We start from the raw sequence: 144,128 nt of genomic DNA on the forward strand, positions 1-144,128 counted from the left end.
TTCAACCCAGCATGAAAAGAAGAGCTAAGTAAACAAATAGAATGCTCTCGAATAATATTCCCTGTCCAAGTCCAATCCACTTTCTTCTGGAATCAACCCCCATATTTTCTGGTATTGCGAAATAATGTACAAAGGCAACAATGATTAAGTAGTGTCCAAGGGATCAGCACTGAGATGGGCATGCATTGTGGCCGTCTGATGAATTGAATAAGTCTGCGAGCTATATCGTAAATCTCCTGGACGAAGGACAAACCTGAGCTTGCATCGCAGGACCTGATGGAGGGGAAAATCTAATAGGAAATGTGTTTGAGTAGAGAAAGGCTGAAGGGGGTATTGTCAACAACTTCTAGCAGCAATCAGATACAGTATCATATGGGTTTTGTTTAAGTCAATGTCAACAAAGCTCACAGCAGTCACTATTTTCTGTATAAACATAACATCTTTGATGATATTTGGCATACTCTCAATAGTTGGACATGTGTAAGTGGTACGTGTTGGACAGAAAGAAGTTGCAGGCAGTTTGGTGACGAATGGGTTTTATCTGTGTTGCTGAATGACACCATGTCAGATGCTGTCTGGAACAATGTTTCACTTCAGTGCACATTTCACAATCCTTCCCTTTCTCTAGGCAGTTACAGAATACATTAGACGTGTTGTTCTGCCACTTGTCATGTTTTGAAGCCGGTGAAGTACTGTAAAATGTAGGATGATAACAGTAACCAAAATGGAAAAACAAATGTTTAAGTTGAGGGTAAGATTTTTTTCCTTTATTGTTCTAGCTATATGTTCACAGTATATAAATCATGGAGATTAGCAGTGTTACGTGTTACACACACTATATAGAGGACGTTGTTTAACCATTTAGTCCATTTTATAGAACATTCCTACATTACTCACCACTTTAGCCAATCTCAGAAACAAAGCCCCTCTCCTCCAGCGCACCATCAACAGAGAAAAATAGCAGCAAGCAAAAACACCCTTAACAGCCATTCAATGGATCAGGCAATGGATGGCTGTTGTCCAAGACCTTGTCTTTGGGAGGAAAACAATAGCTAATCAATTGGCCAGTGTAATGTATGAGTTACATTTTCCTCCAGCACTTGAGGGACAGTATCCACCCCAGTGGACATTGATCACTATTGGGGGTGATCTGTCAGAACGGTCAGGCTCTGTCAGAGAGGAGCCCCATTGGCTGGAGCTTTACTGAGACTGTATGGCCCAAAAGTAGAGGAATGTAGTGCGTCCTCTATACTTAGTGTCACTTTGAGTTTCCTCTTTCCAATATGTAAACTTATTCGATGACATCGGGTCATTTAATGCATTCAGTTGTGCAACTGACTTTGTATCCTCTTTCCCTTTTATATACCTTACTGCCGACTAGACCGGTCACGCACATGCGTTGCATGATTTTGTCCATCCACACCAGACGCGTTCAGGACACGCAGGTTGAAATATCAAAACGAACTTTGAACCAACTATATTAACTTGGGGACAGGTCGAAATGCATTAAACATGCATGGCAATTTAGCTAGCTAGCTAATTCGTCCTGGGATATAAACATTGGGCTTCCCTCTACTCCGACAACTAATCCACAGATAAAAAGGGTAAACCGAGTTTGTTTCTAGAATCTCTCCTCCTTCAGGCTCCTTCTTCTTCTTTGGACTTTATATGGCGGTTGGCAACCAACTTTAAGGTGCACTATCACCACCAACTGGACCGGAGGATGGACCTCAGCTCATCTTTCAATCACCCACGTAGAATATGCTCCTAAAACCAGTGAAGAGCTTGGACTTCCAGCGCGTCAAGTATCACAAACAGAACCAAGTTCAATTTAGCGCCTGGCTACGCAGACGCTCGTCATTTATTTTGCAACGCTCGTGCACATAACATGAGTGGTGTGGTCAGCATGTTACCTACTCATTTCCTTGAAGGCTTTTGAATTAGATACAGATTAGGACAAATGCACAAATCCTCCACTGTTTTATTTTCAAACTCATAGAAAATATATTTATTCAAAATCACAACCATTCATTACACATTACACAAGTACTTACATGCATTCTCCCTGTGTTGGAGTAATGGTACTGTATATCTAAACAATGTACCACTATTACACTGTTAATGGGGTGTGGGTGTGGGGGACGACTGCTTGTTCTGTATAAAGCTGTTTGTTCAAACTAAAGTCTCTCCATCCCCTTAAGAACCATTAAACGTTGTGAGCCTGTGATCTTGACATCTGTTCCTCTCTAGCAATCTGTTCCAGTGAAAAACATCTTAAAATAGGCTGCAACCACCAAGCAGCATGGCAAGATGGGGGTCACAAACAGTCATTTATCAAATAAAGGGTCAATTGTTTTCAGATCTTTCCAATGGAATATTATACAGTAGGTTTTTTGGTGATACCAGTGTTCTTTGTTTCTTCACCGCACAAGATGTACTGTCTGTATTTTACATGCATTTCTTCAGTTTCAGTACGTGGTTCTAAATAGGATGGGAACATTAGAGGCAAAAATAAAATAAAAAGTGTAATATACTGTGTATATTATAGTATAGTAGTAGAGTATAATATAGTTTAGAGTATAATACTATCTGTTATTACGTGACTTTGTGTTTAGTAATACAAAGTGAAAGGAGTTGGAGGTTGTTCTAATGTGACCTGCTTGTTGGGCACTTTCTGCCCTCTAGTGGTGGTCTAACTTAGTAAGGTACGGATGGACGGGCAGAAGAGTTTCTGTTGTCTGTCAAACTGTAAGTTCACCAGTATAGAATTGTAAAATGTACTTTGTTATCTTAAGGTAAAGACTAGCAGAGAAGTTCATTGTTTGCATGTTGTGTCTGTAACTGTGTTTTGTTGGGGGGGGTCACTGTCACATATGAAGATTCGATGAACAAACATGTAGATGCATTCCAAAGATGTGATAATGTATAATAATAACTGATCATGTATTATTATAGTCTTCATTGTAAGTGCAATACTGTATTTAAGAAGACATTGCAATCAAGTTAATAATTTAACACAGAAAACCTCTCAATATTAAAACACAGTAAACTTGGATTCAGTTCAAATCATCTTGAAAATCATACCATTTTATAAGATGGCTTGGGAAAGTGAATAGAAGTTTTGTTCTTGACAAAAACGTTAACTAAATGAAACACCAGAGTATGTGAATATTCTTAGTAGAGAATCAGTGTAAGTGGTGCAATGATTCCTCTGCCTCAGAAACAGGGGAGATAGGAGGAGTGAGCGTTCGCCAAATGCCCTGTGAAAGGTCAACTCTAGATTTTTTTTCCAAATATCTTTCAAAATACCTCCTGGCATTGCAAATATTTTCTACTACTGCCTGGTACCTTGGGGAAGGATGACCCCCCACACACACACACACAAACGCGGAGCAATGTTCTACCAGTCCGTCCAGAAAAACATTGCTTTGGGTTATTCATCGATTGGCTATTCAAATCCCAACATATGCTGCTCTGCTTCAACTGCTCAGCATTCCGAGAAATTGTCAATTTCCTAGCTCTTCCACGAGGCTTCCTGCCCAGTTCAGGAGTCACTTGCACACCATTAAAATGAGAGAAAAAATGAGGTAGAAATGTAAATAGATTCAATGTCGTGTGTCAGCCGCTCTGCTCTCTATAAATGCCAAGACTATGTGTGTCACTACGTACATTACTCCCTATTTTCAGTGATGCCACAAAGATTATTTTGTTAAAGAGTGCATGCTGTTTCTTGAAGCATTTCAAAGTCATTGTTTTAAAAATGCTTGTTTGCATAATATACAGTACCAGTCAAAAGTTTGGACACACCTACTCATTCAAGGGTTTTTCTTTGTAGAATAATAGTGAAGACGTCAAAACTATGAAATAACACACATGGAATCATGTAGTAATCAAAAAAGTGTTAAACAAATCAAAATATATTTGAGATGAGATTCTTCAAAGCAGCCACCCTTTGCCTTGATGACAGCTTTGCGCACTCTTAGCATTCTCTCAACCAGTTTCACCTGGAATGCTTTTACAACAGTCTTTAAGGAGTTCCCACATATGCTGAGCACTTGTTGGCTACTTTTCCTTCACTCTTTCTTTGAAGCAACTCAACAATGAAGGCCTGATTCACACAGTCCCCTCTGAGCAGTTGATGTTGAGATGTCTATTACTTGAACTCTGTAAAGTATTTATTTGGGCTGCAATTTCTGAGGCCGGTAACTCAAAAGAACTTATCATCTGCAACATAGGTAACTCTGGGTCTTCCTTTCTTGTGGCGGTCCTCATGAGAGCCAGTTTCACAGCGCTTGATGGTTTTTGCGACTGCACGTGAAGAAACTTTGAAAGTTCTTGAAATGTTCCGGATTGACTGACCTTCATGTCTTAACGTAATGATGGACTGTCATTTCTCTTTGCTTATTGGAGCTGTTCTTGCCATAATATGGACTCTTTTAACAAATATGGCAATCTTCTGTATACCACCCATACCTTGTCACAACACAACTGATTGGCTCAAACGCTTTAAGGAGGAAATAAATTCCACAAATTAACTTTTAACAAGGCACACCTATTAATTTAAATGTATTCCATGTGACTACCTCATGAAGCTGGTTGAGAGAATGCCACGAGTGTGCAAAGCTGTCATCAAGGCAAAGGGTGGCTACTTTGAAGAATCTCAAATCTCAAATATATTTGATTTGTTTAACACTTTTTTGGTTACTACATGATTCCATATTTGTTATTTCATAGTGCTGATGTCTTCACTACTATTCTACAATGTAGAAAATAGTAAGAATAAAGAAAAACCCTGGAATGAGTAGGTGTGTCCAAACTTTTGACTGGTACTGTATGTGATAATGTATAGCCATTTTTGTTCTTCACACTGAAAATCAATGCAAATTTGAGTTAACTGAATATTAAACATTGATGCTAGATAAAATGAGATTTCTGTACAACTTGTTTAATGTGCATTATTGATGTATTCCTTTTACAGCATGTCTAATGTATGACTTTGTAGTTGAATACGAACTATGTAATATGTTTCTCAGTAGGCCTATTCTGCAAAAAAAAAAAAATATAAACTTTGCTATGGCTTTCAAGTTTTGTGCTCTTTTATACCTGTAAAAATCCAAATGTTTTCTCTGCGAGACCCCCTCCTGTTTTTCCCCCTGTTATTTTCCCTTTCTTATCCATCCTTTTGATCACCTAAAACATCAGTCCATCTCCTCTATAAGCTGTCTCCCTGCTGTCTGTCCACAGCTCTTTCTCTCTGCCTCCCAGTGTGCCCACCTCCCCGCTGGGCCACGGCCTGCTTGCCAAACTCAAGTGTTTCTGTGAGGAGTGAGAAGGTTTTACATGCAGCACTGCCTTAATGTTGCTCAGTCGGTGGTCAGCCAGTCAGCCACTGAGCCACACAGGGAGCTCCTGCACTGTTAGTCAACCCAGGCTCGAGTTGCCGGGGCTTCGCTCTCTCTTTTATTCTCTTATCCCCCCCTCTCTCTCTCTCTCTCTCTCTCTCTCTCTCTCTCTCTCTGTATCGCCTTCCCTCTCTCTCTCTCCATCACAGAGCACCTATCCAGCCCAGCTCAGACAACAGGCGAGGGTACAAGGATAGCCAATAACCCTCGGAATCAGCTCTGTTATCATCATTGATTAAACGTGGGATCTTACTTAGAGCCCTATACATATTTGCAATATCCCCTTCTTTGCTGTAATCGCACAAGCATTACTTACGCGTCAGTTTGTATCACACAAACACTTGGCTTGCTGTGATTTCTTTATCTCCTTCGAGCAATATAAAGGTATGCCTTTCAACCGGGGATTGGGGTGGGGTGGGGGAGGGGGGTGGCGGCATCTCGCCAGGTTGCCTCAGAGCAGAGCCACTCTTCACATGTTAATTTCTCAAGGTCAGAAATCACTCTATAACGCTGCTGCTTTGAATGTGTTCCGAGAAGACAAGCACAACTGTACTGCTGGTGTGGAAAACAATGACAAAGACACTGCCACTGGTTTACTAAGTTTGAGGAAGCTTTACTAAGCTAAACAACTAAAGGCATCCGCCTAAACCTAGTGTGTTAACCTTCACATCAGAGACAAAGGCTCATGGTATCATCGGTTGTATTTCTAATGTATTGCTTAGAACAATACGTTTGATGTGCAATATTAACCAAGAGTGTTGAACATCTTACATTATATTTGTATTTTAGCATTCATTACTAGATGGATAAAATATATAGTAGTGTGGTGTAGAAACTGAATAGTCCAGGTCTAATTGAGCTACTTTAGATTGTAATAAGGTAAGGACATGCGTAGAATTGAAGTAGAACCTGTTCCCTTATGTATTTAAAAATAGGGCTTTAGAAAAAGCTACATTACATATGTTTTATGAGTTAATGACTCTCCTGTGACTCCACAGAGAATTACTCCCAGTAATTGATTATTAAAACTTGAAATTGCAAACCACATCCATTATTTGACGACTGAATGTGCTATCCTTGTAATTAACAAACCTGGATACTTGGCATTCTCCAGTACCAAGACCCCCGGAAAAAAAAGATATGTGGGGTTAGCAGGCAGACTAAGGAAGCCAACATTGAAACTGTGCAATTAGCCGTGACACAATATATCAGAAAAATATGAGGTGAAAACCACCTTTAGAAAAAGTCTAGTAAAATGAGATAATTTGAGCATAAAGGACATGCAAATATAGCTGTCCTTTATTCATCTTACCACCAAACTAGACCTTTTAAATACATGAAGAAATGTATCATTATTCAATTATGTCCTTACTTTATCTGGAAGTGCAATAATTGTATATATTTTTTAAAAGTTGATACAAGCACAAAATCCAATCTTTACCTCAGTACTGGCAGGTAGCCTAGTGCTTAAGCATTAGGCCAGTAACTGCAAGGTTGCTGGGTTGAATCCCTGAGCTGACTTGGTGAAAAATCTGTCAATGTACCCTAGTTGCTCTGGATAAGTGTCTGCTAAAAAACTAAAATGTTGACTTGAGATGTTACACAATATCACATACTCTCATCATCGATGTGCTTAAACTCTGCATTTACAACCCACCGTCTTAATATAGTTATTTGTTGAGCTATTGCTATTTGTTTTCTACACCTGTTGTTCAACTCAGTGTATAATAGCAATTACATCTCTAAATAAATGGACAGATATGATTGTCATTTGCCAGGAGAAATCAGCGGCTCAATCAGGATGCTCGTTAATAATGTATCACTCATTTTAAACTACCGTATGTGTGTCTGTGTGTGTATCACTCGGTGGATGGAAATACTCTGCAAAAACGTGTTGCAATGAGGAAATGGCCGTGGATTCGTTTGGTGGGTAAAAGCATTTGAGCAACAAAAAAAAGAATGATATGTTCTGAGGTATGGCATTGTGGTTCTAATACAATACATACAATACAATACATCTAATACAATACATCTTGCTGCAATGCAAACAATAGATACACCTTACCTTAATCCAGGGCTCTATTCAGTCTGTAAAGCTGAAATATTAGATTCTTCAGCTTTAAAAGGCAACGTTCCCGTTAAGAGCCCTAGTTGATTTTATATTGAATATTATTTCTTGCACACGTCTGTACTATATAAACACATGTGTTTTTTTATTTCTGTTTAGATAGTACAAGGACAAAAGGAAAAACAGGCTGAAAAAAACGAAAGGACAGTGATATTCAGATTTTGCCCATTCACCTTAGTGACCGTGCTGTTCCTTCCGGGCCACAGTGGCATCAGCAGTAGAGCTGCCCTGCTGGGGGAGCCAGCTTCCTGCTGACACATTGTTGGGTCATGGACAGTACAGATACAGTACCGCACAACAACTCCCCTTATAGTCCAAACCTACCCTCACATAGCCTCAATACAGGCCCGGTTGCTGCTCTCCTTCTGGTCAGGTCCAGTAGAGAAGAGGAGTTGTTCTTGTTCTCATGTGGGCCCAGACAGTGAGCCCCAGTCTGCCTGGGAGGAGAAGTTATCCACAGGCTGTTTGGGCTGTTGTCTAGCTGGATGAATTCATTAAGGGAAGCAGAGTGTGTGTGTGTGTGTGTGTGTGTGTGTGTGTGTGTGTGTGTGTGTGTCCCAGCTGCCATCTCTCCCTAATCTCTAGCCCTGCAGCCAGACATGGATCAATGGCAGGAATACATCCCAGAGCAGCATTTAGCTGAAGACCTTGGAAGCAGGGGTGCATTTAAGACTTCACTGTGCACATCTCAACCCTGGACGTGAGCACATTTTCAAAGCGAGACATTGAAATAGCTGTGGTCAGGATGTGGCGAGGTGATTTGTTCATCTCACTAGAGACTGTGTTTGTTTTACTTGTGTTGTGTGCAAGAAGCGCCTCAAGTCAAAAAGCTCAGCCATCTGACTGCAATATACAGAATGCTAATCCATGTATTAAGTAAATTACTATTCAAATAGTGGCAATTACAGGTCTATGCAAGCCACGGAGAGATCCATGGACTTCAATGGAGGGATCTCATCACACCCACCAGTAAAGGTGAGGAGATTAAGAGAAGCCATTTATTGCCATCTAGTGGTTATAACATGTACAACCCTGCCACCGATGACTAGGAAAGGTTTATGACTTTGTGGCCGTGGTAACTAGCGACAACCGTAAATGTGACCAAAGAGGGCAATGGGCGACTGTTGATGAGAGATGCAGAGAAATAGTGAACACAGAGAAAGCTTTATAGAAGACAAATTATATGTACATTGTCATTTCAGATAATGTAGATACTGGGCTATTTAGGTCTGTATAAAACACAGGAGGGTGCTGAGGGGAGAATGGCTTATAATAATGGCTGGAATGGACCAAATGGAATTACATCAAACATCTGGAAACCATGTGTTTGATACAATACCACTCCAGTTACTAACACAAGCCCGCTCTCCCCAATTAAGGTGCCCCCACCCTCCTATGGTATAAAAAGAAAGCAGCTAACTGCTCTTAAAGAGAAACTGCCCCTAAAAAAACAACTTCTCATTTAGAGAACAGCCTATGTGACTTTGAGTATGAGTCAGAAACAAGTATTCTACTGTCAATATTGAGTACAGAGTTTAAATAGGGTAATTTTGGTCATAAAGTCACTGCACTGGGTGTTACTGCATCACAATCTAAATTAAGGTTGGGTTTGTTTCAATCCTGCCCACATGCCCACAGCTGGCAGGACACAAGTAATCATCAATTCGGAGTGCAGCTGCATAAGACCCGATCCTAATACTCGTGGTAAATTTGGGTTGACTTATGGGACTAGTTAGGGACCATCGTAAAAATACACAATGTTGCCTGGGACAATGTTAAAAATTCCAATAGCTCCAAATTACAATGACTATAAAACCTCAAACCAACTATAGATTTGAGAGATTCATATACAAATATTGAAAGCATTTAATGAGAACTGGAGAACTGGAAAGTGTACAAAATGAACATATGGTCTCATTTACATTGTGTAATTTATTGGTGTCACTAACTAGCCCCAGTGATAGGCTAAATAAAGTTTTTACCATTATTTAACTAGGCAAGTCAGTTAAGAACAAATTCTTATTTTCAATGACGGCCTTGGAACAGTGGGTTAACTGCCTTGTTCAGGGGCAGAACGACATATTTTCACCTTGTCAGCTCGGGGACTCGATCTTGCAACCTTTCGGTTACTAGTCCAACACTCTAACCATTAGACTACCTGCCGCCCCACTCTGCCACGGTCGGTTGCACACCAGCCGGCTGAAGCTAATTGGCTAACTGTTCCCAACTGTGAACACACACGACACCCACATGAAACCAACTCGCGTTTGAATTCCGTCATGGTCACTAGCATTTCTCAATGAACCAAATCTAAAACAAGGCTAAATCAGGAAGTGCAGTTGCCCTTTAACAGTCTGTGTAACCCCCCCAGCTAGCACATTTGTTTTTTTTATTGTGGCATGGCTTCAGTGAGATTCAAACCTATGATCTCCTGCTCTTTATCCATGGAATAAGTCCACCAATTAGTACACCAGGATGGCGCTACCACACCATGCTGTTTTACAACGCAGTTCATTTTAGTCTATTCAAACAGACCCTATTTTAAAGAAAACAAGCACTCTTTCTAAATCAGGTGTGGCCAATTAGTTGGCACGGCCAACACACTTAACAAGATAAGAGTTTTGTTAATGCTGAGAACAGAATGTGTTTTTAAATAACATTCTTAAAACGTTTTCTTAATGTTCTGAGAACGACTAAAATAGAGCCCCAAGGAAACCCGCAGAAACCGTTATGCTGAAGTACTTGAATTCCCACAGAAGAACGTTGTTTCCTAACATTCTCTAAACAATTTGAGAACATGACTAAATTGAACCATGAGGACACCTGCAGAAAGCATTATGCTGAAGTACTGACATTCGCACAGAATGTTGTTTCTTAACGTTCTCGGAACGTTTCTGAGAACATTACTTTAAATTGAACCATGAGAAAACCTGTAGGAAACGTAATGGAAAGGTTGTTGCAAAATAAACATATGGTAACCATACAATCACCAAGCTCTAAGAACCTTATGTGCTAGCTGGGCAATTAGTATCAGACGTGTGTTACCAGTGTTTCACCTACCACAGTGCAATTAACAGGTTATCTATAGCAATATAAATGTAATGCAGTATTCATATCCCTAGACTTAGTCTACATTTTGTAACAGCCTGAATTCAAAATGGATTACATAGATTTTTTTTCTCCCTCACCCATCTAAACACAATACCCCATAATGACTAAGTGAAAACATGTTTTTAGAAATGTTTGCTAATGTATTGAAAATGAAATACAGAAATATCCCACCCGGGTCAATAGATGTAGAAACACCTTTGGCAGCGATTACAGTGGTGAGTCCCATTTAACTTATATTTTTTATTCAGTACATAGGAATTTTAATGACATAAGTTACTTTTATGTGCATTTCATCAAATTCGGTGCATGATGATGTAAGTCAGTTTGATGAAAATGCCGACATGGTTTTTAATGCAGATTTGAGAATATTCATATGACAATCTGTTGCCAATTGTATAGAAACCTAGCTACTGTGTGTTTGTTTACCTTGTGGCTTGCTCTCAATACCTAATTATAAAACTGAAATCATACATTGATTTTGTTTCCTTTATAAAACATTGCAGTCCATGACATCATTACTGTTTAAATGCACTGTTCTTTATGTTAAAAAGAAATATTGTGTGAAATGCATTGTTAACATGTCTTGCTTGTCACTTGTATCAAAGTAAGTTACACCTTGTTTTATTATATTGTACTGGTGAAACCTGTCTGTATAAATTGCTGTATGATTACAGTACCATTTCCAAAATGAAGCAACAAAACAGTACATGATATAAGTCATGGTTCTTTACATCAAAATGTAACCATTTCAGGTGCTGCACATGCTTTACCTGAATCTTGGAGAGAAAAAAAAGACTATAAAACATTCATTTCAATGTACAACAATTCAGATTTTGATCAATAAAAAAAAAATCACAATATTATACTGTATTTCTATCTTTGAATCTCAAAATCAGTCAAATATATCTTCTGCTGGTCTTGCGAGAACAAAAAGGGAGCAGCCTTCCGTTTATTGATTCAAATGCAACCAATACATTGCCAATAAATGTACAGTGCAGGCTAGTAAAAGCATGTTGTTGTGCATGCTCTCCCTACAGCGGTCAATGTCCAGCTTAAACAACATGAAACCACTTTGAATTCTCCTCGGCTACTAATACCTCGAAAATTGTTTATTTTCTATCATTTTTTTTTTTAGAAATACACCAGAATTCCTTGAGATTTGATAAAAACAGCTTCGCTTACCCAGGAGATGACCAAGGCCAGAGGAGCACTGTAGCCTACCAGAGGCTAGTGGGAGGAGCTATAGGAGGACGGGCTCAATGTAACGGCTGGAATGGAATTAATGGAACGGTATCAAACTTATGGAAACCACATGTTCACTCCCCCGTTTCATTTAATCCATTCCAGCAATTACAAATGAGGTCTTCCTCTTATAGCTCTTCCCACCAGCCTCCTCTAGAGTCAACACACTACATTTCCCATCATGCCTCGTCTTGTCTGGTAGCAGTGATCCCCTTCTACTGACTAAATACCAGGTTCAGCTTAACTGTGCCGATAATGCACATTGATGGCTATACCACACTGGTCATTCTACTCTCGAGGTGTGAACACACACTGTGAAATATCAGCTCTCGCTCTACGGTTTCAACCGTTGGCTACAGTAAATGTTTATTCCCATAGAGAGTAGTAAAGTGAGCCGATACAATGTGGATCATGCTTGCATTGTGTATACAGTATATTTACGGAAGTTTGGACTCGACACAGTCCCTGTGGTGTTTGTGATTCGTCACCACACCTGGGCTAACATACAGGGACAACCAATGGGCTCGCAATAGAGCCCTCTCAGTCACATCAATTCTACAGTAGATTCACTTTTTTCCAATGCCAGGTTTCTCAACACCTATGGTCACGTATGACACAATGTCGTCATGTATTTTTTCACCATAACACCCATTTCATAGTTTAGTGAAAAACACAAGCCATTACAAAAGATTGGATCACCACGGTTTTCTCCAAGAGAATGGATTCTAGAAGGTGATAAGTGGTTTCAGTTTGCTTATGTCTGGAGGTGTTCTCGGTGTCTCCTTTGCCATGGCATGGGAGGGAAGGAGGGATGCGTGGGTGGTTGGTTCTCCAGAGGGATATTGGCTGTGATTAAAAGGTATGTATGGGGCCCTTGGAGACCCCTTCCCCCTCAGAGGGTGATCCTGGCACAGTGGTGTTTGAGTTTGCAGGGCAGCACTCCTCGGTTGAGCTGGTAGAACTCCACTAGCTGGATCAGATCAGTGAAGCGTGTGTGACCATCATCTAGGCTGTAGAACAATTCCCCCTCTTCATCCACCTGGCACACAAAACACAAACTTGAACAAGATGTTGTCTGAAAGAGTAGAGAATATACCAAGACAAAAAGGTTATACCCACCGGTAAGATCTGAAAGTGTTTGATTCTCTGTGTGTGACACAGTGACAGTACAAATGTATTGGGGTTGCTTTGGCTGTCCCTTAGAAGAAATACTCTGAAAACAAAGACAAGTCTCTCGGTTTCATCAAGAACAACTTTTTTTTTTTTTTTTACACATTTCTGTCTGGAAAAAATAAAGAGTAAATTACTCTACAATAAAATCCATAGGTAAACTCTTTAGCTTGCAGTGTCAAACAACACATAGAAAAGTGCCTGATGCTGCTCACCCATCAATCAGACCCTGTTGAGTGATTAAGCGGTGTGCCTCTTCTCTGGACAGTTTGCTGTGGAACCAGGGCTGGGCCATATGGAGAGCTGCAAAACACACAGGACAACCATGGTGATGTTCATTAGGCACCAAACGGAAGGAAACATGCAGAAACAGTGAGTGACTAGCTGAACTTGTCCAATAAGTAACGCTCGTTTCAGTTATCCGTTGCAAAATAATACATTTGGCGGGTGCTTATATTTGTCCTATTTCATACACGTACAAGTGTGTATTAATATGCATATGTGAAATGGAAATGTTTTTTGGGGGTATGCCAACTCTCCTTGAGACGCCTTTGTAGAGTGGGGTCAGTGCCAGGCTCTGCCAGTATCTACGGCAACCCTGGAGCAATCAGGGTTAAGCGCCTCGAACAAGGGCACAGACAGATTTTTCACCATGTCGACTCAGGGATACTAGCGACCTTTCGGATAGCAGCCAAACGCTCTAACCGCGTGGCTACCTGCCGCCAAAATCGTATTGCTACAGTGTGCACTAATGAATACGACCCATGTGTCAAAGGGAGGGACAGGACACGACACTGGTGGCTGAGTCATTAAGCACAGTGTATCTGGTCAGGAGAGTCATGTGGCTGTATCGACGGAAGCTGCTGCTTCTACTAACCTATGTTTGACATGGGACTCTGAGAGGTGGACGGGCTTCCATGGGAGCTCAGACGGTGGCAGCTTTTCCTCTAAAGGGAGAGAGAGAAGAGCATTTCAAGTGTCACATGCTAGGACTATTTTCCCATGGCTGCACCATCATTTCATACCTTATACTCGCTGAGTAGAGAGAAATGACGTCAGAGAGAGAACCAATGGCCTACCCTCCATGAGAGCCCCTCCTCCACGGCTACGGACAGCGCCTCCGAGGGGTTCTCGATCACCCGGCTCTTGTGTCCTGAGAAGTCCATGGCCACCAAGGAGTTCTCGGAGATACTTCTCTGGAAATATACATCGTGTTTGAGGTAGTATACATTATTATGAGTATACAGTGTAACAGGGTTTAAACGTTTGAAAAAAATGATATAGATAAGTGAGTAACAGGTTATAGGAGAAGCACATTCATGCTTCCGTGTGTGGCATTGTGCTGCCATCTAGTGTCGGAGAAGTTTGACAGTATAATTTCTAGATGATTCCGAGCAGAATGTGCTCCAGTGACTGGGGATTAAACGGGATGTGAATAAAATGACACATGGGCACATAGAATTGATTATGGTCCCTTAAGCTGTCGTAGTCACCGGTTCTAAATAAATCACACACAAAAGAAAATACTTATCAGGATTAGTGAGAAGCTTTTAAAATTGCCATGGTTTGCCCCTCTATCAGCCCTAACCTCGGGATCCTTAAGGGCAGTCGTCACAAAGTGACGACTGTTTACTCGAAGGATAGAAACATTCCAATCCTTCTAAGACTCTCCGCCCCGGTCTGGGTCTATTCAGGCGATGCAAAGATCATTCTGGGGCTCCCAGGCATCATTGTGCAAACAAACTGATTGCTCCTTTCGTTGGATTGGTTTCATTGTGATTTGATTCTCTGTCCGTAGTCGAACGGCACGTCGTGCTCTAGGCTGTAACAGCTGTATGCCAGGGTGTTCCCAGAGGGTTAGTCTAAGTGTGTCCCTAACGGTACCCTAGTCACTATATAGTGCACTACTTTTCCCATAGGGCCCTGGTCAAAAAAGTACACCATTTGAGATACATCCTAGCCCCTCCCTGTGCAGCGCTGAGCTCAGGGTCCCAGCCCCATGCCTGGCTACTCTTTGCGTTCTTCTGACAGCAAAGCAGGGGTGATGAGTTGGTAAGTCTGAGAGCAGCTGATCTACGGGTTATTTTTAGAGCAGACAGGCTGGAACATGTTCCAGTGCCCAAAATAGAACAGGTGTTTACTCATACAGAATACTCTTATTTGAGGGGGGAATACGCACATTTCAGAATATTCTGGAAAATCAATCCAGGATGAGTACTGACTGTGTGTCCTGTGTCATGTGCTGTTAAACAGTGTATCAGCACATTGCATCTACACATCACTTACCATAGGTGTTTTCTGTTTCTGGTGTGGTTGAATGAAGTTTTGGTACAGCTGCATCCCATACTGCAACACAAAACATGAGCATGTTTCAAAAAGGCAAGCCTTTAGATGTGTAGACACTAGACAGAGTTTGGATGTGATAAGGGGGGGCAGCGTGGAAGACTGTACCTTAAAGAGGCGCATGGCAGTGACCCAGCAGGTTCTGGTTTGCTCGTCATCTGCACATAACAGCTTGAGGTCCCGTGGAGAGCCACGCTTGGTAGACTGGAGGATCATCATGAAGAGAAAGCATGAATTTACCAAACATAACTTGGAAATGACTTGCCTTTCTTAATTGTCCCTGATGGGATAAATAAAGTTAGAATGACTTGAATAAGTTAACATGATAAAACACCAAATATAGGTTTATAGACAGAAAGTAATAAAGTACCTTGACACAGAAGCCATAGTCCGTAGGCGCTCCGTGTATCTTTCTCGCTGATAGTAACGTGTAGACGTCGCCGTCACTGAACTCGGCGATGAACTGGAGATGTCTTGGTTCCTGTGAATAGAAAACAACAAATGTCTCAAATCCCCACATGCCTTTCAGTGTCCCCTTTACGGAACCCCCCGACCATGCTCCAACGAGGGGTTGGTTCAAGCATTCCACTGTAGAGTAGACTCAAGTTCCATTACCAAATCTAACTATGTGAGGGATCAGGGCAGAAATGTGAACAATGCAGGGCTGCCCAGTGTGAAGACAGATGCTAAGCAAATAAAGACTGCAATGTCATAATTCTTGGCCATTATGTACACACAGACGTAAATCTGTGTGAGCTTAGTGGGCCGGGTCAACGTAAGGAAAAGCTAGCAGTTAAGGCATGTGGTATAATGCCAGTCTGAAGTATGTTGGTCACTGTGACAATAGTAAAGAGGGAGTAGCTTGGAGTTTTTGTCTGCATCGCAAATGGCACTCTACTCCCTTTACAGCAAACTACTTTTGACAAGAGCCCTATGAGTCCAAGAGCACTGGATAGGGAATAGGGAGCCATTTGGGACAAAGGTTCCCATCAACCTGGTCCATTGTGATCACAGAATAAAAAGAGATTGTTGTTTTTGCTGCAGACTCCTTAAAAATGGAGAGGTGGGACGAGGTTGAAACACTTCAACATAGTCAAGCAAATAATACTGCCCTATCCATTACACTGTAGGTGTGGCTAGTGTTTGACATAGGACCAAATATGTGACAAAGTGATAAGAGCTCTATTTATACAATAAGAACACTGTCAGGGAGCCAAGGCAAAAGAGATTTACCAAGCAGAGAAGCACAAAGCAAACCATTGTTCAAACCTGGTGGGACTGCGACACAACATTCTCACTTCTGTGGCAGTGTAAAGAACGGGTAGCTATAGTTGTCTGTGTTTGTGTTGACTGATTGACTGGCAATGTGTAGGGCCAAAACCAATTTACACATTATAAATCCCTTCAAATCAAACCAAAAGAAACAAAGTCAGATCTTACTTCTCTAATTTCGTCACCTGTATTTGAGAAAGCAAACCGAGGTCTTTTTGTGTTCTAGTGTCTTCTGTTGTTGGGAGAGGGAGAAGTGGTTGGCTTGGCACAGCGCTGGGCAGGTCTAAGCCTCACCTGTCAGCGGTGGGTGTTGAGGGCTCAGTCCCTGGCAGTGGCATGCCAGCTGAGCTAAGGGAAATCTAGCTCAACCAGTTACACAAAGCAGCCAGGAGACAAGAGCGAGCTAGTCCCCTACTGTACACCACACCACTCTGGCACATTGACACAGAGTTATCAAAAGATCCCATAGAGCAGCCAGCAAAAAAACAAGTTCAATTATCTCCTGAAATCTAGTTCCTTTTTGCAAAAAACATACTTTTTGCTTTTTAACATCATTATTTTGGGAAGGAAATCTATTCCATTCATATTGTACTGAATTCATGTTTTATTGAAATCTGGAACACTTGACAGTTACTTAGGAAACATCTGAATGCACACTAATGTATCAATGACATTGACGGACCTTTGATGTCCCCTTGTTGGAGAAGTAGAGACCTGACCTCCTCAAGACAAAGTAGAACTTCTTCCAAGACTTCCTGCCTTGTTCTTTGGCATGAAGGTGCCCATGGATCTCTGGACAAGTGCTCGAGTTGAGAAAAGTCTGTTGGACAGAAAGCAGTCCGTAAATACTTTCGCAGCACCACTGAAGGGCTGTTTCCTGGACACAGATTAAGCCTGGTCTTGGACTTGCAAGCAAACCAGCTGAAGAATCTCCTTTGAAAAGGGCTTGTCAGTCCAGGATTTGGCTTAATCCGTTTCCAGGAAACTGGCCACCAAAACTCTGTCCCTTTTAAAGTGAAGATAATGTACATGTAGAATGTAGCTTGATGGATACCTGTATTAGCTGAGAGTGGTTCATCATCCCGTTGGTTTCACTTGATATGGACACCATGTGATCTGGGAAAAAATCCTATCAACATGAAAACAACATCAGTCATAACACACATGCTCTTTATATCAACTAATACCTACTGGTTCAGCTGAGTGCATTAAGATAACAGGCGCGATAATGTTTACATGAGTACACCATTTTCTTTGCTAATATCACACCCTCAATCTTACCAGCGGTTTATTGAAGAATTCATATTTGGCATAGTTCTTCCGGAAATATAACCGACTGTCTGTGTCCATGGCCCAACCAGACAGCACCTCCATAACAGATTCATGGTCTTCTATGATTCTTTCTGGTGGATACAGGAGAAAGAAATGTCAAAATGTAGAGACCACAAAAAGACAAAGACATGGACAGAGGGGAAAGTGAGAAAGGTCAAGTTAGTCAAACCTACAGCGTCCGTCCATGTTCCTTGTCACAATACCATAATGCATCATCAAGGTTCAAAGTAAGGTTATCTGCTCAAACATATAGTTGTGATCATATGTAACAGCTGTCCAGCGAACACAAGCACGACTGGTCTCGGCACCAGTGTTAACAGATGTGATCGTACTTCGTAACTCTTGCGTTGTGTTTTTAAAAGAAAGGACTGTCCAGCCAGCAATCCCAGTTGATTGGTGTTTACTCGCTTGAATGTCAATATCAGACTGGGTATTTAAAAACATTTTTATAATCAAATATAACAATTGCGAAAATAGTACAAAATACAATAAATGTAAGTTCCAGATGATAGACATAAGGAAGCGCATCAGATGTGCAGACGTGCAGGACAACAGAATGTCGATGGCTGTAGATTCGTGATTAGCCTGTTAGCATGGAAATAAGTGACTTAGCAGGGGCTAATGTGACCATTACATTTAGAGCATGGAAGCTAACACGCTCTTACAGCAATAACATACAAAAGCACATTCAGGAAGCCCCCCAACATCAGGACATATACATAGTGAACTCGTACACATTGTACATTTAAGCAATAAGCCTTGAGGCGGTGTGATATATGGCCAATATACCACGGCTAAGGGCTGTTCTCCTGGACACAGCCCTTAGCCGTGTTATATTGGCCATATCACACAACCCTCCGGAGTGCCTTATTGCTTAAATGTACAATGTGTACGAGTTCACTATGTACATGTTAAAATAAATATTTTGTAGTACCTGTGGTATACGGTCTGATATACCCCGGCTGTCAGCCAAATCAGCACTCAGGGCTCAAACCACCCAGTTAATAAATTAAAATACAGTATTTCAGAACGTGACCTACTGCTTGCATGTCAATAACAGACAGAGGAATGTACGTTCGCAATCTCCCCCTATGTGCAAGCGTAGCCAATGACTTTACCTTGTATTGTAATCGGAGTTAAACCAACCAATTAGAATACATAAACATTAAATACACATTTTTGCAGTGGCAAATGGAAACATAATTAACCACGTTACATTCTCCTCTGCCGAATTCCACTTGCACACTATAAAACTAAATATGAGGAACGCAATACCTTGCAATGTCACCAAATATTCCAGTCTATGGACTATTCTCTAAAGGGAATTAGGTGAACTAGTTAAATAAAGGTCAAATTAAAAATAAATTAATAGACCCCATTGGCAAACATGCAGGTTACATGTTAAGTACACTCAGTGACAAATGGTTACCTCATAGAAAGAAAAGAAAAACCTGGGCCTACTTGACCTCTGACCCATTAACCCCGTAGGGGCATCCTGAAAGCAATACTTTTTGGGAAGGACCTTAAGACCTAGAATTAATCTAAAAGCTAACCTCGAGTCCCATCCTATACCCACACAGGTACTCTAATGAACTCATTATGAAACACCCTCAGTATCTGCATAGTCTATGAGGCTCACTGGTGGTTTCCTCATTTGAACCAACCCCTATCATTACAGTCATCCTGTTCGACTACAACCACCATGGGGGGGGGGTCACTGTCCACAGGTCAAGGGTTCTGCTACAGTTGCTGGAGCCTGTGGCCCCAGCGGAGTCTTCAGAATGACTTTCCTCTTCAGAGAGTTCTGACCTTTATCCTCTAAAAGGTCAGCTCTGACACGCTTGCACAACCAGCGGCACCCTCAGAATGTGGTGTGTTCTGATGGTCAAATACTAGTGGCACATCTTTCTGCGTGTCCGGGATCTCCTCTTCAGTGTTCAGCGCTGATACCCACCCACTAGTCCTCTCGCCCATGTCCAGTTTGTCATTCATGGATGAGGCCTCCGTCTCCTTACTCTGATCCTCACAGTCTCCTGTATCAGGTGTCTCCAAGGCAGCGTCAGGACTGTTGAAAATCAGAGTGGGCTAGCATGACCTGATCGAGGAGGGTTTGTTTTAACTGACTGAAGGCCTGTTTGCACTCTTCTGTCCAGTCTGCTGCTGTGCGATTTCCATGTATTTTTCGCTTCTTCTTGCCTTTCCCATGGCATGGAGTCTGTCCCAGAACTTCAATCCAAGTTCTGGCAGAGGCCTTGTGGGAGATAGTAATACTCATATATGCCAAAAGGGGAAGTAAAGGCTGTGAACTTCTTGTCGTCCACATGTACCTCCAAATTGTATTAGCCCGAGGTCAAATCCATTGTGGAGAAGGCATTGATACCCAGGGCCAACGCTTGGTGAGGCAGAGAGTGAGCATCGTGGATGGTGCGAGCATTAAGCCATCAGAAGACTGCACAGTCTCAGGTCACCGGACTTCTTCCAGAACACCATGAGTAGGGGCGCGTACTCACTGCGGGACTTCTCGACTATCCCTCGCTCCTCCATCTCATCCAAGGCCCGGCTGAGCTGGTCATAGTGGTTAGGGGAGAGCCTAAGGTAAGGCAGACTGAGCGGCTTGTCGTCACCGATTCTGGAGGTGATGTACATAGCCAGTAGCCTTCTAGCTTGTGCCCTGAGAACACAGACTCGTAGTGGTCTATAAGCTTAACTAGCTTGGCCTTATACTGTGGCGACAACGGAGTGGACTCAATGTCACCTAGCCCCAACTTCTGCAGCACCGCACTTGTTGCTCTGTGCAGCTTGATGTCACTGTCAATAGTCAAGCTATCTGCACTAGCACTGCCACAGTTGGGGTTGTCATCCATCTTGTCCACCTGCTGCCCCAGGGAGACTGGAGGGACAGCGGGCCCATCCAAGTAGTCAAAGTCCTCCAATGCCATACAGGGAAAAACCTCAGCTATCTTGGCATTGCATCTCACTGTTACTGGCTTCGGTGAGGGATTGATAACTTTGAATGGGACCATCCATTGCTCCACAATGTTTCTACTGTTCTCCGTACCATAAATGTTTTTTTTTTTGGTCTTGAACGTGCACAAACATACCTTATTTACATAAGAATTCAGACCTTTTGCTATTAGACCCGAAATTGAGCTCATGTGCCTCCTGTTTCCATCGATCATCCTTCAGATATTTCTACAACGTGATTGGAGTCCACCTGTGGTAAATTCAATTCATGGGACATGATTTGGAAAGGCACACACTTGTCTACAGTATCAGTCAAAAGCATTCTGCAGCGATATGCCATCCCATCTGGTTTGTGCTGAGTGTGACTATCATTTGTTTTTCAACAGGACAATGACCCAACACACCTCCAGGCTGGGTAAGGGCTATTTGACCAACAAGGAGAGTGATGGAGTGCAGCATCAGATGACCTAGCCTCCACAATCACCCAACCTCAACCCAGTTGATATGGTTTGGGATGAGTTGGACCGCAAAGTGAAGGAAAAGCAGCCAACAAGTGCTCAGTATATGTGGGAAATACTTCAAGACTGTGCGAAAAGCATTCCAGTTGAAGCTGGTTGAGAGAATGACAAGAGTGTGCAAAGCTGTCAAGGCAAAGGGTGGCTACTTTGAAGAATCTCAAATATATTTTGATTTGTTTAACATTTTTTTTCTCCATGTGTGTTATTTCATAGTTTAGAATGAAAATAGTACAAAAAAATACCAAAACTTTAATGAGTAGGTGTGTCCAAACAATTGACTGGTACTGTATATAAAAGCTCCCATAGTTGACAGTGCATGTCAGAACAAAAACAAAGCCATGAGGTCAAAGGAATTCTCTGTTCAGAGACGGGATTGTGTCAAGGCACAGGTCCCCAAAAACACAGTGGCCTCCATCATTCTTAACATCAAAAGACTTGAAAATATCTGTGCAATGATGCTCCCCATCTAACCTGACAGAGCTTGAGAGGATCTACAGAGAATAAATGGGAGAAACTACCCAAATACAGGTGTGCCAAGCTTGTAGCATCATACCCAAGAAGACTCGAGGCTGTATCGCTGCCAAAGGTGCTTCAACAAAGTACTAAGTAAAGGATCTGAATACCTATGTAAATGTCATATTTCCGTTTTTGTTGATAAAGTGCAAAAATTTCTACAAACCTGTTTTTGCTTTGTCATTATGGTGTATTGTGTGTAGATTGATGACAAAAAAAATTATTTAATCAATTTTAGAATAAGGCTGCAACGTAACAGAATGTGGAAAAGTCAAGGGGTCTGAATACTTTCCCCGAATGCACTGTACCACACCCTCTTGGGCCAAATTGCTTAAATATAATACAGTATTTCAGAATGTGACCTACCGCTTGCATGTCCAATATCAGACTGGGAATAATTGATGTTTGCAATGTCCCCCCCATCTGCAAGCGTAGCCAATGACATTACCTCTTATTGACAATCTAACTTAAACCAACCAATTAGAATACACAAAACATTAAAATACACATTTATGCAGTGGCAAGTGGAAACATAATTAACCACGTTACACATGCAGTACATTAGTGGTTATTTGTTCATAATTAATCATAACAGCAATATAAACACATTTAGTGCCCAGTACAAATCAGACCTGTGTCACAGCAGGACATGTGTTTTTCTACCTATAAAAATGTTACACCGTGAAGATTGATTATTAACACTTTATCAAGATATAGATTAATAAATAACTTAAGGTGGGAGTTACAGTACGAGTCCTGGCCCTGTGGGTGTTATTAGAAGTTCACAGCAACGACAACAAACACATTATTGTCTGAATTTAGCTCTTTTTTTCTTTCTTGACATGTTCAAATAAATCAAGCATAGATTAGTAACTTTTTTTCTAATTTGGCACACCAAAACAAGAGGCCATGAGTAACTTCGTAAAAAATAAATAAAAAAGGCACCTATTGTTATAAGCAGTCTTACTTAAAACCCTCATATCCATCGCCTCGTTTGACCTAGACACGTCGAAATTTGTATGTAGGTGTCTTTCCTCATGCTGAACAAATTTGCCTCAAGGACCCATAAGGTAAATTGGGAGAGATTTTCCTCCATCTTAGATGTTTTTGAAAACGTATTCTCATGAACCATAAGTTCAAATAACGCCAATGTAGACCCATGGTACATCTCTTAAATTAGTTTGACAAAAGCTAAGGGATTGGTTAAGAGACAGCTGAGTTATTGATGAATCAGGAAATCGGATTTTACGTATCCATTTAAAAATCCACTGTAAATCCAATCCACAATGACCTATCAACTTGAATCATTTTAGGGTTATCAAAGACATTACCCTGATAAGATGATTTAAGTTTGGCATGGATAACTTTAAAAATAAGGAAACTAACAAGATTTCACTTTGACAATATGGCACTAATGCTTAAAATAAATCATACAAATTATTCTCAAGGACTAATTAAGCAATAATACGAGGCCATGTCTAATGGCATTTTTCGCTGAGTGACTTAGACCACATCACAGCCATGATAAAAATGTTATAACACATGGACTCGAGTGTATTATTGTGGTTATACAATGGGTAGCCAGGATTAATAAGAAAGATTCTTTCTCAAACCACCTATTTCAACAGAGCGTGATGCTACATTCACTAACACTGGTAGTCAAGTGCAATTTTTGGGGCTTCTCTGGTCGCTAGTTCTATTCAAATTGACTGTCAAAAACTACCCAAGTGCTGGTTGATAGTTCCATAACTTTGCAGGTTGCCATGGCAAACAAAAATGGTTGCTTTGGAGGCTCTTTCCCCTCCCCCTTGCTAGCAAGCCAATTACACAGCTAACACAATCACTTCAGTTAGAAAGACCGCAAACTAGCTGCATTTAATTTGGCCTCTCTCTTATTGACATTTAATTTATATATATATATATATATATATATATATATCCATAAAATGATGCGGAAAGCTGCCTGTCTATCTTGTCCTGACAACATTATTTTGGGACACAGTGGAGATCTCATTTCAATATTTGAAATGTCGGAGAGAACGCCTAGATGCTTTTACAGTGGAGATCAAGTTTATAAGTTGCATGGTTGGGCAGATGAGGCAGTGGATCTGTAAAAGTAGTAGTGCATTGCTAGGTAATGACAAACAATGCCACTTTTTATGAATGTGGCCATGTGTATGTTTCCACCTCCCCCTTTGCCCTCAGAAGAGCCTCAACTCAATGGGGCAAGGACTCTGTAGAAGGTGTCGAAAGCGTTCCACAGGGATGTTGGTCCATCTTGACTCCATTGCTTCCTACAGTTGTGTCAAGTTGGCTGGATGTCATTTGGGTGGTGGACCATTCTTGGTACACACGAGAAACTGTTGAGCGTGAAAAACCCTGCAGCATTGCAGTTCTTGACACACTCAAACCAGTGCGCCTGGCACCTATTAGCATATCCCGTTCAAAGGCACTTAAATCTTTTGTCTTGCCTATTCAACCTCAATGGCACGTACACAATCCATGTCTCAATTGTCTCAAGGCTTAAAAATCCTTCTTTAACCAATCTCCTCCCCTTTATCTACACTCATTGAAGTGGATTTAACAAGTGACATCAATAAGGGATCATGGCTTTCACCTGTCTTCAACTGGCCAGTCTGTCATGGAAAGAGTTCTTAATGTTTTGTACACTCAGTGTACAATTTTGTCTAGTATGTCATGGGCATGAGACTAACAACGGGAATTCCAAACCACCCATTCTATAAAAAATCTGATTCACTCCAAATGTTGATGCATTGAAAGGATGGCCACACTATACCAGTAGATAAATATTAGCATGCGCTAAAATATGCACAAAAAAAGACAGGAAAAAAATGTCATGAAGCATAAGTCCAAATGACACTAAAATGTGGAACGTAAGTCCATGGTACATGCCTAAACTTTGGCAAATAATTATTTGCATATGTAACACTAATGCTCAAAATCTGTTAATTAAAACATTGTGATTAGTATATAATTTATTGTTGCTCCATTATATGGTCTGAACGTATTGGAAAGGGGATATTTGAAACCGAAAGTCCTGCCACTTGCGCAGTCAGCATATTATATATATATACACACACACACACACACACACACACACACACACACATATACACATACATACCTTTATTTTTTACATCTTTATTTAACTAGGCAAGTCAGTTAATTGGGATAGGGGGCAACATTTTCACTTTTGGATGAATAGCGTGCCCAGAGTGAACTGCCTCCTACTCAGTTCCAGATGCTAATATATGTATATTATTATTAGTATTGGATAGAAAACACTCAGAAGTTTCTATAACTGTTTGAAAGATGTCTGTGAGCATAACAGAACTCATATGGCAGGCAAAAACCTGAGAAAAAATCCAAACAGGAAGTGGGAAATCGGAGGTTTGTAGTTTTTGAACTCAGCCCTATCGAATACAGTGGGATATGGGTCGAGATGCACTTCCTAAGGCTTCCACTAGATGTCAACCGTCTTTAGAAACTTGAATGAGGCTTTACTGTGAAGTGGGACCGGATGAGAGCTCTTTGAGTCAGTGGTCTGGCAGAGTGTCACAGCCTCATGACGCGCAGTCACGAGAGAGTTAGCTCGTTCCATGGCTTTTCTACAGACAATGGAATTCTCCGGTTGGAACATTATTGATATTTTATGGTTAAAACATCCTAAAGATTGATTCTATACTTAGTTTGACAAGTTTATTCGACCTGTAATATAACTTTTTGAACGTTTCGTCCGACTGGACCAGATCGCTCTTTTGGATTTGTTTACCAAAGCCCTAACAAAAGAAGGTATTGGACATAAATGGCCATAAATGGACATTATCGAACAAAACAAGCATTTATTGTGGAACTGTGATTCCTGGGAGTGCATTCTGATGAATATCAAAAAAGGTAAGTGAATATTTATAACGCTATTTATGAATAATGTCGACTACCCAACATGGTGGATATTTCTCTGGCTGGTTTGGGCTCCGAGCGATGTTCTCAGATTATGCTTTTTCCGTAAAGTTTAAAAAAAATCTGACACAGCGGTTGCATTAAGGAGAAGTGTATCTAAAGTTCCATGCATAGCACTAGAATTTTCATCAAAATTTATAATGAGCATTTCTGTGAATTCAGGTGGCTCTCTGCACAATCACCGCGTGTTTTAGAACTACTGAACGTAACGCGCCAATGTAAAATTAGATTTTTTTGATATAAATATGCACTTTATCGAACAAAACATACATGTATTGTGTAACATGAAGTCCTATGAGTGTCATCTAATGAAGATCATCAAAGGATAGTGATTCATTTTCTCTATTTGTGCTTTTTGTGACTCCTCTCTTTGGCTGGAAAATGGCTGGGTTTTCTGTGAGTTGGTGGTGACCTAACATAATCATTTGTGGAGCTTTCACTGTAAAGCATTTTTGAAAATCAGACACTGTGGCTGGATTAACGAGAAAGTTACCTTTAAAATAGTGCCTAATACTTGTATATGTTTGAGACATTTGATTTCTGTTGATTTGTATTTGGCGCCCTGCAATTTCATTGGCTGTTGGCGAGGGGTTCCGCTATTCTTAATTTCAATGACAGCCTAGGAACGGTGGGTTAACTGCCTTGTCCAGGGGCAGAACGACAGATTTTTACCTTGTTAGCTCAGGGATTCAATCTTGCAACCTTACGGTTAACTAGTCCAACGCTCTAACCACCTGCCTCACGAGGCGCCTGCCTGTTACGCGAATGCAGTAAGAAGCCAAGGTAAGTTGCTAGCTAGCATTAAACTTATCCTATAAAAAAACAATCAATCATAATCACTAGTTATAACTACACATGGTTGATGATATTACTAGTTTATCTTGCGTGTCCTGCGTTGCATATAATCGATGCGGTGAGCATTCGCGAAAAAGGACTGCCGTTGTTCCAACGTGTACCTAACCATAAACATCCACGCCTTTCTTAAAATCGATACACAGAAGTATACATTTTTAAACCTGCATATTTAGCCAAAAGAAATGCAGGTTAGCAGGCAATATTAACCAGGTGAAAGTGTGTCACTTCTCTTGCGTTCATTGCACGCAGAGTCAGGGTATATGCAACAGTTTGGGCCGCCTGGCTCATTGCGAACTTATTTGCCAGAATTTTACGTAATTATGACATAACATTGAAGACTGTGCAATGTAACAGGAATATTTAGACTTATGGATGCCACCCGTTAGATAAAATACGGAACGGTTCCGTATTTCAATGAAATAAACATTTTGTTTTCGAGATCGTTTCCAGATTCGACCATATTAATGGCCTAAGGCTTGTATTTCTGAGTGTTATGATGTTATAATTAAGTCTATGATTTGATAAAGCAGTCTGACTGAGCAATGGTAGGCACCAGCAGGCTCGTAAGCATTCATTCAAACAGCACTTTCTTGCATTTTGCCAGCAGCTCTTCGCAATGCTTCAAGCATTGCGCTGTTTATGACTTCAAGCCTATCAACTCCCAAGATTAGGCTGGTGTAACCGATGTGAAATGGCTAGCTAGTTAGCGGGGTGCGCGCTAATAGCGTTTCAAACGTCACTCGCTCTGAGACTTGGAGTGGTTGTTCCCTTTGCTCTGCATGGGTAACGCTGCTTAGAGGGTGGCTGTTGTCGATGTGTTCCTGGTTTGAGCCCAGGTAGGAGCGAGGAGAGGGACGGAAGCTATACTGTTACACTGGCAATACTAAACTGCCTATAAGAACACCCAATAGTCAAAGGTATATGAAATACAAATGGTATAGAGAGAAATAGTCCTACAACCTAAAACCTCTTACCTGGGAATATTGAGGACTCATGTTAAAAGGAACCATCAGCTTTCATATGTTCTCATGTTCTGAGCAAGGAACTTAAACGTTAGCTTTCTTACATGTCACATATTGCACTTTTACTTTCTTCTCCAACACTGTTTTTGCATTATTTAAACCAAATTGAACGTTTCATTATTTATTTGAGGCTAAATTGATTTTATTTATGTATTATATTAAGTTAAAATAAGTGTTCATTCAGTATTGTTGTAATTGTCATTATTACAAATAAGTAAAAAAATTAATCGGCATTGGCATTTTTTGGCCCTCCAATAAATCGGTATCGGCGTTGAAAAAGCATAATCGGTCGAGAGAGAGATATATATATATATATATATATATATATATATATACACTTAAAAATAATGACCTGCTGCATTCAAAGATGCAACCTACAGCACTAGACTTAACGTCACTTGTCTCATCCTTGTGGTATTGAGAGATAAACATGGTCATGCTGATTGTACATAAAGGTAGATCGCAATCTCTCATGTACGAACTTTGTTATCCAACGGCTCATGTGCAACTTTGGTCATCCTGTGAACCCCGTTCATTGTTGATCACAGCTATATTTATTATTTCTAGTTATCGAACTTTACTCATCCTTTGAACCTCAAATGCATATTCATCGTTCCAATGGAAAGCAGCGGTTTTTCAGGCAGTCATCTGGAATGCTGCACAGCCATTTGAGGCTGAGTAATTCCCATAGTATAACCACAGCCGGGGCAAGGCGGGCTGCCGCATGGTCATCAGACCCAAATCCTAGTCAGGGTCTATTACAGCCAATAAAGCAATGGCTGTCTAGTATCGTTAGAGAAGGAAAAAAAAGGTATAATTTCATCGCCACATAAGCACTGCATTAAGCGCTGAAAGGGCTTAGAGAATGAATAATGCAAAAATTGTACATCTAAGTCGAGTAGCACTTCATTACAAACTCAGTGAAAGCAGATGTGCTTCTGTTTTAGAAGTAGTTTGAAGTGCAAGCTTTATTTGGCTTGACCAAGATGAGTGAATCAGGCCAGAGATTGTTAGAGGTTCAAAGGGCTCTAAAAGGTCGAGAGGAACTAATTAGTCTATCCCAAATGGCACATAGGGCTCTGGTCAAAAGTAGTGCACTATATTAGGGAATAGGGTGCCATTTGGGGGACAAAAGCAATATTTTATGTCAGTATGATATAACATGGCACAAAAGATGCTGAGATGCCTTGCAATGTAGTCATATGTAAGGTTCTTTACAGGGTTGCAAAATACTAGTTAACAGGTTTTCCAGAAACCCAGGTTAGAATATGCCTGGATTTAAGAGTGATTGAGCAGGAAATCAAGGAATCCACCCACCGGGATTTCCAGAAAACACGGGCACTTTGGAACCCTAGTTCTTTATAGTTTTACGGCTTCTTTATAATGACAACAGTTAGGAGCTTGTTAGCTCAATGCTTCATCAACAGGAAACAATTGACTATTGGAATAAAAAGAGGTTGTGTTTTAGCTGATTCTTTTCACAAGTTTCTTTTCCAAAGGGTCATTTGCATTTAGGGATTAATTGAGTGTTTTCTGCATACACCGAACAAAAATATAAATGCAACAAAGATTTTACTGAGTTACAGTTCAAATAAGGAAATCAGTCAATTGAAACAAATTCATAAGGGCCTAATCTATGGATTTCTGGGAATACAGATGCCTAAAAAAAAAAGACATAGGGGCGTGGATCAGAAAACCAGTCAGTATCTGGTGTATCCACCATTTGCCTCATGCAGCGCGATACATCTTCTTCATATTGACTTAAGGCTGTCGATTGTGGCCTTTGGAAAGTTGCTGGATATTGCGGAAACTTGAACACGCTGTCGTACACGATGATCCAGAGCATCCCAAACATCCTCAATGGGTGACATGTCTGGTGAGTATGCAGGCCATGGAAGAACTGGGCCATTTTCAGCTTCCAGGAATTATGTACAGATCCTTGCGACATGGGGCCGTGCATTATCATGCTGAATGAGGTGATGGCAGCAGATGAATGGCACGGCAATGGGCCTCAGGATCTCGTCACAGTATCTCTGCGATTTCAAAATATCATCGATAAAATGCAATTGTGTTTGTTGTCCATAGCTTATGCCTGCCCATACCCCCACCACCTGTTCACAACATTGAAATCAGCAAACCGCTTGCCCACACAACACCATAAATGCTGTCTGCCATCTGCCCGGTACAGTTAAAATCAGGATTTATCCGTGAAGAGCACACTTCTATGTGCCAGTGGCCATCGAAGGTGAGCATTTGCTGACTGAAGTTGGTTACGACGCCGAACTGCAGTCAGGTTAAGACCCTGGTGAGGACGACAACCACGCAGATGAGCTTCCCGAGACTGTGCAGAAATTCTTTGGTTGTGCAAACCCACAGTTTCATCAGCTGTCCGGGAGCCTGGTCTCAGACAATCTCGCAGGTGGGGAAGCCGGATGTTGAGGTCCTGGTGTTGTTACACGTGGTCTGCGGTTGTGAGGCCAGTTGGACGTACTGGTAAATTCTCTAAAACGACTTTGGAGGAAGCTTATGGTAGAGAAATTAATATTCAATTCTCTGGCAAAAGCTCTGTTGGACATTCCTGCAGTCAGCATGCCAATTGTGCGCTCCCTCAAAACTTGAGACATCTGCAGCACTGTGTTGTCTGACAAAATTGCACATTTTAGAGTGGCCTTTTATTATGTCCAGCACAAGGTGTACCTGTGTAATAATCATGCCGTTTAATCAGCTTCTTGATATGAGACACCAGTCAGGTGGATGAATTATCTTGGCAAAGGATAAATGCTCACTAACAGGGAAGTAAACAAATCTGTGCACACAATTTGACCGAAATAAGCTTTTTGTGCATATGGAACATTTCTGGGATCTTTGACATCAGCTCATGAAACCAACACTTTACATGTTCTGTTTATATTCTTGTTCAGTTAAGCTCATCTGAAATGAACACTTAAAAAAATATAGAATTCCACATTACAGTCATGCCAATAAAGTCAAGGAGAAAAGGAGAGACTCAGAGCAACACTGCAGACTTTAGGACACACCTTACTAAACTGGTTGAATGATAACAGCACATTTCCAGCAAATTCAATGCTTTCAAGACTCAATGAAATAATGAACAGAACAGATGGATAAATTGTGCAATGTAAGCTGCTGAGAAATGGTAAGGCTACACCTGTAGGAAGATTGGAGTCACCGTTGCTGTTCGATTAACTCCTTGCTGATCAACTTGGTGGTATCTTTCCAAAGAGCAGAATCACACTGCAGTGTGCCACAGAAAGAATCATAAAAAAAAAAACTGTATCCGGTTTAGGGTTATGCACTCACTAAACCGAATCTTGTGCACATCCTCATCACTATTACGCAGTAATCTAAGGTTGTATTCACTTTTTTTTACGTAGAAGATTGTGTCTATTTGATACTGTACTTGTAAAACGGCTTCGTCTTAATTACCCCTGGTGGGATAAATAAAGTCGTTTTGAATTAAATTCTTACCTATGCTTAGATGGGTGAGATGCTCAAACAGAGTCCAGCTGTGGTCGTCAATGCAGTGATTCTTCAGGACAAACAGCTGGCATATGTCCCGGGCTGTGATGTCAGTGGGAACCTCTACTGTTCGACTTGTATTGTCCTCATTATACACTTTGATTACCTGCAGTGAAACAAAACACATTGACTTGAACAACATATGTATCAGAAAATTTCAGAGCTTGCTTTATATGTACATTTAAAATACATACCACACATATGTACATTAAATAAAAACACACATTAAATATACATCAATCTTTACAAATAACCAACTAGGCAAGAAATAGTGGTCAGAAAATTTCAAACACATGCGATTTTCAAAATGTTCTCCAAGCTTTATAGGATATTAGGCATGTCAAATCTCATCTTTGTCAAAGTCCATGATAATTCTACCCCATAATCATTCAACCCACACACAAGAGCACAAAATTCTCCCAAAAGTTGATAAATGTATCCCTAACAAAGTAGCCTACTGCGTGCAGGTTAGAGTTTTTCCATCGTAAATCTTGTTCTGGAGACAGCTCTGCACTAGCTGGCACAGCCACAAAGTCTGAACATTTTAAACCTAACCCTAACCACACTGCTAACCCTAACTTAAACATAAGACTAACCATTTTTTCTTTTCATACATTTTTATTTGGAATTTGCAGCCTGCCTATCTAAAATGGGAAAGTGACCAGTCCTGCCTCCAGGACAAGACACGACAAACATCAACGTGCCTACTGCGTAGCCTATTGTTCGAATTACCTTGTCCTTCTTTTTCCTTCTTCACAGCAGGTATATTACAGCTCTGCATTAAAAAGCTCTCAGAGAATCTCAACCGTCATGCAATATTAACACAAAACAAGCTACTAACAAATCATCTGACATCACAACTTACCTTTCGGTTGGGAGACAAGACCTGTGAATTTGAGCTAACTCTGCAGCCTATATAGGGCTGAGTGCACAGCATTGTAAACCGGGCTTTTAGTGAGGAACATGCATCAGACAGGCAGACAGTGCAGAGCCGAACAGAACAGAGCCGAGTAGCGAGTCAGTATCAGCTGGGAAGCGGAAAGTAGAGCCCGCTCTCCCTCTCTTTCTCCTCTCTTTACTGCAGTGGGGCAGAAATGAGCTAATTAGAAAGAGCTGCCTCTGAGCACAGCGTTTTCCTGACTCCACAGATATATGTCACCGGGGCTATGGCCCAATCACCTGCTACCTTTCCCCCCCAAGTAAAAGAGCCCAGGATCAGCCTGCTCTGCTCCACACAGCCCAGGAGGAGGAGGAGAAAAGAGTCAAAAGGCTCACTCCCCCTCCCTATTCACACAGCCATGGCAATTTGAGTTCTTAGCATAAAGCCCTGCGTGAGCTCTAAAGCCATTACAAAGGTGCTGGTTAAATGTAATGCTAGTTGGGTCAACTCCGTCTAAAGTTGACAGGGGTGGGCGGGGAGAAGGGAGGAAGAGAGTCACAGTAAAGACCAACTGGCTGCCTCTTTCTGTGTGCACGGGTCTCTGTGCCTTGGTTTAAGGCGGATCGTGGGGTAGGATGCACCAGCCCTCTTTTGTGGAGTGAAACGAGGCCACAGTGCTCCAGCCGAGCTGGGGTCAGCGCCCTTAAGGAGCCCGCAGCGAATCACAACCACCAACTATGACGTCACCCCTCAATGAAGTAAAAAAAGAAAATCTTGTTTTTAAAATGTCAGTGCCGAGATTTACAAGACCCAAAAACAACGTAAGGATCCCCCTTTGCGGGTACCTAACAAAAGCCAAGGGACTGCATTACTGGGATTACTTTAATGTCCTTTTGGTGAGTTGTCTGTACAGTACAGACGGACAAGCTAACAATGACACACTAATCATCTCATACATTGCAGTAACACTGAAGTCACGGAGGTTGAAGTAAAAAGCCGAAGATGATAATCTCAAAGCCCAGAGCACTTACTGTATAAAACATTACATTGCATCCAATGCATTTCCAGCGGTAGAAATGACAAAAGCAACAAACAAAAACAAAAAAAAGATAAACTGTGTGAAGGAGCCTCTAAATCAGGCTGTGGAAAAAAACATCTAGGCAGGAATCTAGTTGTGTCCCTCTGTGGAAGTCACTTCCTGAGAATTTGCCAAATCAAATCTCCAAAGGATCGTGTTTCATGGAGGAACAGGGCAGGGTTTGTCAGGGGGTGAAACAGCTTTTACTGCGTTACTCCTGCAGATGACGGGTTGACATTAGTTCCTCCACACAAATACACTGGACACGATGCTACACTACACAAGGTTAGGATTTGTGTGTCAGGAAGATATTTTAATATATATGTATAGGAAAACCCAAGTAAAAAAAAATGATATAGGACTTGCGATTTTTCCAATAGAATCCTGTAGGGTTTTCACAATCCGATAAGATTTTGTTCCACCTCTTTCAGAATCCTATTAGACTGCTTTTTCCCCCGATTGGAAATCAAAAGTAATCATATTGGATCCTATAGGATTCTCACAATCCTAAAATATTTTATATCAGTCCTTAATGGACTACTTTAAGTAATCCTATAGGTTTTTGCCTTGTAGGGTTTTGTCACCCCAATCAGAATCCTATTACAACTTTTTATTTATTTATTATAGTTTGTCATAATTTGTTCCAGTGCAATACAACACGAATTACAACATTTTTGTTGATTGGAAACTGTTCTATATGACTACCAGTACAGTGCACCTTTTTCAATAAAACACCCAAAATGAATGATGACAGAAACATTTGTGTATTCATTTTGAGATATTGCTTCACGAAAATGCTACACATGTATTATAAAAGTACTGTAGTGTTACGCCTCGATCACAGCGACATTGCGTTTTGGGTACACCAGAAGTACTTTAAAATGTCCAATGGAAACACTGCATTTGCCCCACAGCATTGCATGGCAGAGGCAGTTGCAGTGCGATCTGTGTGGCGAATTCGTTGGATTTATCGAACGTATGCATAAAAATTGTATACGTAGACGGCTTGACAGAAATGGTAGCAGAAGGTGAACGTTGAACTTTTGTTGCACAGATATCCACATTCTGCTGCGTACCATTTAGCAAAAAGACACTGTAGGTGTGATCGAGGCATTGTGCATACTCCCTGTAGCACTCGGTCTCATTATATTTAGCAATAAAACAAATTTGGTCTGTATGTCCTTTTTGGAGTGTTCCGCAAAGCTAGATATAATCTGTGTGCATATCTCTTGACTAATAACTATGTTTACCCACTACAGAGATCTTTGGAAAAATATTTGGTGAGGTTTTTGAAAATGCATTCAACACTCTGCAATAAAAAAAATCTGCTGATTCGGTCCTCATTCGGTGTCCTACATTCCGTATCTGGAGATACAAGATTGCAGACAGCAAAAAAGTTCACAACTAACGAACAAAAAAATGCATAATTCATTCTAATGAGTCCTTCAACAGACTTGAGCCCACACTAGCATCTACATGCGCCGGCTCTCGCCTATATCGATTCGATCATTGTTCAGAACATGCTGGGATGTTTCAACTAGGGTTGAAATGACTGGCCTCGGTATCCATGATAAATCACTTTGGACCAAGGGGAGTCAAATGAACAGAGAAGCCAGATAAAATGCCACTGTGAACTGCTGCGTTCTGTATCAATGAGCACAAAGAGGTGCGTTCATCAGGTAGCCATGCTGCGCCATGTGCCCACCTGCACCTGCTTTAATTTCACAGCTCTGTTTCCGTCTGCCAAATTCCCTTTTTATTTTATTTTTATAGTGTCATTACATTAATATAGTGTGGATGCTTTACAAAAAGCTTTCCTAGAAAGACAGATAAAGTCTAAAACCTGCAGTTTTCTGCCAATTAAAAAAAAAAAAAATTCTCTTCATTATACCATGTTCAAAGACGACACTAAAATATGACAACAAATCCGAAGAGGGTGAACACATAAGGACTACTTAATGACTCAGTTGAAGTGAAAAAGTAGTCCAGAGCACATGCAGGCAACCTGGCCTGTGCAACTAAATACCAAAAGTGCATTTCAGTCCAAAAGTAAATGTGAAGTGTGCTCGCGATTTAAGTTCAGATAGTCAGTCATTCTGGAACTGCGGGAACTTAACACAATGACATACACTGTGCAGGGACTGACATGGGAGAGTGCTGAGGGAAATAAGATAAGAGTGGGCCAACAGTGATAAGGTTGATGACAGGGCTAAGCAGCGCTACGAGCTTTGAACCAGTACTAACTGCAACCCACATTTTTAGCCCCGGCCTTCCCCGTCGACGGCCACACGGTTGCACATACAAATTGTACAGACACTCTGGGAGAAAAGGAACATGGTCTCCAATTGAGACAAAAAAGGGAGGGAAAATCCAGACAGACAAAAAGGGCTGGCCTAAATATAGATTTGTCTATGCTTTGCTAACAACGCTATAAAAGTCCTCGTTATCTCAAGGACAGGGTTGCGGACACCGGTTTGCTAATTTGCGTGTGCTAGTTTTACCTTGAACTCCACTCCCACAGCTGCAGCTCTATCTGTGAGTGCCACAGCAGTGGCCTCAGCCCTGGGCTCGGCTCAGTGTGTAACAACCATACATCCCCAGTGCCCTTCACTACAGCAAAAGCACTGGATAAGCTCAGTTAGCCATGCTACACCTAAACATGCTTGAACTCCCTGCCCGTCTGGACACAGCAGTCCTAGGTGCTACACCTGGGCCGATGCAGTCTCTTGGCCCTACTGCTCTCATCTTGAGGCATTTCAGTTGACCATTGTGCAGCTGCATATTCTGCGTTTCTGCCACGTAATGTCAAGCCTTTCATTTCATGATTAATGCAAAAAAACATATTTTAACAACACATTTTAAAAAGGGTACTCATAACACCAAACCAAGAATATGTTGGAGGACCATAAATAACCATAGGTCAAACATTTTACACATTTAACAGTGGAACTCCTCAGTGGTTCAACAGGCAACAGGCTCACATAGAACCTTGAAATGGCTCACTCTAGTGTCATTTTTGCCAAACAGGTTTTATAGACCGTTACAGACACATATTTCAACCGGTCAGATGTTAACTATTCCAAATGACTTCTACATGTATCCTTGGCGTGATATCATCATGGCATTGGGCTGTCCAAGTCAGAGTTCACAGGGTCTTTTGAAATACGTGGACAAAATTGTGTTTTAATGTCAACCATGGGGGGGGTTTATTCCCTCTCACTTTTTAATAAGTGCGTTGACTGCAAAATTGTATCACATTTCTATTCAGCTGAAAGATCTAGGGAAGCGCATGATGAAAAATATAGGCCTGCTTGTCACACACACACACACACGAGGAGGCTAGCTAACCTCCGAAGAAGCATAGCTGCTCCAATCACTGCCATATACTGTACCTCAGCAGTAAAGGGGAAAACATACTGAAGACAAATCTATGAATTTAATGTAAAAAAGATAATAATAATTAAAAAAGCAAATGTGATGACTGATGGGAAACTGATAGAACAACTGAAGCACAATCCAAAAGGATGAAATAAAAACTCCTGTATCTCTGGACTGGAGGGATTTTTTCTTCTGAACTCCAGGCCAAACTGGTTCAGAAAAGTGGATGAATAAACTGTTTTTCCACTTTTAGTTTCAGAGTGGTTTAGTCGAATCCCATTGTACGATTTAACACGGACACACTACTAGGACAGTTAAAGAAAGCAGAAGTCATGCACAGTGTGGCAAAGGGGAAATTACAAGCACGTTTCCTACCCGCTTCTGAAGACAAAGTGGAGTAATGGCAGGCAAGGTGACTCTTCTCACATGGAAGTTCATGCTTCTTTCCTCAGTACACAACAACTAAAATAAATCATATCCATATATCGAAGTTGTAAATACTGGTATTATATAGATTTCAGAAAAATCAAACATGCAATGTCATACTTAGTATATTACCTTAATATGCAGAAGACTCTTCTCTAAGTGATTCTACTGTATGCTATAGAATACACGTTGTATCGTATATCTCCCTACACTGAGGTCGTGCACAATGAATGTGTGAGACAGAGAAGTCATCGCTGTGCAAGAAACTCCTCCTTTGTCCTTGGAAATCTAAAAAAGTTTTTTTTTTTTTTTTAAAGAAAGCCACTTTATCAAGCCACAAACAAGTCTTGATAAAAATAGTTCCAAGACAGACTATAGTTTACAATGCAGAAGCTCAGAGAAAGCCAGAAAGCTAAAAACGACAGAAAAAAAAAAATCAAGATTAAACATCTGACACAAAAGTGAGTAGGTGTATTATTTATAGTAATATAGTTGCCCATTTCTAACAGCTCAGAGAAAATCTTTCCATTGGTACAAAAGCAACATGAAATAAAATAAAAAAATGCCTGAAAAGGGAAAACTGTGACGTAGTCGATGGCCAGTAATTTAGGAGGAGAATTGACACCCCCCCACCCCCCCCTTACCAGAACGTGTTTGTCTATTCAACAATATCATTGTACTACAATCTCCTGCAATAAATCCAAATGTGAAGTGTATAAATGTTGTCAACTTTCAAATAAATGTAATTTGCAAATATGTCCACAAGAATATCTGGCAAATCACATTTGACATGAATGACATAAATTTCTCCACATTTCGTATCGTAAAAAGCGTGTAAGTCAAGTACAGCTATAGGCAATGGACAATAGTGCATTGCTGATATCATATCTATACGACACTACAGCAAGGAAAAGATGTGGTTGGCAAAGAGGAATGGGGACGCGAGGAAGAGTTTGGGAGACTGTATGAATTGGGGGCTTCAAAATAGCTCTGCGCCAAGTTGTTCCCACAGCGACAATTGCCACAATTCATCATCATCTACATCTGTTTTACTGTAAGGATGAACAAAGAAGTCTCTGAAATGAGCAGCCTCACACAGTATGCATTAAGAGTTAATGATGTAATAATGAAAGTCACTCAATGGTCTGATAAGGATGAGTTACACAGCAAATATGATTATGTATTTCAATACATTTTTTGGTCAATGGTAAAAGAGGATTGGGCCCTGACAAAACCTCTATTTTAATTCTGACAACGCTAAACAATTATATTAGCTCCCTTGGCTATTCTGCCAAATGTTTCTGCTGATAAGCTTCAACTTGGATAAAAAGTTCAAGGAAGAGATAAAAAAAGGGGGGAATTTGATAATGATGATAAGTGGTGTTTTTGTTGGAGTGTTCAAGTGTTTCTTATGTTTTATTAAAAAGGAAAAGCAGAAACATGTCCTTGGACACACGAAACTAGAAACATCCGACAGTGCTAGAGCTCTTTTCATAAAACGCAGTTATACAATTAGCTCTAGGCCCTATAATGGGTCACAGTCGAAAAGGGACCAGAAATGCATTGCTAGATACACACCAACACCATGCACAGGTCAGTACCGCTCTGCTACATATTTCTGTCTTTCCAAGTGCAGGGCAAAGCTCAACATTTGAGCCAAAACTCTCCTATTAATCTTAAAATGTTAAGCAGAGGAGGCAACTTCAGCTGAGGAAATACTACACTGACTTTATTATGAGAGAAACAACGAGACCAGATGTTCTTTTTTTAGTAGTATTATTTTACAGAAGGGCCGATAAATGATTTAAAATCAACAACATTCTATGGGCAGATAACGGCATACATTTGAATGAATTCAACAAGAAAACACATTATCCGGTTTTACGTACATTAATATGTCATTAAAAGTGCATGAAATGTACTAACACAGTATACAAGTCAGAATCAGACCATGTACTGTAGTTTAGACTAAATCTGGACACATTGTAGCAGTGGAAGGATTCCTCTCTCCTGATACTCTTTCATTCCTTCCTTCCCCCCCAGACCAGACCGGGCCGGGGGTGGGGGGGGGATTGCATGCAGCACAGCGGTGACTGTCATACAGCTTCCCTCATGAGTACGGAGGAGGAGTCCATCCCAAGCTCACAGTTTATCTGGGATCGCAGCACAACATGTTGTGAATCGCACAGACAAGCAGACGCTGCTAGTTATCGGAGTGCAAAAAATGAATTTGGATTAATGGAGCCAAATTGATAACGGAGTCTCCGCAACTCTCATAACAAAGCCTGCTCCAGACATTCTGTCCTTGACCAGGGCTCGATTCAAACAAGATCCTTTCACAGGCCCCGTCAGAGCCGAGCAGGGATCACACACACACAGCAGGGCAGGAGGAACTGTTTCTGACCCCACATGCCTGCAAATAAAACAAACTCTGGCAAATGCAGGTCTACAATTATGCATGAATGCCTTTGTTGAGCGGTATGGGAGTAGAAACCTCGCTATCAATGTACTCCTTTCTTTCAACTGTACAGTCAGTCCACTCAAATGGATATTCTCAATCCATATCACAAGAGTGTATTATCTGCTCGTAGACCTTTACACGCCTACCCCGTATACAGGTTAAAAATGGCAGATTTGGACACTGATAAACGGCAGTGACTGTACAGTAACATGCTATACATGATGTCAGAGCTCAGGTTCTCCACTTTACAGCGCTGTATGGGATTCAACTGACAGCAGTTCTAGATGTGAGCACCAAGCACAACGAGAAGATGCGCCCCTCATCCCTCCCGCTAATTGAGCTACTTTTACATATATGTTTTGTTTGTGTGTGTGGAAAGCTGTAGATCAAATGGTAGGCGATATATTTTGAAAGCTGAGACGTTGAGGATTATAATAAATAGAGCTTTGATGTCATATAAGCAAACCACACACCCGTGAGTCCAAATATGCGCTTCACATTTCCATATTCTAATATTCATGTAATTTACAATAACAAACGTTTATGATCCCCGTGTTTGACATACAGTTACAAGGACGACATCACACAGTGGTTTGTTCTGAACAGAATGAGCCCGTTTGTTCCATTGTGAAGGAAATGCGCTCATGACTCCATTCTATGGGCACTTAAATTACTATCCGTTTCTCTGAAGCGCCTTAAAGTGGTCAAAAAAATAACTCATTTGTCATACATGAGTACAAGTAAAAGCTACACATCAAATTCCTTAAACAAATCAGACGGCACAATGTTTTTAAACATCCAGGGGCACACTCCAACACATTTAGAAACTCAGTATTTGTGTTTAGTGAGTCTGCCAGATCTGAGGCAGTAGGGGATGACAACACGTTATATTGATAGGTGCGTGAATTGGACCATATTGCTGTCCGGCCTGAGTATTCATAATGTAACAAGTACTTAATGGAAAATGTACAGAAGTAAAACATACATATATTCTTTAGGATTGTAGTGGAGGAAGTACAATTTTTCAAAATTATATATAATAGAGTACAGATACCCCCCCAAAACTACTTAATTAGTACGTCAAAGTATTTTTTAATTAGTTACTTTACACCACTGGTTAACATTATTGTATTACATAAAAGTAATTCCCATTTCCATTCTCATATCCTCCTTCACTGGTGCGTGACTTGACTGTGCCGGGCCTAACATCATAAGAGCATAAATCATCCACCCTAGACATGTATACACTAGGCTTTGTCGGTATCCAGATTGTCATACCGACCTTGTGCCATCCCAGGATATTCAGTAATACTGGCACTGAACACAAGGGGAGCTATTTTCAAAATTATTTGCAGGACAGACATCCCAGCTCATAAAGTCATGCAAGTAACTCATAAATTCTCCTTGCAGTTTTCTGCACACACACACAAAACCAATATTAGACAGCAAGTCTCTTGATCCAGGAGGGGATCCTCTGGTGTTACCAAGAGGGGCTTGATTGCAAGAAGCTAACCACTTACATATACATTTTAGTCACTTAGTAGAGACTTATCCAGAGCGACTTACAGTTAGTACCATTCATCTTAAGATAGCTAGATGGGCCAACCACATATCTCAGTCCTCAATCAAGTAGACATCACCAAAAGCACAACTAGAGATCACTTAGCACATTTTAGACAGTTAACTGAACAGTTAAATCAAAAATCAAAAATGCGCCGAATACAACAAGTGTAAACCTTACTGTGAAATGCTTACTTACAAGCCCTTAACCAACAGTGCAGTTCAAGAAGAGTTAAGAAAATATTTACTAAATAAACTAAAGTAAAAAATAATTAAAACGTAACACAATAACGAGGCTATATACAGGGGGTACCGGTATCGAGTCGGTGTGCGGGGGTACAGGTTAGAGGTAATTTAGGGGTAGGGGTGAAGTGACTAGGCATAGATAATAAAACAGTGAGTAGCAGCAGTGTACAAAACAAACTGAATAGTTATTAGGTATCCAAGATGGCGCAGCAGTCAGACGTCTTGTCGTGTCGTGTCCCTTGTATATATTTGTTTTTTTTCAGTTTTTTTAAACATATTTTTCTTTGTATATCTTTTAAAACATTTTTCTAAACCTCAACATCTAAATACTCTCCTGCAACCCGCCTCACCCAATGTAGCGTGGATCTGCTTTTTTTCTAAAGTATTTATATTTACTTCGGATCCGGAACCCCTCAACTGAAGCTAGCCAGCTAACTACCAGCTATCAGTCAGCAAACCATTGCTAGCGGTCATCAGCTAACCTTTAGCTCAGAAAGCTCTCTCCAGTTTTAACAACGCCACTCTAACCAGAGCATAACGGACCTATTATTTTTATCCCCGGATTCCCACCGCAAACGGAACTCTTTCATCTGGATCTTCACAACTAGCTAACTGCAACCACGGATGACTACTCCTGGCTAGCGTTTCCATCCACTTAGCTTGAAGCTAGCCCGGCCAGAGCTCCTGTGCTACCACCGAAGCATACTCCTGGGCTACAATATCCAGACCCACGACCGGTCTATCGATGTCACCGCATGAAGAGGCATAAACAGACATAACCCCCATCGCGACGTCCCCCAAAGGCTAACTTTCTAGCCCTTGCGATCTGCTTGCTTGCTAATTAGGCCTGCTAACTGCTAGCTTGTTTAGCCCCGGCCTACTAACTGTTCGCTTGTTAGCACAGGCCTGCTAACTGTCTGAATTGCCGCATCCCCAGCCAGCCCATCCACTCACTCACTGGACCCATATTTACTTTCAATCTTTTTGATTTTTAATTCGATTATACCTTCCGGTAACCTGCCTCACCCAATGTGATACGGAATCGCTATTATGTTTTATTTTTAGAACACATTCAAGAACCTCCAGAAGCTAACCAGCTACAAACTATTTAGTCATTGTTAGCCACTGCTAGCGGATTTTACCTTCAGCACAGCCAGCCAGTTTTTTTTAGCCTGGATAATACTCGCCAGTCTAGCTTCCCTGTCCCATCCACCGCTGCCCCCTGGACACTGTGATCACTTGGCTACATAGCTGATGCCTGCTGGACTGTCCATTAATCATGGTCCTCCATTCTGTTTGTTTATGTTTTATCTGTCGGCCCCAGCCGCACTCAGGCTCTGTGTGTAGTTAATCCGACTCTCTCTGCCTAATCAACGCCATTTTACCTGCTGTTGTTGTGCTAGCTGATTAGCTGTTGTTGTCTCACCTACTGGTTTAGCTAGCTCTCCCAATCAACACCTGTGATTACTGTATGCCTCGCTGTATGTCTCTCTCAAATGTCAATATGCCTTGTATACTGTTGTTCAGGTTAGTTATCATTGGTTTAGTTTACAATGGAGCCCCTAGTTCCACACTTCATACCCCTGATACCTCCTTTGTCCCACCTCCCACACATGCGGTGACCTCACCCATTACAACCAGCATGTCCAGAGATACAACCTCTCTTATCATCACCCAGTGCCTGGGCTTACCTCCGCTGTACCCGCACCCCACCATACCCCTGTCTGCGCATTATGCCCTGAATATATTCTACCATGCCCAGAAATCTGCTCCTTTTATTCTTTGTCCCCAAAGCTCTAGGCGACCAGTTTTGACAGCCTTTAGCCGTACCCTCATACTACTCCCCCTCTGTTCCGCGGGTGATGTGGAGGTAAACCCAGGCCCTGCATGTCCCCAGCACCCTCATTTGTTGACTTCTGAGATCGAAAAAGCCTTGGTTTCATGCATGTCAACATCAGAAGCCTCCTCCCTAAGTTTGTTTTACTCACTGCTTTAGCACACTCTGCTAACCCTGATGTCCTTGCCGTGTCTGAATCCTGGCTCAGGAAGGCCACCAAAAATTCTGATATTTCCATACCCAACTATAACATTTTCCGTCAAGATAGAACTGCCAAAGGGGGAGGAGTTGCAGTTTACTGCAGAGAGAGCCTGCAAAGTAATGTCATACTTTCCAGGTCCATACCCAAACAGTTCGAACTACTAATTAAAAAAATTACTCTCTCCAGAAATAAGACTCTCACTGTTGCCGCCTGCTACCGACCCCCCTCAGCTCCCAGCTGTGCCCTGGACACCATTTGTGAATTGATTGCCCCCCATCTAGCTTCAGAGTTTGTTCTGTTAGGTGACCTAAACACCCCGGCAGTCCTACAATCTAAGCTAGATGCCCTCAATCTCACACAAATCATCAAGGAACCCACCAGGTACAACCCTAAATCTGTAAACAAGGGCACCCTCATAGACGTCATCCTGACCAACTGGCCCTCCAAATACACCTCCGCTGTCTTCAACCAGGATCTCAGCAATCACTGCCTCATTGCCTGCATCCGCTACGGATCCGCAGTCAAACGACCACCCCTCATCACTGTCAAACGCTCCCTAAAACACTTCTGTGAGCAGGCCTTTCTAATCGACCTGGCCCGGGTATCCTGGTAGGACATTGACCTCATCCCGTCAGTTGAGGATGCCTGGTCATTCTTTAAAAGTAACTTCCTCACCATTTTAGATAAGCATGCTCCGTTCAAAAAATGCAGAACTAAGAACAGAAATAGCCCTTGGTTCACTCCAGACCTGACTGCCCTCGACCAGCACAATCCTGTGGCGGACTGCAATAGCATCGAATAGTTCTCGCGATATGCAACTGTTCAGGGAAGTCAGGAACCAATACACGCAGTCAGTCAGGAAACAAAGGCCAGCTTCTTCAGGCAGAAATGTGCATCCTGTAGCTCTAACTCCAAAAAGTTCTGGGACACTGTGAAGTCTATGGAGAACAAGAGCACCTCCTCCCAGCTGCCCACTGCACTGAGGCTCGGTAACACGGTCACCACCGATAAATCCACGATTATCGAAAACTTCAACAAGCACTTCTCAACGGCTGGCCATGCCTTCCTCCTGGCTACTCCAACCTCGGCCAACAGCTCTCCCCCCCCGCAGCTACTCTCCCAAGCCTCTCCAGGTTCTCCTTTACCCAAATCCAGATAGCAGATGTTCTGAAAGAGCTGCAAAACCTGGACCCGTACAAATCAGCTGGTCTTGACAATCTGGACCCTCTATTTCTGAAACTTTCCGCCGCAATTGTCACAACCCCTATTACCAGCCTGTTCAACCTCTCATATCGTCTGAGATCCCCAAGGATTGGAAAGCTGCCGCAGTCATCCCCCTCTTCAAAGGCGGGAGACACCCTGGACCCAAACTGTTACAGACCTATATCCATCCTGCCCTGCCTATCTAAGGTCTTCGAAAGCCAAGTCAACAAACAGGTCACTGACCATCTCGAATCGCACCGTACCTTCTCCGCTGTGCAATCTAGTTTCCGAGCCGGTCACGGGTGCACCTCAGCCACGCTCAAGGTACTAAACGATATCATAACCGCCATTAATAAAATACAGTACTGTGCAGCAGTCTTCATCGACCTTGCCAAGGCTTTCGACTCTGTCAATCACCATATTCTTATCGGCAGACTCAGTAGCCTCGGTTTTTCTGATGACTGCCTTGCCTGGTTCACCAACTACTTTGCAGACAGAGTTCAGTGTGTCAAATCGGAGGGCATGCTGTCCGGTCCTCTGGCAGTCTCTATGGGGGTGCCACAGGGTTCAATTCTCGGGCCGACTCTTTTCTCTGTATATATCAATGATGTTGCTCTTGCTGCGGGCAATTCCCTGATCCACCTCTACGCAGACGACACCATTCTGTACACTTCCGGCCCGTCCTTGGACACTGTGCCATCTAACCTCCAAATGAGCTTCAATGCCATACAACACTCCTTCCGTGGCCTCCAACTGCTCTTAAACGCTAGTAAAACCAAATGCATGCTTTTCAACCGTTCGCTGCCTGCACCCGCACGCCCGACTAGCACCACCCTGGATGGTTCCGACCTAGAATATGTGGACATCTATAAGTACCTAGGTGTCTGGCTAGACTGTAAACTCTCCTTCCAGACTCATATCAAACATCTCCAATCTAAAATCAAATCTAGCGTCGGCTTTCTATTCCGCAACAAAGCCTCCTTCACTCACGCCGCTAAACTTACCCTAGTAAAACTGACTATCCTACCGATCCTCGACTTCGGTGATGTCATCTACAAAATGGCTTCCAATACTCTACTCAGCAAACTGGATGCAGTTTATCACAGTGCCATCCGTTTTGTCACTAAAGCACCTTATACCACCCACCACTGCGACCTGTATGCTCTAGTCGGCTGGCCCTCGCTACATATTCGTCGCCAGACCCACTGGCTCCAGGTCATCTACAAGTCCATGCTAGGTAAAGCTCCGCCTTATCTCAGTTCACTGGTCACGATGGCAACACCCACCCGTAGCACGCGCTCCAGCAGGTGTATCTCACTGATCATCCCTAAAGCCAACACCTCATTTGGCCGCCTTTCGTTCCAGTTCCTGCTGCCTGTGACTGGAACAAATTGCAAAAATCGCTGAAGTTGGAGAGTTATCTCCCTCACCAACTTCAAACATCTGCTATCTGAGCAGCTAACCGATCGCTGCAGCTGTACATAGTCTATCGGTAAATAGCCCACCCAATTTTACCTACCTCTTCCCCATACTGTTTATATTTATTTACTTTTCTGCTCTTTTGCACACCAATATCTCTACCTGTACATGACCATCTGATCATTTATCACTCCAGTGTTAAACTGCAAAATTGTAATTATTCGCCTACCTCCTCATGCCTTTTGCACACAATGTATATAGACTCTTTTCTTTTTTTCCTACTGTGTTATTGACTTGTTAATTGTTTACTCCATGTGTAACTCTGTGTTGTTGTCTGTTCACACTGCTATGCTTCATCTTGGCCAGGTCGCAGTTGCAAATGAGAACTTGTTCTCAACTAGCCTACCTGGTTAAATAAAGGTGAAAAAAATATTTAAAAAATAGAGATCTAGCTAAATTCCATACCGTCACTAGATCACCTGGCGTGTGCTACGAAACAGTGAGTGACTCACACGACTCCGGTCTCACCTCGTTGTTTGCTTGTAAACAAACATGAGACTGGGGATTACTGGTAAATTTCATAATATAAAAATAATGGGAAACTACGTGGCAGGCTGACACCCTGTTACGCAAGTGCAGCGTCAAAAAGGAACTTGTGGCTGCAAGGAGCCAAGGTAAGTTGCTAGCTAGCATTAAACTTATCTTATAAAAAAACAATCAATCTTCACATAATCACAAGTTAACCCTTTCATATGTGAGTTCCAAATATCTCTAACGGTCACCCCAGCTTGGGGTTTTTTAGGCACGTGATGTTAGAACTAGAGGTTGACTGATTAATCGGAATGGCCGATTAATTAGGGCCGATTTCAAGTTTTCATAATAATCGGAAATCTGTATTTTTGGGCGCCGATTTGCAGATTATTATTTTTTTTTTTACACCTTTATTTAACTAGGCAAGTCAGTTAAGAACACATTCTTATTTTCAATGACGGCCTAGGAACATTGGGTTAACTGCCTTGTTCAGGGGCAGAATGACCGATTTTCACCTTGTCAGCTCGGGGGATCCAATCTTGCAACCTAAACTAGTCCAAAGCAATAACAACCTGCCTCGCTCTCGTTGCACTCCACAAGGAGTTATGCGAATGCAGTAAGCCAAGGTAAGTTGCTAGCTAGCATTAAACTTATCTTATAAAAAAACAATCAATATTGGGAATATTGAAGACTCATGTTAAAAGGAATATGTTCTCATGTTCTGAGCAAGGAACTGAAACGTTAGCTTTCTTAGATGGCACATATTACATATTTTACATGGAACATATTGCACTTTTACTTTCTTCTCCAACACGTTGTTTTTGCATTATTTAAACCAAATTGAACATGTTTCATTATTTACTTGAGGCTAAATTGATTTTATTGATGTATTATTTTAAGTTAAAACAAGTGTTCATTCAGTATTGTTGTAATTGTCATTATTACAAATAAATCAAATAAAAATAACTAAATAAAAATAAATTACATTATAAAAAATGTTTTTATTTTTTATTTTTTTAAATCGTCCGATTGATCAGCATCGGCTTTTATGGTCCTCCAATAATCGGTATCGGCGTTGATCGGTCGACCTCTAGTTAGAACGTTCTCTCCATTCCAGAATGTGATTGTTACGCAACAGTACATTTAATCCGCGTTGCCCTCAAACCAAGGCACGCAGCCTGTTTTTATTTATAGGCTGTTTTCAACTTGTCAATTTCAAAATTATTTTCTAAGAACAGTTTGAATTGAGGTGTGTTCCGCCTCATTCATTCACATGAAAGTAGTCATTTTTAATTTTGCGGACCAATTAACAAAATTCCTCAAACACTTCCCAATTGTTTCTGCAGTTCAAGTCTGCAGACATTTGCTCATCTCCCGTCACACACACACACACACACACACACACACACACACACACACACACACACACTCCGTCTGTTGCCTGCATCGCAGTCATAGTTGTTTTCGTGACCAATAATAACTTTGAAATGTGTGCATTTCTATCAAAGTGCCTTATTACGTTATAGTTTCTGCATGTCATGTCGTTTCTACTGTAGCATAATATTTGTGTGTATATTTCTTATAACCACAGACATGCGAGGTAACTTTACTCATTTCATAACCTTTATGATGTTATACTCAATGCTTAGGTAGCTAGCTACATTCCTCTATTAGCTCTGGAAAACAATGCTAATTGCGTCAGAGAAGTGTTAGCATGTGTTGTATTTTGAAGCTACCCTGGCCTTATGACTCCCAAGTGCCAGAGCTGTCTCAGTGCTAGAAGCGTCACTACAGACACCCAGGTTCAAATCTAGACTGCGTTTCTATCAAAGTAAGTGCCTTATTACGTTATAAATAGTTCCTGTATGTCGTGTTATAACGTTTCTACTGTAGCTCACTGTGTGTATGGCATAATATGTGTATATACACCTTATAACCGCAGACACGCGAGGTAACATTACTCATTACATAACCTTTATGGTGTTATACACTGCTCAAAAAAATAAAGGGAACACAAACCACACAATGTAACTCCAAGTCAATCGCACTTCTGTGAAATCAAACTGTCCAGTTAGGAAGCAACACTGATTGACAATAAATTTCACATGCTGTTGTGCAAATGGAATAGACAACAGGTGGAAATTATAGGCAATTAGCAAGACACCCCCAATAAAGGAGTGGTTCTGCAGGTGCTGACACAGACCACTTCTCAGTTCCTATGCTTCCTGGCTGATGTTTTGGTCACATTTGAATGCTGGTGGTGCTTTCAATCTACTGGTAGCATGAGACAGAGTCTACAACCCATACAAGTGGCTCAGGTAGTGCAGCTCATCCAGGATGGCACATCAATGCGAGCTGTGGCAAGAAGGTTTGCTGTGTCTGTCAGCGTAATGTCCAGAGCATGGAGGCACTACCAGGAGACAGGCCAGTACATCAGGAGACATGGAGGAGGCCGTAGGAGGGCAACAACCCAGCAGCAGGACCGCTACCTCCGCCTTTGTGCAAGGAGGAGCAGGAGGAGCACTGCCAGAGCCATGCAAAATGACCTCCAGCAGGCCACAAATGTGCATGTGTCTGCTCAAACGGTCAGAAACAGACTCCATGAGGGGGGTATGAGGGCCCGACGTCCACAGGTGGGGGTTGTGCTTACAGCCCAACACCGTGCAGGACGTTTGGCATTTGCCAGAGAACACCAAGATTGGCAAATTCGCCACTGGCGCCCAGTGCTCTTCACAGATGAAAGCAGGTTCACACTGAGCACATGTGACAGAGTCTGGAGACGCCGTGGAGAACGTTCTGCTGCCTGCAACATCCTCCAGCATGACCGGTTTGGCGGTGGGTCAGTCATGGTGTGGGGTGGCATTTCTTTGGGGGGCCGCACAGCCCTCCATGTGCTCGCCAGAGGTAGCCTGACTGCCATTAGGTACCGAGATGAGATCCTCAGACCCCTTGTGAGACCATATGCTGGTGCGGTTGGCCCTGGGTTCCTCCTAATGCAAGACAATGCTAGACCTCATGTGGCTGGAGTGTGTCAGCAGTTCCTGCAAGAGGAAGGTATTGATGCTATGGACTGGCCCGCCCGTTCCCCAGACCTGAATCCAATTGAGCACATCTGGGACATCATGTCTCGCTCCATCCACCAACGCCACGTTGCACCACAGAGTGTCCAGGAGTTGGCGGATGCTTTAGTCCAGGTCTGGGAGGAGATCCCTCAGGAGACCATCCGCCACCTCATCAGGAGCATGCTCAGGCGTTGTAGGGAGGTCATCAGGCCTCATTTTTACTTGTTTTAAGGACATTACATCAAAGTTGGATCAGCCTGTAGTGTGGTTTTCCACTTTAATTTTGTGTGACTCCAAATCCAGACCTCCATGGGTTGATAAATTTGATTTCCATTGATAATTTGTGTGATTTTGTTGTCAGCACATTCAACTATGTAAAGAACAAAGTATTTAATAATAATATTTCATTCAATCAGATCTAGGATGTGTTATTTTAGTGTTCCATTTATTTTTTTGAGCAGTGTACAATCATGCTTATGTAGCTACATTCTTCTATTAGCACTGTAAAACAATGCTAATTGCGTCAGAGAAGTATTGGCTTGTTGTATTTTGAAGTTACCCTGGAAAAATGGGAAAAAAAATGTTCTTATACCACTTGGTCGTTTTCCAAGTGCATTCCACAAAGCTGTTTATCATGTCCGCCTTATCCACTGCCCCCATTTTGAGGTTTATAGTCAAGTACGCAGTCTGGTTTGATTTTTCTCTCTCCCGTCAGGTGGTCCACCTTTCCTGTGGTCGACATGATTGCTGTATGGACAGTGGAGAGGACATGGATGTCTCGTTTGTCATGCCACTTTACTGCCAGCTGATGACATTTCTTATTTTGTATAACGGGTCATTTAGGATGGCAGTAGCATTGTTGATGAAATGCAGTCATCACAGCATAACTAGGAAGCAGTCTTGGGAAAAGAAGGTGGCAAGGAAGGGAGTTGCAAACAGGATCTGTGCTCCAGTATTCTCTTAGGGAGTTCTTCTTAACTATCCGCGTGAGAAGCACGGTCACCAGGAAGGTATACATTTCACTAATTGTGGTTGTCCCCCCCCACTCCTGGCTCTCTCTTCTCCTGTAGCTCCAATGCATAGCGATTGGTCTCTGCTATGCCTCCCACCAGCTCCTCTGTCAGAAACAACTTGAAGCACTGCCTCAGATGGAAATGGCAAGGGGCGTTGCACTCCAGACTGGGATTCATCAAAGCAAATAGCAGGGCCAGGAGGGGTGAAATGGCTGGCAGCCTTCCAGCTACCACAGAACTCCTGTACTTCATCCACTGCCGGTCTGCCTCCATCACCACCAGCATCTTCAAAGGGAACTGGGACTATGTCAGTGGACAAGGGGTCCTCAGATTCAGGGATCTCAATGGCTGGGGGGCAGCTCCTCACTGTCACTGTCAGAATCTGATTCCTGACTTTCAGACTCCTTGTCAGATTTTTTTTTAAATCTCCAGAATTTCCATCCATTAACTAATGACCTCCGCTCACAAACTACATACATAAGCAACAACACTGAATGGCTCAGAGTGGGAGTGAGAGGTTACGTGATTGACTGCCTGCATGCGCCATTTGTATCAATAAAACACTATCAGAAAATGTTTTGTGTGGTAATTATGTTTTCCAAGTACCGGTGATAAATCATGCATTTCAATTCTTGCATAGATTGTAATGGGCACATGTGTGTAAAATACTTTTTTGAAGGTTTTACTGATTATGATAAGCTAAGCTAACTCCAGCTATGTGTGGAACCATGTTTTTATTTATTTAAATTTTACCTTTATTTAAATAGGCAAATCAGTTAAGAACAAATTCTTATTTTCAATGACGGCCTAGGAATAGTGGGTTAACTGCCTGTTCAGGGGCAGAACGACAGATTTGTACCTTGTCAGCTCGGAGATTTGAACTTGCAACCTTCTGGTTACTAGTCCAACACTCTAACCACTAGGCTACCCTGCCACCCTGCCGTTTGTAGATATAGAATGCATTCTGGGTTTAACGTAATTGTCTGTGGGACCAAAGATGCTATAACAAAATGAGGTGAGTAAGGGTTCGTTCGCTCATTTTGAGAACTTCAGGAAGTGAATGGTGGGATGTCAACAATGGTAGACGACACATCCATTGAACATGCAAACAGACCAAACTCATCTAGTCTTCTCTTATTATCTTTGGTTTCTGTGAGGAAAAAAAGCATGGCAGCGCGCTGAAACTTAACGTCGGATTACTTTCGATTTCTAGAAAGTGTTTAACTCAATTATTTTGATCACCTGTGATGTGATTAATTATAAATAGCAATTGCTATTAGCTAATTCATAGTAGTTTGTCAGCCGAGAGTTATAAAATATGACCGCTTGTGTTGCGTCAATCTTTCCTCAGTTAGCGCTAGGACAAATCTAGCCTACATTTTTCCGGTTTGGATGAATGTGTTATGCTATAGATACTTTTAGCGAATATCTGAACATTGCATCCAAAAATAAACTGCTCACATTCTGGACATAACTTTGTAAGGACTGTTCATATAAATAGTTTCTGAAAAAAAAGTGTGGCGAGCTCAAATGTTGATTGATGCATCATTTGAAACTGGCCATTCGAAATAAGCGTTCTAAAAAAGCTTTCTAAATCCCAGGGGTGTGATCGTATGTGTCAGGGACCACTGTAGAACGATCACACCCGTGTGATGGTACGCGTGAAAGGATTAGCTATTTATGGTTGATGATATTGCTAGGTTCACTAGCTTGTCCTGCGTTGCATATAATCAATGCGGGGATTGTTAATTTATCATCGAATCACAGACTATTTCAACTTCACCAAAAGGGTGATGATTTAACAAAAGCAAGTTGCCGAAAAAGCAATCTTTGCACAAATGTACCGAACCATAAACATCAATGCCTTTCTTAAAATCAATACACAGAAGTACAGTGGGGCAAAAAAGTATTTAGTCAGCCACCAATTGTGCAATTTCTCCCACTTAAAAAGATGAGGCCTGTAATTTTCATCATAGGTACACTTCAACTTCAACTACTATACAGACAAAATGAAAAAAAAAATCCAGAAAATCACATTGTAGGATTTTTTAATGAATTTATTTTCAAATTATGGTTTCTCATTTTGTCTGTCATAGTTGAAGTGTACCTATGAAGAAAATTACAGGCCTCTCATCTTTTTAAGTAGGAGAACTTGCACAATTGGTAGCTGACTAAATAATTTTTTGCCCCACTGTATATATTTTTAAACCTGCATATTTAGTTAAAAGAAATTCATGTTAGCAGGCAATATTAACTTGGGAAATTGTGTCACTTCTCTTGCGTTCAATGCAAACAGAGTCAGGGTATATGCAACAGTTTGGGCCGCCTGGCTTGTTGCGAACTAATTTGCCATAATTTTCATAATTATGAGGGTTGTGCAATGGAAAAGCAATATTTAGACTTAAGGTTGCATCCATTCGATAAAATACGTAACGTTTCCGTATTTCACTGAAATAAAACGTTTTGTTTTCAAAATGATAGTTTCCAGATTTGACCATATTTATGACCAAACACTTGTATTTCTGTGTTAATTATATTATAATTAAGTCTGATTTGATAGAACAGTCTGACAGAGGTGGTAGGCAGCAGCAGGCTCATAAGCATTCATTAAAACAGCACTTTACTGCGTAAGCCAGCAGCTCTTAGCAATGCTTGAAGCGCAGTGCAGTTTATGTCTTCAAGCCTATCAACTCCCGAGATTAGGCCGGCAATACTAAAGTGCCTATAAGAACATCCAATAGTCAAAGGAATATGAAATACAAAAATGGTACAGAGAGAAATAGTCAATGCGTCATAATTCCCAAAATAACTACAACCTAAAACTTCTTAACTGGGAATATTGAAGAACTGGGAATGATGAACCACTAGCTTTCATATGTTCTCAAGTTCTGAGCAAGGAACTTAAAACATTAGCTTTTTTACATGGCACATATTGCACTTCTACTTTCTTCTCCAACACTGCGTTTTTGCATTATTTAAACCAAATTAAACATGTTTAATTATTTATTTTTAGACTAAATTGATGTATTTATTATATTAAGTTAATATAAAAGTGTTCATTGAGTATTGTTGTAATTGTCAATATTGCAAATAATTTAAATATTTTTACATTTTTATTTTTTAAATTAGCTTTTTTTTGGTCCTCCAATGAATCGGTATTGGCGTTGAAAAATAATAATCCGTCGACCTCCAGTAGATACAAATATAGAGTTGAAGTCGGAAGTTTCCATACACCTTAGCCAAATACATTTAAACTCAGTTTCACAATTCCTGACATTTAATCCTAGTAAAAAATCCCAGAATAATATAATTATTTATTTCAGCTTTAATTACTTTCATCACATTCCCAGTGGGTCAGAAGTTTACATACACTCAATTAGTATTTGGTAGCATCGTCTTTAAATTGTTTAACTTGGGTCAAACGTGCTGGGTAGCCTTCCACATTAAGTTGGGTGAATTTTGGCTCATTCCTACTGACAGAGCTGGTGTAACTGAATCAGGTTTGTAGGCCTCCTTGCTCGCACACACTTTTTCAGTTCTGCCCACAAATGTTCTATAGGCTTGAGGTCAGGGCTTTGCGATGGCCACGCCAATATCTTTACTTTGTTGTCCTTAAACCATTTCGCCACAACTTTGGAAGTATGCTTGGGGTCATTGTCCATTTGGAAGACCCATTTGCAACCAAGCTTTAACTTCCTGACTGATGTTTTAAGATGTTGCTTCAATATATCCACAATTTTACTTCCTCATGATGCCATCTACTTTGTGAAGTGCACCAGTCCCTCCTGCAGAAAAGCACCCCCACAACATGATGCTGCCATGCCCGTGCTTCACGGTTGGGATGGTGTTCTTTGGCTTGCAAGCCTCCCCATTTTTCCTCCAAACATAACGATGGGCATTATGACCAAACAGTTCTATTGATGTTTCATCAGATTGTACCTTTTGGAGAAATGTCCTCTGATCTTCGTCCCATGTGCAGTTGCAAACCGTAGTCTGGCTTTTTTAATGGCAGTTTTGGAGCAGTGGCTTCTTCCTTGCTGAGCGGCCATTCAGGTTGTCGATATAGGACTCGTTTTACTGTGGATATTGATATTTTTGTACCTGTTTCCTCCATCATCTTCACAAGGTCCTTTGCTGTTGTTCTGGGATTGATTTGCACTTTTCGCACCAAAGAAGATTCATCTGTAGGAGACAGAACACGTCTCCTTCCTGAGCGGTATGACGGCTGCGTGGTCCCATGGTGTTTATACTTGCATACTATTGTTTGTACAGATGAACATGGTACCTTCAGAAATTGTTCCCAAGGATGAACCAGACTTGTGGAGGTCTACAGTTTTTTTCCCGAGGTCTTGGCTGATTTATTTTGATTTTCCCATGATGTCAAGCAAAGAGGCCCCGAGTTTGAAGGTAGGCCTTGACATAGGTACACCTCCAATTGACTCAAATGATGTCAATTAGCCTATCAGAAGCTTCTAAAACCATGACATAATTTTCTGGAATTTTCCAAGCTGTTTAAAGGCACAGTCAACTTAGTGTATGTAAACCTCTGACCCACTGGAATTGTGATACAGTGAATTATAAGTGAAATAATCTGTAAAGAATTGTTAGAAAAATGTAGTGTCATGCAAAGTAGATGTCCTAACCGAATTGCCAAAACTATAGTTTGTTAACAAGAAATTTGTGGAGTGGTTGAAAACCGAGTTTTAATGACTCCAACCTTAGTGCATGTAAATTCGACTTCAACTGAATATATAAAAAAAAGTCTGGAAGCAGGGTGTCCGTCCGTCCAATGACAGGCCAAGCAGAGTGTCCAGTCCTTCCACTCTACCAATTTGGTACATCTAAAAAGAGACTCAGAATACATGTGGACGGACATCCACTAAACTAAGATTCTATGGTGCCCGTTATTGTGTGAAATTAGCCTCAGAATGATTGAAATCAATATTATGCACTTTCTATTGGCTATAGGAATTATATGCATGTTATTATGATTGTTATGCAATTGAACAATTTTATTGCAACGTAACCACCAATCTCACAAAAAACTAAAATATCACAACACATGACAGGCCTGCAAGAGCTGTCATGGGACAATTTGGTTTACGTAGAGAGTTTCATTTCCCAAAAGTAGGTTCTGCACAACCGCATGCCCTACCACACAAACAACCGTAGCGCCTACAGTACCTTGCAAAGCCTTGAACGGATTAGAGGGCTTTGTGCTAGCTTATTGAGGGCCATTGGTGCTGCAAAGACATGGTAGGAGCCATGTCCCTGGCATTGCCAATGGGATCCGACTTGAGGTTATGATCCAAAGTGCATAAGTATTCTATTTCACAAGGCAGTCACAGAAGTGCCTGTGATATGGCTGAGGGAGCAGAAGTAGTATAGGACAGATCGTGGTTCACTTACTCCCCTTATCACCCCATCTGCCGTCATAATCACTGGTTGCCATTGGCTCATGTCCCCCACGTCTTTCTTAGTGACAACATTTTGCACATTTTATGCACAGAGTTAATACCCCACATAAGGTGAAAATGATAATTGAACAATTGTAATTAAACATATATACACTGTCAGTCCCTACACAGTATGTAACATATCCAAACATCAAATACTGTGTCCGATTGTAATAAATCAGTGATTAAAGTGTCTACCCTACACAAACACAACTGTATGTCACCTTTTAACAATTTAAACAACTTTTAAACCACACAGGCATTCGGCATCTAAATAATACGTCATACAATATTAATGAATTCGCTTGAATAACATTTTAATATTGAACAGTTCAACATTTAATATTGAATGTAGACAATGATGATAGAACTCAAACAATGTGTGGCCAAACCGGTTCCTCGCATAAAACACATGGCAGAGAAGCAAAAATGATATGGACAAGGGCAAATTATATACACAGACTTTCTTATGAAAACGCACGGTTGACAGGGGCTCAGGCAAACTGCTTTCTCACGACTGGAATAGCTTTTAAAGCCCATGTAAAACAAAGGCATGTCAAGCAAAGGGCCTCGGAAATAATTCCGAACAGGCATTCAGGCCAACCACAGTAAACCAAAACCTGGCCAATCATGCACAAGCACACTGGCTGCTCCAATTGCCACGGCAACTAGCACCAAGGCAGACACCACCACTACTAACTCTAGCCCTGTCCCTATATCTTTTATCATTTAACACTACCGCCACCTTTTTTGTGGGACAAAGTGTTTCAAAAACAAGTAAAGCGTTCCCATTACTTTATCATGAAATCTGATGACATATAGACACTAATCTGCAGCTTTACATGTTGAGAGTAAGCAGTTTTGCCTAGAAACAGACTACCCTCAAAGACAGACTGGGGGACTCAAAAGACAGACTTGGCACACTCATTTATGGGGATAGGGAGGCTAGGGCAGTGATGTCACCGGTTTCTCAAGTGCTTGTGAAGATGGGTCGTGACCCTGCAACTGGGGGATTGTGACACATAAACAGCTGGGCAGTCTGACATAGTCCCTTTGTCTTGACAATGGCAAAGCTCAAAAGGCTGAGTGAAAGCCTGTCAGCCTAATCAGGTGCGAATGCAGCCCTCATCACGGTGTTACATAAGGAGCACATTGAGACAGGCTAACAAGGAGCCACACTGTTCAAGCCTGAGGTCACCAAGGTGTCATTATACTTCTTCACTGGTGAGAAATTGAAAAAAAATGTACTCTCAAAAAGCAAAAAGAGAATGACAAATCCATGCTAATCCCCTGGACTTTTATAAACAATAGAGCGAGGGGTGCATTAGAGAATTGCAATCACTATCTGATTTTCTAGTGTGAATCCTGGGTCAAGTGGAAAGGGGATCGGGTATAAAGGGCTCATTTGAGACTGCCATATCAAGCGAAGAGTGACAGCTTAGTTTATTTAGGGAAGATAATCAAGCACTACAGGCATCTACAGGAGAACAAACAATCACAACGTATTCTAAAACCGCACAATGCTGGGCACTGGAACAAACTGGAGAAAGGTAAATTTATGCTGAAAGCAACTCGTTCAAAGCTGAGGAGCGAGGTCTAACGCAGCTGATGTTCTTCGGGTTAGCGCTGAAATTTCAGGCTTCACCATGAGTCAGAGGTCTGAGTTGGGCTAACCCCCCCCTTCGCCTCATCCCCTCCCCCAGCCAGAGATGCCTAGTGAGTGTAATTAACACCTGCAGGGAGCCAATCACCTCCAGGGAATGGGTGATCTGGTCAATGAACAAGCCACAGCCAGCCTGACTTGACAGTCTCTGGGATAATATAGATCTTTATCAAAACTTTTCATTCTGACGTTCAGTCGTTTCTTGAAGCATAACCATCATTTTTAGCTGGAAACATAATGAGTGCGCTCCCATTTTAGCAAATGTAAACTCGTGTATATATATATATATATATATATCATACCTCACAAATTAAACATTGGCTCAAATTAAATCTGAGCAGTACAAAAATAGCATTGCACCTGACCTGCGATGAGAAGATGTTTTGATTCAAATCAAAATTAGATTTGTTTTGGTTTTACTTCACTATTTCCAAATTAATTTCTGTAGATCACGAACTGCAAAAACAGTTGTGTGACCATGTTGTATTTTTTTGCCGCAGTGCAAGCTGAAATAAAAAATGTTTTTATCTGAATTGAATGTGTGTACAGAGCACTCTGAATGGCGAAACATCAATTGCTGTTCCCCCCCCGTGACAGGTCTGGTTGTCCCACTTCGCATGCCATTCTCTGCTCTCATCGGAGATGCAGTATGTGAAATCTAACCAATCTAACCAAAAAAAAAGTGTTTTTCAAAGTAGCCACCCTGTGCCTTGATGAAAGCTTTGCACAGTCTTGGCATTCTCTCAACCAGCTTCATGAGGTACAGTAGTCACCTGGAATGCTTTTTAATTAACAGGTGTGCCTTGTTTAAAGTTAATTTGTGGAATTTCTTTCCTTAATGCTTTTGAGCCAATCAGTTGTGTTGTGACAAGGTAGCGGTGGTATACAGAAGACAGCCCTACTTGGTAAAAGACCAAGTCCATATTACAGCAAGAACAGCTAAAATAAGCAAAGAGAAACAACAGCCCATCATTACTTTAAGACATGAAGGTCAGTCAATCTGGAACATTTCAAGAACTTTGAAAGTTTATTCAGGTTCAGTCGCAAAAACAATCAAGCGCGATGATGAAACTGGCTCTCATGAGGACCGCCACAGGAAAGGTAAATTACCTCTGCAACAGAGGTAGAGACAACTGCATCTCAGACTGCAGCCCAAATAAATGCTTTAGAGTTCAAGTAACAGACACATCAACATCAACTGTTCAGAGGAGACTGCGTGAAATCGGGCCTTCATGGTCGAATTACTGCAAAGAAACCACTACTAAAGGATACCAATAATAAGAAGACTTACTTGGGCCAAGAAACACAAGCAATGGACATTAGACTGGTGAAAATCTGTTCTTTGGTCTGATGAGTCAGCCAAAAAAATGTGGGGGTCTTTGTGAGACACAGAGTAAGTGACCGGATGATCGCCGCAGGTGTGGTTCCCACTGTGAAGCATGGAGGTGGTGGCAAGACTGTGTGGGAGCAGCTTCGCTGGTGTCTTGGTCTAATTTATTTAGAAGTCAAGGCACACTTAATTAGCATGGCTACCACAGCATTTTGCAGCGATACGCCATCCCATCTGGTTTGCGCTTAGTGGGACTGTCATTAGTTTTTCAACAGGACAATGGCCTAACACCTCCAGGGTGTATAAGGACTATTTGACCAAGAAGGAGAGTGATGGAGTGCTGCATCAGATTACCTGGCCTCCACAATCACCCAACCTCAACCCAATTGAGATGGTTTGGGATTAGTTGGACCGCAGAGTGAAGGAATAGCAGCCAACAAGTGCTCAGCATATGTGGGAACTCCTTAAAGATGATTGGAAAAGCATTCCAGGTGAAGCTGGTTGAGAAAATTTCAAGAGTGTGCAAAGCTGTCATCAAGACAAAAGGTGGCCACTTTGAAGAACAGCAAATATATTTTGATTTGTTTAACAATTTTTTGGTTTCTACATGATTTCATATTTGTTATTTCATCGTTTTGACGTAGTCACTATTATTCTACAATGTAGAAAATAGTACAAATAAAGATAAACCCTTGAATGAGTAGTTGTGTCCAAACTTTTGACTCATACTGTAACATCCTACCGGTTACAGGAATAAACTCAGCAACAACAACAAAAAATCCCTTCTTCAGGACCCTGTCTTTCAAAGATAAATCGGAAAAATCCAAATAACTACACAGATCTTCATTGTAAAGGGTTTAAACACGGTTTCCCATGCTTGTTCAGTGAACCATAAACAATTAAGGAACATGTACCTGTGGAAGGGTCGTTAAGACACTAACAGATTACAGACGGTAGGCAATTAAGGTCACAGTTATGAAAACTTGGGACACTAAAGAGGCCTTTCTAATGACTCTGAAAAACACAACAACAAAAGATACCCAGGGTCCCTGCTCATCTGCGTGAACGTACCTTAGGCATGCTGCAAGGAGGCATGAGGACTGCAGATGTGGCCAGGGCAATAAATTGCAATGTCCGTACTGTGAGACGCCTAAGACAGTGCTACAGGGAGACAGGATGGACAGTTGATCATCCTCGCAGTGGCAGACCACGTGTAACACCTGCACAGGATCGGTATATACGAACATCACACATGCGGGACAGGATGGCAAGAACAACTGCCCGAGTTACACCAGGAATGCACAATCCCTCCATCAGTGCTCAGACCCTCCGCAATAGGCTGAGAGGCTGGATTGAGGGCTTGCAGGCCTGTTGTAAGGCAGGACCTCACCAGACATCACCGGCAACGTCGCCTATAGGCACAAACCCACTGTCGCTGGACCAGACAGGACTGGCAAAAAGTGCTCTTCACTGACGAGTTGCGGTTTTGGTCGGATTCGTGTTTATTGTCGAAGCAATGAGTGTTAGACAGAGGCATGTACTCTGGAACGGGATCGATTTGGAGGTGGAGGGTCCGTCATGGTGTGGGGCGGTGTGTCACAAAATCATCAGACTGCCTGTAATGATAACAAACTCAATCTAAACGCTGTGCGTTACAGGGAAGACATCCTCCTCCCTCATGTGGTACCCTTCCTACAGGCTCATCCTGACATGACCCTCCAGCATGATAATGCCACCAGCCATACTGCTTGTTCTGTGTGTGATTTCCTGCAAGACAGTGTCAGTGCTCTGCCATGGCCCGCGAATAGCCCGGATCTCAATCCCATTGAGCATGTCTGGGACCTGTTGGATCGTAGAGTGAGGGCTAGGGCCATTTCCACCAAGGCACCTGCAAGTTCCCTGACATTTCTGGGGGAAGAGTGGGGTAACATCTCACAGCAGGAACTGGCAAATCTGGTGCAGTCCATGAGGAGATGCATTGCAGTACTTAATGCAGCTAGTGGCCACACCAGATACAGACTGTTACTTTTGACCCCCCTTTGTTCAGGGACACATTATTCAATCTCTGTTAGTCACATGTCTGTGAAACGTGTTCAGTTTATGTCTCAGTTGTTGAATCTTATGTTCATACAAATATTTACACGTTAAGTTTGCTGAAAATAAACGCAGTTGACATTGAGAGGACATTTCTTTTTTTTGATGAGTTTATAAATTGCAGTGGTACTTTATAGATACCAGATATGATGAAGATCCCTGGTTTTCCAGATTTTTCATAGTGTTATATTGTTTTCAGTACTTGTCTTCTATTATCTCCAATGTATCATCCATGTACAAAACCTGTCTGTTTAGGATGAATAATAACCAACAATACCTTTACATTCAAGTATAGTGTAAGGGGCCTCCAATTTTTTAAATGGACCTTTATATTTACCACTTTGGGTCCTGTTTCAGTATTAATGAAATCAGACCTGGTTGAGTATGTGATAACCACTACTATAAAAATGGCAGATTAAAACATGCCAATAACAGTCCTCCACTGGTATGCCATTCAGCCCTGGAGTTTTCCCGGACTTAACTTTAATTGCGTCAAGAAGTTCCTCTATAATTCGTTGTTAATTCGCTGTTACTTGTGTATTATTAATAGGAAGAAAGACTTCCAATTAACTTTGGTTATGTGAAAATGGAGGAGACACACTAAAACATATGCTTAAAGTACTTTGCTTCCTTGTTCAAAATATTGTTTGGCGAATCATGGGTGACGCCGTCATTTGTAACTAGTTTCAGTAAATTATTTTTGGTAGAATGTCTATGTTGAAGATAACATTTAAAAGAAAGTGCATTTTTACCCCATATTCTATCCATTTCGCTTTATTTTTTATAATCCATTACACTTGATTTTTCTTGAAAAGGTTTCTCCATGTCTTTTTGTTTTTCCTCTAACGGATTCTGCGCCAATATTTCCTTTCTTAATATTATTTTTTTAAACTTTTGTTTTAAAGATGTGCCTTTAGAGGCCATGCAGTTCAATGCTCATCTAAAAGTGTCCCATACAATAAGGGGATCTGCTGTCAGTTATAAACTCTGCTGTCCTGGTTAAAACAAGTTGTCATCCAATAGGCTTTGATTACATTTCCAATATCCTCGCCCACAAGGAAATTATGTAAGAGTATATGCCAATTATTTGATGGTCCGACCGCATTCTGTCCCCATCAACAATTTATTTTACTTTTAGTGCCAGCGAGAATGACATAAGTAGTCAAGACAACTAGCTTGGTTTGAATCTCCGCCATGTACAGTTGAAGTCGGAAGTTTACACTTACGTTGGAGTCATTAAAACGTTTTTTTTTTTCCACCACTCCACAAATTTCTTGTTAACAAACTATAGTTTTGACAAGTCGGTTAGGACATCTACTTTGTGCATGACACAATTCATTTTTCCAACAATTGTTACAGACGGATTATTTCACTGTATCACAATTCCAGTGGTCAGAAGTTAAAAATACAAAGTTGGCTGTGCCTTTAAACCGCTTGAAAAATTCCAGAAAATTATGTCATGGCTTTAGAAGTTTCTGATAGGCTAAGTGACATCATTTGAGTCAGTTGGAGGTGTACCTGTGTACCTGTATTTCAAGGCCTACCTTCAAACTCAGGGCCTCTTTGCTTGACATCATGGGAAAATCAAAAGAAATCAGCCAAGACCCCAGAAAAAGAATTGTAGACCACCACAAGTCTGGTTCATCCTTGGGAGCAATTTCCAAATGCCTGAAGGTACCATGTTCATCTGTACAAACAATAGTATGCAAATATAAACACCATGTGACCTCGCAGCCGTCATACCGCTCAGGAAGGAGATGAGTTCTGTCTCCTAGAGATGAACGTACTTTGTTGCAAAAAGTGCAAATCAATCTCAGAACAACAGCAAAGGACCTTGTGAAGATGCTGGAGAAAACAGGCACAAAAATATCTAGATCCACAGTAAAACGAGTCCTACATCGACATAACCTGAATGGCTGCTCAGCAAGGAAGAAGCCACTGCTCCAAATTCGCCATAAAAAAGCCAGACTACGGTTTGCAAATGCAAATGCAAATGCAAAATGGGGACAAAGATTGTACTTTTTGGAGAAATGTTCTCTGGTCTGACGAAACAAAAATACAATTGTTTGGCCATAATGCCCATCGTTATGTTTGGAGGAAAAAGGGGCAGGCTTGCAAGCTGAAGAACTCCATCACAACCGTGAAGCAAGGGGCAGCATCATGTTGTGGGGGTGCTTTGCTGCAGGAGGAACTGGTGCACTTCACAAAACAGATGGCATCATGAGGAAGGAAAATTATGTGGATGTATTGAAGCAACATCTCAAGTTAAAGCTTGGTCGCAAATGGGTCTCCCAAATGGACAATGACCCCAAGCATACTTCCAAAGTTGTGGAAAATGGCTTAAGGACAACAAAGTCAAGGTATTGGAGTGGCCATCACAAAGCTCTGACCTCAATCCCATAGAAAACTTGTGGGCAGAACTGAAAAAGTGTGTGCGAGCAAGGAGGCCTACAAACCTCAGTTACACCAGCTCTGTCAGGAGGAATGGGCCAAATTTCACCCAACTTATTGTGGGAAGCTTGTAGAAGGCTTCCCGAAACGTTTGACCCAAGTTAAACAATTTAAACGCAATGCTACCAAATACACTCAATTAGTATGTAAACTTCTGACCCACTGGGAATGTGATGAAAGAAATAAAAGCTGAAATAAATCATCTCTCTCCTATTATTCTGACATTTCACATTCTTAAAATAAAGCGGTGATCCTAACTGACCTAAGACAGGGAATTCTTACTGGAATTAAAATGTCAGGAATGGTGGAAAACTTGAAATGTTTAAAAGTATTTGGCTAAGGTGTATGTAAACTTCCAACTTCAACAACTGTATATTTCACTAGGTCAGGATATTTAAGCCTCCATATATCCACTCGTTCCATTATATCCATGATATTCGTGATTTCCTTAAGTGCATAAAGGTGATCGTTTGCAGTGCGACTTCCTTCACGGTCCATTGAGGTATTTAAAACAATACTATAATAATAGGGTCTTGTATTGCTTGTAGGCTTGATAAATTATAATAAAGTGCATTTGTAAAGTATTCAGACCCCTTGACTTTCCACTTTGTTATGTTACGTTACAGCCTTGTTAAAAAAAATGGAGTAAATAAAACATTCCTCAATCTACTCACAATGCCCCATAATGGTAAAACAGGTTTTTAGAAATGTTAGCAAAATTTATTACAAATAAACAGAAATCTTATTTACATAAGTATTCAGACCCTTTGCTATGAGACTCAAAATTGAGCTCAAGTGCATTCTGTTTCCATTGATCATCCTTGAGATGTTTCTACAACTTGATTGGAGCCCACCTGTGTTAAATTCAATTGATTGGACATGATTTGCAAAGGCACACAGAGGTCATTTTAAGGTCCCACAGTTGACAGTACATGTCCTCGCCAAACCATGAGGTCGAAGGAATTGTCCGTAGAGCTCCGAGACAGTGTCAAGGCACATACCTGGGGAAGGGTACCAAAACATTTCTGCAGCATTGAAGGTCCCTAAGAACACAGTGGCCGCCATCTTTCTTAAATGGAAGAAGTTTGGAACCACCAAGACTCTTCCTAGAACTGGCCACCCAGCCAAACTGAGCAATCGGGGGAGAAGGGCCTTAGTCAGGGAGGTGACCAAGAACCCGATGGGTCCAGAGTTCATCTGTGGAGATGGGAGGACCTTCCAGAAGGACATACATCTCTGCAGCACTCCACCAATCAGGCCTTTATGGTAGAGTGGCCAGACAGAAACCACTCCTCAGTAAAAGGCATATGACAGCCTTCTTGGAGTTTGACAAAAGGCACCTAAAGGACTCTCAGACCATGAGAAACAAGCTTCTCTGGTCTGATGAAAACAGAATTGATCTCTTTTGCCTGAATGCCAAGCGTCACGTCTGGAGGAAACCTGACACCATCCCTAAAGTGAAGCATGGTGGGGGCAGCATCATACTGTGGGGAGGTTCTCTCAACAGCAGGGACTGTGAGACTAGTCATGATCGAGGGACCTCTGAACGGAGCAAAGTACAGAGATCCTTGATGAAAACCTGTTCCAGAGCTCTCAGGACCTCAGACTGGGGCGAAGGACAAGTCTCTGAATGTCCTTGAGTGGCCCAGCTAGAGCCCAGACTTGAACCCAAATTGAACATCTCTGGAGAGACCTGAAAATACTTGTGCAGCAATGCTCCCCATCAAACATGACAGAGCTTGAGAGGATCTGCAGAGAAGAATGGGACAAACTCCCCAAATACAGGTGTGCCAAGCTTGTAGGGTCATATACAAGAAGACTCAAGGCTGGAATTGCTGCCAAAGGTGCTTCAACTAAGTACTGAGTAAAGGGTCTGAATACTTATGTAACTTAAAATATATTATATATATTTTTTTAAATAAACTAGCAAAAATTAAAAAAAATAAAACTGTTTTTGCTTCTTCATTATGGTGTATTGTTTGTAGATTGAGGGGGGGGGGGACTATTTAATCCGTTTTAGAATAAGGCTGTAACCTAACAAAATGTGGAAAAAGTCAAGGGGTCTGGATACTTCCCAAAGGCAATGTATATTCCTTTTAGCCAGGTAAATACTGATCGTCAGTTCTCATTATCTGCTGAGCCATTACAATTGGCTATACTTATATCACCATAATGAAATACAAGTTTCAATTCTATTTATCAAAATATATGTTTGTAAACTTACCATTAAAAAGCACCATAATGATTGTGTCCGTACAGCTATACTATGGAATTCTCACTGCTACTAAGTAAACCTCCAATTGTTCTCCACTATTCCACCTGCTAAAACCTCCCCCCATCCCAAGTTGGACTGTCGTCCCAGTAACTGTCAGATCACCCCTGTCCACATGTATCCTAGGGCCTTTGAGAGACTGGGACCAATCATTTTAAAAAAGAGCACACAGTGCCACCCACAGAACAGAAGCAGATTAACTGACAAAAGCATTTCCAATGCGCTCACCTCGATTGTATACACACACATTATATATAATACACGGTCACACACACACACACACACACACACACACACACACACACACACACACACACCATTTTCCAAAGCATCAGACCTTGAGATTATTTTGTGCCACCAGGGCCACAATAATTTGCCCCTTCTCTGATTGCCCAAGTGTGCCAATTTCCTGCAATTCCACATTTCTCCATGGAGCTGAGAGAACATTTTGCCGTTTTAAAGCAATGTTTCTGCAGTTCTATGCATTTTGCCATGACAAACGCTGTTATTTTACTCAAACACAACAACAAAATCAAAAACTGCTAAATTCATTTTTCTATTCTCCCTGACTGTCTAGCTTTTAGTTTGATGATTGTTAGCCCTCTCTTGATAAATAATTACTTTTGGGTATGTCTATTTAGGGAGAAAATCTACATTTTCACTTTACATTTAAGTGTTACCCAAGCATGCACTGAAAGTTTTTCACTTAGGCACAGGAACACCATATGATGAGATCAAGCAGAACAGAACCAGGGTCCAGTGAGGAGTGAACACTGATCCAGTGCCAGGTTTCTTCCCCCCCTCACCTTTTTTTTTTTCTTTCTACAGAGCTGGTCAAAAGTAGTGCACTATACAGGGAATAGGATGCCATTTGGGATGCAGCCCATGGCAGGGTGAAGGACAGCATGCGTGGCGATACAACACCACCACATAGGCCTACATAAATACTGGGTCACCGACCCTCGTCTGAGCTCTTGGGTTGTACATGTTGTGCCATTAGAACAAGTGCGCTGTTCATTGTAACAGCTATTGCTGATGCAGAATCTAGGTACAAAGTCAGGATCTCACAGTCACATGTTCTTTGGGATTTCTCTGCAGCGTGTGTGCTTTGCATACTCACACAACTGGTTCTGCATCCTCACGCCCTGCAGTTCTAGACTTTTAGCTCATGCCAAGTATGAGCGAGTCATGCGAGAATTTGAACGTACACGTGTCTTGCGGCTTGTTTTTTTTTTAAAATCTGGCAGTGTCGTCCCTTCTAGGATCACATGTAATGCCGGAGGTCGTCCACTGGAAATCATTACAGGGGGACATTGTATTTTCTATTTGTCTGTGTAAAATAAAATATCTGCTCACCTGAGTTGCGCCACTTTTGGTCGAGGGTAATAAACAATCGGAGACAAGGGATGAGACGGTTGAGGGAATGAGTTCTGGGAAAAGGCTTGGAACAGGAGCAGCCAGCAGAGACTCCTCTCCCTCTTCAATTTTCCTGGAGAGAGACAAAGAATAAGTATATAAAACATTATACTGACAACCGCTGAGCTTGACTCTTAACACAAACAATATGCCGTCTGTCGGTCAGTCTTTCCATCTGGAATGAGGAGAGATAGGCATTCATGGTAATGTCATTGCAATGATATATCAGATGTTAGATGCCTGGAGCTTTAGGAGCCTACAGCGAGTCATGGGATCTCCTTAGCCTCTACCTGAGACATCGTATATCACTGTCAATACCCAAACTGAAGCATGTGTATTGCCAGAAACTACTGTATACCTCCTAGCTATTGTTAGTGCCTTTGCTGTGAATAATGTCTCTTCTGTACATTCGAGGGGATAAGTAGGACTGAACAGTTGATACTCCCAGACAGACACAGACATGGCTGACCGACAGTGAGACTGCGACTGTGTGTGTGTGTGTGTGTGTGTGTGTCCCCGCCAGTCAGAAGACACACCAAGCAGAGGGACAAACTGAATTTTGACTAGACGATAGATTACAATGCAGTGCGCAGCTTAGAAAGAACACTTGGAGCCGAGCTCGTTCCAAGTCTGCATAAATAACATTCGAACTTGACATCATTCAAGACAGAGTTTGGCTACCCTCTATACGTTATAGGCTACACACTGTAGAGCCGGGTCACCCCCGTTCACACGTAGTGAATCCACAACGGAAATACAGGCCTACGATCCTTATGATAAATCTGACATGGATTTCTGATTGTGTCTGTATGAGGGAGAGGCCACGATGGCCGCTACGCTGTTGACGTCACAAAAACTCAGCCAGCGTGTCCGTTTAATCAGTTCATACAAAAACGAGCAGAAAAAGCAACCCTGTCCGTGTGGGAAAGACCGGCCTGACAAAAGCACCACCACATTTGCCATTAGTATCATGAGAAGATATGAAAATTGAGATTTAACATGGTTTATATATGTGAAGGCATTTCACGGTAAAGTCTACACCTGTTGAAATTCAGCACATTTGACAAATACATTTGAGGGCCTTGAATGGTAAAAAGTGGCTCACATTGACATGTCCTTACTGCTATATAAACACACGGCAGTTACTGAGTTACTAATTACAAGCATCAAAGTAACAGGGGTTTGAGTTGAGGCCAGTTCTTTCAGCGCACTCTCAAAATTGGGTAAAACTATTCTCTCGCCGACAGTCGTGCATTTACCGGTACAAAGTCTACGGTGATTGTTCAACTGGGACCTCTGTGCCCTGCTGTTGCGAACACAAAAGGGTGTACTATTCCTCTGTAGGACAGCACATTGGACGAGCGCACTAATCACATACGTTAAATATTAACTTCGAGTCGCGAGTTACAGTATAAAGTAAGATAGATACGCTGAGACTTTAAGGAAATCTGGGGATATATATTACCAACACAAGGTGTGTGTTTTAGACTGTTCATTGAAAACATAACTATGACTAAAAAAATTTAAAAAATGTGACACTAAATCACATTCATTCACACACCAGCCATTCCAAAGGAGAAATTAATAATACCTATTCCCCTGGCAGACTGCATTCCTGGAGAGCTGGGCATTTGGTGGTTGTAAAGGACCATGCAAAGGGATGAGGGATGGGCTGGAAAAGCAACTCACATTACCCTTCACTCTCCCAGAAACCCCTGCTTTCTCTCCGAGGCTGCCAGAGGTGTGTACGTCTTCCAGTGTGTTATTCATATCACTCGTGGGGGCCGGCTATATCCAAGGCATCATCTGGAGCAGAGAAAAAGAGACAAGCTGTTGGAATGGAGTGTACGGGGAAGCAGCAGAGTAGAGCACAGTGAGAGGGAGCAAGAGCTAGAAGGGATCCTCTGTCTGCTCACAGCACACAACAAGCCCCTTCGCAAGGCTCATCTGCTGCCCGTGCGACTGGCCCAGTGGGGCAAAACATGATCCACCACAATAAAGTTATTTTTAACTCAATGACTCGCAAATGAGCCCTGGCTTTGACACAGTGGCGTATTAAAATGCATGTACCAACTCTGGGATTTGTTTTCTCCCCCTGGTTTGGTTGTAGTTGTTAATTCTTCCCTCTATTTCTTTGTTTTTTTCCCCCCTCTCCCACTCCCTGGAAAGCAGACTTGCACAGAAAGCACACCTACGCAAAGGGTTGTTAAGTCTGTAACTTAGCGAAGTCGTGAGTCCTGGACGGCTACCAGACTGTAATACCAACTGCTTCTTTTGTCACAGTCTTCGCACCGAGGTCCTGACTGCACTTTCAAACTGAGCCCTGTGCTGGACTGGATGAATGTGGAAGCGGAGAGTATCCCAGCCATGATGTAGTGGGCTGTGTAGGTTATGTCATTCTGTGACAGCCAGCCAAGCATTGTGTGTGTGTGGGCGGGGGGGGTGATAGTTGACGTGATAACAGCTATCTGAAAGGTAACGTGTAACAGAGTTTGGGCTGAGGCTGAGAGGCTACTGTAGATAATCACATGCAGGCAGTCATCATGGTAACATCCGGTAGCAGTACCAGTTTGCTTAGCTTGCTGAAATCTAGACGGCAGAACTTCATTCTATACAAACCATTGCAAAATGTTTCTAACTCCAATTTCTACTTTATTAGTAAGTAGGCTTGTTGTTGGCTGTTGAGGGTGATAATGTTATGTGCTTCAAAACTGAAAAGTGGCCATTATCTGTATAGGAGCAACTTTTCAAAAAGCTACTTAAAATTGCAATAACAAAAAAATGATGGACAATGCTATTAACCCATTTAATCCCATCGGTCACAATAGTGGAAAGAAATGTTTGTAATGTTTGTACTTTACAGGCTCTAGAGAAGATCAACAAATGAGTCATATATTATGCATGAGTAAAAAGGTGTCTAGTATGATTCAGAGAAGTTTAGTATGATTTCTCTAATGGTCTCAAGACCACAAGCATAAATCTCCAAGGTGTACTTTTACAGACATATTGGCACCAGAAGTCTGTATTCAACAGCTTAAAAAAACAAATACATTGTTGGCATTTAAAAATATTTTCTATGTAAATATGTTTAAAAAAGGGTCTAGTTTACAAATGTGCCTTCCATTTTCAATCCATGGAATCAATGACGCTGGAGGTATATGAACATATCTTAGCGGTGTGACCAATGGTGTGACCAATACAGTGGCTCTAACTCATTCATCATAGCAGAGTCTTTATTTTTTTCCCCAGTAGATTGAAGTCGAGTTGGGTTGTGGATATACTTAATCAAGATGATCTTACAGACGTTAATTCATTAGCCTCTACATGCTGTATGTTTAAATCAGTGATTGACTGTAGAAAGTCATATTTTGTCATTTCAGGGGACTCAGGGACTCAGTCAAAGGTGTAGACCTGGTTTGCGGGAGTACTGGAGCTGAGGTGCAGGGGTAGACCTGGTTTACAGTTTATGAGTATCCAGGCTTTGGCACATATTTAGACCTGGCTTAGTTGACTATTGGGGTTCAAGCACAGGTGCAGACTTTGTAGGTATGTAAATTGGAGCTGAATTACAGGTGTACCCTTGTGTGTATAAATATTGGGGCTGAAATGGAGAAGTACACCTATTTTTTTTTTTTTTTGACAATTGGGCCTGACATGTAGCAGTAGATCTGTTAAAACATTAAATAAAATGGAGGTTACACATGCAGGTGTACACCTGGTCTGTAAGAATATTGGGGCTAAAGTACAACTGTAGACCTTGTTTGTATGGATGTTGAGGCTTGGGCACACCTGTTTTATATATGAGCATGCCCATGGATTTACCTGCTTTACGAGTAATGGAGTGTAGAAATACACAAGGCTCATATGGCTGGGTCTGGACGGACGGCTATCGCACATTCAAATCCTCTGGCAACAAGTTTGTGGTAGGAAAAATGGTTTAATGTGGCACGTGTTATAACACTGTACTATGAGTTTATCAATGAAATGACTAGCGTATACAGGTCAGAGATCACAGGCCTAAGATAAGCAAATAACAGGGTTTGGGTGTGTAGCAATTAGCTCCATATGTTACCGTTGGTGACTTGGGGAATACAGGCCTAAGGAAAGTGGGTATCAGGGCCGAGGAGTATTGGAAAAGGAACTGGAGTCTATGAGTAACAAATAGGGCATTTAGGGCTATGATATGGGTATATCGGTATTTGATTGTATCAATATTAAGGAATTGGCATGTGGGTGTTAGGGTCAGGGCATGGGGTGTGTGGGTAAGTGGGCTGTGGTATATAGATATTGGGGCTGAAGAATTGGGGTCAATGTATGTTCATTGTATTATAAGCACATCCATCGGTCACAATTGTGACCGAGAATATAACACTTATTTTTTCTTTTTAACATGCTTTTCAATATTTTGTAAAAAATACAAATCTATGGACTACATGTTAGGGTTACTAATGGCTAGGGTAGGTTACTTTCTAAATGTAATCCGTTACAGTAACTCATGTTTTATTTAACTACGCAAGTCAGTTAAGAACAAATTAATATTTTCAATGACGACCTAGGAACAGTGGGTTAAATGCCTTGTTTAGGGGCAGAACGACAGATTTTTACTTTGTCAGCTCGGGGATTCGATCCAGCAACCTTTCGCTTACTGGCCCAACGCTCTAACCACTAGGCTACTTGCCGTTAAATGTCCAAAATTGTAATCAGTAACATAACTTTTGGATTACCCAAGCTCAGTAACGTAATTGGATTACTTTCAGTTACTTTTATTTATTTCCCCTTGAGGAGACAAAAATGTATATTGAACAACATCTATTGCAGGATAAAGCAATGTTAAAGTTTACATAGCTGGCCATGAATGTATGTTGCATTTTACTTTATGGGTTGGTTATGTAGGCTTCTTCTGTCCAACTCTTTTCTACTACAGATACTAATACAATTAGGCTATATCTTCACCAACGTCGGTCAAATTTCCAGTCATTCCAGTTGATTTAATACCCCTTGATCTTCAAGAAAAGGATTTTGAAATATAGCTTAGCCCAAAATTACCTGAGCATAACTCAAACTAAAAGCTCATTAGCCTACTCTGTTAATGATTTTGTTGTCATGGAGGACTGATTGGTATCGTTGCGTCGTGTTGAAAAATAAATGCTGCTCTCGTGGAATTGCATGCTTTGAGCACTACCGATAAGTGCTATTTGCATGTGAAAGATGAGTGCCGTATGCTGCATTTTCTATAGGACTATTAACTTTTTTTGTTGGTGTCACCTTGATATCTCAACAATTTGCAGATGTTTAAGTCTATGTTAAGTCTGTGCGAGTTTGAGCATGTGTCTGTTAGGCCTGTTTTTTTTTTTTAAATATATATATTTTTTATCAGCACAAACTAGATTGAGCAATAAAAGCCCTACTTGTGGTCTTCATAAATTATAACTTGTTTCTGACAGTATGTGGAGCACAATACCACAGAGGAAGGGAGGAAATCCCTCAAACTTTTATCCGCACTATGCGGTGGTTGCAAGAGCACAATTCTCACTGGCTGTCCATTGGTCGAAAAACATTTGGGTTAAAATACACATATAAACTGAGTGTACAAAATATTGAGGACACCTGCTCTTCCTATGACAAATTGACCAGGTGAAAGCTATGATCTCTTATTGAGGTAACCTGTTAAATCCACTTCAAATCAGTGTAGATGAAGGGGAGGAGACCGGTTAAAAGAAGGATTTTTAAGCATTGAGACATGGATTGTATATGCGTGCCATTCAGAGGATGAATGGGCAAGATAAAAGATTTATGTGCCTTTGAACAGGGTATGGTAGTAGGCGCTGCTGGGTTTTTCAAGCTCAACAGGTTCCCATGTGTATGAAGAATGGTCCACCACCCAAAGGACATCCAGCCAACACAATATTAAAGTGTTCTTAATGTTTTGTAAACTCAGTGTACATTTGTGAACAGCCATCCACAACAACCACAATCTAAGGTGCAAATGGCTAAATGAGAGAGCAGCACTGTGATTCACATCACTGCGCTACTGTATGTAGATTTCAATAATAAGTGTTATCAGAGGCGCACGTAGGCTACACCACTGCTGTTGTCCTTACCTCCAAGAGTTTATTCAAGTTGGATAATCATTGGATGCAGTCAGGGCCATTGGAAGATAATAGCTTGGACTGTAGCCTACAAAAGCCTACTCTTTTCACACAATCCTTCAAAAGGCATTCGGTGTGTCATCACAGTGGTCTCTGACTTGTGGTCAGATTCGCTCAGGCGGAACAAACTTACATTTGTGCCTTTTTTCAATGTTGATTTGAAAAAACAGGAGTCAAATATTTATTGCAAACATACATTATGAATTTAAAAGTAATCCTAGAAGTATTACAATATTTTTGCTGATAAAGTAACAGATTACATTCCCCCCCCCTCATGTATTCGGTAAATTCCAAGGGGAATTTGGTTACATGTCCCACTACCTGAATATCACTTGTTTTGATTAAATATAAGTAATGTTCTGCTTTTTCTTATCACTCGATTCTAGGATTCAAATGGCCCATCACTGTGTCTTTTCACAGTTAACAAAACAAGCACTAAAGGCTTTTCTTGAGAAGGACACTGAGCATCTTTTCCCAGAACATGGCTTCAGTCTCACCCTGAAGAGGCTCCTGTGTCTCAGTGTGCTTCCCAAATGGAAACCTAGTCCCTATATAGTGCGCTACTTTTGACCACAGCCCTCAGGGTCCTCAGTTGTTTAAGCAGCCCCCTAGCAATTCAATGGAAATGAAAGGGAGCTGTGAAAGGGAGCTGTGTGCCTCCAGTAATGCACTCCCAGTGTAAAGGAGCCCGAGCTAACAGCACTGTCACAATAACACAGCTCCACCTGGCTTAGGTTACCTTTTCACTTTAGACACACCATCATAAGAAAGGCTCCCTCTTTGGAGAGCACCACTGACAAAGCACGACACACACAAAAAAAACAACAGGAAACAATAAAATAAATGACATGCTACTGCTGAAGTCTCTGTAAAGGTGAATGTAAACAGTCCCAAGCTTATTCGTCCAATGCATAAGCAGTACGTAAATAGCCTTGCAAAAGCCTTGTGTGAGCCGGAATGGCTCATAGGGCAGAAGCCTCCCGTTTCTGTAGTGTGTAGCAGCTTGATGTACAAGTATACCCCCTGGACAGGACGCAAGTCTATTGCATTAGCGGCACAATAGTGAATTAGCGAGGTAGTGTGTGTGTGTGTGTCAGAGAGAGCACGACAGACAGAAAAGTAAGACAATAAGACAGTAAGAGACAGACTAGTCAAACAATCCAACTGGGGTCCTACAAAAGCAAAGTCTGAGACAAGGACAGGGCAGAGCAGAATGAGCTGTCCAAAAATAACCCTGGCCTGAAACATATTCTTCGGCTATCAGTCAATGCAAATGCTTTCCAATTGTCCCCCACAGTGGCATTTTGTAAATGACGGATCTCTATGGCAAGACGCATCATTCACCCAAATTTGGTCAAAATCGGGCCAGTGGTTTCAAAGATATCGCATGGGTTAGCTAGACTCATATCCCTGAGCATGTGTACCAAATGTCACCACTCAGAGTCAAACAGATCAATAGATATAAATGTACCCATTATTGCGCCACCGTGTGGTCAATATTAAATGTTCTTACATATGTTGAGTCTTGATAGTACTTGCAACGTGTACCAAATTGTGTTACAATACAAATATCCTTTTACTTAACTAGGCAAGTCAGTTATGAACAAATTCTTATTTACAATGACGGCCTACCCCGGCCTCCCCTAACCCAGACATCGTTGGGCCAATTGTGCACCGCCCTATGGGACTCCCGATCACGGCCAGCTGTGATCTAGCACTGAGATGCAGTGCCTTAGACTGCTGCGCTACTCGGGATCCTTGGTTTATATGCATTTATGTGCCAGACCACGCCCAAGTGTTTATTGGTCAAAAGCAGCCATGTTGTTTTAGGTATTAGTCTGGAAAAGTTTGTATTGAGAGACTTTTTTCCATAGATGCCACATATCAAGTTTTGTGCAGATCGGTCCCAGAATAGTAGCATTTTAAGTATTTTTCACAAAATTCTAAATGGCAGACCTCATCAGTCCCTGAGGCAAATGTGTTCCTTGTCCAGAATTTCATGACTAAGTCAAACGAGGTGAGGGGCGGGACATTTCAAAGTTTGTATTTATAGCGCCACCATCTGACCAATCATTGTAATTTTGTAAAAGCCAAATCTCTATGGCAAGGAGCATCATTCACCCAAGTTGTCAAAATCGGGACAGTGCTGTCAGATATCGCGAGTGACTAACGAACGTACGAACAAATGTACGGACGGAGACAGATTCACAGTCCCCTCTCCAATTTCATTGTGGGGGACAACAATAGCTGGTGAAATCCTAAGTACATTCTAGCCTGTGTGGATTATGTATGAGGAGTAATGGTTGAGTAAGATGTTGAGCACTTGTAAATTAACGTAAAGATCACAGGCCAATTATAGAGTAGAGTTGAAGTGGATTTGTCCCTTAACCTAGGATCTAAATTGTTGTCGTCATTGCACACACAGTACATGCACGGAAACAAAGCCATATTAGTGCTGTCTCCCAGAGGTCATATTGCATTCTCATACATTCAGCAGCCCCACAAAGTGATCCCCTCTCAGGACTCGATCCAACACGAAGACTGTCCACAGCATTAGCCTGGCCTTGTTAGAACTGTCTGCCTTGTCTAGCCTACACTCCAGGTTGGGAAAAACAGTGACGTCTCAATGGTTTCTATTTGGAGCTAAGGATAGAGTTTAGCTTTGCTAGATCAACACTGTTATGTACTGTCATTATACGAGTAGTGCTGCTCGTTTCCTAGTCGATTGTTCTTACTGAATATCCTAGTCCCACCCCCCTCACCTAATATTGATGAGTTACATGGGGAGAGCAGGTGAGCTGCAATTCATGCAAAACTAGTTGGTTGAAAATCACAGATGATTTCGTAGGGAAAATATAAGCTTGCAAAGACAAACAAAGCCTAGGTGTCTTTCATCAAGGTGGTGTGGTTTACGTTGTGGCTGAAGAAACAGGAACGGGCTCATAGTGTGACTGACGTCAACATATGATCTAGCCCCTAGACTATGTTCTCATTAGGATATGAAGTAAATAAGCAAACATTATCCTCATAATCATCATGAATTATTTGTCTCTGGAGCAGCATACTCCAAACATGCAAGTGGTACTGTGCTTATGGAAAGTGCAGAAACAGCTATTCTTAGACCGTTACGTAGAAACATAATTACGCATTAGAAAAAAAGCACGTAAGACACAGACTCTCACCCCCATTTGACTTTTACAGAACAACTTACTAAGCAGCCTGACCCCACCTGCTCCCCAGTCCCAGCTGGCTACACTACATCAGCTGCTCTAACGGAGGACCTCGTAGAATTCAAATACCTTTCTAATGCTTCATCCTCTGTTGACGCAGAAAAGGGGAAAGCTATAATACCCCAATCTATCATTTCTTGGAGTCCCGGTTTGATGATTAGAGAGAAATGTTGTATGAGCCATTATGTGTATGACTGATTAGCCAAAACACCTCATGCTGCTAGATGCTAGCAATAGACAAAACCCTGTGACAAAAAAAAAGTTTTAGGAAACTGTTTTAGGCTGTTTTGCTCCAACTCAAGAAGTGCCAAAGCTAAAAGCAGAAGAATGCAATTCTCGATCCAACAGGCAGATTACAGTAATTTAATGTGAAATATAATATTATGTGATATACTCTAATGTTACCGACTTCCAAATTTGTCATGTCTACAGTATGTAGGCAACACTAAAATTACTACTGTAAAGTAATGTAACTACTGGGGGGGGGGCACAAAGAGAGAGAGGAAGAGAGAGCAGGAAAGAGAGAGAGAATCAGATTCTCTACACATTACTGTCTGCAATTTACATATATATAAATACCACCAAGACTTTTGAGGGATTGTCCTCTTCTTTTTGTCCATCTCTGGTGAATTCTATCCCGAGTCGTGGCAGATGAAGAACTAAAGAAAGATATCTGGCACAACACATTCAGTACCAATGATGTCATGAATATTGTCATGCTTCTTGGGTATAATCTAAATAACAGGACCACTCCACACCTGTGATTTGCCAACGTTGACCGTTACTATTGAATAACTCGGTATGGTCTTTTTTCCAGATATAGTTTTACACAAAGTTCTGAAAATACTCCCCAATTAGTAGATAAGACTTTGGCCTTAAAGTATTTTCTCAGTAGATTATTACTATTACCAGAAAAGAGTGACACTTAAAAGTGAAGAACACTCAATATTAACTGATATGATACATTTTTAAGTATAGCACCAAATAATGTGTAAAAGCAACTTAAATTGCTTTACAAATCCCTTCTGAAAACAGGGACAAGACAGCTAAATTCACTGATCCCGGATTTACTGACATGCATGGATAACAGATTTGCCAAAAGAGGCAAAACATTTTTTTTACGGTTCTTCTTTAAAACTGTAATCCTACTCTTAAAAGGATAATCCATGTGGAATAGACTTGGATAGTATTTCAATGGTGTTTTCAAAAAGTACACATTCTGTCTGTCACAGGTGTGATACTGTAACTATACAATACAAGCCTGACTGGTATGCACATCAATGTAAACAGAACCGCATATTTAGTAGGGTTGGACGGTATCCAGATTTACATGCCTTCATACTGTTCCTGTACCATACCAGGGTATACGGTATTACCGGCAGCGCACACAAGAGGAGTTCTTTTTTTGTTTTAGGCTATCAAGTACTTGCTATTTCCCATAGCAGACGCTAGGTAAATGCTAACAAACGCAAGCAAACAAACTAAATGCAAGGACAGATCACCCAGCACATAAAGTTATACAACCATCTCAAAAGGCTACCCACACTTAATCCTGGAGGGGATTGATGGTCTCTGCTGTAACCAAGAAACTTCCTCTTGAAAGCTAGCCACCGATTGCTAGCAAGTTAGCAAAACAAATGCATAACTGGAGCCCTGAGCTGGAGGAAATCTATTTGGCACTTAGATAGTCAACTTGTAGTTATAAGATATTTAGCTGGCAAACATTAGTAGTGAATTTCAAGTGTAACTTGATCACCTCTCTTGTGCTGCTCAACACGAAACATAATTTTGTTCCATGCGCTCTTTGTAAACAAGCATAATAAGCAAAAAAAACATTTAACGACACTATTGAAAAATCATAGTATTTCAAAATACCCCGGTATCCGGTCCAAGCAAAATATTTAGCGATACACTTTTAAATTATTATTATTTTAATTAGCTAAATCCATCAGTTGAGCAAACTGGCATCTGTAAAAAAAAAAAAAAATGTTCTCAGTAAATAAAAATGTTCAGCTGGATCCACTTCAGGGGACTATCACATCATCATATTCCACTGCATAAACTCAGGCATTCAAAAAGACAGGCAAAATACCCAAGAGCATAATAAATTACAGGCTGTAATTTACAGCCTACAATAGTACACTTGTAAACACTCAGACTGCCTGGTGTCCTCAACCACTCTCAATACTGTATATTCAGAGATATCGCTGCTCATTATAATGAAAGATTAAAATGCATCTGTCGAGCACACACTCTTTGCAACTCTAGGAGAAAATACTTGAAAACGTGTAGATAACATTAGCTAAATCTGTACAGCATAGCCTGTTCCCTGAGTGTACAAAAGCTCTAGGCTGAAGAGCTTTTAGCCTCTGAGTGTTTTGCAGGAGATAGGCCGTAAGTGGATATTTTAGAGGTCTCCTTATCAAACTACTAAAAATACACACCCATTCTTGAAGAATTTTATATGAGGCAATAACCTGCAATGAATTTCAAACCTAGTCAGGGTTTGGAAGCAAAATGGTTAAGAAAAAAAACAACATTATTTAATTCCTAACGGCTATGCACCAACTTGATCATGCCTCTTTCAAACTTACTACCTTCAAGACCAAAAGCAAAGACATGATGCTACAATTTAATAATTATTATATTTGACCAATAACAGCTTGACATTTAAGTCATACATTATAAATAATTTAACATTTGTACATAAATATTTTACACATTTAGTCATGGTCAGTTAAGTGCTATAATAGGATACTAATTGTTATTACTTTAGTGACGGTTAGGTGACTGCACCCTATATGGCCTTGTGCTCTAATAATGACAAGTAGGCTAGGCCATATGGATTTCAATGTCGAGCCATGACTCGGTAGGTTCATACAAACAACAGCCAGATGGCAGTAGTATGGTATTGAAGTGACATATTACGGTAGTCTGTGTGAAATAAAGCGCTAGAATAGTCTATTTGTAATATTCATCATGACAAAGTTGTAGTTTTTTATCGGTTTGTTTTTGCTGAAAATGGTTGAAATTACGTTTTGAATTGTGAATGTATAATGAAGGGTTACAGCCTTTAGTTGTATTTTCCCATAACCTTTCAATTTCCATTTAAGATGCAATATGCAGAAATCGTTCCGCCATTTACTGGTTGCTAAAATTCGATTTGTCCGCCTAAATTCAGTTTATGTGCCAAAACAAGCAGTCATTGTGTAGAGAATCCTTGTACCGTCTAAACCGCTGTGATATACAATATTTTGGGTTATGTAAAATTTATTTTCAACTGCTTGATGCTGGTTTACAAAACCGAAAGTAAATGACGCAAAAACTAAAAACTTTAAAGAGGGGGGGCGGTCATGAAGGAAACAATAGTATACTGGGCGGTGGAAGGGCTGCAGGAATGCCCACATGCAGGAACGTCCGAATTGTGGGCTGCAGTTGCACACTAGATTCTTAGACTTGTTATCAATTAGAATGATGGATCTATAACTCAATTTCTATGTTAATTTGCTCCGGTTGCCAAAAAAGTGACATTGTAGCTTTTAAAAGGCTACATTATTTCACCTCAGCCTCTTATGACATAGCCAAGACAGGTAGGCTGCACGTGTTTTACCTTTATGGTCACATTAACATGCATCACACACATCGTCTGTCAGAAAATAAGATTACGAGTCAACATATTCGAAGGACATTAAAAACACAATGGATAGGTCGAGGACACCATGTAACCATCGACATTAACATAATTACACAGTAGGCTAGCTATACTCTTTCTCGATATAACTCAAACAATTAGACAATGCCGGCGCTACCTAGAACATGGTTTATTGTAACATAATACCTGCCGCTCGCTGAAATAGCACTGTTACTGCATATCGCTTCCTCTCTCGTCTTCATCCCTGTCTTTGAGGTGTTTGCTCATCTAGTCCACGCGTTCTCCCTAGACAGGTGTTTATATTTACGTATGCGTTACGTCATGCACAGCCCTCACGTTTTACCTGAGAGGGGTCTGGCGCTGAGATCCGGACTGAAAAATGGTTCAATCTTGTAGAGAGAAGAATCAGCTTACTTTTTATGGGATGTTGTTTTGTACCGTTTAATTGTAGTTGAAGCATGCTTCGTTTCAGTTACGGGACCTTTTGTACTTTTAATAACATGAATTGTCTAGTGTATATGATTTGGTTGCAATTAGTGTTTAAGTCATTCAGAAAATAGTCAGTGAGATACACTCTTTGATTGTCAATAGTTTAATATGCTGTGAATGTAACTTTAATTCATAACAGAGAAATACTTTACATACCAGTGTATGTCCGGGCACAGCTTTATCAAAACCAAATGAGTAACATAAAATAAAATAAATGGACTGAGGAATTTATAAGTACCACTTTCAGGTCAGTCCAATTATTGACCTCTTCAAAATGGTAGACAGTACTAAATAGGCTACTGTATTTTCTCAATGAAAATTACAACTCAATATTAAAACTAATAATATACATTTGTTGGCAAAATAAGACAGCTGAAAAGTCCAATATGAATCACATTTCAAACACAATTGGGAATAATACATAAAATTATTTCATAACATCAAAATTATATGTGGAGGACATAAATTACTGTATCTCATAACAAAACAGAAAAAGTAGTCTTCTACAGTGTGTAGGTTGTTGTTAAGACTAGCAACCAAGGTCTTAAAACTATCAAACAAAGTTTTATTCTTCTTTCCTGGGCTCAGGCACTGACAGACTCGAGGGCAGGACATCAGGCTCCTGAAAATACAACAAAAAAAAGAAGAGGGAACTTGAAACTTAACGCAATTATACATACTACATTCATGTAGTCTGAGAAGGACAAAGGCTTGGAGCTTCAGGGAAGGGGACAGCCAGTGACATGGCTGTTCAGATGGCAGGCCAGAGTGACGCTGAGCAACGCCTCAGTACGTGTGGAAAGGAGCTGAGAAGCAAAGGATCATTAGAGACATCTACAGTAAGCACTAGACTGTCACATAACATGGTGTTAAGTGGTGAGGGAGTGTCATATTACAGTAAGCAGTCTATGACACTGTCGCAGTCCCTCCCCACTTAACACCATATTATGTGACAGTCTAGTCCTTACTGTAGATGCCTCTGTTGACCCTTTGCTTCTCAGCTCCTCTCCACACGTACTGTGGCGCCGCCCAGGGTCACTCTGGCCTGCCATCTGAACAGTTATGTCATTGGCTGGGACACTGCACGGGTCCCCCACTCCCTGGAGCTCCAAGCCTTTGTCCTTCACCCAATCGCTATTGTCACTGCCCTGTGCTCAGCGGAGAAGACACAATGTACACAATCAATCATGACTCAGAACTGAGTGTGCCAGTCAATACAGAGAAACTCGAAAGAAGACACTGCTGTACCTGCTTTAGATACATCAACCACCAGTACACCACGGTATAGGCCTGGTACAGAGAGTCCTTCAGGAATAACTATGGTAAAAGACGTGCGCTCAGGCTATTCACAAGGAGATACAAAGTGTGGCTCCCCAAGGACAGGCACATCATTGACACGCAGGCACACCGGCCCACCGGCCCAGTCTCTGATGGAGGGGACGTGTCATAGGTCAAGGTGTCTAAGAGGTTGGATAAGCAGCTAGGATTGTTTACCAGGCCACACTGGGGGGGAAAAAAAACACACACCCAACCTAGAAACAAAAGCTCATTGTAGTGTGCTAATTCCATTGAGAGAAAATTGTATATACATTCTCAGAGGAGTACACCTCCCCTTTCCTGTGTTATTCAAAAGTCTCAAAGCTGACCCTAGAGGACATGGGAAAACAGCAGACTGAAGAGTTCATCTGAGGGTAGTCAAATGTTTAAAGATAGCACAGACAGTGAAACATGGATCACTTTTAAATCATCTTGTGAAGAGAGATTCAATTCTACTGCAAAGTATTTTTAAAGGTAGTCCTATGCTTTGAACTTCAATACAAGTATCAAAGCAATCAACATTTGAGCCTCTGAATTTTAAGGGAAAAGCAACTTTCATTGAGCTGCGAAGATACACTATCCTCGTTTAGAAATGAATTGAATTAGATCAATATCCAGATTCCCACTGTATGTTCTAATATAGAGAATATAATAGTCCCTGGTCAGCTCATTGGATGGCTTCTAATAGAAAGAACATGACACAAAACATCTGCAACTACTCACCTTATCCCCATCTGTTCCTTTAGGATCTTTAACAAAAAAGCTGCTTGTGATTGGGTAGAATGGTGGCGAGCAAGGAGATGGTGAGGTGGACCCAGTGGATAAGGACTGGGACCTTTTGACTGCCGAAGATACAGCTTGGGCAAAGCGGGATGGGGTAGTAGGAGAGTAGGGTTTGGGAGCAGTAAAACTCCTCAATTTCTCCAGGCTCAGTCCTGGGGATGGGGGCGCCCTGACGGGACTGGGCCGTGGAGGGGGCACACTTCTGCTCTCTTCTTCCTTTGGCCTCAGCTCCACCTCAACTATCTCAGCGCCCTCTGATGTCTCCTCGTCCCACTGCACCGGAGGAGGAGGAGGGGGGAAGCTGCCTCCTACTGGCTGCAGGGCCTGCCCTGCTGCTGCTGCCACTACACTGCCTGGAGCCTCCCTCTGGCCAGCGTCAGGACTGGCACTCAAACGTTTCACTGCAGCCGAGGTAACGTAAAACCCAGGTGTTCTTTTGTGCTGTGGCAAACGGAAAGAGCCAGGCTTGGGTTTAGTTGCGGGTGGAATTCTCATCTCCTTGACCTCTGCTATGGAGCCTGCTTGGTCTCCACCACTAGCAGGGGATGGAATCTTGTCATCTCTTGCAATAGTTATTGTCGTCGGTGTTGAGGGGGAGTGAATAGACTCGATCAGGTTGCCATTTACAGTGCTCTCACTAGTAGTAGTGCTGTGGACTTGCTGAGACTGATAGTCTTCCCGAGGTACAGTAGACGGCAGCTCTGTCTGTTGTGTTCTGACCTGTAGCTGCTCAGCCTCTTTGAGTTCAAGTGAACCAATATCTACTTCCTTCTCTAGAGCCACATAAGGGGACTCCAACGTTAGCTCCACCTCAAAGTATCTCAGTTTCTCCAGAGTCTTCTGAGGCACGATAGTGTACGTAGTCATCCCCACCTTGGGGATGTAGTCCCTGGTCAGCTCATTGGATGGCTTCGGTGGGGCCGGGGCACTTTGAGTGGATGTTTGGTCCCGATGGGCTGCTGAGGAAGGAGATAAGGCAGGTGTGATGGGTTCAGCAGTGGTCAGCAGCTTCTCTGTGGATGTGGACATGTCCCTCTTCTGGCCCACCGCTCCAGGGGTAGAGGCTTTGGCAGGGAGACAGGGGGTGCTGGTGGCCGCTGGTGGTTCACCACAGGAGGGGTCAGTGTCCAGTTGATCGGAGGCCTGTGTTCCTGTGCTCTGTGTCACTGGCTGGGTTGCTGGTGGGCTGATAGTAGGAGAGCTCTCAGTACTACATTCACCTTTGGCCCCATCTTGTGTTGTGGAATCTTCACATGGCAAACCTGTCTGGTCACTTATTTCCTCTGCTTGGCATGGAGGGCTTTCTGGAGAACATAAAAAACATGATTTAGTACAAAGTAGACATGGATTTTGCCACATTGCTTCTAAAGCTATAGCATTACATCCATAGTTAACGCATTAGGAACTTGATGTATTTGAATTCATCACTACTTGTAAACCTACCAGCACCTTCTGTTTCAGATGTGTCCATCCCCACACTCAGCATGGGAACCGTGCACTCAGCGTTGTTCACCATGCTGTGGACTAGTCTGTCAAAAACAGGAGTTAAGAAAAGCAATGCAAAAAACCGAAGTCAAAGATGCACTACTTCATTCATAATGTAGGACTAACTGCTAGAGTTCGTACTTGCCATCTGAGGACAGATCACAAGACTGATCTTCCCCCACTGGGCACTCGCTCTCAGACAGTGGGGAGGTCTCCATCTCAGCATGTGGGGCGTCCGGGGATGGAGAGAGACCCTCGGTTCTCTCAGAGTCCCCGGAGATGTCTGCTGTTGATAGGTTAAGGCTACTGTCGTCCTCCTGGACATCACTCATAGAGTCTAGGATCACAGAGGCAGTGGTCTCCTCCTGCTCCACAATCTCTTCCAGTGTAGTAGGTTGGCCACCTGCAGCACAACAGGATGGAGATGACAAAGGACAGAGTGAAAAGGAAGCCTGTACAGAATAAAAAAATATACCAAAACATGCATCCAGTTTGCAACAAGGAACTAAAGTAATACTGAAAAAAATATGGCAAAGCAATTAACTTTGTCCTGAATGCAAAGTTATGTTTGGGGCAAATCCAATACAACACATTACTACTCTCCATATTTTCAAACATAGTGGTTATGGGTGTAATCGTTAAGGACTGGGGAGTTTCAGGATTAAAAAGAAACAGAATGGAGCTAAGCACAGGCAAAATCTTAGACAAAAAACCTGTTTGTCTGCTTTCCACCAGACACTGGGAGATGAATTTCCCTTTCAACAGGACAATAATGAAAAACAAGGCCAAATCTACACTGGAGATGCTTGCCAAGAAGACAGTGAATGTTCCTGAGTGGCTGAGACACAGTTTTGACTTAAGTCTACATAATACTCTGTGGCAAGACCTGCAAATTGTTGCCTCGAAATGATCAACAACCAATTTGACAGAGATTGAATAATTTTGAAAATAATAAATGGGCAAATGTTGCACAATCCAGGTGTGGAAAGCTCTTAGAGACTTACCCAGAAAGACTCAGAGCTGTAATTGCTGCCAAAGGTGCTTCTATAAAGTATTGACTCAGGTGTGTGAATACTTACAGTACCATGAAAAAGTATTTGCCCCATTTAAAATGCTCTACCTTTGCAAATGTTTGATACTGAATGTTATCAGATCTTCACCAAAATATATAATATTAGACAAAGGGAACCTGAGTGAACAAATAACGCTACAATTACAGTACATACTCATTTTGTTTATTATTTCATAAACAAAGTTCAAATCAAATCAAATTTTATTTGTCACATACACATGGTTAGCAGATGTTAATGCGAGTATAGCGAAATGCTTGTGCCTTTAGTTCCGACAATGCAGTAATAACCAACAAGTAATCTAACTAACAATTCTAAAACTACTGTCTTATACACAGTGTAAGGGAATAAAGAATATGAACATAAGGATATATGAATGAGTGATGGTACAGAGCAGCATAGGCAAGATACAGTAGATGGTATCGAGTACAGTATATACATATGAGATGAGTATGTAAACAAAGTGGCATAGTTAAAGTGGCTAGTGTTACATGTATTACATAAGGATGCAGTCGATGATATAGAGTACAGTATATACGTATGCATATGAGATGAATAATGTAGGGTAAGTAACATTATATAAGGTAGCATTGTTAAAAGTGGCTAGTGATATATTTACATAATTTCCCATCAATTCCCATTATTAAAGTGGCTGGAGTTGAGTCAGTGTCAGTGTCAGTGTGTTGGCAGCAGCCACTCAATGTTAGTGGTGGCTGTTTAACAGTCTGATGGCCTTGAGATAGAAGCTGTTTTTCAGTCTCTCGGTCCCAGCTTTGATGCACCTGTACTGACCTCGCCTTCTGGATGATAGCGGGGTGAACAGGCAGTGGCTCGGGTGGTTGATGTCCTTGATGATCTTTATGGCCTTCCTGTAACATTGGGTGGTGTAGGTGTCCTGGAGGGCAGGTAGTTTGCCCCCGGTGATGCGTTGTGCAGACCTCACTACCCTCTGGAGAGCCTTACGGTTGTGGGCGGAGCAGTTGCCGTACCAGGCGGTGATACAGCCCGCCAGGATGCTCTCGATTGTGCATCTGTAGAAGTTTGTGAGTGCTTTTGGTGACAAGCCGAATTTCTTCAGCCTCCTGAGGTTGAAGAGGCGCTGCTGCGCCTTCTTCACGATGCTGTCTGTGTGAGTGGACCAATTCAGTTTGTCTGTGATGTGTATGCCGAGGAACTTAAAACTTGCTACCCTCTCCACTACTGTTCTATCGATGTGGATAGGGGGTGTTCCCTCTGCTGTTTCCTGAAGTCCACAATCATCTCCTTAGTTTTGTTGACGTTGAGTGTGAGGTTATTTTCCTGACACCACACTCCGAGGGCCCTCACCTCCTCCCTGTAGGCCGTCTCGTCGTTGTTGGTAATCAAGCCTACCACTGTTGTGTCGTCCGCAAACTTGATGATTGAGTTGGAGGCGTGCGTGGCCACGCAGTCGTGGGTGAACAGTCTGAAAAAGTAATTACCCCTTCCACTCAATAACAGGTTGTGCCACCTTTAGCTGCAATGACTCCAACCAAACGCTTCCTGTAGTTGTTGATCAGTCTCATGTCGCTGTGGAAGAATTTCAGCCTACTCTTCTATGCAGAACTGCTTTAACTCGGCAACATTTGTGGGTTTTCAAGCACGAGCTGCTCGTTTCAAGTCCTGCCACAACATCTCAATTGGGATTAGGGCTGGACTTTAACTAGGCCATCCAAAACTATTTTTGTTTTTGCTTTTTAGCCATTTTCATGTAGACTTGTGTGTTTTGGATCATTGTCTTGCTGCATGACCCAGCTGCGTTTCAGCTTCAGCTCACAGACGGATGGCCTGACATTCTCCTGTAGAATTCTCTGATACAGAGCAGAATGCATGGTTCCTTCTATTAAGGCAAGTCGTCCAGGTCCTGAGACAGCAAAGCATCACCAAACCATCACACTACCATGCTTGACCGTTGGTATGAGGTTCTTACTGTAGAATGCAGTGTTTGGTTTTCGCCAGGCATAATGGGACCCATGTCGTTCAAAAAGTTTAACTTTTGACTCATCTGTCCATAGAACATTCTTCCAAGAGTCTTGATGATCATCCAGGTGCCTCCAGGTGATTTTTAACAAACTTGAGTCAACTTTTTGGACGAGATGGGTTTCATGTCAGGCAAATATAGACATCGGCCCGATGTCTAGTTTAACGCAGGTGTGCAAAACCGATGTCAAAGCTGACGTACCTACGTTATATTAGGTATGCACATGACGTAATGACGCCATGGAAAATTTAGCACAACACAGCATTCCTAACCTGGCCCACAATGTCTGCTGTGTGGATCGAGCAGTCAACAAGTCGAGCAGTTATTTGAAAGAGTAAGAACATTTCAGCAAGACAACTAAAACGTCAAGATAATGAAATTCATTGCACTTGACAATCAACTGTCGTGTCGGGGGTGATGTTGGCTTTCGCCGACTAGTCGAGCACCGGTACACACAATAAAGTGCGCTATTTTTCAGATGTTGCCCTACCGGAGTTACACAATAGTGGCGTCACTGCTATTAGCTTCACGACTGACATTTGGACCAGCAATATCAGCCCCATGAGCATGCCGAGTCTGACAGCACAGTGGGTCGTTGAGGATTTCGTACTGAGGAAGGTCGTATTGCATGCTCATGAATGTGCTGGTTGTCATACCTCTGCTGACATTTCAATAGCATTTGAGGACATGTTTGAAACAGGAACACACCAGTGTGCTCCATTCAAACAACTGATTTGAGAAAGAACCTCATCAACTGCGCTTGCAGCAGACGTGATACCCTCTGTCATGGCATTGAAACGCCTGCTCAACAAAACTGCCGACACAGGCTGTGAACAATTCAGTGGCATTCTCTCTTTACTGTGTCACCACCATGCTCGATGCTATGTACCAAGACCGCTACTTCGATGCAGACAAGAAACAAGGTTTACGTGAAATGTTACATACACAGCTGGAGAAGATGGAAATGGGCACAGTGACAGTGCGCACAGAGGAAGAGAGGCTGCGGACAGACAGAGCTGAAACTTCACTGCTTGGCATGTTTGATGAAATCCTGGTTGAGAATGAAACGACTTAACAAATAAACAACGAAACAGCAAGTAAGTGAAAGAAATAGGTTTTGATTATGTTTTACTGGTAATGGGGACATAAGTAAATTCCCCCCAAAATTACTTTTTGGACAGTGTGGTGTGTGTAACCTTTATTTAACTAGGCAAGTCAGTTAAGAACAAAATCTTAATTACAATGAAGGCCTACCCTGGTCAAACCCGGACGACGCTGGGCCAATTGTACACCGCCCTATGGGACTCCCAAACACAGCTGGATGTGATACAGTCTGGATTCGAACCAGGGACTGTAGTGACACCTCGTGCACTGAGATGCAGTGCCTTAGACCGCTGCGTCCATGTGTGTGTGTGTAGACTATTTAAAATGTACTAGAATGCATAAAAGGCAGCTAAAATGTTAAATATTGGTTCAATCGTTTTTTTTTGGCAAGGAAAATAATGGTATTGGCCAAAAATGTCACTAATTACTAAAAATGTCACTAATTACTAGTGTCACTTTCACACAACAGCGAACATAATATTATTGTGTTCGGGATACTTCAGACAAGTGAATTGAGCTTAATGAAGACATCTAGCATCTCATATTCCCCTCTAGTTCTTCCCTCGGCACTTCAAGGCCATCACAGGGAAACAGAGAGCAGAAGGAATATTCAGCAGGCTGGTTATACAAAAGCTGAGACTCCTCACTGTGCAGTCTGATGTCGAACTAAAATGAACAGCCGTGGGACGTCAGGGAGAGACATCCAGAATCTGGGCTTGATCGTTCTCTGCGAATTCGATTATGTGAAGCCAGCGGGGGAGGGAGGGCAGATGTAGCAATACAAGCAGAGAGCAGTCACATCTTTTATTCATACGATCTGGGATAATTGGCTAGTGTAGTATTCAAATACTGAACGTACAAATTACGTTTCTATGAAATACACGCAGGTCTGACAACACCAGGAGTTGACGTGTGGAAAGCATAACAGGAGACTTTAAACATGTTACAAAAGACTGGAACAGAGCGGAAACAAGTATCAAAAGAGCCATTTGAAAATGCAAAAACACAATTCAGAATAAACAAGAGGATGATGGCTAGATCCAACGCAAAGTCTCCCGGGGCTGTCTGTATTGCTGAACGACTGGGAGTGATTAGAACGTACTTCATGTATATTTAAAACTTTAAAAAGATCACTAAAGATCATTCCTCTCTCACAGAAAGCATGCAACCCAATCTAAGCTAGTTAGTAACAGGTATAACCAAAAGCCGGTATTCAATCAATAGCAGGTAGTGGATTTCCGGATAGTCCATTCCAACCTGTTCCCCTTGAATAACAGTGTGTCTGATTTCCATCACTTTATAATCATAAACCCATAGAAATCCATGCATTGGATCAAAAGTCTGGAAACGGTCGTTCAATGTATCGCAACTAAGTAATGCATGTATTTACGTCTGTATTGTTGTGTTCAAGAGTGTATTTTGTTTGACCAATTTGATCATATTGGAGGTGTAAACACGCAGCAAGAAAATCAACAGGACACATTCATCCGATTGGTGGAACGTGTGGGAAGGAGAAGCAGCAGGCCAGCGCAGGTAGAGGAGATGCTTGAGGAGGAGGTGAAAGAGGCAGCAGAGCAGAGTGGGTAGGAGAGACAACAGGAAGCTTGCGCCAGCGCAGAATCTCCCTCGGGCACTAAAGTCTGGTGACGCGCAGGCTGCAAGTTTAGGAGGGAGGAAGTACTGATAGAACGTGGTGTTTACCCTTATGGAGGAACATATATATATATTTATTATCTCTCCCATGAGATCACAAAATGTTTTGCTTTTCTGAATTGTATTCAAACTCTCGAGTACTGAAGGCTCCATAAGTGTAGCTATTTCATTCTGTAACTGTTTCATATTGACCACTAGGAGGCATTGGAGTCAAATACAATGACTGCAACTCCCACTGATCAATCATTGGTCTTATTTACTATTCTCAGTTGTTGACTTTAGAGACCAAAGTACAATATCTGTACTCAAGGTCTCAAACCAGAAGAAAGAGCAACTAAATCACCAACATCCCAAAAAAAAAACTTTTCAGGTAACTCCACCAATGTAAGAAACTACACCTGAAATACAGTATCTAGACAGGGGCTTGAGCACAAGCCAATTCAATACAGTACATATGAATTCATTGAAACCACTCTTACCTCTATCTAGCAAAGTTTCATCTTGGACAACCACTCCAGGAGATGCGGGGGGTGGAGGAGCCTTGCGCTTTGTCCTCTTCAGTGAAGACTCTGTTCTGCGACTCAGACCAGTCGTCATCTCCACAACAGAAGAGGAAAACGAGTTAGTTGAAGTATGCAAAGAAGTAACCTACCTGAAATGATTGATTTGCTTGTCTAGGATTTCAATTTTAAAAATGCATCATGAGCCATTTCTCTGGACATACTAATAACTACCTTTACAAATAGACCTGGTAAAGCCAGAACACAGGTCCAGTCGGGTTGAGTCCCACTCACCTGGTCACCATCCGTTTGGGTTTCGGGCTCCGAGGCGGAGATGGACCTCTGGCGATGGCTGAGGTTAGAGGGGGGGCTCTGGGACACCAGCATTGGTGGCAGAGGGGCCCGTCTCTTCTTTGACATGTCAGAAGGCATGGTGCTGCAGTTGAATGTGGAGGAGTGGGCACTGAGTGAGCTCATGCTGAGAGGTCGAGGCCTGCTAGGGAAGACTGGGGACGCCGGGGCACTGGCAGTCATTCCCTTCAAAGAGCAAACAAACATCCAATCAGATCCTGATCAAAGGCCTGTTTTCTGCAGTAAGCAAAGAGAAAACTATCCAATCACATGGCTGTGACAATATCCCCATGCCCCACCCACACACACACATTTAACTCATAAATCAGCCAAAACTGACCTGTAAATGAACATAGTACACACCTGCTCAGGTTTCTTCTTACTTCTCCTGAATAGACTGAACAATCCCTTGTTTTCTTTCTCCTTCTGGATTTTATCTTTGCTGGGTGGAATGGTATCTGTTAGGAATATACAGATCCCGGCCATTTCACTGTTGTATTCTGCGCACGTGACAAATACACTTTGATTTGATCTTACTGACAACGTTTCTTAAATCTCTGTCAAAAGTATTGATGAACTTCAAATGCATAATGTCACTGGTAAATAGAAATCGCAAAACTAAAACCCATGTAAAATCATGTTACATTACCTAGATGACCTTGGTGAGTTGGTGTAGTAGGTGAGGCAGGTACATCTGCTGAGTACATAGCTATGGAAGAGAAGGTGGAAATTATATGCGGTAGTAAATGCACCTGTGTAATTGTAAAATGAATGAATGGTGAATAGTGTTTATTCAGAATAAGTCTCTTGTTGACAGACTTAACACACAAGATTTGGCTCTGGGTGCCGAGATTAGTTCAGAATGTATGGCAATTATTCAGATTGATGAATGTTTCGAAGGCTGATGGTTTTAAAGAGAAGCCCTTACCTTTTGTGTCCCTTGCATATATCTCCCTTATTGCAAAATCATTGAGAGAACAGGTCAAATCCAAAGGATCCTCAGATTGGGCATCTCTCAATAAAAGTGTGCTCTGTCGGTCAAATTCACATTTGTCACAAATAGCTGGTAAGAGGTCTTCAAGGGGGACTCGAGGGCTGACTCTTAGTATAGTCTTCTGGGTCTTTTTATAGTTTATTACCAGACGGACAGTTGCCTGAAGAGTCAAAGCAATTAGATTATCAGAACTCATGACTATCCTCATTAAAAACTGCCAGAAAAACATAGATCTATCATTTCATAATAGACATTACAAGATAAAGCAATTATTTTAACTAGGGCATTTCTACCACAGATGTCTCAACTGTACCTCTGGCATCTGAGGGCCAGGCTTCTTACTCTTTTCCTCCATTCCTTTGGGCTTGAGCAAAACCTTCTCTGCCTCTAGGGCCCCGATCAAAGCGTTGGGTTTGAACTTGATGTGGTTTCTGTTGGTGGTGACGAGCTCTATAGTGTGGCCTGATGGGTTCAGGTGGTACTTGGCACAAAGCATGACTAACAAATCCATCATAGGCTTGCTGAAAAACACAAAAAGGTTAGTAGTAATAATCGTCCAAGCTAAGGATCAAAGGCTGTGTGTATCGAGAAAACACTGAACTTTTGTGTGGGAATTGCAAATGCCAAGGAGAAACTACTCTCACGAAAGTAGATGCTATCACAGAAGACTGTTACACTCTACGTAATAATAATGCATTATTACACTAGTTTTTCACAGTGATAAAGCTTTGCACAAGGAGCTGTCAGTTTGTGCTTCACACACAACTGTTGGTGATGTGGAAAACCATTTAGCAACAGCATCCACACAAAGCTATGCAGCAGTTTCCAAATTCCCAGTCTCTGGAAATATAATACCAAAAGTTTAATCCTTATCATAATGAGTTCACTGTGCTCTGTAAAATAAAAGAGGGTGAAGAATTTGATGCTTAATCCGTGTATATTAAAAGTTGGTCTTGATTAAAGCTAGAGAGGGCAAGGGGCACAATATACCAATGGAGTATTTGAGTCTTGCAAAAATAGAAGAATGATATCTTGAGTAAACTTCGGTGATGGCGAGTGAAGAGTGTGGGCCTGTAGTTTCATACCAGGACACAAAGTCCTTGTTCTGAAAAACAACAAAGCCCTTTGACTGTGAGATATTCATCTCATGTTTGTCTGATTAGTTTTGGTCTCAGCTGAATTGGTGTGGATGAGAGTTTCATCGTCCAGACTTCATAAGACTAACTTTCATGAAATGTGTGTGCAGGGGGCCTGTAGTAAATTACACAGTCTACATGTATTAATCTTAGCTAATTCTCTAAAGTCTAAGATGAGGTTGGGGGGGGCTTTTAGAAACTGACATGAATTTGTTTTAAGACAGTCATACCATGGATCATTTAGCTATTTGATATTTAAATTTAGGAACACTTTAGGTATCAATGAAAATATATTTTGAATTTTTGCATATATACAATTTCTCCAATAAAACCAAATCCCATAGAAACACATTGAACTACACATTCATAAATGGCAAGAGAGACATTCCTTATGATTTATTTTTTAACTACGGTTTAAGTGTGTCCTATATATAGGATATATATATATTTTTTTACACATATTTAAACCATAAAATGTGATTACTGGGCCTAAAACGTAAATAACATTATTAAACCTTAGCAAGTGGAAAGGAATCAGCCACATCATAATTAATGCAATTAATTTGCAATTAATAGTGCAAGTACTGTTAACCAAAACCACAGCTTTTACAGCACCACCTACAATATCTGACTCAGAGAGATAGGACATTACAGTAGAGCCTTGGAAAGATGATGTAATGGTAGGATGTGCAGTACTCATATACCATTTTATACTGAATAAAAAAATATACGTAACATGCGACAATTTCAAAGATTTTACTGAGTGACAGTTCATAGAAGAAAACCAGTCAATTTAATTAAATAAAATCATTAGGACCTAATCTATGGATTTCGCATGACTGGGAAGGGGCAGAGCCATGGGTGGTCCTGGCATGGTATCACGTGGCCTGCAGTTGAGAGGCCGGTTGGATGTATTGCTAAATTCTCTAAAACAACATTGGTGGCGGCTTATGGTAGAGACAGGAACATGCAACTCTCTGGCAACTGCTCTGTTGGATATTCCTGAAGTCAGCATGCCAATTTGCATGCTCCCTCTCAACTTGAGACATCTGTGGCATTGTGTTGACAAAACTGCACATTTTAGAGTTGCCTTTTATTCTCCCCAGCACAAGGCACACCTGTGTAATGATCATGCTGTTCTTGATACGCCTGTCAGGTGGATGGAATATCTTAGCAAAGGAGAAATGGTCACTAACAGGGTTGTAAACAAATTTGTTCACAAAACTTGAGAGAAATAAGCTTTCTGTGCGTATAGAACATTTCCGGGATTTTTTATTTCAGCACATGAAACATGGTTGCCTTGCGTTTATATTTTTGTTCTGACGCTCAAAATACATTTAGATCACGCTTCATCTTGGAATCATGGGAATATCTTGGAGGTCATTTTCAAGGAGGGAAAGTTGGGAGCACTTGGTTGGTGTTTAGTCACAGTGGGATACTTCCTTTATTTCTTTAGTGCACTACTTTTGACCAGGGTCTATAGGCACTAAATAGGTGCCATGTGGGACTTAAGCCCAAGTCTCACCTGCCATGGACAGTGGCCGTCTTCTCCACTCCGCCTGGCAGAACCACAACCAGAGTCAGGTCCTGTTCAAGTAGGTTCTCCTTCTGGTCCATGGTCATCAGAGGATATCCTGATACAGAGTGTCTCTGGGAGAGGCCTGCACCTTCCAGGCCCTTCACTGATACTGGGGGAGAGGGTGCCTTGCTTTTGGTTGACACTCTGTCAGTAGGAAAAGGGACAAGATGAGCCTCACACGATAATATTAAAACACAATATTAATAGCCTGTTACAGTCTAAAAACAATATGGTAGTATTTCACTGGTATGAATACACATATTTCCCTGATGGTATCCATAGAAATAAGAAGCATTGAACAGGTAGAAAAAGAGAAGGACTCTGGGTAATTTTTGTCACGAAAATAATCCTAACCATTCGCAATAGATCTAAAAACTACATTTCATGAAACATGATTCTGTTATTACAAAAAACAAATCTGGTTACACATAACACTGCATTATATAGCATGAAAGGAATCCTTTCTTCCCAACTTAAAGTAAGCAGCTATTAGATGAAAGCGTTTGGGGCTCCATTTGCAAACAAGTCACAAGACACAAGTGCAGTGATTTGTCCATTGGCCCTGAGGACGGTGAGGTGAAAGGTTAACCCATGTGAAACAGAAACAAAAAAAGGTGGAGCACAGTGATCAAAGTTTCTGTTCCTCTGAACTGTTCTCTAAAATGTCTCTCTCTACAGGTGTCTTTTAAAACCCATCAGTCTCCCCTTTAATCACCGAATCAGCAATATTACCATCAAATCAAATTGTATTCGTCACATGCGCCGAATACAACAGGTATTACTGACTAGCCTTTTCCCAACGATACAGAGTAAAAGTGGCATCTGCTGTGTGGTGTGTACAACTTGATAGAAAAAAGTCGGACCGTCTGTCAGAAGACGTGTGTGGCCAATCCTTACTTTTATACTAATTACACCATCATCATTATAACTGACTGGGCCTAACGGGGGAGAGTGGAATCATGGCAGGGTAGCCTAGTTAGAGAGTTGGACTAGTAACCGCAAGGTTGCAAGTTCAAACCCCCGAGCTGACAGGGTACAAATCTGTCGTTCTGCCCCTGAACAGGCAGTTAACCCACTGTTCCTAGGCCGTCATTGAAAATAAGAATTTGTTCTTAACGGACTTGCCTAGTTAGGTAAAATTAAAAAGAATATGGCCGATTTTCTTTTTCTTTAGGTCGGATTGAACATTTTTCTCACTGTACAGACAGATCAGCTCTAACCTGACTGCGACAGCTAACCCATCAGCCAAAGCAAACATGCACGCGTTTTAAACAGACAAATCTCCTGATAAGATGTCAGACACTTTGTCCTTCAGAGGGATACTGCACATTACAGTATGAGAAACTGGTAGTGAAATGCAGTATACATGATGTTTCACTAAAACAATCTATAAATTAAAGTTGTCATTAATTATTCAAGTTGTTATTCAGTGGGGAGTAACACAATTGACTAAGCTGCGTGACCTGTAGTGTATGTGATTTCTTCAGAGGTCACCGCTTACTCTGAAAAAGAGACATTTTTGCAATGTCTTAACTTGATGGGCCCAGGCCCACTAAGCCCAAACTTGAAATTAATATTTGTTCCTTCACAGGGGTTCTATTCTCAAATATTCCATGGTTCTAATCATGTAAATCACACTAGTAAGCCCCCACCTTCATTCACAATAGTTGCACAATGATGCAATTAAAAGTCATTTAACTGCTTTAGATTTTAACAAAGCGTGGGACTTATGCGTCCAGAAGCCTAGCATCAGAAACAGACATTAGGCAGGGAAGACAGTGTTAAATTACAGTTATATTCAACACACAGACAAAACTAGTCTAGAACCACCAGAAATGTCCATGAATAGCCTTGTGACTAAATATGTCAACAGACGCCCCCAGCTAAAACAGACAGACTACTGTGGTCCACACCAGGCTAGGGTACAAAGTCCAGATTTCATGGCTCTAAAAGTTTGTTTGGCAATGCGATTATGGGAATGAGCTACACTCTCCCTATGTAAATGTTATACCATTCGTCGAAATTATGCCAAGATTTACTTACTTTCCACAGAGAGGAAACAACATTTAAAGTGGCATGTCTACAAATTACAACAATGACACTTTAATAGACTCTGGAAACAAAAAGCAGGTGCCAATATAACCAATAGAATAATACAAATACTAGTCAAAAGTCCTCAAAAGACAAGCAGAATATTGTTGGGTTTATAAAACAGCCTAGCTTTTCTCAGGAGCTGTATCCAGAGGAGGCAGAGACAAAAAGGACTGTTTTCCTCATCCAAGCCCATGTTTCTGCAGCAGCAGCCTCTGCCAGACAGTGAGGTGACTGGTGAATGATGATAGACGGAGACATGTTGCAGCTTGACCCGTCTAAGCCTACATTTACCCCTAAGTGTTTCCCTGCATATAGGAGAGGTCTGGTGTGCATAAACAAACCCATTCGCAACCAGGGAACATGCTGATTGGTCAATAGACAGGAGGAAATGACAAGTCTGGTGCCTTTGTTTTCCGTGTCTTTTATTGATCACAGGCTTGATACAGCTGATCCTGTGTACCAGAGTGTATCCTGTGTATGTATACCAGCGGCGGCTGGTGGGAGGAACTATAGGAGGACAGGCTCATTGTAATGGCTGGAACGGAATATATTGAACGGAGGCAAACGTGGTTTCCATTTGTTTGGTACTGTTCCATTATTTTATTCCAGCCATTACAATGAGCCTGTCCTTCTATAGCTCCTCCCACCAGCCTCCACTGATGTATAGAGTGTTAGATACAGCCTATACATTGATTCATTACCACTAAGTACACAAAAGGGTTCTTTGGCTGTCCCCATAGGAGAACTGTTTTTGGTTCCCGGTAGAACCCTTTTGGGTTCCAGGTAGAACCCTCTGGAAAGAGTTCTACCTGGAACCAAAAAGGGTTCTTCAGAGGGTGACATCCGGCAAACCCTTTTAGGTTCTAGATAGCAACTCTCTTTTCTAAGAGTGTAACCTTGGTAGACAAGTCGAACTAGGCCTACTATACTTATGGACTTGCCAGTTGCCAGACTGTATCAGAACACACACAGTAGTTGTGTGAACTCTGGGGTACCATTGCCAGCCATCAGTTACTGTTAGTCTGGTACCAACAATTGATGAATCACTACAGTAGTGTGAAATATGAAAACAGATGTAGAGTGAAATCAGCCTCTGATGTTTTTGCTCACACCTGGTACTGCGCAAATGTGCAACGCAGCTGCAGGAAGGCCCGCATTCAGTCTACCTAAAGCAGACAATAACCAAATACATCTAGACGGCACACAAGAAGCCATATTGCATTTTCATAATCCTACAGTTAGATTAGCATCAAAGGCATGTGGCCTGTTCCTTCCATTATTGTCTGACGATGCACAAATAGGACTACAGCTCAAAGGCATAATATCCAGATACTGCTACCGACTTTCATATACCTGAGATGCCTTCGTGTGTGTGCATATGAGAAAGAGAGAGAGAGACAGAGAGGGAGACAGACCGAAACAACAGTCCATAGAAGTTCAACAGTAATGACAATGGAGTCTCCAAATCAATCCACAGACGTTGTTATAGTGTCGTACCTTTGATGGCTACTTCCTGGTCTTTGTTAGGGCAAACATAATTAACTAACCTATAAAACAAGTATTGCAATATCAAATCGCCGGCATCAGGGAGGCTGCTACTCGCTCCCCTGAATGAATAAGCCGAAGGGGCTGGGAAGCAGGCAACCTGCTCAAGCCTACTCGCTGGCCTGTATTAAATACATTCTGTTTTGATTGTTACCATTTTTAAACCAGTAATATCCTGACATGCCATTCTTATATTTGTTTTGAACCAATAAGGAAGGCACAAATAACATCACCACAAGGGCTGTCTAAATTCCTCACATTCCAATGGACATGTTTGCAGCTGGATCATAGGCATGTTCCCGTGAAAGACATTTTCAGCCTCTTCCATGAAATTCTTTCATAATCAATGGGAAACCCTGAGGGGAAAAGTAAATACTTGAGGGGGGGGGGAAACAGATTGTTTATGCTTCTGACTGACAAGAGTGTTCTTGGAGTTGCCAAGCTGAAGTTATGTTCAGTGAATACATGGAATTATTTTACTGAGAGTTGATGCATAAAGATTAGGAAGCCTTCCCGCTGTTGACGTCTCTTACCGGCTGTGTAGCCTAAAAAAAAAGGTCCCTTGGGGAAAGGTAGGTTCATGAACAAAGCGACAAACAAAGTGGCTATGCAAACAAGCCTTCCTGCTCTCCTCTGGACAACACCCTGTGTATTTTAAGAAGCGAGAGTGCAACAATGCATACCACCACCAACGTCCACACCACTTTTTTCCCCATTTTTTTTATTTTATTGCCTTGCCTGAGTAATCTACTGTACCCGGCCCTCACACATACAGGGTTAACAGAAACTCTACTGTACACTCCCACAAAACCATTGGATCCAAGCAAACTACAACCAGTAAACTAGCTACTCAAACCAACAGGTCTTACAACATTCTTGTATGACAGTGCAAGCAACATGGCCCACATTGTCTTGTCTGAAGTTATTACCCAGGCATGTACTTTCAAGAATCGTAGCAGTAATACACAAGTGTAGATAATCCTAAAACTGAAGGCATGTACACCCACCATGTTCCCCTTCAACACTGTCTTAGGAAAGAAACAACGCAACAAAAGTTAGACAGGGTGCTCTAGGAAGTAGAGCAAAACTAGAGTGCTTCAAGTCCACCTGTAGTTTATTTTCAAATGCTGGCTACAGGTTGGAACATTACACATTCGTCCTAAAACAGATCCTCTCCTCCAATCATTAACCTGTAACGCCTTCTTACCTCTTGGCCTCCGTGTTGAATTCTCCCCTCTTAAAGACCTACCATCTGCACTGCGTTCAAAGACAGACTCCGCTATGCTAGGACTGTAGGAGCAGAGGAGACCGGGCCTACCTTAATGCCCCGCCCAGGCGGTGACATCAGAAAATCTGTAGTCTCCTGTACTTCAAATCCCTTCACACAGTGGGCCCCCTCAGTCAGTCGGTTGCAGAAATCTCTTAAGCCCGGTGTATCGGTGGAGCTTCAGTTCAGTGAGTGAGTGAGTGAACTCCCCCACCTTCAGTAATAAGCAAAGGGCTAAATCAGCTTTACTTTACCTCCCTGCACACTGCGCTAGAGCCGTGAACCTGTGGGCAGGGCGGTGAAACAACACAGCCCTGCCATCCATCACATTCACAGCGAGTTTATCAACTTCCTCTCATATCCTCCAGTCCAAACCACACTGTGTCCGCTAGCTATCTGTCCGCCTCCTTGAGCCTGGCTACAATAGCATGCCTGGGACGCTTTTCCAACACTTCATTCAATCAGGTGTTACTTTGTATGTGTTTGCCATTCATTATCCCAAACACAGCCCACCACCACACCCTGCTTCTTCGAGGTGATTCACTCTGAAATCACATCAGCAGCTCTGTGTGTATCTTAGTCCCATGAACAAGCCTGCCAACGAATGAGATTACACGCCTGCTCAGATGTTTCTAGGGTGCTCTAGTTGCTGAGACGAGGGTTTGGAACAGATTCCCTGTAAGCTAATCTTATAAATCACTTCTGGATGATTGCTTTCTGATGACTTCTGATAAACATATCCTTATAGACGACAACAGACTTTGCCTCAAGCCTCTGATTTGTATTGATTTGCATAGGGCTGTTGAGATTGACATGATTAAATCAGCCTAATCTAAGATAACGTACCTACAGTAGCGGCATTACCTTAGTATTACACATCTGATGAATCCACAAGTCTCCATTCGGAATACACTTTATTGTTTACAATGTCTGATCAACATTTCTTTAAATGAATCCAGCATGTCTGGTTTTGGTTAAAATCGGTTTCACTGTGAAATAGTAAAATAGCATTAGAGAAGTCAATCTTAAAACAGAAAAGAGGAGGTTGTTGCAGGGTGCCTGGGAAGCTAGGTCAAATGATGTGATCTAAGTGACGTTGTTCATTACAGTAGTGGTTACTACAGATGTCGGATCTTAATTTGACCCATTTCGACGCAGTAGGAAAATAATCCTACAGCAGGAGGATTTGAATATCTAAAGAAATATTTATAGAAATCCCAGGCAGGGGGCACCTCGAAGCGGTGTTTGTATACAATGCAGTACCGTAGCTACCTACATTGTATCTTAGACTGCAGGTCCACTAGGGCGCCAGTTCAAGTAGCCTACTGTATGTAGTCTTACGTGCAGGCTTCACAAGAGAAGCGCTGTATTCTTATGTGGATTATAATAAATGTACATATTTGTAGGGGGTAGATGTATTTTTGTTAAGAGAAAAAGAAAATATTTTTAGATCAATAATTTTTTGGTGTTCAAGGCAAGAAATAGACTGAATAAATGATGTGTCCTCACAAATATGCCAGAGTCGGCATGGGTTCCAATCTCAAGCTCAATTAAATAATCTTTTAATAAGCTTAAATGCATAAAACAACTTGATAGCTTTATGAAATTAAATATTAAAGCGACAATACAGGATGACTTCAAATGCCGGCATCAAACTGAAAAGTACAGTAGGCCTACGCTACTGTAGTCAGTGCATAACAGCTAAGCAATGGAAATCTCACCTATGTAAGGGCCATCCACTCCCAAGACCATAACAACAGTGCATTCGTAAAGTATTCAGACCCCTTCCCTTTTTCCACTTTATGAAACAGCCATATTTTTGTAAATGTATAAAAATAAACAAATTCCTTTACATAACCATTCAGACTCTTTGCTATGAGACTCGAAATTGAGCTCAGGTACATCCCGTTTGCATTGATCATCCTTGAGATGTTTCTACAACATGATTGGAGTCCACCGGTGGTAAATTCAATTGACATGATTTGGAAAGGCACAAACCTGTCAATATAAAATGATCCCATAGTTGGCCGTGCATGTCAGAGCAAAAACCAAGCCATGAGCTTGGACAGAGAGCTCCGGGACAGGATTGTGTCAATGCACAGATCTGGGAGATTACCAAAACCTTTCTGCTGCATTGAAGGTCCAAAAGAACACAGTGGCCTCCATCATTCTTAAATGGAAGAAGTTTGGAACCACCAAGACTCTTCCTAGAGCTGGCCGCCCGGCCAAACTGAGCAATCGGGGGAGAAGAGCCTTGTTCTGGGAGGTGACCAAGAACCTGATGGTCACTCTGACAGAGCGCCAGAGTTCCTATGTGGAGATGGAGGAACCTTCCAGAAGGACAAAGATCTCTGCAGCACTCCACCAATCAGGGCTTTATTGTAAAGTGGCCAGACGGAAGCCACTCCTTAGAATAAGGCACATGACAGCCCATTTGGAGTTTGCCAAAAGGCACCTAAAGGACTCTCAGATCATGAGAAACAAGATTATCTGGTCTTTTGAAACCAAGATTGAACTCTTTGGCCTGAATGCCAAGCGTCATGTCTGGAGGAAACTTGGCACCATCCCTACAGTGAAGCATGGTGGTGGCAGCATAATGTTGTGGGGATGTTTTTCAGCACCAGGAACTGGGAGAATAGTCAGGATCGAGGGAAAGATGAACGGCGCAATGTACAGAGAGATCCTTGATGAAAACCTGCTCCAGAGCGCTCATGACCTCATACTGGGGCGAAGGTTCACCTTCCAACAGGACAACGACCCTAAGCACACAGCCAAGGCAAAGCAGGAGTGGCTTCGGGACAAGTCTCTGAATGTCCTTGAGTGGCCCGGACTTGAACCCGATCAAACATCTCTGGAGACACCTGACAACAGCTGTGCAGCGACGCTCCCCACCCAACAGAGCCTGAGAGGATCTGCAGAGAAGAATGGGAGAAACTCCAAATACAGATGTTCCAAGCTTGTAGCGTCATACCCAAGACTCGAGGCTGTAATCGCTGCCAAAGGTGCTTCAACAAAGTACTGAGAAAAGGGTCTGAATACTTATACTTATTTTTAGATTTTTTTTGCAAATGTATTAAAAATACGTTTTTGCTTTGTTATTATGGAATATTGTGTGTAGATTAATGGAGAAAAAAAAGTCATCCATTTTAGAAGGCGGCTGTACCATAACAAAATGTGGAAAAAGTCAAGGGGTCTGAAAACTTTCTGTATTCACTATATACACACACTGTAAAAATCACGGGCTGCGTTTTTTGGCTTTAAAAATCAGTTGCTCTTTTATGTGACATTAAGCTCCATTCCGTAGGCTACCTCACTATTCTCAATTTCATCTCATCTTTGTGATATTATAGGCCTGTGTGCAATTAGTTTTTATAGCCTACTGTAGCCTAAGGTTTAGCTTACTGTACGGCTGCATTTCGGATACACTTGACACGTGTTGTATGTCGTCGTGGAGACCAATATCCATCTTGTGTTAAGCTATATAAAACAACGATTGTTGATGTGTATTGATGCATCTCAGATTATTTTTATTTTTTTATGTATTTAAACGTTGCAGTAATTGGACCTATAGGCCTACAGTATCAGTGGGATATTTATTGATATTCTGTCTGGTGCTTTTAACGTTTGAGAGAGCGAGAGCTGGCACTGGTCCGAATGACTCAACTGCCCTGCATGGAAAGAAAAAAGAACTCTGGGTTTTCAGGCTCATTTGAATTTCCTGATGCTGAACTTTTCAGCGACAAAACCGTGATCAAATTAAGATCTGACATCTGTATGTAGCTGAGCATTCTGCCTGATTAGGTCTACTGTACAGGCCGGTGATGAAATAGTGAGTGTTAACTATGGAGTCTGTCAGAACTTATTATAGGGTGTCCAATCAAAACCGCATCTTTTTACCAACGGGTAAAAATGTTCAATTGTGTAGATAATCCTCTAAGAAAACAAATGGTCTAAACCGCATGTCTCTATCATAATCTGTTAAAAAATGAGCGTCTCTGTGAAATGTTAACAGATCACTGAGCGTATACCAAGCCCTTTATTTTCAAAGCCTTTTTTACATTTCATTCAGCTCGTGTTATGCTAATTTTGCAACCCGAGGAAACAACTTTGAAGACGGCGACCACAAAATGTAAAATCCTCAAAAGTTGTTATGAGAAACCTGCACCGCTTTGTCAACACAGCTAGGTGCTTTTTGTCGGATGTATTAGGTTACAAAGTGCAACTTTTTGGACCTACTGTTAATGACACGTGAGACAGACCCCCACCGACCGATTCAGAACATAAATAATCATAATTGTCTTGGAAATATGTATTTCATAACATAAGTGAAACGTCATCAACAAAGCGTGTTTTCACCCACTCTCACCCTACGCATTACTAACCCCAGCAGCTTACCAAGGCCCGATTTAATAGCCTCCTGCTTTCCAATGCTTTACTCGTACAGCTACTCAGCACATAGATGTTGGACTATTCAACAGGTATATGAGGAAAGGCAAGCTAAACTCAGAAGAATAGATCAGGATTTACAGCACCAATATGCAGGTTGGTGTTAGATTCTTTTTTTTACAGAGGAACATTATCTATAATCAACATTTTTCAGTTCCATACTACTTGATCATGTCAGGAATGACATGCAGGTTGAAACATGACCTGAAACTCAGGGCTCAGAGATGCTGTCTTTTACCGTCTATTACACAGTACTTAAAGTAGTTTGAACAGTCCTGTGCTGTATTTTGTTTGCTAAATCATAGTGGATGTAAATGGAACAATCTACGCAAGAGGTCACCGTCTGCCCATTGAATATGCGACAAAAAAAAAAAAGCAGGAAGCTACAGTTTGACCTTGGGTAGTAAGCGTACAATGGACTCAACTAAATGTCCTACATCTTACAATGAGAGTACCAGATCAACATAGGTTCAACTACGTCAAAGTCTTCTCCTGCACCCTCTGCCCTACTATGTACTATAGATGTCCCCTTCCCTGGTTCTTTCACTTAAAATAAGAGAACTAGGTGCTTGATACAGTACAATGATCAAGTGTCACACAGTTCATGCTCCAAGTGTAACAAACAGAGGAATCTCTACTGAAACACATGATCTTAGTATACTTCCTCTGTACATACTCTTTTGCCTTTAGAGTTTGTCCTTCATTCAACAGAAAAGCCCTATCAGACGATAAGGGACGACTTGTGGTTGGAGGCATTAGTGGGTGGGAATCGGAGCGACAGGGATTGGGGGTTGGGTTGCAGAGAAGGGAAATCCCTGTGGAAAGACAAAACACAGGACCAGGGACACAGCTGGTAATTTGGTGAGAGGTTGCTCACAGTAAACACAAGCTGTTTAGAGAAGGTCTGGAAAGGCCATTACTCCAAGAGCTGTGTGGGACGGATGGCAGGAGATTTTTAAAAGCGAAAAGGAAAAAAAGAAACTATGCGAACTCCCCACTTCCTATGTGTATACCTTATTATTTTAGGCAAAACAAAACTATTTTCCCATAACATGTCCGTATGCAGGCTTTTCACACCCTTATTTAGACAACTGTATCCAGGGGGCAATATTAACTCCAGAGTGGCTTAGCATTAATATACAGTATGTTATAACCTTCTGTTATGAATCGCCTTATTTCACTTCAGTAACATTGGGCACATCCCAAATGGCACCCTATTTCCCTATATAGTGCACTACTGGTCAAAAAGTAGTGTACTATAAACGGCACCCAGCCGTTCCTTATGAGACTATAGTACATTATATCCTTCTTAATACCACTGGGACTCCAGCTGGTAGTAAGTTAGTCAGCCAGTCTGTCAATCAAAGAGATTCCAGATCATTCTGGGTGATCCTTGAATTCCATGTCCATTACACTACACAACGTTACAGAAGAGATCAACCTTGTCTGACCTGTTCTCTCCCCACACCTTATTTCAGAGGTCAAATATGCTTCTACCAGAACTTTCTCAGTATAGGCAAGTAACTTGGCCCAGTAAAGACAGGGTGAACATCTGCCAAGCATTAAGATAAGAAAACGACAAGTAATATGTTCCTGTCCATGTGTATGTTTAAATCCATTGCTTTTGGAGTGATAAGAGCTGAAATTAGAAGCAGTTAGCGCCTGGAACTATTTACAGTGCATTCAGAAAGTATTTCAGACCCCTTCCCTTTTTCCACATTTTGTTACGTTACAGCCTTATTCTACAATGGATTTTGAAAATTCTAATCCTCATCCATCTACAGAAAACAAGTTTGGAAATCTTTGAAAGTTAAAAAGTTACATAAGTATTCAGGCCCTGTAAAACGGCGCAGGAAGAAATGGAAGCAGTTTTATGGGCGCCCAACCAATTGTGCTATTATGTGGGTTTTTTTGCGTTATTTGTAATTTATTTTGTACATAATGTTTCTGCTACCGTATCTTACGGCAAAAAAAGACCTTCAGGATATCAGGACACAGATCACTCACCTCGGATTCGAGATTTTTTCTTACAACAAGGACAACGCACAAGACATTCTCCAAACACCCCACAGGGCCGACATCCCCGTTATTGGCAAGAGGAAGCGAAGCAGGTACAGAGGACAAAGATGCCTGATCAGGACCCAGAGAAGGCGACTGGGAAAGCTGCCGTAACCGTCAATACTACTCGCCAACGTGCAATCACTGGACAATAAATTAGACGAGGTACGATCACGAATATCCTACCAACGGGACATCAAAAACGTTATATCCTATGTTTCACGGAATCACGGCTGAATGATGACATGGATATTCAGCTAATGGGAGGGGGTCTGTGCATATTTGTAAACAACAGTTGGTGCACGAAATCTAAGGAAGTCTCTAGATTTTGCTCGCCTGAAGTAGATTAAATTGTGATGAATTGCAGGCCACACTACTTGCCTAGAGAGTTTTCAGCTATACTTTCGTGGCTGTTTATTTACCACCACAGACAGATGTTGGCACTAAGACCGCACTCAGTCAGCTGTATAAGGAAATAAGCAAACAGGAAACCACTCACCCAGAGGCGGCGCTCCTAGTGGCCAGAGACTTTAATGCAGGGAAACATAAATCAGTTCTACCAAATTTCTATCAACATGTTAAATGTGCAACCAGAGGGGAAAAAAATTCTAGATCACCTGTACTCCACACACAGAGATGCGTACAAAGCTCTCCCTTGCCAACCATTTGGTAAATCTGACCACAACTCTATCCTCCTGATTCCTGATTACAAGCAAAAATTAAAGCAGGAAGCACCAGTGACTCGGTCTATAAAAAAAAAGTGACTATACGTACATAACCCAACCAGAAGCCATGGATTACAGGCAACATTCGCACTGAGCTAAAGGGTAGAGTTGCCGCTTTCAAGGTATGGGACTTTAACCCGGAAGCTTACAAGAAATCCTGCTATGCCCTCCGTCGAACCATCAAACAGGCAAAGCGCCAATACAGGGCTAAGATCGAGTCATATTACACCGGCTCCGACACTCGTCTTATGTGGCAGGGCTTGCAAACTATTACAGACTACAAAGGGAAGAACAGAAACGAGCTGCCCAGTGACATGAGCCTACCAGAAGAGCTAAATCACTTATATGCTCGCTTCGAGACAAGCAACATTGAGGCATGCATGAGAGCATCAGCAGTTCAGGGCGACTGTGTGATCACACTCTCCGTAGCCGCCGTGAGTAAGACCTTTAAACAGGCCAACATACACAAGGCTGCGGGGCCAGATGGATTACTAGGAGGTGTGCTCCGGGCATGTGCTGACCAACTGGCAGGTGTCTTCACTGACATTTTCAACATGTCCCTGATTGAGTCTGTAATACCAACATGTTTCAAGCAGACCACCATAGTCCCTGTGCCCAAGAACACTAAGGCAACCCGGCTAAATGACTACCGACCCGTAGCACTCACATCCGTAGCCATGCTTTGAAAGGTTGGTAATGGCTCACACCAACACTATTATTAAACCCACTCCAATTTGCATACCGCCCAAACAGATCCACAGATGATGCAATCTCTTTTGCACTTCACACTGCCCTTTCCCACCTGGACAAAAGGAACACTTATGTGAGAATACTATTCATTGACTACAGCTCAGCATTCAACACCATAGTACCCTCAATGCTCATCACTAAGCTAAGGAACCTGGGACTAAACACCTCCCTCTGCAACTGGATCCTGCACTTCCTGATGGGCCGCCCCCAGGTGGTGGGGGTAGGTAGCAACACATCTGCCACGCTGATTCGCAACACTGGAGCTCCCCAGGGGTGCGTGCTCAGTCCCCTCCTGTACTCCCTGTTCACCCACGACTGCATGGCCAGGCACAACTCCAACACCATCATTAAGTTTGCAGATGACACAACAGTGGTAGGCCTGATCACCGACAACGACGAGAGGCCGACAGCCTATAGGGAGGACCGACAGCCTATAGGGAGGAGGTCAGAGACCTGGCCGGGTGGTGCCAGAATAACAACCTATCCCTCAACGTAACCAAGACTAAGGAGATGATTGTGGACTACAGGAAAAGGAGCACTGAGCACGCCCCCATTCTCATCGACGGGGCTGTAGTGGAGCAGGTTGAGAGCTTCAAGTTCCTCGATGTCCATATCAACAACAAACTAGAATGGTCCAAACACACCAAGACAGTCGTGAAGAGGGCACGACAAAGCCTATTCCCCCTAAGGAAACTAAAAAGATTTGGCATGGGTCCTGAGATCCTCAAAAGGTTCTACACCTGCAACGTCGGAGCATCCTGACTGGTTGCATCACTGCCTGGTACGGCAATTGCTCGGCCTCTGACCGCAAGGCACTACAGAGGGTAGTGCGTACGGCCCAGTACATCCCTGGGCTAAGCTGCCTGCCATCCAGGACCTCTACACCAGGCGGTGTCAGAGGAAGGCCCTAAAAATTGACAAAGACCCAGCCACAGACTGTTCTCTCTACTACCGCATGGCAAGTGGTACCGGAGTGCCAAGTCTATGACAAAAAGGCTTCTCAACAGTTTTTACCCCCAAGCAATAAGACTCCTGAACAGCTAAGCAAATGGCTACCTGGACTATTTGTATTGTGTGACCCCCCCCCCAACCCCTCTTTTTACACTGCTGCTACTCTCTGTTTATCATATATGCATAGTCACTTTAACTATACATTCATGTACATACTACCTCAATTGGGCCGACCAACCAGTGCTCCCGCACATTGGCTAACCGGGCTATCTGCATTGTGTCCCGCCACCCACCACCCCCTCCTTCACTTTAACAATATCTACATACTACCTCAAATAGCCTGACTAACCGGTGTCTGTATGTAGCCTCGCTACTTTTATTGCCTCACTACTGTATATAGCCTGTCTTTTTACTGTTGTTTTATTTCTTTACTTACCTATTGTTCACCTAACACCTTCTTTGCACTATTGACTAGAGTCTGTAAGTAAGCATTTCACTGTAACTATTCTGTTGTATTCGGCACACGTGACAAATAAACTTTGATTTGATTGGCTATGAAACTCAAAATTGAGCTCAGGTGCATCCTGTTTCCATTGATCATCCCTGAGATGTTTCTACAACTTAATTGGAGTCCACCTGTGGTGGAACTGAAAATAGCTGTGCAGCAACACTCCCCATCCAACCTGACAGAGCTTGAGAGAAACTGCCCATATACAGGTGTGCCAAGCTTTTAGGGTCATATCCAAGAAGACTCGAAAGGTGCTTCAACAAAGTACAGAGTAAAGGTTCTGAATAATTATGATTATATAATAATTATGTTATGTGATGTTTCAAAAAAAAAATTATACACTTGCAAAACAATCTTAAAACCTTTTTTTGTTTTTTCATGATGGGGTATTGTGCGTAGATTGATAAGGGGGAAAACACCATTTAAAATCAATTTTAGAATAAGGCTGTAATGTAACAATGTGGAAAAAGTAAAGGGGTCTTAATATTTTCTGAATGCACTGTAAACCCATCAAATACACATAACGCTTCAGCTGCCTACACTCCTAGAAAAAAAAGTGCCATCTAGAACCTAAAAAGGTTTTTTTCGCCTGTCCCCATAGGAGAACCCTTTTTGGTTCATGGCATAACCTTTTGGGGTTCCATTTAGGACCATTTTCAATAAGGGTTCTACATGGGTCCCAAGAGTTCTTCCTGGAACCAAACACGGTTTTATCTGGTCCCAAAAAGGGGGCTCCTATGGGGATAGTCGAAGAACTCTTTTGGAACCCTTCTTGGAACCCTTTTTTCTAAGAGTGTATATAAAACGTGTACGCTACTGAAAAAGAGGAACAAGTTTGTCCTTTCTGTGAGGTCAACATTTACATAAAAATGCAGGAGAAGAGCGCTTTTCCCCTTCGAGTCATAATCATAATATATATATAATCAGACTGCATTCATTATTTTATGAGACAATGCTGCATTGTCTATACAGGAGTGTTTATCAAAGAAGCATTAGCCTGTTGCTCTGCGTTCTCCCCTGATGCTCATCACATGCACTGGAGCTTTACAAAATGTCAAAGGCCCAAGAGGGAACATTAACTACGATCTTGCTTTGTGATTACAGTTTTCCATGTAAAAGACACAGAGGAAATCCAAAAATAAAATGACACATGGGCCACAGTGCCATAAACTAGCATTCGTTATGAAAGATACATATTTCTCACATTTGTAACCATCAGGGCTGCGAAATGTCAGCTTCTGTGACATATTCAATATACCGAATTAACAACTAGTAAATGATAATGTGAGCGAGAATAGCGCCATCTAGAGATTTGCTTCAAGTACTTTTATTCAACCCTGTCCTATTTTTCTCTGACCTTTTTAACACAAAAGGCTCTGTTATGAAGGTGGATGGTAGGTAGAAGAGTACACAACAGAAACAAAGCACGGGCCAAGACTTCATACACACTATTGACCATTGGTATTGTCCAGGCACTCTGACGCCATTTGCACAGAGCTATTGCGTGGAATCTGTGTTGAATACGTGCTCTCTCTGGTATTAAAACAGAGCACATAAATTCCTGCAATAGCCAAGCCTACCAATTCATTTGGCGAAATTTTAACATATAGTTGACTGATTTTGTATACTAACCCAGTACAACTCCAGGAATAAGCGCTCATTGGTATTTACGGTCAGTGCGTTGGCTTCAACTGCACAACAAAGACAACCCATTATTCCCTGTTCTCTGGATGATGGCCACTGTCTGTTTTAGCTCTCTGAGGCATAAAGCATCCCATCCACAAGACATAAAAGCCTCTGTATTCCCAAGACCTGACGGGCTTAGCAAACACAAGCTTGCCTTAAGGTCTCAATTACATTTTTTGTTCGAAGAAGTTTTCATTTTCCCACTGGCCAAATTGAGTGATTTTGCCTCACCTTTACATTTAATGCTGTTGCTATGAGTGGTGTGGGTGGCCTCTGGAATGCCACTGACCTCTTCACTGAAACTACAAACAACAAGGCCTGTGTGACATCTGTATCTACTCTATTGAATCTGTCAAACAGTATTGTAATGTGATGAACAGCATTGTACAAATGTATAGGCCTAATGATAATAATCGCACAAATGCTGTATCAAACGCAGTATATACTATTCTGTATTGAAAAGTTATTTTGAAATGTGTTCCTTTTCATGTAAGTTCATCGCATTTAGTGAGGGAATGACACCTGCTGTCCTCTATTGGCTTTCAGAGTTTTGTGACCGTGTTTTGTGTTTAATTTGTAACCTACAGTAGTTCCTGGCCCAATTGGAAACTCTTTTCCTGGCTGAACAGAGGCTTTTACCCCTCAGGAAAGTTTCAAGGGGAAAATGTTGCAAATGCTAGAACTCTTGAGGGTTTTTGTCTATGCTATCATAACCTTACATTAGTAGCTATATTACCCTTTAACGCATCCAGTGAAGATCTCATTTGCCAAGGTCTAGACTTATAACACTTCTGTTTGTAGAGGCTCAACTATTTGGATGTTTCTGTTTTAGGTCTTCTTCTGTTCTGAGTTGAAACTTTGCAGGAGTATAAAAGGATTGGGGCTCTGCAAATATTTGGACAATTAATTAAGCTCACAGTAGCACTAATCAAAGTGGTTTGAAATGGCACATTTCGATTTGAAATTGCAGTACTAGTTTCACAAGTTCCTCTCCTCACAGCGAACACGTTAGCCTCGAAGACCTAGAACTTCTACCATGGAAAACATGGGTGTGCAGTAGCTCGTTATAAGGGCGTACTGCTGTCAGTATGCTAAATTCTGGCGGTATAACACAAAATATGGTTATAGGGCAGTAACTTTGACCCCAATGATTTCAACTTGCAGCTATATTTTCCTAATATTGATCTGTTGTAGAATTCAGCCCATCCCTCTCGCCATAGCTTTCAACCACTTTGATTAGTGCTACTGTGAGCTTAATTAATTGTCCAAAATATTTGCAGAGACCCAATCCATTTATACTCCTGCAAAGTTTCAACTCAGAACAGAAGACCTGAAATAGAAACGTCCAAATAGTTGAGCCTCTACAATGTGCGACAGTGTTCTCATTTGCCAGGGTCGAGACTTACGATATCTTCAGTGGATGCAGTTAAATGGGAATAAAACTACTGAATTCAAATGCAGCTGTGCCCTTGGACTGCTAAAGTGTCTGGAAACAGCTGCGGGGATTCACAATACCTATACCAATTCCACGCTCGGCTCCACTCCGAGGGAAGCCTGCAATGTGAGATCATGGTAAAAAAAAAAAGAAAGGTGTCTCTCATTATCAGCACAGGCTTCACATAGCTGGGAGGATAGGGAGAGGAATGTCACCAAGAAAAACACTCAGCTGTCATGGAGGAAAATCTATAAACCATCCATCCTCCTTCTGCACTCCTTTCCTGTACAGATGTAGGATCTTTGCTACAGCAGTTTGCTACAACAGGAAAACAATTCTGCAGCAACAGGAAGTGTGAATTACTATGTGCATTATAACTAATGGACATTTTTGTAGGGGCGGATACATTTTTGCAAAGGAAAACTCAACTTTGAAATGTCCGAATGGAAATTAAAATGTCAGAAGCCTTTTTACACTACAAGTTTGACATTTCCTGCATTTCAGGAAAGTTCTCCTGCAACAGGGTGATACAAATCAAGATCCTACATTTGGATAGGCCTGTACAGCCTTCAGAGAGTATTCACACCCCTAGACTTTCTCCACATTTTGATGTGTTACAAAGTGGGATTAAAATGGATTTGCATGAAACCTACGTGATTTGCTAAACACATTTTTAATCCTGAACACATTTAGGCCCGTCATAACAAAAGGGTTGAATACTTATCGACTCGAGACATTTTAGCTTTTCATTTTGAATCCATTTCTAAACATTTCTAAAAACATAATTCCACTGACATTTTGGGTTATCGGTGACGCAATATCTCAAATGAATCAATTAATTGAATTGAATTCGGGCTGTAACACAACACCACGTGGAAAAAGGGGTATGACTACTTCCTGAAGGCACTGCATGTGCCGCTCTACTCAGAAATGCAAGGTTGCCAAGCGAAGGATTTCAAAATGAGAGACCAGATGTCATTGCAAACAGATGCTGCGGTGGCAAAATGATGCTGTCTTTTAGCAGACATTAATAAGTCACTTTTCCAACGGCCAAAGCAGAACTAGACATACAATTATTTAGTTGAATCTAAGTTTGGAAAATCCTCAAGTGAATATCAGTGTTCATAGAGCTATGCATGTTTGTGTGCACTACAAACTGCCACCCTTGGACAAGGGCCTGTGTTTTGGAAGGGTCTGTAGCAGGATAACAAATGTAGCATGGCGTGAAGGGCCACATGAGGTCTCCACAAGTCACTGCACTTGAAAAGCGGGGTGAATTTTCAGAAGCAGTTGTGGCTCAAAGTATGAGAAGCCACAAATAAAACCGGCACACATGTATCTCCCCCCCCAACACAACAGCTCATGGAGAGTGGCTTTCATTTCCAAATAACAGGCAAACCACAGACTGAATTGGGTAGTCTGCTACTCTAGAAAGCCAGAGATGGGCTCTGCTACCACATTACACAATTCTCCAATGACATATCAAAAGGGTCATGCTGAAACTACAGCACTTGATCCAATAGATTACTGTGTGGTTATGTGGAGTTCGTGATAAGCACCTATCCCAAAAAATACCACTGGTGGTAAAACAAAATGATCCATGAGGAGAGGTCTAAACGTGTCTTTTGCCTAATATTGAATATCAAATAAACAAGAGTCAACGAGGAGCCTCTTTAAAAGTGTTATGACTGCGACCGTGTGGAATTTCCCATTTATTTGGTTCAAGACCGGTTGCTTGAAGGTGATGTCAGCTGACCGTATTCCAGTTGGTCGGAGGAGTTTGCTCTTAAAAAACTTGGGAGTGAGTTTTCCAAAGTTCTTTGCAAGTTTTTTTAGAAAGTCACTGCTCACTCCCTTGGCATGCAACGCAGGCCTGCAGATTTATTGTGATTTTAATTAGGAATGAGATGCAGAATTTAAGGGTTTAATAGCAATTCATGTGAAGTTTCCATTTCTCCACAGATGTGGAGTTTTCCATATTGAGACTGAAATATGAGGATATATTTATGAGATCATCCCATCCATACAATTATTGACCAAAAGACTTCAGAATATAAATAAATAACCAGATGTTGATTATAATGCACATGAGATGCACACTGGTTTTCCTCCAAAATGCTTCCCATGACCCCAACATGTGGTCAAGGCAATTTCTCAGAACAACTCAGAAGGCAGGAAATGAGTGGAGTTCAAAGGTTACTGAAATGTCTGCAACAACTGTTACTTCAGTTACTGACTACATTTACTCAATCTAGCCGATACATCCCCTCTGGTTGTGGACTATTAAATGAGTCAAACCCTTTGTCTTAGACATGCAATTATGTCATTCAATTGCAATTCGCTTGCAACATGTGTCTAGAAAATGTATTGCAACATTGTCTTTGTGTGCGTGGGGGGGGTAGATAATGGCATTGAAGGGATGGAATCCCAGTGAAGCGTTGTAAAAGGTTTGAACTGAATAAAGTTTTGGAGTGACATAAGACACCATGGGCTACAAAAGTCCCATATTTTCCAACTGACGTCATCTCAAGAATTCCACCATAAATGATCTAATATACACGTGTTTTAAGTGTCATCATCAATCTAAGCATTTTAGAACACCTCCAAGTAATGGTTACAATTCTATCCTGAAGTGAACAATAATGTAGTAGACTACAGCAAAGAAAAACTGACAGCTGACAGTTCTCACACAGGAACCCTCTGACCTAGTACCCATAATGAATCCACATACTGTACCTAGAGCCAGAGAGTCGTCGTCGAGGTCCTTGGGACCCATTTTCTTCCATGTCTAGCTGCATAGGTTTAACTAAATCCCTCGGACTAATGAAAGGCAAGAAAAACACACAATTATTCATATTTCATAACAAAAAAATGCACAGGTTTACATCTAGAGCTGTCCCAAACGACCGAGTGCCTGCTGCGGATGGGCGAGCCCCTATTAACAATGAAGTCATAGTTTCGCCGGATAACTTTTGCCAGACTTACAAAGTGTTACAGACATTAAAGTACAATTTCATTAAGATCATTCTGTAACTTCTGTAATCTCTTACCATGAATGGCCCTGCCCCTCCGAGCAGCTGTCAACTTTCATCAGTCTTTATTAGGGATTCAAAAAATTACTTATACCGTACAAAATATACCGTAGACTTTTCATTCGTTCAGTGATCCATTAGGCTACTCTGCGTTCTTGTGAATTCTGGAACTCCCACTTTTACCTCCAACTCTTGGATCAAAACAACAGTCACTGCTCTGTTCCAATACGCCGCCAGCAGAACCCAGTCTTTCCCGTTTAGACAGCAGTCAACATATCAAAGTTGTGACACAATGCTACGGATGCCAAGTTCTCTGTCGAATGCACAACAACAACAAAAATACAAATAAATCGGCGTCCAAACGTAGGCCTATGGGTACTGTAGATGCTTTGCACGACGACGACTCAGCGTGCAAATAGCCTTTCGTGTGGCGTCGAATACCTTACTGCCCTAGTTTTCCTCCCAGCGGTGATTGATTTAATCTCTCCATCCCAGAAGGAATAGGCTACAAACGTTTCGCTTTTTTATTAATTTAAAGCAGCATTGGAAATATGTACACTGAGTGCTAAAAAAAACTTTAAGAACACCGGATAACCTGCTCTTTCCAAGGAAGACTGACCATGTAAAAGCTATGATACTTACTGATGTCACTTCAATCAGTGTAGATAGAGTGGAGGGGACAGGTTAAAGAAGGACGTTTAAACCTTGGTAACGAGTGTATGTGTGCTATTCAGAGGGTGAACGGGAAAGACAAAATATTTAAGTGCATCAATATTTTGTTCACTAAGTCTATGTGAAACTTGATTGAAGGAGCCAATTCGTATGACTTTCATTGGTATTTTCAACATCTGAAGTGAACAATTCGCGTTTTTTTCCAACACTTTCTCTGGCTGCCAATGCTCTTGCTCAACTAAAAATGGTATCTGTCTCATCAACAAACAAACAAATTGTCACTCTAACAAAACAATTCTGAGTTAAGTTGATCTAATATTTTGTCATTTAGAAAAAGTTATATATACCATTAGGAGAGCCTAAAGATAAATAACCACTTGTTTAGAGATACAAATTGTAATCAGTTTTTAATAAAGCAGTAACATTTAAGGTGATCCAATGCAAGTCAGTGGTACCTAAATGACCATATTTCAAATCATGCCCAAACCATCTACAAGTAACTTCATTGAGTTAGTTATTTTTAAGATACATGTTTTTCCCATGTTACCCCAGTACTTGGGAAAAACACCCCTTTTCTAAAAACCACATTTCATGAAATAACAACAAAAAAATGTCAACTGTAGCTACTTATTTCCATTTATAGTTCTTGCCTAAGCATGACCATCATCCACATACCACTTTTTTTTATACCAAACTTAGCTTTATTGTGTCAGAAATTGGACATTGTTCTTAGGGGGACACGACCAATGGACAAACACCTATAGCTCTGGATCTATATTAATCATTGATGGGTGAATAATGACATTAAGGCAAGAGGACAATACTGTAGGTAGCCTAGTTTTCAAATGGAGCCTTTTTATGATCGTTTTATTCATGTTATAGCGACATCATGTGGTAGGTAAATACATGCAAAATTCAAGGTGGAACTCCACTGTTTCACAATTTGATATACAAATTGATAAATGCATTGCGTATTGACACATTAGCACACATACATCATAGTCAAATAGTAAATTGTGACACACACATTCATTGCAGAGTTCATAATACATTTTTCTGCAGTCTTACATGTTGTACCAGAGTAGGGAAATAAGTCACAACAATTCAAAAGACATCTGACTTACATTTAACACCAGAACAATACCCAGACAGTCGTAGGCCAAGGATAGCAATGTAAACGCTGCAACTATAAGCAAGGTGACAGCCACATGGGCACGGTTGTTGAGAGACCCATTCAAAAAAAAACATTGGATATTACCGACAGACATAAGAGAGAATAAGGAACTGTTGTTCGTACGTGATTTGCATTCAAATGAATGAACACTGAGCCTGAAGTTATGAAGTGCCATATTATCAGTAAAATCATACAGTGCATTCGCAAAGTATTCAGACCCGTTGACTTTTTCCACAGTTACGTTACAGACTTATTCTAAAATGGATTTTCTCATCAATTTACACACATAACCCCATAATGACAAAGCAAAACGGTTGTTTTTTTGTGTAAATGTATATGGAAAAAAATAACATTGAAATATAACATTTACATAAGTATTCAGACCATTTACTCTCAGTACTTTGTTGAAGAACCTTTGGCAGCGATTACAGCCTTGAGTGTTCTTCGGTATGACGCTACAAGCTTGGCAGACCTATATTTGTGGACTTTCTTCCATTCTTCTCTGCAGATCCTCTCAAGCTCTGTCAGGTTGGATGTGGAGCATCCCTGCACAGCTATTTTTAGGTCTCTCCAGAGATGTTAGATTGGGTTCAAATCCGGGCTCTGGCTCGGGCCTCAAGCCATTCCCGTGTTGTCTTGGCTGTGTGCTTAGGGTCGTTGTCCTGTTGGAAGGTGAACCTTCGCCCCAGTCTGAGGTCCTGAGCGCTCTGGAACAGGTTTTCATCAAGGATATCTGACTTTGCTCCGTTCATCTTTCCCTCGATCCTGACTGGTCTCCCAGTCCCTGCCACTGAAAAACATCCCCGCGGCATGATGGTGCCACCACCATGCTTCACCGAAGTGATGGTGCCAGGTTTCCTGGCATTCAGGCCAAAGAGTTCAATCTTGGTTCTCATGGTCTGAGAGGTCTTTAGGAGCCTTTTGGCAAACTCCAAGCAGGCTGTCATGTGCCTTTCACTGAGGAGTGGCTTCTGTCTGGCCTCTCTACCATAAAGGCCTGATTGGTAGAGTTCTGCAGAGATGGTTGTCCTTCTGGGAGGTTCTCCCATCTCCACAGAGGAACTCTGAAGCTCTGTCAGAGTGACCATCGGGTTCTTGGTCACCTCCCTGACCAAGGCTCTTCTCCCCCGATTGCTCAGTTTGAGCGGGTGGCCAGCTCTAAGAAGAGTCTTGGTGGTTCCAAACTTCTTCCATTTAAGAATGATGGAGTCCACTATGTTCTTGTGGACCTTCAATGCTGCAGAAATGTTTTGGTACTCTTCCCCAGATCTATGCATCAACACAATCCTGTCTCAGAGCTCTACGGACAATTCCTTCAACCTCATGGCTTGGTTTTTGTTCTGACATGCACTGTCAACTGTGGGACCTTATGTAGACAGGTGTGTGCCTTTCCAAATCATGTCCAATCAATTGCATTTATCACAGGTTGGACTCCAATCAAGCTGTAGAAACATGTCAAAGATGATCAATGGAAACAGGATTCACCTGAGCTCAGTTTCAAGGCTCATTGCAAAGGGTCTGAATACTAATGTAAATAAGGTATTTTTTTGTTATATATATATATATTTATTTTTTTGCACAAATTTTTAAAACCGGTTTTCACTTTGCAAATGATGGAGTACTGTGTGTAGATTGATGAGGGGGAAAAAATATTTCACCCATTTTAGAATAAGGCTGTAAAGTAACAAAATGTGGAAAGAGTCAAGGGTTCTGAATATTTTCAGAATGCTCTGTATCTAAGTTCGCTCTGTATCTAAGTTCCCTATCTACCATGCTAGACTGCTAGCTACACCAGGTGTGAGAGTTTGCTGTACACCACAGTAGCAATATTGACTAGCTAGTAGACATCTAACATTAGTATGTTGATATAAACAAAGATACTTGTCCGAATGGACAAGTAAAAAAAATATTTTTTTAAATCATCACTATATCAAACAATTACTCCAATCAGAATTAGATCAGAGAGGCCAACATTTGAAAAATATTCAAATCTATTTTTAAAATAATAAATAGAAATGCCTACATGTCAAAGTGTAGGTGATATGCATATTAGTTACAACCTCATGTCCAAACTGATGCTGACATGAGGGATGCGCCAGAAAATGTAGCCACACTTTAATGACACTTTTAATTACATCAATATGTACTAAATGCCAGTCATTTTTGACAATTATAATGAAGGAAATTTTCATTAATGTCTAAAGGCTTGATTCTGTCGACATAGGCTGCTCGAGGCACAGTTCATTCAGATCAAATGGTCACAAGACCAGAGATTGGAGGACCATGCCTGTTGCGAACCGCACATCAGCTACCTTGAATCTGAGTGGAGGGGGTCAACATTTTGAAACTATAGAGAACAAAAAGATAAATGCAACATGTAGAGTCTTGGTCCCATGTTTCATGAGCTCTAACTCCTCTAGCTCCACAATGAAATAGGGTGCAGGCCAGGCAGCAGGCTGTTAGCCAGCCTGCCAGCATAGTGGAGTCTGCCACTAGCACAGTCAGTGTAGTCAGCTCAGCTATCACCATTGAGACCGTGTCTGTGCCTCGACCTAGGTTGGGCAAAACTAAACATGGCGGTGTTCGCCTTAGCAATCTCACTAGGATAAAGACCACTTCCATTCCTGTCATTATTGAAAGAGATCATGATACCTCACATCTCAAAATAGGGCTACTTAATGTTAGATCCCTTACTTCAAAGGCAATTATAGTCAATGAACTAATCACTGACCATAATCTTGATGTGATTGGCCTGACTGAAACATGGCTTAAGCCTGATGAATTTACTGTGTTAAATGAGGCCTCACCTCCTGGCTACACTAGTGAACATATCCCCCGTGCATCTCGCAAAGGCAGAGGTGTTGCTAACATTTACGATAGCAAATTTCAATTTACAAAAAAAAAAGACGTTTTCGTCTTTTGAGCTTCTAGTCATGAAATCTATGCAGCCTACTCAATCACTTTTTATAGCTACTGTTTACAGGCCTCCTGGGCCATATACAGCGTTCCTCACTGCGTTCCCTGAATTCCTATCGGACCTTGTAGTCATAGCAGATAATATTCTAATCGTTGGTGACTTTAATATTCACATGGAAAAGTCCACAGACCCACTCCAAAAGGCTTTCGGAGCCATCATCGACTCAGTGGGTTTTGTCCAACATGTCTCTGGACCCACTCACTGTCACAGTCATACGCTGGACCTAGTTTTGTCCCATGGAATAAATGTTGTGGATCTTAATGTTTTTCCTCATAATCCTGGACTATCGGACCACTATTTTATTACGTTTGCAATTGCAACAAATAATCTGCTCAGACCCCAACCAAGGAACATCAAAAGTCGTGCTATAAATTCACAGACAACACAAAGATTCCTTGATGTCCTTCCAGATTCCCTCTGTCTACCCAAGGACGCCAGAGGACAAAAATCAGTTGACCACCTAACTGAGGAACTCAATTTAACCTTGCGCAATACCCTAGATGCAGTTGCACCCCTAAAAACTAAAAACATTTCTCATAAGAAACTAGCTCCCTGGTACACAGAAAATACCCGAGCTCTGAAGCAAGCTTCCAAACTGGATGTCTTCCGACTAGCTTGGAAAGACAGTACCGTGCAGTACCGTAGAGCCCTTACTGCTGCTCGATCATCCTATTTTTCTAACTTGATTGAGGAAAATAAGAACAATCCGAAATTCCTTTTTGATACTGTCGCAAAGCTAACTAAAAAGCAGCATTCCCCAAGAGAGGATGACTTTCACTTTAGCAGTGATAAATTCATGAACTTCTTTGAGGAAAAGATTATGATTATTAGAAAGCAAATTACGGACTCCTCTTTAAATCTGCGTATTCCTTCAAAGCTCAGTTGTCCTGAGTCTGCACAACTCTCCCAGGACCTAGGATCAAGAGAGACACTCAAGTGTTTTAGTACTATATCTCTTGACACAATGATGAAAATAATCATGGCCTCTAAACCTTCAAGCTGCATACTGGACCCTATTCCAACTACACTACTGAAAGAGCTGCTTCCTGTGCTTGGCCCTCCTATGTTGAACATAATAAACGGCTCTCTATCCACCGGATGTGTACCAAACTCACTAAAAGTGGCAGTAATAAAGCCTCTCTTGAAAATCCAAACCTTGACCCAGAAAATATAAAAAACTATCGGCCAATATCGAATCTTCCATTCCTCTCAAAAATTTTAGAAAAGGCTGTTGCGCAGCAACTTACTGCCTTCCTGAAGACAAACAATGTATACGAAATGCTTCAGTCTGGTTTTAGACCCCATCATAGCACTGAGACGGCACTTGTGAAGGTGGTAAATTACATTTTAATGGTATCGGACCGAGGCTCTGCATCTGTCCTCGTGCTCCTAGACCTTAGTGCTGCTTTTGATACCATCGATCACCACATTCTTTTGGAGAGATTGGAAACCCAAATTGGTCTACACGGACAAGTTCTGGCCTGGTTTAGATCTTATCTGTCGGAAGGATATCAGTTTGTCTCTGTGAATGGTTTGTTCTCTGACAAATCAACTGTAAATTTCGGTGTTCCTCAAGGTTCCGTTTTGGGACCACTATTGTTTTCACTATATATTTTACCTCTTGGGGATGTTATTCGAAAACATAATGTTAACTTTCACTGCTATGCAGATGACACACAGCTGTACATTTCAATGAAACATGGTGAAGCCCCAAAACTGCCCTTGCTAGAAGCATGTGTTTCAGACATAAGGAAGTGGATGGCTGCAAACGTTCTACTTTTAAGCTCGGACAAAACAGAGATGCTTGTTCTAGGTCCCAAGAAACAAAGAGATCTTCTGTTGAATCTAACAATTAATCTTAATGGTTGTACAGTCGTCTCAAATAAAACTGTGAAGGACCTCGGCGTTACTCTGGACCCTGATCTCTCTTTTGAAGAACATATCAAGACCATTTCAAGGACAGCTTTTTTCCATCTACGTAACATTGCAAAAATCAGAAACTTTCTGTCCAAAAATGATGCAGAAAAATTAATCCATGCTTCTAGGTTAGACTACTGCAATGCTCTACTTTCTGGCTACCCGGATAAAGCACGAAATAAACTTCAGTTGGTGCTAAATACGGCTGCTAGAATCCTGACTAGAACCCAAAAATTTGATCATATTACTCCAGTGCTAGCCTCTCTACACTGGCTTCCTGTCAAAGCAAGGGCTGATTTCAAGGTTTTACTGCTAACCTACAAAGCATTACATGGGCTTGCTCCTACCTATCTCTCTGATTTGGGCCTGCCGTACATACCTACACGTACGCTACGGTCACAAGACGCAGGCCTCCTAATTGTCCCTAGAATTTCTAAGCAAACAGCTGGAGGCAGGGCTTTCTCCTATAGAGCTCCATTTTTATGGAACGGTGTGCCTACCCATGTCAGAGACGCAAACTCGGTCTCAACCTTTAAGTCTTTACTGAAGACTGATCTCTTCAGTGGGTCATATGATTGAGTGTAGTCTGGCCCAGGAGTGGGAAGGTGAACGGAAAGGCTCTGGAGCAACAAACCGCCCTTGCTGTCTCTGCCTGGCCGGTTCCCCTCTCTCCGCTGGGATTCTCTGCCTCTAACCCTATTACAGGGGCTGAGTGACTGGCTTACTGGGGCTCTCTCATGCCGTCCCTGGAAGGGGTGCGTCACCTGAGTGGGTTGATTCACTGATGTGGTCATCCTGTCTGGGTTGGCGCCCCCCCTTGGGTTGTGCCATGGCGGAGATCTTTGTGGGCTATACTCAGCCTTGTCTCAGGATGGTAAGTTGGTGGTTGAAGATATCCCTCTAGTGGTGTGGGGGCTGTGCTTTGGCAAAGTGGGTGGGGTTATATCCTTCCTGTTTGGCCCTGTCCGGGGTGTCCTCGGATGGGGCCACAGTGTCTCCTGACCCCTCCTGTCTCAGCCTCCAGTATTTATGCTGCAGTAGTTTATGTGCCGGGGGCTAGGGTCAGTTTGTTATATCTGGAGTACCTCTCCTGTCCTATTCGGTGTCCTGTGTGAATCTAAGTGTGCGTTCTCTAATTCTCTCTTTCTCTCTCTCTCTCGGAGGACCTGAGCCCTAGGACCATGCCCCAGGACTACCTGACATGATGACTCCTTGCTGTCCCCAGTCCACCTGACCGTGCTGCTGCTCCAGTTTCAACTGTTCTGCCTTATTATTATACGACCATGCTGGTCATTTATGAACATTTGAACATCTTGGCCATGTTCTGTTATAATCTCCACCCGGCACAGCCAGAAGAGGACTGACCACCCCACATAGCCTGGTTCCTCTCTAGGTTTCTTCCTAGGGTTTGGCCTTTCTAGGGAGTTTTTCCTAGCCACCGTGCTTCTACACCTGCATTGCTTGCTGTTTGGGGTTTTAGGCTGGGTTTCTGTACAGCACTTTGAGATATCAGCTGATGTACGAAGGGCTATATAAATCAATTTGATTTGATTTGATTTGATGAGCTGAAACAAAAGACACCAGAAATTGTCCGTGCACACATAAAGCTGATTTCTCTCAAATTCTGTGCACAAATATGTTTACAACCCTGTTAGTGAGCATTTCTCATTTGCCTAGATAATCCATCCACCTGACAGGTGTGGCATATCAAGAAGCTGATTAAAAAGCATGGTCATTACACAGATGCACCTTGTGCTGGGGACAATTAAAGGCCATTCTAAAATGTGCACTTTTGTCACACAACACAATGCCACAGATGTCTCAGGTTTTGAGGGAAAGTTCAATTGGTATGCTGACTGCAGGAATGTCCACTAGAGCTGTTGCCAGCTGTGAACCTCGACATCCAGCTTTTTCTCCTTCGGGATCGTTTGAGTAAGCCACCCAGACAGCTGATGAAACTGTGGGTTTGCACAATCAACAGCTTGATTAACTCTATGCGAAGGAGATGACTTGGTTTTGAGCCCTGGAGGGAATTATTTTATGAAGACATATTTGGTTGCAAATGTAATGTTGCAATATTTTTTGTGTCTTGCATCTCTACCATAAAGGCCTGATTGGTGGAGTGCTGCAGAGATGGTTGTCCTTCTGGAAGGTTATCCTATCTCCACAGATGAACTTTGGAGCTCTGTCAGAGTGACCATTGGGTACTTGGGAACCTCCCTAACCAGGGCCCTTTTCCCCCAATTGCTCAGTATGGACAGGCGGCCAGCACTAGGAAGAGTCTTGGTGGTTCCAAACTTCTTCCATTTAAGAATGATGGTGGCCACAGTGTTCTTGGCGACCCTCAGTGCTGCAGATCTGTACCTCGACACAATCCTGTCTTGGAGCTTTACGGGCAATTCCTTTGACCTCACGGATTGGTTTTTGCTCTGACATGCACTGTCAACTGTGGGACCTTATATAGACTGGTCTGTGCCTTTCCAAATCTTGTCCAATCAAATGAATTTACCACAGGTGGACTCAAGTTACAATAACATCTCATGGATGATCATTGGAAACGATGCACCTGAGCTCAATTTCAAGTCTCATAGCAAAGGGTCTGAATATTTATGTAAATATGTATTCTTTTGTATTATCATTTTTTTGCTCAATTTATAAAACCTGTCTTTGCTTTTTCATTATGGGGTATTGTGTGTAGATTGATGAGGGGGTATGAATACTTTCAGAATGCACCATACCGCTCGAGTCACAAAACACTCCAGAGGACAAGTTGTTATTATACTGATGCCAAGACAGAAGTAAACAAACATAGCCAGGTCATCGTTCCTGCAGTAGTTTTCAAAGAAAAAGAGATAAGAGGTTAGAAAAAGAACACTTAGTGGAGAGTGATTAGAGACATACCATGAGAGTGTTTTACCTTGCGTGTACCCAGTGAAGGTAGCATAGCCAGTCGCAGCAAACAGAGCACTGACAATCAGAGAAGAACCAACAGACGTGAGTGACACGAGACCAAGACTTGGTTCCTCCAGAGAGCCATAGATCATAAAGCTGTTGTGATGGCTGATATAGGCTGCAAGACAAAAGTATATAGCAAAGTATTACAATCTACCAATAGTCCAAAGCTACATTTTTGTGTCGTTGTTTTGTGTGGATTTCTGCTATTATGAAACTTAATTGGCATTATCATACAATATGAAGCTGTACACACATAGGCTATATTAGAAGAGAACTCAAAAGACAACACCAACAGCATAAATTGCATTCCATCGTGTAAATACTTGTGCATTCAGTGTCGGGGGACTATGGACACAGAGTAATTGGATTAACATTTTATTAGCCATTTCAACATTTTCAAATTCTAGAGGAAGTGGTTTCAATAGTCGTTTATTTGACTGAAATATCAAATAAAAATAGAATGCTTTTCCGATTGGTTAGTAGAATGTGATATAGCGTGTGTGAGTCAGTGGCACTTGTTGCCATTTAAGACGAGGGAGGATGATCATGTTTTAATGAGCATGGCCTTATTTCTATTAAGTATTGGGTGACTGTAATTCATATTCCATTCACCCAACCCAGTGTAATAGCGATACATTTAGGCTACTACATGATACTCCAATTTTCCCTGTACCCATCATGAGGTTACTACAATGAATGAACGTTTCAACGTAGCTGCACAGGTCGAGAGGAATTTGAGTAATCAAGGTGACAGAAAGACAGACTTCACTCATGCTGCCAAACATACCCTCGTAAAACTGACCATCCTACCGATCCTCGACTTCTGCGATGTCATTTACAAAATAGCCTCCAATACCCTACTCAATAAATTGGATGCAGTCTATCAGAGTGCCATCCGTTTTGTCACCAAAGCCCCATATACTACCCACCACAGCGACCTGTACGCTCTCGTTGGCTGGTCCTCGCTTCATACTCGTCGCCAAACCCACTGGCTCCAGGTCATCTACAAGACCCTGCTAGGTAAAGTCCCCCCTTATCTCAGCTCGCTGGTCACCATAGTAGCACCCACCTGTAGCACGAGCTCCAGCAGGTATATCTCTCTGGTCACCCCCAAAACCAATTCTTCCTTTGGCCGCCTCTCCTTCCAGTTCTCTGCTGCCAATGACTGGAACGAACTACAAAAATCTCTGAAACTGGAAACACTTGTCTCCCTCACTAGCTTTAAGCACCAACTGTCAGAGCAGCTCACAGGTTACTGCACCTGTACATAGCCCATCTATAATTTAGCCCAAACAACTACCTCTTCCCCTACTGTATTTATTTATTTAATTATTTTGCACCTTTGCACCACATTATTTCTATTTCTACTTCGCACATTCTTCCACTGCAAATCTACCATTCCAGTGTTTTACTTGCTATATTGTATTTACTTCACCACCATGGCCTTTTTTGCCTTTACCTCCCTTATCTCACCTCATTTGCTCGCATTGTATATAGACTTATTTTTCTACTGTATTAATAACTATGTTTGTTGTATGTGTCGAACTGCTTTGCTTTATCTTGGCCAGGTCGCAATTGTAAATGAGAAATTGTTTTCAACTTGACTACCTGGTTAAATAAAGATGAAATAAAATAAATAAATAAAAACAGTGACACATTTAATACCGTCTTGCCTGCATCTAGCTGGTGTAGGGTGTAATCATTAGTCTAACAGCTGCAAATGAGAGCTTCTATTGGGCAAATTCAGGTATGTTTTTCCCCATTTTGTTCCGTTTGCTTCCGTTGAAGAAACATTTTTCAATGAAATCAGCAGAATGATTACACCCCTGATCACACGCGAACACAGTTCACTTTCATTACAGCCACATAAAAGAAGCATGCTCACTTTGCTCGTTGTATACAGTATATAATTCCTTCTCGCAGCTATCTATGGCTACGTGCTCTCCTCTCCCCTTTTCCCTTCACTTGTGGACTTCAATGCACAACACATCAGCTGTCTGTGGCCAGGAGAAAAAACCTTTCCAAGCCAAACCTCCATATCATGACCACTAACCGCTACACACAGCCTACATCATTGCCACGTCATAGTCAACATAGCGACTAGAACTAACGCATTAGTAAACCCGCTACAATCATGCAGTACAGTGTACAGCCAGAAAGCAGTTTAGCAGTTACGCCGGCGGGTCCCGGCGGCAATACATTTATAAAACCAAAAGCTTACCTTGACATTGAGGACTTACAGTGTTGGATCGTCATAGACAGCCAGCTAATATGGCATCCCTCGTTGTTTGAGCAGGGTGTTTGAGTAGTCTAAACTAGCTAGCTAAGTGAAAGTGAAAGTAAAAATAAAATACAACCAAATATCTCACTCTCTCTCTCTCTCTCTCTCTCTCTCTCTCTCTCTCTCTCTCTCTCTCTCTCACTTCTCCTTAATTTTTGAACAAATTAATTTGTTTAAAATTGTTCAACTACTGTCTTTCTCTCACTTTGAGTCAGCTATTCAACATTTTTACGCTCTGCAGTTCTAGCTATTTGTAGCTTATGCTTTCCGTACTAGATTCATTCACTGATCCTTTGACTGGGTGGACAACATGTCAGTTCATGCTGCAAGAGTTCTGATAGGTTGGAAGACATCCTCCGGAAGTTGTCATAATTACTGTGTAAGTCTATGGAAGGGGGTGAGAACCATGAGCCTCCTAAGTTTTGTATTGAAGTCAATGTATCCAGAGAAGGACAGAAGCTAGCTGTCCTCTGGCTACACCATGGTGCTACCCTACAGAGTGCTGCTGAGGCTACTGTAGACCTTCATTGCAAAACAGTGTGTTTTAATCAAATTTTTGGTTAAAGTCAATATATTTAGTATGGTTTTATCTAAAAAGGATAACTTTTGAAATGTTTCACTATTTACATTTTTATGAAATTCACTGAGGATGGCCCTCCCCTTCCTCCTTTGAGGAGCCTCCACTGGTGTGAGGGAATAGATTTTGATTTTGTTATTATATACATCTATGGTCCTAGGGTATCTGTTCTGATGATAACAGTGATAAGCATCAAAACAGTCAACACCATGGACAGTAAGGACACCAGGAATCACATAGACAGGTGCTTTAGCTCAGAAATGGAAGAATGAGTCATTGACTCCTTAAATCAATGTAACAATATGTGATTAAGTCTTACATTTCCCAGCTTTGATGTATTCAGGAAAAGAGACAGAGGAAGAGTGAACAGACTGGTGGATACTGAGATGACAAAATGTCTCACTGCAAGTGCGTGGTCCGGCCCAACTGCAAATAGCATTTATGAAAAATATGAATAAGCAACATACAATGACAAATGTGGTCTTTGTGTTTTGTGCTTAATTTAGCAAAACTTTGACCTATTTTTTGACTGTCACTCCATTAGCATATCAATGCACATCGCTAAAATGGGGCTTGATATTGTTCAGATATATTACATTAAAGTAAAATATGCCATATTATACCTCCAGGTAATCTGTGAAATACTTTGGTCAATGTGTCACCAGCTATGATGTTGTAGCTGATCATAGCTGGGGAAGAAACATACAGTTGAAGTCAGAAATGTACATACATTTAGGTTGGAGTTATTAAAACTCGTTTTTCAACCACTCCATAAATTTCTTGTTAACTAACTATAGTTTTGACAAGTCGGTTAGGACATCTACTTTGTGCATGACACAAGTAATGTTTCCAACAATAGTTTACATACAGATTACTTCACTTATAATTCACTGTATCACAATTCCAGTGGTCAGAAGATTACATACACTAAGTTGACTGTGCCTTTAAACAGCTTGGAAAATTCCATAAAATTATGTCATGGCTTTAAAATCCTCTGATAGGCTAATTGACATCATTTGAGTCAATTGGAGGTGTACCTGTGGATGTATTTCAAGGTCTACCTTCAGACTCAGGGCCTCTTTGCCTGACATCATGGGAAAATCAAAAGAAATCAGCCAAGTCCTAAGAAAAAATTGTAGACCTCCAAAAAGGGGGAGGCTTGCAAGCCGAAGAACACCATCCCAAACGTGAAGCACAGGGGTGGCAGCGTCATGTTGTGGGGGTGCTTTGCTGCAGGAGGGACTGGTGCACTTCACAAAATAGATGCCATCATGCGGAGGAATATTATGTGGATATATTGAAGCAACATCTCAAGACATCAGTCAGGAAGTTAAAGCTTGGTTGCAAATGAGTCTTCCAAATGGACAATGACCCCAAGCATACTTCCAAAGTTGTGGCAAAATGGCTTAAGGACAACAAAGTCAAGGTATTGGAGTGGCCATCACAAAGCCCTGACCTCAATCCTATAGACAATTTGTGGGTAGAACTGAAAAAGTGTGTGTGAGCAAGGAAGCCTACAAACCTCATTCAGTTACACCAGCTCTGTCAGGAGGAATGGGCCAAAATTCACCCAACTTATTGTGGAAAGCTTGTGGAAGGCTGCCCAAAACATTTCACCCAAGTTAAACAATTTATAGGCAATGCTACCAAATACTAATTGAGTGTATGTAAACTTCTGACCCACTGGGAATGTGATGAAAGAAATAAAAGCTGATCTAAATCATTCTCTCTACTATTATTCTGACATTTCACATTCTTAAAATAAAGTGGTGATCCTAACTGACCTAAGACAGGGGATTTTTACTACGATTAAATGTCAGGAATAGTGAAAAACTGAGTTTAAATGTATTTGGCTAAGGTGTATGTAAACTTCCGACTTCAACTGCAGTTATGTTACAATCCAAGTCCTCCCATACTGTACCTGTCCTCCCATACTGTACCTGAGATTTAAGACTGCTCAATCTCTTAAAACCTTGATTACAAGTATTTCTGATTTATTTTAAAATGTCATCTCCAATCAAGACTTACAAATGAAAGGCTATATGAACTGCAATAAAGACAGATGCAAAAATCTGGTGAAACCAAAAGTTCTACGTACAAGTGACTGGTAGCTTTTTGTCTCCGAAAGATTCCCTCCTTTTATCAACAAGATGATAAAGTAGTCCGCAGGGAATAAACAGAACACCTCAATGTTAGCTGTTGACTTAAAATCCTTTGTATCATCAAAGGAGTTCATCACAATCGTCACCATACAGAACTTATAGTACCTGTAATAAATGTTGCCAAAACCAGGAGCAAAATGTCAAAGGGAAGGCCTGCCTGGTTCAAGGAGCATGGCAAACCTGAAAAAAAAATATGTCATGACAAATCTTGCGATTTTGTTATTTACACATCCAACAAACAAACAAGCAAGTAAGCAAGTAACATTTTACCAATGCATTCTCAATCTGGAGTGGTAAAATAACAAAGTGTTATAGTGTTTTGGTGGAATGGGGGTAATTGTGAGAATCAATAAAGGTTAGGCTATTAGTATCGTAGCAAGTGAGCAGTCTACTTGTTGAGCATTCTGGTCTCTACTTTCCTGTATCGATGAATTCATTTTAATACAAGTGTTTCCATCAATTTATAAATTTGCTGTCCGCATCTCTGCCATAAAATTAATTTGCTTGGCAGAATGTGCAAAACTTTGCTGATCTGAGTCGGTGAAGTCCGCCCATGAAAAACTGTGGCAGCGATGGGTGTGTTCCAGACAGGTCTAGACAATTTCTGGACAGGCTTGTGTAAAGTACAACATCAGTATAGGCTACTACTGACGTGGTTCTTGAGACGTGAACTTACTTGGTCCTGTGTGGCTCGCCAGAGTTGTGGCTTGCAACGTGAGAGTTGTCAGAGTTGTGGCTTGCAACGTGAGAGTTGTCAGAGTTGTGGGTTCAACTCCCACAGAGGACCAGTATGAAAATGTATGCACTCATGTATGTTGCTCTGGGTAAGAGCGTCTGCTAAATTACGGAAATGTAACCACAGGCCTGTACAGAATTGTGTAAGTGGAATGAATCCAAACTATAAAATGGATTCGACACCAGTCGAGTGAAATTGACTTTTGAACATTAGTATTCAAATTAATAGGCTAAGTCCTTTGGGCAGCTTTAGCTGACTGTTCATAGAGGTTTGGTCATGTGTTGGTATCAATTGTTACATTATGAAAGAAATGTATACTATACATCCTCCACTGTGTGATCAAGTCAGGTGAGGAAATGTAGGTCAGACTTGTTTTGCTTTTTACTCAGAAAGAAAATCAAATGCGGTAGAGAAACAAAGCAGAAACACAAAATTAACCGCAAAAAAAACTGTTTGACTTCTGAAATTAAAGCTGTTCTGTCTGTGGTATCACCAACACAAATTTGGTTTGAAGTTTATGATAGTGTTTAATATGACACCAGCATCCAATGTTGGCACAGGAAAACATTAAAGCCTGCTTTATGGTGCACTGAAGAAAAAGGGTTCTTCATGCTAGAATATCATATCCTTTTTTTCCCTATTTTCACCAAAAATAACATACCCAAATGTAACTGCTTGTAGTTCAGGACCTGAAGCAATGATATGCATATTCTTGATACCATTTGAAAGGAAACACGTTGAAGTTTGTGGAAATGTGAAATTAATGTAGGAGAATATATCAGATTAGATCTGGTAAAAGTTAAAACAAACAAATAAACATGTTTTTTTTCATCATCTTTGAGATGCAAGAGAAAGGCCATACTTTCAGATAGGAGTCTAGGTGTAATTTAGATTTTGGCCACCAGATGGCAGCAGTGTGTTTGCAAAGTTTCAGACTGATCCAGTGAAGAATTATATTACTGCACAATATTTTGTATCAAGTCTGCCATGAGTTTGCCCAAATGTGCAATTGATACATTTTAAAATACATAACTATAGAGAACACTCCCGGGAATGTCATACATGATGGATCATTAGCTTATACACTAACTTTCACACATCAAGAATTTAAGCTTTCTGCCCATATAAGGAATGTCCATGTCCCTGAAAGTTGGCTGTTGTATACAACGTCATTCTAGTCACACTAGCACACGTTAGCATCCCGTAGAGGTTAAATGGTTCTACATCAGCTCTTAAGGTTCCTTTTAGAACTCTTGACCAATGAAGAACATTTGAGTTAAGTGTGGGGTTCTTAAGGTGGAATTTACAGTTCTTCAGAATTCTAAAAGTTTGAAATGTATGGAAGCCTGCCGATGTGTCCCTTTCATAGCATGACAATAAAATGAAGGCCACTCATAGATATGTTTGCATATTGTTGCTATAATAAAATCTGGTGGTTTAGGGCTTGCCATTATACGGTGCCTTCAGAAAGTATTCACGACCCTTTACTTTTCCCCTTTACTTTTCCCCCATTTTGTTGTGTTACAAAGTAGGATTAAAATGTAGTGTCATTTTTTTTAATCAACGATCTACACAAAATACTCTGTCAATGTAAAATAAAAAAATCTAACATTTGTAAAAGTAATAATAATAATAATAATGAAAAAACACGAATATATATTGATTAAATATTCAACCCCCTGAGTCAATACATGTTAGAATCACCTCTGGCAGCGATTACAATTGTGAGTCTCTAAGAGTTTTGCACATTTTATTTTATTTTTTATTCTACAAGCTCTGTAAAGTTAGTTGTTGATCATTGCTAAAACATTTCCAAGCCAATTTAAGTCAAGACTGTAACTAGGCCACTCAGGAACATGAAAAGTAATCTTGCTCAGTCCCCTCCTGCATTCCATGTTCACTCATGACTGCATGGCCAGGCACAACTCCAACACCATCATTAAGTTTGCCGACAACACAACGGGGGTAGGCCTGATCACCAACAACGATAAGACAGCCTACAAGGAGGAGTCCTAGCCATGTGGTGCCAGGATAACAACCTCTCCCTCAACGTGATCAAATGGGATGATTGTGGACTACAGGAAAAAGGAGGACCGAGCACGCCCCCATTCTCATCGACGGGGCTGTAATGGAGCAGGTTGAGAACTTCAAGTACCTTGGTGCCCACATCACCAACAAACTATCATGGTCCAAACACACTAAGACGGTCATGAAGAGGGCACGACAAAGCCTATTCCCCCTCAGAAGACTGAAAAGATTTGACATAGGTCCTCAGATCCTCAAAAAGTACTACAGCTGCAGCATCGAGAGCATCTTGATGGGCTGCATCACTGCCTGGTATGGCAACTGCTCGGCCTCCAACCGCAAGGCACTACAGACGGTGGTACGTACGGCCCAGTACTTCACTGGGGCCAAGCTTCCTGCCATCCAGGGCCTCTATACCAGGCGCTGTCAGAGGAAGGCCCTAAAAATTGTCAAAGACTTCAGCCACCCTAGTCATAGATTGTTCTCTCTGCTACCGCACGGCCAGTGGTACCGGAGTGCCAAGTCTAGGTCCAAAGGGCTTCTTAACAGCTTCTACCCCCAAGCCATAAGACTCCTGAACAGCTAATCAAATGGCTACCTAGACTATTTGTGTTGTCCCTAGCCCCTTTTTACACTGCTGCTACTCTGTTTATTATCTATGCATTGTCACTTTAACTCTACCTACATGTACATATTACCTCAATTACTTTGACTAACCTGTGCCCCCTGCACATTGACTCTGTACCGGTACCCCCTGTATATAGCCTCGATACTGTTATTTTACTATTGCTCTTTAATGATTTATTATTTATATTTTCATTTTTTACTTATCTGTTTTTTACTTAACATTTATTTTTCTTAAAACTGAATTGTTGGTTAACGGCTTGTAAGTAAGCATTTCACTGTAAGCTCTACACCTGTTGATTTGATTTGGTTAGCGACTCCAGTGTATTTGGCCTTGTGTTTTAGGTTATTGTCCTTCTGAAAGGTGAATTTGTCTCCCAGTGTCTGATGGAAAACAGACTGAACCAGTTTTTCCTCTAGGATTTAGCCTGTGCTTAGCTCCATTCTGTTTATTTTCATCCTAAAAAAACTGTGTTGTGTCGGATTTGCCACAAACATAACGCTTTGTATTGAGGACATAAAGTTCATTTCTTTGTTTTGCAGTTTTATTTTAGTGCCTTATTGCCAACATGATGCATGTTTTGGAATATTTGTATTCTGTACATGCTTCCTTTTTTCCCCACTGTCAATTAGGTTAGTATTGTAGAGTAACTACAATGTTGTTGATCCATCCTCAGTTCTCTTATCACAGCCAGTAAACTCTGTAACTGTTTTAACTGTTTTAAAAATCACCATTGGCCTGATGGTGAAATCCCTGAGCAGTTTCTATCCTCTCTGGCAACTGAATTAGGAAGGGTGCCTGTATCTTTGTAGTGACTGGGTGTATTGATACACCAACTAAAGTGTAAATGAATAACTGCACCATGCTCAAAGGGATATTCAATGTCTGCTTTTTTTTTTTTACCCATCAACCAATAGGTGCCCTTCTTTGTGAGGCATTGGGAAAACCTCCCTGGCCTTTGAGGATGAATCTGTGTTGGAAATTCACTGCTCGACTGAGGGACCTTACAGATAATTGTACGTGTGGGGTACAGAGATGAGGTAGTAATTAAGAACACTATTATTGCAGACAGAGTGAGTCCATGCAACTTACTGTATGTGACATATTGAGCAAATCTTTACTCCTGAACGTATATAGGCTTGCCATAACAAAGGAGTTGAATACTTGCTGACGCTATTTCAGCTTTTCATTTATAATTAATTTGTTAAAAAAGTCTGAAAAACATGATTCCACTTTGACATTATGGGGTATTGTGTGGAGGCCAATGACAAAACAATGTCTAAATGTAGTTAATTTCATATTCAGGCTGTAACACGACAAAATGTGGACAAAATCAAGGAGTGTGAATACTTTCTGAAGGCACTGTACATGCATGTAAAGTTAGGATTTCCCCTTGAGACATCCTATTGGATGTTGAATGCCCAGCCAAATTCTCTAATTTACTAATTTCATCTGCCTATACATTCATAATGCTATTCCAAGTCTTAGTGGTCGGTCAACATAGCACGTCATCCAAAACATCTGTCGTGCTTTTTTTTTTAGAAGGCATGACTAAAAACTGTAGTTATGGTTGTCCAGCTCTCATCTGATCTGGTAGCTTATAAAATATTGCAACATTACATTTGCAACCAAATATGTCTTCATAAAATAATTCCCTCCAGGGCTCAAAACCAAGTCATCTCCTTCTGTCACGATCGTCGTCCTAGTAGTTGGAAGGATCGGAGGACCAAAATGCAGCATGGTATGTGTTCATCGTGAATTTAATGAACACTAAACAAACAAACAAAAAAAAACAACCGTGACGCTCTATAAGAACTGTGCTGACACAAGCAACTAACATAGACAATCACCCACAATGACAAAACAGGCTACCTAAATATGGTTCCCAATCAGAGACAACGACTAACACCTGCCTCTGATTGAGAACCATATCAGGCCAAACACAGAAACAGACAAACTAGACATCCAACATAGAATGCCCACTCAGATCACACCCTGACCAAACAAAACATAGAATCATACAAAGCAAACTATGGTCAGGGCGTGACTCCTTCGCATAGAGTTAATCAGGCTGTTGATTGTGCAAACCCACAGTTTCATCAGCTGTCTGGGTGACTGTACTTTATGTGTGCATGAATCATTTCTGGTGTTTTTTGTTTCAGCTCATGAAACATGGGACCAACACTATAAATGTTGCATTTATCTTTTTGTTCTCTATAGTTTCAAAATGCTGACCCCCTCCACTCAGATTCAAGGAAGGTGATGTGCGGTGCACAACAGGCACGGTCCTCCACTCTCTGGTCTCCTGACCATTTGATCTGAATGAACTGGGCCTCTAGTGTACATTTCCTTCATTATAATTGTCAAAAATGACTGGCATTTAGTGTATATTGATGTATTTAAAAGTCTCATTAAAATGTGGATTCATTTTCTGGCGCCTCCCTCATGTCAGCATCGGTTTGGACATGAGGTTGTAACCAATATGCATATCACCTACACTTTGGCATGTAGGCTTTTTTATTTATTATATTAAAAATAGATTTTAATATTATTCCAATGTTGGCCTCTCTGATCTAATTCTGATTGGAGTAATTGTTTGATATAGTGATGATTTTTGTGTGTTTTGTTTACTTGTCCATTCGGACAACTTAAATCTATATTATGCTAGTCCCCAAATTAGCTAGCTAGTTACAAGTGTCTTTGGTTATATCAACATACTAATGTTAGCTGTCTACTAGCTAGCCAATATTGCTACTGTGGTGTACAGCAAACTCACACCAGATAGGGAACTTAGATACGGTGCATTCTGAAAATGTTCAGAACCCTTGACTTTTTCCACATTTTGTTATGTTACAGCCTTATTCTAAAATGGGTGGGGGGAAAATTCCCTCATCAATCGACACACAGTACCCCATAATGACAAAGCGAAAACCGTTTTTAAAAAATGGTGCCATAAACATATATAACTAAAAAAAAATCTTATTTACATAAGTATTCAGACCCTTTGCAATGTGACTTGAAATTGAGCTCAGGTGCATCCTGTTTCCATTGATCATCCTTGAGATGTTTCTACAACTTGATTGGAGTCCAACCTGTGATAAATGCAATTGATTAGGACATGATTTGGAAAGGCACACACCTGTCTATATAAGGTCCCACATTTGACAGTGCATTTCAGGGAAAAAACCAAGCCATGAGGTTGAAGGAATTGTCCTGAGACAGGATTGTGTCAAGGCACAGATCTGGGGAAGGGTACCAAAACATTTCTGCAGCATTGAAGGTCCCCAAGAACACAGTGGCCTCCATCATTCTTAAATGGAAGAAGTTTGGAATGCCAAGACTCAATCTTGGGGAGAAGAGCCTTGGTCAGGGAGGTGACCAAGAACCCGATGGTCACTCTGACAGAGCTTCAGAGTTATTCTGTGGAGATGGGAGAAACTTCCAGAAGGACAACCATTTCTGTAGCACTCCACCCATCAGGCCTTTATGGTAGAGGCGCCAGATGGAAGCCACTCCTCAGTAAAAGGCACATGACAGCCCGCTTGGTGTTTGCCAAAAGGCACCTAAAGTCTCAGACCATGAGACACAAGAGTTTCTGTTCTGTTAAAAACAATATTGAAGTCTTTAGCCTGAATGACAAGAGTCACGTCTGGAGGAAACCTGGCTCCATCCCTACGGTGTTGCCGTATCATTCGGTGGGGATATTTTTCAGCGGCAGGAATTGGGAGACTAGTCAGGATTGAGGGAAAGATCAATGGAGCACAGTACAGAGAGATCCTTGATGAAAACCTGCTCCAGAGTGCTCATGATCTTAGAATGGGGCAAAGGTTCACCTTCCAACAGGCCAACGACCCTAAACACACAGCCAAGACAACGCAGGAGTGGCTTTGGGACAAATCTCTGAATGTCCTTGAGTGACCCAGCCAGATCGACTTGAAGCCGATCTAACATCTCTGGAGAGACCTGAAAATACCTTTGCAGCGATGCGCCCCTTCCAACCTGATAGAGCTTGAGAGGATCTGCAGAGAAGAATGGGAGAAATTCCCCAAATACAGGTTTGCCACTCTTGGGACGTCATACTCAAGAAGACTTGAGGCTGTAATTGCTACCAAAGGTGCTTAAACAAAGTACTAAGTAAAGGTTCTGAATATTTATATAAATGTGATATTTCAGAATATTTTTTTATGCATTTGCAAAAATGTATAAAAACCTGTTTGCTTTGTCATTATGGGGTATTGTGATGTCATTATGGGGTATTGTGATGTCATTATGGGGTATTGTGATGTCATTATGGGGTATTGTGTGTAGATTGAGGGGGGAAAAACATGTATTCCATTTTAGAATAAGGCTGTAACTGAATAAAATCCTGAATAAAATACAGTAGATTAATTAATTTACAGAATAAATATACAGCATGAATTTACATGGTTTATTCTCTCTCTCTCCACGATGACAGCACTCATGCACAAGCATGTGGGCAAGCTATTGATAACCAATCTGCATAAAATGGCAGTCAATATAGTTGAGAAGGCCTCAAAGAGTCCCCTAAAGACGTCATGTGCCCAGTTGCTAGATGGCTGCCTGATCAGAGGTGGAAGAAGTGGGTAAGTGGTTTTATATTCGTTTTTCTCAATTGCTAAAACACAATTTCTGAAACCTTGCTCCATTTCCCCATCCTCATCAAAACCTCATCTTCAAGCACTATTTACATAACCTCTGACTCCTCTCGCAAAATGAAACATTCGCCTCAAAACAGTTTTACCTGTGTTCAAAATTAAACACTACTCTCAAATCATAAACAAAGTGATCAAAATGATATACACTCTCAAGCAGTCAGTAAACAATACACTGAAAAATAGAAAACACACAATTCTCAGGGAGAAGTACATTTTTAATCTAAAAAAAATTCATATTTTTCCGTCATTGTCTTTTGATGAACGAAAACATGTTCTATCATAGTAGCTCAATTGATCAGAAATTACTACTCTGCTTTGCTCTTTGCAATTTTGTTTTTTGTTCTTCCTCCTCCTTGTACCCCTATTTTTACAGTACTGTACCCTGCATCTCACAAACTTGTCCTTTGTCTCTGTGATACTGTAATTATTGTTCTTTGTTGATATGAACCTGCAATCAGTCAATCTATTGAGCAGTCAGTACTGTTAATAAATGGAAAGCACAATGTTCAGGGCCATACAATTTGTCCATTGTACAGTATGCAGCCTACAATGCACTGTACTACAGTATACAATGCTAAAAGGGACAAAAATCAAGGGAGTAAACATGTGATCAATGTGCTTCTTCAGGTCTTTGGGCTGGGTCAGGCCAGAGCACTTCGTCGACATTACAAGCAATATTGTCCCTCTTGAGGCAACGGGGGAAGAAGCCTCTTGTGTGCCGTATCCAGCCCTGACATGATTCCTCACCTATATCACCACAGGCTAAATCCATGGCTTGCAGCAGATTTACTCTGGTGTAGGGTTGTCTATCATACACTTTCCATCTCCAAGAGGAGAACAACTCTTCCAATCGGATTCAGGAAAGGCGAGTATGGAGGGAGGTACAAGTTCATAAACTGCCCATTGATGTTAAACCATTCCCTTACCCGAGCAGCTCGGTGGAAACTGACATTGTCCCACACTATCACATAGGTGGGAATGGGATTCTCATTTAGCTCTTGACCCTGCTGCTCAAATAAAATATCTCTTAGATTGGCAATAAATCTTAGAAGGTGCTGGGTGTTATATGGCCCGAGTATAACATGGTGATGTAGAACACCATGGTTGCTGATAGCAGCACAGATTGTGACATTGCCATCTCATTGACCAGGGACTTCAACAATGGCCCGCTGTCCAATCATGTTTCGGCCTCTCCTTCTCATCTTTGTTAGATTGAAGCCTGCTTCATCGACAAAGATGAACTCATGGGGTCTGTCCAAGGATTCCAAGTCAAATATTGTCTGTGTAGAAATACAATATACTGTATGTAGGATTTTGTAAGTCGTACAGAGACAGTGCTATACTGTAGAGTACAATTAGGCTTCTGATTCACATACATTGTATGTACTGATGAGTAATGTCATTCACATAGTACTGTAGACAATCTGAATTACAGTAAATGTTTCTGAATGTACACTTACTTGCACATACTGAGCTCGCAGTTCTTTAACCCTTGGTGAGTTGCGCTCAAGAGGTACTCTGTATACTTGTTTCATTCGCATCCTGTTACGATGGAGGACACGGTCAATTGTGGAAATGCTCACACTGTCGATTCCCTGGAAGTGTGTGTCTTGTATCACTCGTTCCTGGATTTCTCGGAGTCATATTGCATTATCTTGAAGGACCATGCCAACTATAACGGCCTCTTGCTCCCGAGTGAATATAGCTGTCCTTCCACATGCATGTGGCAGCCTTGCAATTCTACAAAAAGTAGTTGTGCAGTTACAAAACATATTCATCCAGTGCAATACATACAGTGATTGACTTTACAAATGTCTATTGAAACAGCTGCATATAGTGTAGTACAGTACATTTGCAATTACAAAAATACAGTAGTATACTGTACCTGTTCTCTTCTCTGAATGTCCTTACTATGGTGGACACAGAAAATCGGCTCAAATTGGGTCCTGCTACCCTCATTGTCAGTCCATGGATAAGAACATGGTCTATGACTGTTGCTCAAATTTCATCAGATATTTCCACTCTTTGTCTCCCTCTTTCTTGCCCTCCTCGTCACCCACTTCACATACGCACTCGTCCTCTCACATTGTTTCTTCTATCCATTCTCAGACTTTCTCCTACCCATCTGAACTGGCTTATATTGGTTGTGTCACATCATTTGAAACAGGTTAAATCAATTTTGAGTGGTTGTGTTCAATCAATGACATGTCTTCTCAATTTGTATTTTATTTTTTTCCACCTGTGTTTACCAGTATGGATGACATGTGCATTAGAGTGCAGAATGTGTTTTGAGAATGAGAATGTGTTTAGAGTTTTGCTGAAAATTCTAAGTGAGATCTGCAAATTGTGTTTACCATGTGAAATGTTAAGGTATTGACAACAGACTGCACAATTAGCTAAATGAGTCCAGGCAACTGAGAACTTTGTTCAGCCAATGGGTTTTAGTGTTTTAGCAAATCAAAACCCAAGCAAGAAACAGGTGAGACTAGTCAGACAAAACAAACTGAAACAGAAAAGGGGATCGGTGGCAGCTATTAGGCCGGCGACGACGACCGCCGAGCGCCGCCCGGACAGGAAGAGGAACCACCTTCGGCGGGATTCGTGACAGTATTACTCTTGAAGTTCTGCCTGAAGTGGGCAGCTGCTAGGGGTCCACTGATGTGTCTATGATACAGTAGTTTGGTGGTGGCCAACCTAGGTGGCGCAAAAGGGGATGCTCATTCAAGCTTGAGCAGAGAGAATTAAAACCATGTTCAATAATAATATCGGAGATGCGATGAATTAAGATGTTTAATTCTGTTTTTCAGGCCAGACGGTCAGCTGAACCATTTTCCTGCTGCCATTTCTCCTCAAAGACGATCCAGCACAGTTGTTTGTGGTCCATGAGGTAAGTGAAATAAGAATTGTCGTCACGACATTTTGGAACCCTCATTACTTTTTTTTTGAGCCATTAGTGCAGGGCTCTACACTTAGGTTCTCTAATTGAAAAACGTTCAATTCACTTCGCGTTCTGCCCACCCAGCAAAGGCACCTCGATAAGCCTATATGGGTGTATTCAAAAGGACACATGTCTGTACAGTCCCTTGGGACATTTATTCTCATGGTTCACTCACTCGTTTTTCTCTGTGTTGTGTCTGTGTGTGGTCTGCTGTCAAATGATTGTAGACTCCAATGATTTATCCTAATCTGTCAGGAACATAAAGTCAACAGAATGTCTGACAAGAGAAATGTAACGATAATGGATTGGAAGATCATGTTCTTAAATTACAAAGGTTTAACGATGTGAAAGTGATGGCCCTTTCCAATTTACTACCATATCCTGTCACATACTGGATGGGCTCATGTTCTTAGATTATACTGTACCTCTATCATTGAACAATTACATTGTTTTAAATTGTACTTTGAAATGAATGGAAATGGTACTTTGTTGGAAATTGTACTTTGAGTTTGAAATGAAAATGAATGGCAATTCGTTGGAAATTGTACTTTGAGTTTCAAATGAAATGGTACTTTGTTTGAAATTGTAGATTCTACTTTGTTTTGTACTTCTTGGTTGTATAATAAACTATTGGTACATTTGACATTTGTTTAGTCATTATTGATTATTATTTCAACACATTTGAAAGGATCAATGTATTTTAACAAAATTGCTGAAGAACCACCATATCTTAAAGAAACTTTTGATTTAGGTTCTATACAATAACTTTTAGAGATCCACAAAGAACCATCAATGCTTTGCTACAAAAGGTTTAACCAATAATGGATATTTGTAGAACTTTTTATGCTGGATCCTTGTGTAACCAATAATGGTTATTTGGAGCTCTTGATATTCATATTGTGTTTTTTAAAATGTTGGTAGGGTTCTTTAAAGGAACATCCCATTCATGATTCTTTGGCGACCCAAAAATGGTTCCCTATGGCATCGCTCTCAAGAACCCTTTTTGGTGCCAACTTGTGCCTTTATTTTTAAGAGTGTGAATCAGTTAAATGATTTGGAACATTTAAAGCAGTTAAAAAAACACACCTCACTGCACGTTTCAAAATGTCCCATCACACACTTGCTTTCCCATGATGAATGCTGTGCTGCCCAGGGTTGTATTCAAATCAAATCAAATCAAATTGATTTATATAGCCCTTCGTACATCAGCTGATATCTCAAAGTGCTGTACAGAAACCCAGCCTAAAACCCCAAACAGCAAGCAATGCAGGTGTAGAAGCACGGTGGCTAGGAAAAACTCCCTAGAAAGGCCAAAACCTAGGAAGAAACCTAGAGAGGAACCAGGCTATGTGGGGTGGCCAGTCCTCTTCTGGCTGTGCCAGGTGGAGATTATAACAGAACATGGCCAAGATGTTCAAATGTTCATAAATGACCAGCATGGTCCAATAATAATAAGGCAGAACAGTTGAAACTGGAGCAGCAGCACGGCCAGGTGGACTGGGGACAGCCAGGAGTCATCATGTCAGGTAGTCCTGAGGCATGGTCCTAGAGCTCAGGTCCTCCGAGAGAGAGAAAGAAAGAGAGAATTAGAGAGAGCACACTTAAATTCACACAGGACACCGAATAGGACAGGAGAAGTACTCCAGATATAACAAACTGACCCTAGCCTCCCGACACAAACTACTGCAGCATAAATACTGGAGGCTGAGACAGGAGGGGTCAGGAGACACTGTGGCCCCATCCGATGACACCCCCGGACAGGGCCAAACAGGAAGGATATAACCCCACCCACTTTGCCAAAGCACAGCCCCCACACCACTAGAGGGATATCTTCAACCACCAACTTACCATCCTGAGACAAGGCTGAGTATAGCCCACAAAGATCTCCGCCACGGCACAACCCAAGGGGGGGGTGCCAACCCACTCAGGTGACGCACCCCTCCCAGGGACGGTATGAGAGAGCCCCAGTAAGCCAGTGACTCAACCCCTGTAATAGGGTTGGAGGCAGAGAATCCCAGTGGAAAGAGGGGAACCGGCCAGGCAGAGACAGCAAGGGCGGTTTGTTGCTCCAGAGCCTTTCCGTTCACCTTCCCACTCCTGGGCCAGACTACACTCAATCATATGACCCACTGAAGAGATGAGTCTTCAGTAAAGACTTAAAGGTTGAGACCGAGTTTGCTTCTCTGACATGGGTAGGCAGACCGTTTCATAAAAATGGAGCTCTATAGGAGAAAGCCCTGCCTCCAGCTGTTTGCTTAGAAATTCTAGGGACAATTAGGAGGCCTGCGTCTTGTGACCGTAGCGTACGTGTAGGTATGTACGGCAGGACCAAATCAGAGAGATAGGTAGGAGCAAGCCCATGTAATGCTTTGTAGGTTAGCAGTAAAATCAGCCCTTGCTTTGACAGGAAGCCAGTGTAGGGAGGCTAGCACTGGAGTAATATGATCAAATTTTTTGCTTCTAGTCAGGATTCTAGCAGCCGTATTTAGCACTAACTGAAGTTTATTTAGTGCTTTATCCGGGTAGCCGGAAAGTAGAGCATTGCAGTAGTCTAACCTAGAAGTGACAAAAGCATGGATTAATTTTTCTGCATCAATTTTGGACAGAAAGTTTCTGATTTTTGCAATGTTACGTAGATGGGAAAAAGCTGTCATTGAAATGGTCTTGATATGTTCTTCAAAAGAGAGATCAGGGTCCAGAGTAACGCTCAGTCCGGGCCACATTGATCACATCCCCCTGCTCAGATGTTGCATGCATCAACCAATGATTGCGTGCCACATCATCGACTGTGTCACCAACTGACAGATTGCTGTAACATATGATGCGGTTAGCTGATAAGTAAAATACTTGTCCAGGCATTGTAAAATCTGGGTATTCGTCAGCAATGTCTAGGCAGGGGAACGCACCCATTGTCTGGCTATCTGGCACTCAGACAAACGCTGGCTCACTAGGGCACCATCCATTAGGATCCCTGTCTTTGAGCACTGATGTTCTAGAAATTACTGAACCCATCAGTGTAGTTAATGATGATTCAGAGAAGTGGGTTAGGGTGGA

General features: G+C 41.6%; 2 protein-coding genes across 10 annotated transcripts; both read right to left on the reverse strand.

Annotated features, from left to right (window-relative positions):
• Nucleotides 1–10,861: 10,861 nt before the first annotated feature.
• On the reverse strand, nucleotides 10,862–80,706 carry LOC112225196 (growth factor receptor-bound protein 14). Of its 7 annotated transcripts, none has more exons than XM_024388916.2 (15): nucleotides 80,589–80,706; nucleotides 68,963–69,177; nucleotides 67,312–67,444; nucleotides 31,343–31,499; nucleotides 17,950–18,071; nucleotides 17,723–17,797; nucleotides 17,351–17,488; nucleotides 15,767–15,877; nucleotides 15,505–15,600; nucleotides 15,340–15,399; nucleotides 14,133–14,249; nucleotides 13,931–14,000; nucleotides 13,269–13,356; nucleotides 13,003–13,096; nucleotides 10,862–12,922 (listed from the first exon to the last, which is right to left on the reverse strand). In XM_024388916.2, exons 2-15 carry the CDS (start codon nucleotides 69,139–69,141, stop codon nucleotides 12,776–12,778), a joined length of 1,587 nt encoding a protein of 528 aa, XP_024244684.1. In that variant the 5' UTR covers nucleotides 69,142–69,177; nucleotides 80,589–80,706; the 3' UTR covers nucleotides 10,862–12,775. The 7 variants fall into 7 exon arrangements, with proteins under 7 accessions (XP_024244684.1, XP_024244686.1, XP_024244687.1 ...); XM_024388918.2 differs by lacking the exon at nucleotides 80,589–80,706 and adding an exon at nucleotides 69,567–69,662; XM_024388919.2 differs by lacking the exon at nucleotides 68,963–69,177 and having other exon boundaries at nucleotides 80,589–80,666.
• Nucleotides 80,707–80,978: 272 nt separating this feature from the next.
• cobll1b (cordon-bleu WH2 repeat protein-like 1b) lies at nucleotides 80,979–115,907 on the reverse strand. 3 transcript variants are annotated; one of them, XM_024388913.2, is made up of 13 exons: nucleotides 115,378–115,907; nucleotides 115,064–115,147; nucleotides 94,809–95,006; nucleotides 92,461–92,668; nucleotides 92,082–92,307; nucleotides 91,803–91,862; nucleotides 91,517–91,611; nucleotides 91,097–91,339; nucleotides 90,782–90,899; nucleotides 84,618–84,879; nucleotides 84,435–84,520; nucleotides 82,932–84,295; nucleotides 80,979–81,513 (listed from the first exon to the last, which is right to left on the reverse strand). In XM_024388913.2, the coding sequence occupies exons 1-13, from the start codon at nucleotides 115,416–115,418 to the stop codon at nucleotides 81,457–81,459; spliced, it is 3,042 nt and encodes a 1,013-aa protein (XP_024244681.1). In that variant the 5' UTR covers nucleotides 115,419–115,907; the 3' UTR covers nucleotides 80,979–81,456. The 3 variants fall into 3 exon arrangements, with proteins under 3 accessions (XP_024244681.1, XP_024244683.1, XP_024244682.1); XM_024388915.2 differs by lacking the exons at nucleotides 115,064–115,147; nucleotides 115,378–115,907 and adding an exon at nucleotides 99,820–100,072; XM_024388914.1 differs by lacking the exons at nucleotides 115,064–115,147; nucleotides 115,378–115,907 and adding an exon at nucleotides 99,709–99,809.
• Nucleotides 115,908–144,128: the final 28,221 nt, after the last annotated feature.

The sequence above is a fragment of the Oncorhynchus tshawytscha genome, linkage group LG26, assembly GCF_018296145.1.
Source record: "Oncorhynchus tshawytscha isolate Ot180627B linkage group LG26, Otsh_v2.0, whole genome shotgun sequence".
Lineage (NCBI taxonomy): Eukaryota > Metazoa > Chordata > Actinopteri > Salmoniformes > Salmonidae > Oncorhynchus > Oncorhynchus tshawytscha.

Coding starts and splice junctions, on each gene's coding strand:
- LOC112225196 (XM_024388916.2), bottom strand. CDS start 69,141: ATGAATAACACACTGGAAGACGTACACACCTCTGGCAGCCTCGGAGAG. Junction 14,001..14,132: donor AGGAGGGGCTCTCATGGAGG/GTAGGCCATTGG, acceptor CTCTCCCTTTAG/AGGAAAAGCTGCCACCGTCT. Junction 13,357..13,930: donor GAGTCCCATGTCAAACATAG/GTTAGTAGAAGC, acceptor TGTGTTTTGCAG/CTCTCCATATGGCCCAGCCC.
- cobll1b (XM_024388913.2), bottom strand. CDS start 115,418: ATGAAAGTTGACAGCTGCTCGGAGGGGCAGGGCCATTCATG. Junction 91,612..91,802: donor AACTCACCAAGGTCATCTAG/GTAATGTAACAT, acceptor TATTCCTAACAG/ATACCATTCCACCCAGCAAA. Junction 81,514..82,931: donor AAGGAACAGATGGGGATAAG/GTGAGTAGTTGC, acceptor TTGTATTTTCAG/GAGCCTGATGTCCTGCCCTC.